Source organism: Mirounga angustirostris, unplaced genomic scaffold (genome assembly GCF_029215605.1).
Source record: "Mirounga angustirostris isolate CCGP_5_RB_7025 unplaced genomic scaffold, mMirAng1.0.hap1 SCAF_14, whole genome shotgun sequence".
Classification (NCBI taxonomy): Eukaryota; Metazoa; Chordata; class Mammalia; order Carnivora; family Phocidae; genus Mirounga; species Mirounga angustirostris.
Window position 1 is genome coordinate 44,452,584 of NW_026991722.1, and position 134,531 is coordinate 44,587,114.

At 45.1% G+C, this 134,531-nt stretch overlaps 1 protein-coding gene across 3 annotated transcripts; it reads left to right on the forward strand.

The window, feature by feature from the left end:
* Window positions 1–14,446: 14,446 nt before the first annotated feature.
* KCTD1 (potassium channel tetramerization domain containing 1) lies at window positions 14,447–105,729 on the forward strand. 3 transcript variants are annotated; one of them, XM_045886889.3, is made up of 5 exons: window positions 14,447–15,313; window positions 61,021–61,199; window positions 84,597–84,741; window positions 101,388–101,693; window positions 105,426–105,729. In XM_045886889.3, the coding sequence occupies exons 2-5, from the start codon at window positions 61,036–61,038 to the stop codon at window positions 105,582–105,584; spliced, it is 774 nt and encodes a 257-aa protein (XP_045742845.1). In that variant the 5' UTR covers window positions 14,447–15,313; window positions 61,021–61,035; the 3' UTR covers window positions 105,585–105,729. The 3 variants fall into 3 exon arrangements, with proteins under 3 accessions (XP_045742845.1, XP_045742844.2, XP_054366311.2); XM_045886888.3 differs by lacking the exon at window positions 14,447–15,313 and adding an exon at window positions 15,330–17,458; XM_054510336.2 differs by lacking the exons at window positions 14,447–15,313; window positions 101,388–101,693 and adding an exon at window positions 15,333–17,458.
* Window positions 105,730–134,531: the final 28,802 nt, after the last annotated feature.

Here is a 134,531-nt window from a genome sequence, read left to right on the forward strand (position 1 = left end):
AGTACCTAGCATGTGGGACAGCCTGAGTATAGCCTGACTGGCATTGTTGGACAACGGTTTTACCAATGTAAGTCTTTCCTCAACATTGTAGTCACGGGTCTTTGGTTGCCAAAAAGTTAAGCTCTTGCTACACAGGGATTGTCTGTCCTTACTCACTAGGCCCTGGTGACCCCATAACTTTGGCTTGCACTTGACTTTGGTTGGCCTTGGTGCCAAATCTACATGATCTTTTAGTTAATTCACTGCTGATATCTCATTAATTCTTTTCCTCTGACAATATATTACTCTTAATTATCTGGGAGTGTATAACTTTATGAGCGATGTGTCTCTCTGCCTAAAACTAAGTTCCAATCGGTGATTTCAGGTCTGAGCCAGGAGAAGGTTAAGATCAAGTTAGAGAAGGTATTTCATAACTAGAGGTGAGACGGGAATTATCTGTTCTTTGTGAATAATCTGTGCCCCTACTTCCCCCTCAACAATTAATGTAACAGTTTGGTTGTCATTGCCATGAGAATCAAGGCAAGGTGCCTCCCCCCTTCCCTGATTTGAGTCCCAAATGCCTTGCAAGAAAAATCTGACAGCCTGAATAGAAGAGTCTTGTCGGGGGCGGGAGAAAGGCGAGAGAGGTAGGAAGTGTTTCTTTTCCATGACATTTGAGCTGTGAGTTGTCAGGAAAGGAGAGATCTGAGTGGGTTTTTATCAGTTCCAGAGTGAAACTGTGCTCAAAGTGCTAAGCTTATTTCTCAGAGCCCCCTTGGGGTTCTACAACTTTTAGGTGGTAGCTAAGTGTAGTGAAGGAATACAGGATTTGGGGATCTAAGTACTGGGTTCAGTTCTTGACCCTGCATCTTAATACCCGGGTGAAATAATTTGGGAGCAAATTGTTGAAATGCTCGCCATCTCAATTTTCATATCTTTCAAGTGGGGAATAACCATAGCACTTATTTGCCATGAAGTTTAGATGAGATGATACAGACAAACGTGCTTTGTAAACTTTAACTCACCATCCAAAGGTCAAGCACATAGCATTAAAGATGCCTCAACTCAGTCCTTACTAAAATGCCTCTGGTGCAATGCAGATGCGATTAACAGGCTAATTGCCTTTTTAAAATGTTAAATAGTAAATCCTCTCCCTTCCCCCAACCCAAACCAAATTTTTTATGTGAAAAGGAAAAATGGGGGGGGGGAGAGAAGGAGAAGAAGGAGGACAAACATTTTATTTTCCCAAAGAAGATACATTTGGAATGCAACTTTAGGTTTTTCAACAGTACCAACATGAAGGTCAGTTTAGCACAAGAAGGTATCAGGGCTGTGTGCTGAGTTTCCAGGGTTCCACTTACATTATAATCTATAGAGTTCAGTCTCCAAGTGTACCAGTGGCAGCAAATTAGTTACAAATTAACAGGCAGCAAACAGTGTTGGCCTTGATTAAGCTCTCAATGGATCATGCTAATTACTCTATTTTATTTTTACTTCTATTATTCTATGGTGTAACGGTTTTAGATGCAATGATTATATAAATGACTGCCTTTACACCTTCCCTACCTCCTTGTTTTTGTTTCACATTGAAGAAAAGGAATCATTAAAAATGCATGAGCTGGTCCATTTATGTTTAACTCCACTCACTCATTCCCCCTTGATAATTCCACTTACATTACTTTTGCTGTATTTGGGGTTTCATTTAACATGACCTTATGGAATCTGTTAATCATGTCTTATTTTAAATAGAGAGGAAACAGGGAATGAATTTTCAAGCGGCCAGAGAAGAAAATAATCTAAAAAGTCCTAACTTAAAATCTTACAGATGTTTAAGAAAGTAAGGCTTTGATTATCTTGACTTTGATTTCATAAACAATATTTTTCTGAAAATAAATCATTTTCATTGTTGGTTTGCTTCTGATGGGATCACATTCAGAGACAACTGCTTTTTTGACATGGACTGGAGGAATTCTTCAATCTTCAAAGTGTGTATTCCATTCCAGTTTGCTACGGTGGGTGTTCTAAAGGCAGAAGTACTGGACCGTGTGTCTAGAACAACTGCAGTTCCCTCTCATTCCCACAGCAGCCCTAAGATGGGCCTTCCTTTGGACCTGTAACACTTACTCTACTCTCGAGAAAGCACGTTGGGGTTGCAAATAAATTCCAGGATGGTTTTCATATAATTTGTATGCAAATAATTTTCCAATACCCACATCTTAGAATTAGTAGTAACACATTTCTTGAAACACTGACAAATGCCTGGAGATTTCTTATCCTAACATAGAGATGGAGCAGAAACCATCCAATGCCCGGTCCTGGGAGATGTACCAAAAGATAGAGACATCGATGTTGTGTGGATATATCCTCTTAAAAAGTTTTTTTTTTTTTTTTTTAATAAAAAAAAACTAGTATCAGAAGAAGCCTGATGAGTATTTGAACTCCCCTGGGAGAGAGAGGGATGCAGGGGACCCTCAGAGTCCTTTCCCTTCTTCCCTAGCTCCCAGAGAGCTTTCTGCAGCAGGGAGGGAAGCCTTTCCCTTGTTCTCTTGTCTCAGGAAGCAGCCTTTTGTGGCACCAGCCTCGAAGCTGAGGCCCGAACCAGCCCGAGGAACATAGGGGCAGAGATTCCTGGGTGGAAAGAAACAGATGGCGTCGTCACTACCCCTCCCTCTCTCCCCTTCAAGATCGGGCCTCCGAAACAGAGCTTGGGGATTATTGTCTAAGCTCCTCCAAGCCACCAGGGGAAATGCCAGTTGTGTGGGCTGTGACTTTGGGATGAGACCACAGAGCCTGCAAAGTCAAGCTGAACCGTCAAGTGCCAGCCCCGTGAACTCAGCACACAGGCTGCTCCAGCAGAATGTTCACGCAGACGGTCCCTGAACAGGCTCGCTCCCCAAACTGCAAATTCCGACTTCCCAAACAGATTCATCAAGTTGGAGATCTCTATATATACCCACCCTCACCCTCCGTAGGCAGCAGCAATTTCAGAGCTGTCTTCTCGGTGAATTGGTAACCAGCTCAGAGCCTGGCAGCGCACCCCGCGGGGAGTGGCAAGCTTTTGTTGGTTTGTTGTAGGAGAGCCCGAAGGAGCTCGGCGGAACTGGTCCGATGCGTCTGCAGCGCAGGTGTGGACCTGGTCGGGTAAGAAGTGCAGCCAGGGAAAACACAGGGCAGGAGCCTGGGCAGACTCGGCTGTGCTTCTGGAATCCGGCTTCCTGCTGCCCTGCTCAGGCCACAGATACACTGGTCGGATCCTGGGACAGACCACGAAGCCTGGAAAATTGGATTCTCAAGAAGAATGGTTAAAATTGCCAAAAGGCTGCGTTGACTTTATGGAAGAAGAAACAGTGCTTAATTATAGCTATTTGATCACATGTCAAAATGGCAAGCCTTTCGGTTCAATTCAGTGCAACCAATGGTTGTTGGCCCCTGCTATGCGCTTGGGTTTGTGTTAGGCATGGGGTAGGGGATGAAGGAACGACTGACTATATTCCATAGGCTTCAGACTCTACTAAGCTAAAAAGCTACCTTCAATAAGAAATTTAAAGAATACCTATGAAAGAAACATTTTTCCTAAATAAAACTTAAGATATTATAAATTCAGAGAGAAAATTATTCAGTAAGAAAATACTCTTTGAATGGCAGATTCCCACAATAACAACAAAAACAGTGATGATATGTATACTTACTGCAGATTTATTTTTGCCTTTCATCTAATGATTTCAAAGAGTTTAGCAACCACTGCTGAGTTAATGCTTAGTACTAAACCTGACTCTTCCATCTCCTTTTGGGGGAAAAAAAAAATTGGCACTAACACTTCAACATCCCACAGAGAAGAAGTTCTGGAAACAAAGTATGCTCACCCCCACAGAAGCATCAAGAAGCAAATTAGAGACAGTTTAATTTATTCAAAAAAGTGAGTTGGGACTCACAAGAATCGAACCGATGCCCGCAAAATAAAAGTCCCCGAATAAAGAAATGCTCGTTTATTTCTTGTAGGTGGGCAGGACAAACTCTCAAATGCACCTTCGGGTATTCTTGTTGGGTTTTCTCTCTCAGAGACCTAAAGTGCAGAGTACATTCTGGGAAGGCTCGCTGCATTTTCAAAGAGAGAATGGCTTCCTTCCATTTGAAAAACAGAAAGGAAGATAAAGATTTCATATCTACCACATCATATATAAAGACAACCTGATTCAAATGATGATCTCCAAGCCCTTTGATGTGTCCCTTAAGAGCCATATTCAAATGAAGGGAAAGGTTATGAATGAAAGAATTCAATTGTTTGCAAAAATAAAGTGAGGCTCTGCCAAAGATGGAGATGATCTGGAACAGACCTGATCCCTAATTACACAGAAATCTGATACTTAATACTCTTACCTGGCCGTCTTCATCTTCAAAGGACCTTACCGATATTAATGAATTCTTCACCTCCTTTCCTCTCATTGACTCCCAGAATAGCTACTCTTTATTTTTTTTTAAGAATTTTTATTTATTTATTTGACAGAAAGAGAGATAGAGAGCACAAGCAGGGGGAGTGGCAGGCAGAGGGAGAGGGAGAAGCAGGCCCCCCACTGAGTAAGGAGCCAGATGAGGGGCTAGATCCCAGGACACTGGGATCATGACCTGAGCCGAAGGCAGTCAGTTGCTTAACCAACTGAACCACCCAGGCGCCCTGAGTAGCTACTCCCTAAAGAAAAGTTGGCCTGACTTTTTTGAAGACTTGACTCTCATTATTATATCATTCTAGGATACAGCCTTTGAATGTTTTGTGATGTTTCCTCTGGCTTGTTTTGAACAGATACAACCCTGCAAAACTGTTCTTTAGGAACATATGTACACATACGGGTACATCAGAGCCTCTCAGTGGAGATATTACTATAATAAAAGAATAAAGAAGTATTAGCATAGAACAAAGAGCAGGGATGGCTTCATGAAAGCCTCTAAGACACATGAGCTGGGTCCTACCAGATAAGCAGGAATGTGTAAAGTGCACAAGAGGGAAAAGCATCTGAGGCAGAGGGGAGCTGCATAGACAAAGGCCCGGGGCATGAATGGTCACTGATGGTCCAGACATAAGGCACAGTGCAGTGAGCTGGAGCCCAGGCTGGGGGTACAGGTCAAGTTCATCGGAATGAGGCTGGAAAAGTGGTTGGCTCATGGTTGCACAGCTAGAAAGTGTCACAACCATGATTTAAAGCAGGTTGCCTGGCTCTGAGCCCATGGTCAGTCTCATATACCACCACTGCCCCTCCTTATACAAAGAATAGATGGATATAAGGAACTTGCTGACAAATGGATGATACAGGCAAGTAAATTTGCAGTTGTAACACACGCAACAAACATCTCTGCTGAGTACCTTCCATGTGCCAGTAAGTACACTGGGCAAAGTGAATACAAATAATAAAATAATAATAATAATAATAATAATAATAATAATAATAATAATAATCTCCTGTCTTTTCATGAAGCCCACGGAGTCTGGTTAAGGAGATACCAGCAATTATAGTACATGCAACTGCGAAAACAGGGCTCTGCCCAGAATGGCAGGAAGCATAGGGAAGACTGGCCAGAGACAGTTCTAGAAGGTGCCTCAGAGGACTTGAGTGGAGACCGAAAGGCTCACAATCCAGTGGTGGGTGTGATCCATATTGCACGGGATCATGATTACTGCTAGCATTTACTAAGCACTTACAGTGTGCCAGGCACTGTTCTAAACTTTTACCCTATATTAACTCATTTAATCCTCACAGCAGCCCCCCCCCCCATGCTGTCAACAAAGACACAAGCATAAGAGGTGAAGAATTTTGCCTAAAATTACACAATACAGAAGTGGCAGAACCAGAATCTGAATCCAAGTTTCCTGGCACCAGAGCCCAAGCACTTAACCACTATGATATACTCTCTCTTTATAGAGAAAGAGATCCGTGAGTCTGCTGAAGACGGGGAAGGCTTCCAAACAGAGGTAACCTGTGGAATCATTCCAAAAAGTTCTCTGGGAGTTCAACCATTAAGTAAGGGGATGAAGAGAATGTCAGGCCGAGGGTGTATGAGCCAAGGTATGCAGGATGAGAGACAAGCGTTTTTAAGGAAGAGCAATTACTTTTGTTAGCTAGATGGTAAGGTGGGTGTTGGGGGATGGTGGGCGCCACTAAACGAGTTGGCAGGGAGCACGTTTTAGTCTGTGTTTGTTGGTTTCCAAGAAAGAGGAGCCTACACAAAATAGGCCAAGTTAAAGTATCTGAAGGCATCCCGTGGGCATCCAAGGACAAGAAACTAATCACAACCAGGACACCTGTGGAGGCTGTCCCCTCGTCCATGGGTGGCCCTCCTCAGCCTCGGCTTCTCCTCTGTTCCCTGAGTCACAGAACAGCGGAGGTGACCTGGATTAGGGTAATGCCACTGGCACTAGAAAGCACGAGCCTAATGGGACAGATGTGACCTGAACCTGAGGGAACAGTCACGGTGACTCCTGGGCTCCTAGGTTGAGTGCACTACAGAGACGGAAAATAAGGGAGGAGGAGCAGGTTTGGAGGGAATTATGGACTGAATTGTGTGCCCCCAAAATTCATATGTTGAAGCCCTAACTCCCATATGTTGAAGCTGGGGACTTTAAGGAGGTAATCAGTTAAATGAGCTCAAAAGGGTGGGGTCCTAATCCAATAGGACTGGTGTCCTCATGAGAAGAGAGAGAGATACCAGAGATCTGTATCTGTCTCTCTCCACACATGCACAGAGAAGAAGCCATGTGAGGACACAGAGAAAAGGCAGCTCTCCACAAGCCAGGAAGAGAGGTCTCACCAAAACCCTGACAGCACCATGGTCTTGGACGTCCAGCTCCCAGAACTGTGAGAAAACACATTTCTGTTGTTTAATCCACCCAGTTTGTGGTATTTTGTTACAGCAGCCCAAGATAACTACTACAGGGGGAAAGATAATTAATCCACATTTGGATGAAGACAATAGATGGATTTAAAGGAATCGTGAGGGGCACCTGGGTCACTCAGTCAGTTAAGCGTCCAACATCCAACTCTTGATCTCAGCTCAGGTCTTCATCTCAGGGTCATGAGTTCAAGCCCAGCGTTGGACTCCACACTGGGCCTGGAGCCTATTTAAAAATAAGTAAGTAAGTAAATAAATAAATAAATAAAGCAAATCGTGAGAATTGGTAGGGTTTTGTGCTTTAGGAGAAACGGAGGGTGAGAGAGAGCATGACAGAGGAGGAAGGAGAAGGGATGTTGTCCAAGTTTTAATCTTAGATAGAGGGTGAATTGTGGTGACTTTCACAAAGTCTGAGATTTGGGAGTTGCACCCAGGCTGAGAGTGAAGGCACAGTTAGGATTTCCTGGTTCTAAGCAAGGGGTATTAAGTGTTAGGGATAGAGGGGGACTATAATGGAAGTGGAACCTCACTGAAAACCAAGGTCAGGATTCTAGGAGGGCCAAACTGGAAGATGAGTCTGGATAGGGCGAGGCAGCCTTCTGGCCCCCACCCCCAGGGCTCTCAGCAGGAACAAGCCCCGGAGAAGGACTGGGCCAACTCAATGGCTCTGCTGCCCTTTCTTCTCACTCTTGTCATAATTCCTAGAAAGAGAGGCTGTTTGGCCCAAGAGTTGCAATCCAGGCTTCTAGTTAGCCTAGGGATTGGTTGTCCAAGGACCTATCCTTGATCCAATCAGTCAGGGCTGGGTCGTCATATGATGGAATATTTGGCTTGGCAAACCTGTCCCTTTGTCAGTGGCGTGAACAAGGCAGCATCCCTTACAAAGGTCTGGGCTGTGCAAGGCAGTGTAATCAAAACATCTAGAATGGAGGGTGAGGGTGGTAGGAAGATCATTGTGGTTTTAGGCTTGCTAGGCACATTTGTAAAATGTGCACATACGATTTTAGTTCCATTTTTTCAACAAATGAACTCATACTTTACATTTTTTTTGCCAAAAATCTACTGATTACAGTATTTTGAATGACGTCTTACTTTAACAGTAAACCAATGATACTGAATTCATGGAAATATACTTGAGTGGAAATAGTGTTTTTCTTCTGGGCACTGGAAATAGAACTGAAGGGCTGGGTCTGGTGGATTGTTAAGAAACTGTAGGTGCTCCAGAGTGACCCTCACTAGCTATGTGATGTTAGGTGAGTTATTTAAGTCCTCTGGGTATCTACTCATCTGGAAAATAGGAACAATTTTCACACATATTCATGAGAACAACTCGAGAGTACTAACACAAAAAACCAGACCCACAGCAAGCGTTTGCCAAATGCTAAGAAACAAATATGGCGCATATATATTTTTCCAGAGTTCTGTACTTTCTGAATCTTCTCCAACAAGACTTACTGCTTTTATAATCTGAAAAGAATGATAGACCAAGGCTTTGCCTTTTTTTTTTTTTTTAAGAGAGGTGAGCCATAAAGAGAGAAAAGACAGTAAAACAGATGCAATCATGGATTGAGGAGTCTGCTTGCATTTGGAATAATGACAACATGTGGCTGTTGGGGTATCCTAATCAAAGTACAGACTGTAGGAAGAGTAAACATGAAGAATTATGAGCTCTATACTGGTATTAACCATGCCCTGGCTCTGCAAACTTAGATCCCAAAATAGAGCGGTCACAAGGTTAGCTGCTTTCCCACCCCTCTCCAAGGCTGTTCTCTTCCATCAGGTGCAAAGCCTGGATCTCCAGCATCAAATTAAAGAAATAGAACAAACCCTCCCCATCCCAGGGCCTCTTTAAATATTCAGATAAACCCATGTGCCCCTATCACTTAAATTAAGCTTTTCTAAGAAAAAGTAAGTCAATTAGTTCAAAATGTGGGTTAGTGCTTCTGGGTATTTAAAAGGGGATTTTTTTTTTTTTCTTTTTTAGTTCATTTAGAAACATAGCCACAGGGCAGGTATATACCCACTCCTCCGCACATCCTGTGAATTGCCACGATATATCTAGATACTAATTTCTGATATCTAGAGCTTCAAATCCAGTCCTTAAACTTTCTCAAAGTTGTGGAGATATTGAAATGTGAGCTTTAGATTTTATTTTGCTTTGCCCTTTTATTTTATATCCTTTACCTTCACCGTCATTATCCATATTCATCCAAGGGTGCTTGACATTGTTATAGAACATTGAGAAGACACGATTTTACCGTAATTGAACTTTTTCCTTCCTTCATTCAACAAATAATTACTCTGTAAACTTTATAAACAAAAGTAGTCTCTAAGATATTATTAAATGTTGTTCTAGGGCAAACTTTGCGACGGGTACTGCAAAACTCATTTGTCCAAGAGGTCTAGATGCAATAAGCCAAACTTTACCAAACTACAAAGAAAATTAGGTATTTCGGAAGAAGGTAATTTCCAGAAGCAATTTCTGGGTCATAGAACATGAACATTTTTATGGCTTTTGAGAAATTGCCTAATTGCTTTCTTCAAAGGCCAGCTTACTTGATATTGACAATTTAAAAATATGAGAATAACATTTTCATACCACCATTTCAGTATAAAGTGGGTTTTTAGAATTTTGTTGTTTGTTTTGCTTTGGGTTTACTGAATAGGTTACTTTTTTGAATGGTAGCAAGTAGTTTCAGGAATATTTTATGTTCCAAGACAACTATAAATAGTTCCTCCATTATTTAATACATAATGTATTTGTGACACGATAGTAACACATATCTTTACTTCTTTTTCCACCTTAATTAGTATTGCAATGGCACAGAAATGCATTTTATTAATAAGAGGACTAACATCCACTTCAATCCCACATATCCTTTAAAGAGATGTGACTAGAATAGAAAGAAACAAATACCATTGATTTTATGTTTAACTTTGACAGTCTTTACATTTGAGTTTTTTATTAACCAAGTGGTTTCATTGTCAGCTTATTATTATAACAAAGAGCACACATTTAAGCTCTACAAAAAATATAGTTTACTTATGGAAAACCACATTCCCGCATACATTGCTTGTTTTAAAAACAGTCCAGGACCGGTAGGTGATTATTAGGTAGATCAAGAATTAGAGTTACCAGGTGGCAATTAGAAACTAAAAATTCTACTCCTGTCAATCACTCTGTTAGGTTCACTCTGACCTGTTTTTTGACAAAGCACCAAAGATAAAAATAGGTAGTCCCTTCCTTGTCCCCAGGAGATTTATGCAAAATAGCCTAGGATTTCAATAGAAAACACCCCATTCTAGTCTGGTTGGGTTTGTGGGCATTCCTTTGGCCTCTAACATTCTTGACTGTCAATTCTAAGACACAGATGGGTCCCTACTTCTAATAGCCCAGGAAAATAGTACTAGTGTTCTAGGTACCAAGTGACAAAGATGACAGTTTCCTAGGGCATCTCTGCTCTGCTCGTAATCCAAGCTTAGGACTCAGCTTAGTACTATGTTGACTTTGCAAAATTTGATTCCCAAATCAATGACCCATAGAAGTATTTTAATGGTAGGTAATTGCTCCCCTAAAGACTTTGTTTTCTTTCTTTGGTTCCCAGAAAGCTGTATGTGGTCAAGCGGCTAAGGTGTGGGCTATGAAGCCAAACTTCCCTGCCTTACCAAGGTCTGGGAGACCATAGGCCAGTGGCTTAATCTTTGTGAAACCTTCTGGCCTTGCTTTTCTTTTTTGTAATCAAGCCTGGAAAATAGAGCCTTAATAAATAAAGAGCTAACAGTTGAATGTTTACTAATGTTCCAGACACTGTATTAGTGCTTTACTCATATTACCTCATTTAATTCTTGAAATAGTCCTATGAGGTAGGGGCTATTAACTGTCACGCAGATAATAAAATAATGAGAGAACCAACACATTAAAAAAAGGCAACTAGATGGGACACCTGGCTGGCACAGTGGGTAGAGGACGTGACTCTTGGTCTCGGGTTGTAAGTCAGCCCCACGTTACATATAGAGATTACTTCAACAGATGAGATCTTAAAAAATAATTAAAAAATTAAAAAGGCAATGGGTAAGACCAAACTAGGATTCAAACCCATGCAGTCCTGTTTCAAAGATGAAGTTTTAACCAATCTGCTACACATCCTTTTGTTGACGTTAGCTCTCTCCCCACACACAAATATTTGTGTGTTTACTGAGTGTCTATTATGTGCCAACCAGTCTGCTAAAATATGCTAAGGAATTGTGTTGAAAATGAACCGGAGATGCAATAATAAATAAGACATAGGTTCTATTCTTCTGGAGTTATTTTTCTTTGCTTCCACTTTATAGAGTTAGAGTACATGGGTTCTGTTTTTCATCTGAGTTCAAAACGTATTACTCAAGATGACCTTCAAGTGAATTCAACAGAATTTGACAGTGAAACTTTGAAACAAAGATATCAGAATAGCTTCAAATTTGAAATACGATTTAACCTCCATTGTACTTTATGAATCTTTTAGTAATCAAATCAAGAAAGCATGACTTGAATGTGATGAACCAAATGCTTTTTCTGGTCTCTGCCCCCAAGAGCCCACAAAATTTCTTGAATTTATCAATTTAAATCCTCCCCAAACCACCTCTTTTAATACACTGATACGTCCATTCCTCCGTCCCTCAATCTACTTCTGCCATAACTTCCTAGAGTATGTTCTACCAGCGAGGAAATTATGGTAGGGAAATAGTAAACCAAAGCAGTCTTTACATTTATTTTAAGTTGCAAACAATAATGTTGCCTTGCAGTTGCTTTTTGTCCTGATTTTTTAATGTAGAGATTCAGATCCATGGCATTTTAAGATTTTTTACCAAGAAGTTTCTTGCTAAATATAGATCTAACTACACACAGATCTGTTCATTCATTCATTTAATGTAAATGACTGGAGTGCTCACCATGACCCAGGCTCCAACTTAAACTACAAAGGTATATTGGTGTAGCAGAGAAAATAGGCAGATAGAAAGCAACTACACCAATGATCTAACAGATGATGCTCAGTAGATTGGAAGCAAAGAGGAAGAAGAGCTGAATGCATATGTGTCTATATGGTATAACCTCTCATAACGTGTGAACATGGAATGGGAGTAGATGAGTTATAAAATGAAGGGGAAACATCTGGAGTTTTTCCTTCCAAAATAACCATGTCACTACTTTCAGGTAGTCTAAGAAATGGAGCAGCACAAATATATCGATGATACTTTTTAATGATTGTGAAAGAGCTAAAAAATGTGGAGCATCTTATTGAAGATACAAACATCTCAGCACAGTTTTTATAGTAATGAGTTGTGACAGTGAAATAATTGTAATAAGTGTTTCATACAGGATTGGAATCAGTTTATGTGAAGAAGCTATGCATTCTGCACAAGAAATAAAGGAATCATCCTTACAAAGGAGCCATCAGTTTTAAGTGGTGGGGGAGTTCAGTGGATTTTATGATAAGGCAGAGTCAAAGTGGATGAATCCCACTTTATCAGTTGGGCTGATAGTAGACAACCACTACTGTTTCCTTACCAAAATAAGAAGAAGAAAGCCTTTTTGATGCTCTCAATTTGGTAGTGAGTGTGTGGTACCACAAGATGCTTTTAAGGAATCATTTACTAAACCTGGAATTGAACTCCTTTATGAACTCAACTGTAATTTTGTGTCACCGGGTTTTAAAAATTAAGCAACTTCTTTATTTATTTATCTTTGATGGTGGCGGGAAGGGTTTTTCTGGGTGTCCTTCCTGATAGATACTGTAGTTTCTAACCTGAAGAGGTCTTTTCCAATATTTGATGAAGAATCATTAATGGGCAAAGAATTTTGGTAGCTGTTCAGGAGCTGGTGCCACGAAGCAGATTCATAGTTGCCAGAGAATCAGGCCAAGGCATACTTTCCAAGGTGCGTTCTTCCTATCTAATGTCTGCCAGGGTCCTGCCTATTGTTTGCAAACCGTCCAGGCAGCATCTGAAGCTGTTGTTTGGCTACATCCGTTAGAAACTTATTTGCACTCGGGGTTTTTTGGTTCTGCTATTGCCCATCACCCCCCTCTCCCCTTTGGTTTTTGCCGGTAGAGACCTGCCCTGGGGGGAATTTTGTCCTGGGAGCACAAAACTATTTTCTTTTCTGGAAATAAGTTGACGTCAACTGGGAGCTGTTTTTGGTCGCTTTGTTTCCCGGAGCGTCCAACCCAGCACACCGCCTCCGGCAAATTGCAAGCAATTCAAAGCAGCTCGCCCAGCCGGGAGGGGAGCTGGGGGAGGGGGCGGGGAGGGGGGCTCGCCTGCATAAGTGGGGAGACCTGGGGCGTCGCTCCGCTCCGGGGCTGGAGAGTGGGCGGGTATCCCCAGGCCGCTCCGGGAGCGCAACCCCTCGGTGCACTGCGCTGGCCGTGAGGGCCGCCGGAGAGCAGCCCCTGGTAGGTAACTTGCTGGGCGCCCACCTGAGTGTTCAACACTGATGCAATTCCCTTCCCGAGTGTTCGGGCGCCCGGAAAACCTGGGAGCATCCCGGGACAAAGGGCCAGCCCTCCGGAAGTAGCCTTGTGCGACTGGTGTGTGCGCGGGTTTGCGTGTGCAACTAACTTAGTTGCCTATTGCCCTGAGCTCCGGGAAACAAACAAACGCCTTCCTACATATTTTCGGGGACACAGTGTATTTCGGACAAAGCGGGCAGCACCTCGGGGATGTTTCCGGAGGGATGCAACCACCGAATTCCTCACCTCCCCGAAGGGTTCTCTGCTGACAGCAGGGCGGATGAGAGCGTGTGTCGTCTGTGTGTGTGTGTGTGTGTGTGTGCCCGAGGAACGGGAGGGGGCCCGGGAGGCACCGACTTGCTCCAACTTGTTCACACCTGGCGCAATTTCCCCAACGCTCTGCCGGGTCCAGGGCCGCGGAAACACGCGTAGGGCGAGCACTGATGGCTGAAGACACCGTCAACTCCCAATTAGACGCCCACACGACCCAGAACCCTAGTTTACCCCCCTCTTACATTTTATGACGGATGGGTTTCTATTGATGCGTAAAGTTATAAACTGCCCTGAAAGCAAGACGGGGGATCCGGGAAGGGGGCGGGGGCACGGACAACTGACCACACTTACACAGCTGAAGTGCCTAGTATTAGGACTCGGGGGCAAATCCGAGGACGCCCCGGAGGAGCTGGCGAGGCTGTTTCCTTGCAGGGTCAGCACGCCCTGGGGGTCGGGCTGCTGGGACTTGGCTCCGTTGGTTCCCCAGCCCCTGGGATTCGGAGCCGACGGGAGCGCTAGGGGACACTCGGGCTGCCCGAGGAGGAGAAGACTGGGATGCAGTGGGAGCTCCGGAGGTGGCCGGGGCTGTGCCGCCAAAGAAAACAGCCGAGGTCTCGGGCGGCTCTGGGGCCGCTGCCCCTGGGTCGGGAGAGCGCGGGAGGCGGCGACGCGAGGACGCGCCCAGACTCTGGGCGCGTCGGGGGCGGGCGTTCGGCTGGAAGTGGGACAGTGTCTCCTATGGGAAAGCGGGACCCGGCGAGCTCTTTGGCCGCCTTTCCAGTTTCGGAGGTATCCGCCCCCGTGCGCCGGAGGCAGCGCAGCCCCGAGGGCGAAAGAATGGCGGTTGGCAAACTTGGAACGAGCGCGCGCCCGGGATCCGAATTGCCGGAATTGTGGCGGTGGCGGGGGCGGCCGAGCCCCAAGTTCACTTTTTCCGCCCGCCCGCCGACGGGCCTTAGGGACGGGCATTGCTCTAGCTCCAACCAGGTGGAGCGCCTCGCCAGAGGGAGTTATGTCAGGGTGCTCCGAGGCAGGGAGGGCGGCGGCCAGCGCCGGTGTGGAGGGGGTCCCTGGGGTCCCCAGCACCTCTCCCGGTGTCTCCCCTCCCCCCCGCCCCTCCCGTCTTTCTTTCTTGCTCCTTCCCCAGGCTGGCGGGACCGGCGCGGACTTGCCCTAGACCTACGGGGAGCGCCCCAGGTCTTTAATGACAGCTTAAAAGAGGCTGTTGGAAAAGTCGAAAGGGATGAGGCTGACGTGGGGCGTGTTTCGCTCCTTTGCAAGAGTCGGAAAGGGAGCTGGGAGCCGTGCGGCTGGCCCCAGGCCCCCGCGCCTCGCCGCCAGCAAGTAGGTGGGGGAGCCGCCGCCGCCAGCCCCATCCCGCTCCCAAGCCTCGCCCGCTGCGCCCTGGCCGCGGGCGCAGAGAGGGTGCGGGGCCTCGCCGTGCCTCCTCCACCCTGCTCATTAACCTGCCTGCTCCGCTCCGCTTCGGGCGGCGCCAGACACGGGCTTCTCCGAGCAGCACCCGCGGCCCGCCCGGCACTGCCGCCTCCCCGAACCCCCGGCTCTGGGGGGCAATGAGGGGGCGGTGGAAGGGGCACCGCTCCTCCGGCATTACTTAGAGAAGCGAGACCGCCCCGCCCTCCCGCCGGCCCTCCCTCTCTCCCGCCCGGGCCCGCGCGCCACTCCGCCAGAGGGTAAGTTGGGAGTGTTTCACCCCCACCGACAGCTTTCCCTCCCCTTTCTCCCCCCCCCTTTCAAAGTTTTCTTAGGACTGGGGAGAGGGGTTGGGGAGGAAGAGGGTCCAGCCAGTCCCAGTCCTTACCCTCTCCCTGTCTAACTTACCCCCGCCTCCCTTCCCCTCCATCCCCTGCGCGCCGCTGCCCCTCCGGAGCCGCGCTCCGAACTGACAATTGGAGCGCGGCTCCTTTAAGAGCCCGGCTTTGCCTCCCGGTAGCTGAAGGTCATTAAACACAAAAGCTCTCAGCGCTGCGGTCCAATATAGCGCATGCGCCCTGCCCGAGGACTGGCAGAGAGACGGCAATATGGCGAGAATGCCTGGCAGCGGGGACTGTAACACCAGCGCGGGCGGCAGCGCCAGCGCCGCCGCCGCCGCCGCCGAGAACAATGGGGAGCGGGGCGAGGGCGAGCGCTGTGCGGGGGGCCGCGGCCGCCGCCACGGCCGCCCGCACTACTGCAGCGCGGGCGAGGAGGAGGAGGAAGAGGAGGAGGACGACGAGATCCAGGAGGTGCAGATAACGGGGGACGAGGAGGAGGAGGACGGAGGTGGGGGCCTGGAGGAGGACGAGGAGGAGGAAGAGATGGGGCTGGACTGGGATGAGCCCCTGGAGCCCGAGGACTCGGCCGGGGAGGAGCTGGAACCCGAGCCGGTCCATATGATCAATATGGACCAGAGCGCCGCGCTGGAGCCCGAGGCGCCGCCGCGATTGCTGGCGCCCCGGGCCCGCGGCGGGCCGCCCGGGGACAGCGCCGAGCTGGACCCCGACGTGCTGCAGCGCCCCGAGCGGGCCCGGCTGAGCGAGAACACCCGGCTGGCCACCCGCTACGCCGTGCGCATCTTCCGGGAGTACCTGAGCGAGAAGGCGCAGAGCCCGGACTTCGAGACCATGGACAAGGGGGCGCTGTGCCGCGTGCTGCGCTCTTTCTACGCGGAGGCCCGCTCCAAGAGCGGCCAGCTCTACAGCAAGTCGTCGCTCATCAGCATCCGCAGCTCCCTCAACCGCTACCTCAACGAGCCCCCGTACTGCCGCACGCTCGACCTCACCAAGGACCCCGAGCTGCGCAGCGCCAACCTGACACTGGCCGCGGTCATCCGCAAGCTCGAGGAGCAGGGCGCCGGGCCCGTGGTGCAGAAGCAAGCCATCACGCGTGCCGACCTGCGCAAGCTCTACACCTCCAGCGTCTTCAGCACCAACACGCCCTTCGGGCTGCTCAACAAGGTCTGGTTCGAGACGTGCATGTACTTCTGCACGCGCGGCCGCGAGAACCAGCGCGAGCTGGAGGAGGACTCCTTTGGGCTGGCTATGGACGAGGACGGCCGCAAGTTCGTCTACTTTAAGTCCCTCGGGCCCTACCACAAGTCGCGCTCGTCGTCGTGGAGCAAGAAGCGTGCCGAGAGCAGCGACGAGGAGAACTTGCCCCGCATGTACGAGACGGGCACCGAGTTCTGCCCCTACGCCAGCTTCGTGAAGTACCTGTCGAAGCGCAACCCTCTCTGCAAGGCGTTCTTCCAGCGGCCCCGGGACCACTGCAGCGAGGGCGATGTGACCTGGTACGAGAACAAAGCCATTGGCAAGAACTTGCTGGGCACCAGGATGCAGATGCTCTCGAAGGCGGCCAAGCTCTCCAAGACCTACACCAACCACTGCATCGGCGCCGTCTCCATCGCCACGCTCAACAGCATCGCGGGCATCGGCACCAAACTGGGCTCGCCCGCCCCGCAGGGCTGCTACTCGGAGGCTCTGAACGGGGCTGCTCGCCACCACTCCCACCATCCCCCCACCCATCCCTCCCACCACCACCGCCCCCAGCCGCCCTCGCTGGGGAACACCTATATCCTCCCCAAAGACAGCCAGGTCGGGCCCGACGTGAAATCCGAGGCTGCGCCCAAGCGCGCTCTGTACGAGTCCGTGTTCGGGTCGGGGGATATCTGCGGCCCCTCTTCCCCCAAAAGACTTTGTATCCGCCCCTCGGAGCCTGTGGATGCGGTGGTGGTGGTTTCCGTGAAACACGACCCCCTGCCTCTTCTTCCAGAAGCCAATGGGCACAGAAGCACCAATTCTCCCACAGTAGTTTCACCTGCCATTGTTTCCCCCACCCAGGTAACCAAACCAAACTCTATGCATGAAATGTTTCTGGTACCGTTTCGGGACTAACTCGTGCTAATGCAGGTCTGGGGTGGGGGCGGGGAGGAGTTTTAAAAAGTGCTAAGTAGACTGAACCAGATTGGATCTCGGCCTTAGAAGCCTAACTCTTGGTGCTTTTCAGGAAAGTTTACATCTCACCTTAAAAGATGGGAGAAGGCATGCTCCCTAAATCCGTGCTGCGCAGTAAGGTTAAAACTTCAAAGTTCGCAGAACAAAAGGTCCGTAGGAGGTAGCCCGGCTCTCCATTGAATGCATGACTTTTCTAAGGCAGGGTGCCAGAATACCGTGCATATAAAGGAAGCAGTTACTTAAAATATATTTGAATAAAGTAACTATTAAAATGCTCTCTTGCATATTCGCCATAACTTAGGAAGATTAAAAAAAAAAATGATTCTATACTAAAAAAGAAAACATGCCAAGCCCACTTCCTGTATGTGGGTGGGGAGTGGAGAGATTGGCAGTCCAGTGCCAGTTTATGCTGTAACAGGTAGCTGGACATAAAGTGATGTTTGGGGTGTAGTTTCCATAAACTGAAGTCACTTGTTAATAGATGGAAAGGGGTATCCGCACTACCAGCCAGGCTCTGTGCCCTGTGGTGCCCAGCACAGTGGGAACCAAACCTTGCTGCCTTTCCCTAGCCCCATGGGGCTCACCATCTAGGGGGCAGATAAGACTTGAGAATATAGATATTTCATTAAGACCAAACAGCACAGTAGTGTGGGAAGCGCACCCACAGTTAAGAGTTGTAAATGTAGCCCAGAAGCTGAGCCACCTTGGGCAAATCAGTTCACCTCTCTGGGCTTCAGCGTCCTCATCAAGGATTAGGGAACTGTTTTAATACTAAAATGATTTAGTTCTAAGCAGTACCAAATTTTAGGTTGAGAGGGAGGGCTTCCCCGGATGCTTCTCGTCTTATTATTTAGAGGAATATATTCATATTATTTAAAATTGTGTTCATCTTTTGGAGACTCTTCTCTAAAGGAGCCAGAAACCAGAAGGTCTTTGGGGACTGTGCTCTGTTCTGCAGGCAGGCGTAGCCACTGGAGGTTTTACAGCTTTGACCTCCCTGCCATCAAGCAGAAGTAGGAATTTCGACTGTTAAGTCTGGAGGTGGTAGTGCAGGCCCTTCGAGGAACAGATGTCAGGTACCTCTGTGCTTTTTCCAAAGTGGAAATTCCAGTTCTAGACAAACTGACCCTTTCAAAGGTTTACCAGCTAATCAGCAAGCCTCAAGGCCAGCAGAGAAAGGGGCTGTGAATGGTAGTATAAACACCAAAGTTCTCTAAAATACACAAGACCTGCAGGCTATGTGTTTTTCTCTCCTTCCAGTGTGCGTGGTACATTTCCGACAGATCAGGGGGTGGTTTTATGGAGTTGTGAGGGCCGAGAGGAGAATTCTTCTTTGGAGAATTGGGGTTTGCTTTTTCTCTGAAAGCAAAAATAAATGTTCGCGTTCTTCTAATCAAGTAAGACCCTTGAAACATCCTGGTGTAGAGTAGCACCTGATTAAGAGTTAAACGCTGGAGAAAGTTTATTAAAGTCTAGATCTGCATAGAATAATAATGAAACAGTTTGTCTACTGGCATCTGGCTGCTGGTTTCTTGACATCAGTGTCCGTAGAATCATGACTCAAGGTTTCACAAAAGATGGACGAGGGAGTTGCTGAGTGGGTTTTGTTTTGGTCTAAGGAATGCAGTTGCCCTGTCACAGTCTTGTTTCCACTGAGGGAGATAAATCAGTTCTCTAAATCTGACTACTGATTCTTTTCTTTTTCTGAGTTATAGTCAGATAAATATAGATTAAAGTTACATACAGATTTGAGTGTCCATATGTTGGCTAGATCGTTATTATGCAAACATTTTTGCGTAAGTTCCTTGTAGTTAAAACACTACAAAAAGTTGTTCTTTTTGCACATATTTAAGTCAGCCTTTCATTTATGTGAAAGTAAGTTTTTTTAATCAGCATTAAGAAGTTTTAAGGAAACTCTTTAGTAACTCCTACAGAGCTCGCTGCGCATTCTAAGAATGAAACGAATGTTTAGTTTATGTAGAAAGCTGATACTAAACTTTTTCCTCTTGTATTTATTAAAATCACTGTACCATTTGAGGTCCAGGGCATTTCCTGGGGATTGTTGACTGGCTGGGGTTACTGGCCCAAGGCACTGCTTCAGGAGCTCAACTCCTCTTGCCGGTCATTAATCTTCAGGAAATGCTGTGTGTACCTGGAGCTTCAGTCATTATTACTTAATTATAAACATGGGCTGTCTAACCTTAATATCGGCTAGGCTCATCAAGTGGCAGTGCACGGAATTCCGCTGTTGACCATATTATTCTAGGCTTCTTGGTAACACTCACACCCTGATGCTCTGATCTCTTCTAACATTGCAGGTTTCTAAAAAAAAATGAAGAGCCTATTACTCTAATTTTTACTTTTTGAGAGTGTTATTAAGGGTGTCATTTGTGGGACTGGTTGAAAAATGAATGCATTCAAGGATTAACGATTATGGAATTTGTGATTTTGACTCACGTGAAGTTCCTGGCTTTTGTTGATTTTGGGGGGGGTGGGGAGGAGTTATGGTGATGGTTGCTTTAAGAAGTTCACTAATTCTCTGGAATGGCAGTTAAAAGCAAAGGGCAATTCTTGTCTCCCCTCCTCCTGCATAGCTGTTGTGACCTAAGATGATCCAGTTACTGGTGCAGCTTCCTAGCAATCTTGGAGGTGACATGGTACATTTAAAAAGGTTTAGCACAGCCCATCCTACAATTTCAGAGCTGTTCTCCTTGCATGAAAATACAGCATTTTTCCTGCCTCAGAGAACAATACTTCAGCTTCGATATCCATCTACAGAGATTTCTAACTTTAGTCTTTATCATCTACACAAAAAGAATATAAGAGTTTAGATTCTCTAAATATCATAGCTTTGTCGCTAGAGCTTTTATAAACCGTGCCTTTCTCCAGCACCGAACAAAAATGGGAAAATCAGCTCCCTGAAATAGACTTAGACACATTCGTAAGCTTGTGCCAAAGGTGTCTTCAGTTGTTCTTATTTGACTTCAACCCAGGTTATTTCCGGGAATACTTCTAAGGAATTCTGCAGGTAGGAAATAAGCAGTGGGGAGATTCTGGAGTTGGTGGAGCCCATCGTCCTTGTCTGTTTCTTTGGCTTCGCTAGGGGCCAGAGTCCGGCCTTACGGTTTCCCAGCTGAAAACTGGAGCAGCCTCTCTGTGGGCCACACGCAGTCGTCAGTGACCTTGCCTTTGAGAAGTCAGATGTTGATAGCCCTGGGAAAACAGTCTTCATTCAGGTGCTTAGTGTGGGAAGGGAGAAGCAATATTTAATCTGTCTGCTTAATAGAAACAAACAAACATGCATTTCATGTATTACTGAAATAATCGCCAAAGTCTTGTTTTTAACTTGGGAGGGCTGCTCTTTCGTACCGAGGGAATCAAACTTCTGCAAACATGAAGGGTGTAGTGGGTTTAACAGCCAAAGCAATTGTAACAAGACTTTCTTGTAATGGTTATCTGGAGCTATTAGGATTAGCTGCCTTGTTTAAAACAGGCATTTTCCTGATCTTTAATGTTAGTTTATGGCTACCTTCCCTTTTTTGCTACAGGAATATTTGCTCTCCCATTCAGAATGGTGGAGAAACTAAATGTCAGTAACATAACTATGTAACTTTTTTCATTCATGCAGGAAACAGTTATTGAGCATCTACTGTTGTGGCTTTTGTACCAGGAATCTTTATAAATTAATCCATTTTTCACTTGGCAAGTAGTTGCATTGGCAGGATTTTGGCCTCATTAACTATTAAAACCAGATCAAAATAAAGTTAAAAGGTGAAACACGTAATGTGTTGCCGCAGTCATTTTGGGAAAGAAATGTGTGTTTTTAGCTCTTACATACTATTACTGCAGTCATGATATACCCTTCGTGTATGCCGGCCCGCCATTAAACCCGACCCAGGAAACGGGAAGAAGTATTTGCTGCCAAATGAGAAAGCGGCTCACGTTCATTTAAAACTTAAATCTTTGTGTCACCCTGATTTTAAAATCTGGCTCCCCCAAATAGATGTTACCTAAAAGGCTCTCCTCTTGTCACTACATGTGAGAGCCCCTTCTGCAGGTAGGACTGCTCCTTGCACGTGGAACTGCTGAAGCGGGTTCTGCCTTGGCCTAGGCCAGTCAAAACCCCACTTCAGTTACTTAACAAAAAGTTCAGTTTCAAGTTAACCTTTTGGTGTCCGAGCTGCCATTTGAAAAGCAAAATTGATGTAGGAGTTGCGGTGCGGTTGCCCATGTTGAAAATCTTGGGAACAAACATACAAGGTGGGTCTGTCATTTGCTAGAGCTTTATTTCTAGGACCTGTGTTTACTTCTCTTGATTGAGCCTTCACCGCATCATACCAGTTAGTCAGGATGCCTTTTTAAAGACTTCTCTGGACAATTTAGAAAGAGGAGAAGGGAGGGGAAATTAGTTGGTCCAAAAAGGGCTATCGATTGACCTTGATGAACCAAAATGAAAGAAAAACGTAGCTTTCACATTTGAAACTTTGCATGGGCAGACTTTTTCATTGAACACTAGTGGTGTTGTAAAGACACTGAATTCAGGTCAACCATTGTTGATCCAGCCTCTGTCTACCTGCGAAGTGCTGTCTAAAGGCGCACGATTTGGCCCTTGCCCTCAGTCCTCAGTGGGGGTTTGTAGAGGATGGGCAAGTTCGTGCGCTTCAAGCTGGAGGAATTGTCTGCTTGATACTCGCCACAACACAGTGGAAACAGATGAACTTTTAAAGTTTTAGGTTCTGTAAGATTTTAGGCCCTTTGGGTTTTCAGATTTGTAAAAGTTTCCCCTTGCTATTCTTCGAGAGAGAGGATGGGCTCTGAATGGTGTCAGGTCTTTTATAACAGGGATTGAGCTTCTAGATAGTCTAGAAATAAATGAGTGTTTAAGCCGGTTGAGATACCTCACCATAGCAAGGACTGTATTTTCTAATGCCCATGGCTTTAAACTACAGTATATCCTCTCTACCACAGGAGACCAAACCTAATTAGACGTTTTAGGTTTTCAGGATTTCTCCCCGTTCTTCTGTTCAACTTTCTTTACAGTCAGACTTCCTTTCAGCTTATACTTTAACAACCTGACAGAGCCTGTTCTTTCTCCCTAAAAAAGATACATTTATATATGACTGCCAACTTTTATTAGTCACTTTTTAAAAATTCATATCTTATCCTAAACTTGGTCCATGTGCGGGATTTTTTAAAAACAACAAAGCAGACAATCTCTTATATAGGACTGTAAACAGTCCAGAGCGTCTGAACTTCGATCAGAGGTTTTGTCCCAGCACTTTGCTCTGAGACTGCTTTAGGAACCCCAGTGGGAACTTCCTTCTGGAAACCCACCGCATTCTGAGATCTGTGATTCCTGTTGAGTGACTGCGATCAGTTGAGCCCCTGTTGGTTCTCCAGGCAGTGAGTTTGGTTGTGTTTAATATGCGGGGTGCAGGGAAGTCATAAAGCGAGTCCATGTATATAACCCTGGAAAACTTGGGGCAACCTTGAAGGGAGAGGATTGGGAGCCTGCCAGAGCAGCTCAGGTATTCCCACATCACCAGGCTATTCTGTGCCTCTGGCCCCTCCACCCCAGCACCCCTCCCCTCCCAGGTAGGCATTTGAAAATCACCTTTATCATGCAGACCTTTCCTGGGAGGATCTAGCCTCATTTACACCTTGAACAACTGCTTTCCCCTGATCACCTGGCAGTGAACCCTGGAAGATGGGCGTTTCGATCCTGTCTGGGAGGAAGGAGGTAAAAATGTGCTACCCGAAAGGGTTGACAGATTTAAGAGAGCATTAGGTTGGGGGCTTCTAGGAAAAAAGGAGAGGAATTCAGAAAGGAATGCTGAAGGATGGCAGAGATAAATGGCGCTTCCTTTGTGAGTAATGTGGTCACCAAATTAGAATGTCAGGACTCGTTTGGAAGCTTTTAATCATCATTTTCTAGTTTTACTCCATGTCTCCGGTGCAGGTTAACCCAGTTCGGTCAGGTGTCTCACCAGTCAGTCCCTACCCTTCCTCTCAACCCAAGAAAAAGGGAACTGTTATTTATAGCACCTGTCCCATGCAGATGCTTTTCACCACATGCCAGGGACCAAGCTAGTTGAGACACTATATATGTACATATGTATTTATTTGGTGTTGGTAACTTCTCCACCTTCCCCCATTTAGACAGCATGGTCATGGATAGTACATTCATACAGATAGAGATGCACACACGTGTATATCACCTTGGTACATGAGAAAATCTTCCATCTTGTTATTGTGGTCTGAGAAGTGTTGAGGGCAAGTTTCTTGAGCTTGTGGATTAGTTATGAGACCTGAACTTGCTATGTTTTTTTGCCAGGTAGTGTGAAGGAGTATAACTTAAAATTAGAGCTGTTTCAGCATTCCCAGCTTCCTAGCTGTTCTAGGTGAGCCATTGGACCGGGTCCAGGCAGAAGTGAACGAGGGGCGTTCTCTGGCCACAGAGTTCTCATCCTAATGGGCTGCAGTCTGCGGAGACAAACGAGACTCCCTCCTTGCAGAGTTTTTATGTCAGCTGTCACAACCTCTGACTGGTTCTGTTGTTATGAAGTGGAGTGTAATCATTAATAATGACCAAGACATACCAGGGTTTTGTTTAGTTTTGTTTACCGTGGCCTGCCGACCGGCAACCTCTGCATCACTTGGGAACTTGTCAGAAATGCAGGCTCTCTCCACACCATGCCCCGAGTCAGCTCCTGCATTTTCACATGATTCCCAGGCAATTGATGTGTGCAGACCATCTTGATGAGCGTGGATCCGTGTGGTCTCTCCTTTAGTCCTCATCCAGCCCCTCAAGGAGTGGGGGTTATCATTTCCGTTTTACAAAGGAGACTAAGGTTTAACTAACCTTGACTAACTTGCTTAAGATCTAATAACTGATCAGAAAACTATGCCTGGATTTCGGATCGAGGCCTGTTTGATTCCAGAGTGTCTCCTTTTAAATCCATAGTCTGTTGATTCCAAAATTCTTACCAACCGTTCAAATAGAAAAATCCAATAAAGAGAAGGTGTTATAACACTGGATTCATATTATACCTGAGGTGCTTTCCTAGAGCAGCCTAAGAAGAGAGAACTTATTACCAACAAGCAAAAATAGGTACATAAATAAAATAGCAGAGAACACAGAAGAGTATTTGCAGTGAGTATGTGCTTCTGCGTTGCTGTGTGTGGTCCCCCAGTCCGCGGTGAATCTGGGGACTACGGCAACCTCTTGAGAGGCCCTGTCACGTAGCAGTTAAGAACAGATCTGCCACATCCAGACCCCCCTGGACCATGTCAGTTGGTTCAGTTTCGTCCTCGGTCAGTGGGGAAGGGAAAGTGGTCACACCCACCCAGGCAGAGTCACCCATGTGACGTCAATTACTATTTGAGAAGCGCTGAAAGCCTGAGCACTCTGGGAACATTTTCTATGCTTTCATTATCTTAGCACAGAATGTCTTAACATTTGAAAAACTGCTGGTCTTGGTGTTACAGTCCCAGTCTTGGTCTTGTTTTCTCTTGTAAATAGCTTGTCTGGGTGCTGTGTGGGGCCTCTGCTGTTTCCCCCAAAAGCCTTTGGGGCGCCTGGCTGTCTCAGTCCGAAGAGAGTGCGACTCTTGATCTTGGGGTCGTTGAGTTTGAGCCCCATGTGGGGTGTAGAGAGTACTTAAATAAATAAAACTTAAAAAGGGGAGGGCGCCTGGGTGGCTCAGTCAGTTAAGCAACTGCCTTCCGCTCAGGTCATGATCCCAGGGTCCTGGGATTGAGCCCCACATCGGGCTCCCTGCTTGGCAGGGGGCCTGCTTCTCCTCCTCCCTCTGCCGCTCCCACACTGCTCCTCTCTGTCAAATAAATAAATTAAATCTTAAAAAAAAAAAAAAAAAAAGCCCATCTCATCCCGGTGAAAGCCTGTTTTTCTCTCCTCTGCTTTTCCTTAAGCTTTGCATATGCTGTGGCCCCAGGCAGGATTGATATCTACACCTTGTAGGTTTATTCTGCAGACTGCTCCCCATTTCTCTTTCCAAAGCCTTGAAAATTTTCAAGTGCTAAAGGGGGTAGGGAGATTCCTTGATGGGCATAATCGATGCCCAGACTCTATCAGATTTGCAGAAGTTGGCTTAGAATGAGATCAACAGCTTTTTACAAGAGATGGAATTCTATTTGGAATGGTTTGGGATACCAGGAGTGATCCTAACTAACGCTGGAGTTGTGACATTAGGAAGGTCATTATAGTAGTAATGTAGTAGGGCCTGTATTTGGCTAGATCCTCTGTTACGGTATTTGCATTTCCTTAATGCATAATTGGACTATAGTTTTCTTTCTTTCTTCTTCTTCTTCTTTTTTTTTAAATTTATTTGAGACAGAGAGAATGAGAGACAGAGAGCATGAGAGGGAGGAGGGTCAGAGGGAGAAGCAGACTCCCTGCCGAGCAGGGAGCCTGATGCGGGACTCGATCCTGGGACTCCAGGATCATGACCTGAGCCGAAGGCAGTCGCTTAACCAACTGAGCCACCCAGGCGCCCCTGGACTATAGTTTTCTAAAACTCGACTTCTCTCTTGGAGATTATATAAGTCATTAGACATTCCACTTAAAGTTGAGGTATAATAATATATGTTTTGAACAGACTGCAGAATCAGGGTAATTGGTGGTGTTTTGATGCAGTATTGCTGACCAGTTAACGACCTCTTGTGATTTAAGTTTGACAAAGTGCTCTTATAAAGTAGAAATGATTGATAGGACGATGCAAGGATTCATCACCCCTAATTTAGTTTGCCCTTCAATTATTCACAGTATTCAGCCACCATGGTCCTTAAAGGGATAACTTTGTGGGCTTTTAGAATTGTATTAATTCTGTTAGTTAATAAATATAATTATATATCTATCAATTTTATTTAAGCTAGCTCATCTGGAATATTGGCTTCTGTTTTATGACATTCTTTCTGACAAAACTATATCTAAATAGATTTTAGATATTTTCTTCCATCGTGAACAAATATCTCATTGTTTTTTACTCCAGAAAAAAAAGACTTGCAGGATGTTTGTTTTTCATTGGATTGAGGTAGCAGTTTAAAATCACGTTGCTGTAGAAACACAGTTTCTTGTTATAAAAGTATAACAAGAATATTAGAAAACTGATTGAGGTAGCTTCCATTTTCTTTTCCTTACAACTCAGTGTTCATTCACATATTAGTTTTTTAATCATTAATGATAAGATATTCATAATGCTGGTGATTTTGCTGTTTTCTGGATCATTTTTATAAGAGGAAGGAGGAGTGATGAGGTTCTAGGTATGTTTCTCCAGTTGCTTTTTTTTTTTTTTTAACTTACAAAGAAGGTCATGGGGTCATAGATCCTATTCCTGCGTTTAACTACCATCTCAAGTGATAACGTTTTAGAACCACCTCTTGGGAGATGAGTGATGATCTAAGAAGAGAAAAGTCAAGATGAAGGAGAATCTATACAGAAAAACTCCTAAAATAGGATTTATTTGTAAAAAGCATTTATTGAGCACTTAACTGTGTAAAAGATGGGAATTTGGAGGTAAGGAATACCTTAGAAATAGTAAAGAGAAGACACTGGAGAAATCAGAATGGCAATACCTAGGTAAAGTCAAAAGAAGGACTAGTTGGGAGAGGAAGCAGAGGGTCTTACCTCATTTAATGACTATTCACAAGTAAACCTTGGAGAGTAAATGGTATGTATTACTGTCTAAGAAATGGGACTGAAGGTGGCCTAATGAAACTGAAAGACTTTAACATTGAAGTCTTAAAAGTGTATAAGCAGAATGTGAAAACTTGGAAAAAATAAAATCTTGTCTTGTCAAAATTTAAGCCTTTTCTTTGCTATCACATTGAGAACACAGCTATTTTCCATGTCCCAGCACAAAGCAAGGTGCCACATTTCACTACCTATCAGCCCCTCCAAATGTCACCCAGTTGTCAAACCATGTATTTTAAGTATTCGTGTAGTAACCCAAAGAAATTCAGAACTGATTCTCTGTCATGGTTTACATTTTAATTACCACTTTTGCAGTCACTAAAAGCCTGGCTCCTTTGGTGCATTATTTCCTTCACATCTTGGGACTGTGGGACCTTAGTTATACTCAGGTACTTGTGAATAGTGCTTTGCCAATTGCAAAGGGCTCTCTTGTGTATGACTTCATTGTAAGGAAGCCGGATAGGGCACTTTGTAGTGTTAGGTACTGCGTTAGATAGACGGGGACACAGATCAAGTCCTTGTCCTCACTGTCTCGTGGAGGAGGCAGACAAGGAACATGAAGAATAAATTCTCTCGTGGGATATGTCCTGTGATAGTCTCTACACACAAGCAAGCTGAAGAGTGGGGGAGGATAGGAACTGTCGTTATACCCATTCTATAGGTGAGAAAAACGGACCCTCAGAGAGGTTAGGCAGTTTCTCAAGTTCACCTCTTTGGGAGGAGCAAAGTTCAAGTTCAAGTTCCAGCCCCAGGTCCAGGGTTCTTGTACACTGGTACTTTTTCATCTATGATTTATAACTAAAGTTTAAAAAGCAGTGCAGTTACATAGCACTAAAGAAAAAAAAAGGACAGTGAACCACAAGTGTTCACATGGATGTATCTTTTATTATTTTTTAAACATTTTATTTATTTGAGCACGGGCGGGAGAGGGAGTTGCAGTAAGGGGGGAGGGGGGCTCAATCCCGGGATCATGACTGAACCCCAAAGGCAGATGCTTAACCCACTGAGCCACCCAGGTGCCCCTGGATGTGTCTTTTTAAACCTAAAAGGATCTTTGTGCTTTTGGAGTTGGAGGAAAATAAAAAAAGGGAACATTATGGATTAGGGTGAAATAGAATGGCCCAGTCTTCCAAATGTCAGCACACGGTCAAGACAACAGGGGCTGAAAGCTGTAGTTGGATTGATTTGGGGACCTTCCCGTGGAGCCCTTTGTGCAGTGAGGGCTGGCGGCTCCCCGTGGGGTCCAGCATGGGGGCAGGTCACGGGTCTCTGCCAGCCTCGGTGGTCGCGGCAGAGGTTGAAGACTTGCTCCCCCAGGCCTTCAGTCTTTCCCGCTTCACTTAGAGCACTTAATTAAAAGAAAAAGTGAGCCCCGTTCTGATGCAGAGTTATGACTAGTAAAAAGAGCCAATAAAAATGACTATAAAGTGCCTGACAAATAAAAACTGTTTAATAATACTAAGGCGCTTTATGGGGCAAGGGTTTACCTCTTGGCGCAGGATGACAGACCTTCCTGCAGAGGCTTTTCCCTCCCTGCTGCTCTTGGCAGGCGGTTCTTGCCCAGCCAAACCGGCCAGCGAGACAGACTCTGTCCGCCGGGGGTCAGCTGACTTCTTACTGCAAGGCGATCGTAGGGAAGCGACAGCCACTGACATGTGGCCCTTTTGTGGGTGACAACAGATAACAGAAGGGATAAAGGACACTTTGGTGACCCAGGAGCAAAAGGAAAAACAAGGAAGAGATGCAGGAAAAAAAGGGAAGGGGAGGTAAGTAGCTAAGTCACCTCCAGTCTTAGAGGAAGTTTGGGGCAAAACTAACACTCTCCATCAGTTCTAATTAGACCTACCAAAGGACAGACCAAGTCAGAGTTAGGAGAATCATTACCCTGAATGGCCTTGGGCAAGTTACTTAGTTTCTCATCTGTTAGAGAAGGATAACGGGACTACTGTTGTGAGTAGTAAAAGCCCAAAGTACGGGCTGAATAACAATAACTTTGTTAAAAATTAAGGTTTTTTTTTTAAGTAGGCTCCACGCCCAGCATGGAGCCCAACGTGGGGCTTAAACTCAACAACTCTAAGATCGAGACCTGAGCTCAGATCAAGAGCGGGACATTTAACAGAGCCACCCAGTACCCCAAGATTTTATTTAACTAATCTCCACACTCATTTTGGGGCTTGAACTTACAACCCCAAGATCAAGAGTCACCTGTTCTACCAACTGAGCCAGCCACCCGCCCCCTCAATACTGTCTTTTAAAGCTAAGACAGAAGATCCGAAAAAAAAAAAAAAAATCACAATATTTATAAACACAAGTGAAAGAATGTAAACATGCAAAAAAACAGTTGGAGAACCCATATCTATGCTAAGAATAAAATAAGATCATCAGAAGGCGCATGATAAAAGCTATAAAGTTCAGAGAGAGATGGATACTATATTCTAGGTATCCCTTTTTGAGCCTGTGTGTAATTCACTGAAATATAAAAATAAACTCTCAAGCTTTTATTCTCTCCTCATTTGTATCATGAAAAGGAAAATTTAAATATGCTTTATATAAAACATTTAAAGGATTAATTTTGGACTAACTTTTAAGAAGGTTTTAAACAGCAAAGTTGAAATGACTTATAAATATTGGCAATATAAGTCTTAAGTGCTCAATAAAAATTATCCATCTCCTTAAAAAAGACACCATTTGATTTTTCCTAATCATGAGCGTTGAATTTATAGAAACTGATCAGTTCTTATTTATAATTTTTATTAAACAGATACCAGCAAAGCATATTCTAAATTTGTTTGAATAAACAAGTGTCTTAATAGAATGTATAACTAGGATCTTTTAAACTTCTGTCATTAAAAAACTATATGTATGACCAGATGATAAATCGCAGCACTGTTTTGTTTGTTTGTTTTTTAAATAATTTAGAAAACATTCCCATGGCCACTTTAACCCGAAAAGATCTCATCCAGATGCAATAAAGACTATGAAACTTCCTGGCAATGTGTTACATAGTACAGTAGCACTCTTTGTGTTAAAGTGCTAATTTGAGAGAGATTAGGTCATTCTCTTTCTTTTCCTGCCTGACAAATAAAATACTTGCTTAGCTATCATAAATCATGAAATAATTCACATTTTACTCTTAATTTAGTTCATACCAACTTGGTTAGCAGTGAAGTCAGTAAACATTGTCTACATCATGAACTATGTATTAGATCATTAGTATTGCTCGGTGTTAGGGCTACACCTCTCCTTCCTGCAGAATTCATCCCTGTGGTCTATCGAATTGCTAACATACATGAATAACATGTTCCTGTAAACACTCAGTACATATCATTCCATCTAATCCCCATGACAGTCTTACAGTCTAGAGAGAGGAACAGCCTGCCCCAGGAAGGACAGGCAGTATGTGGCAAAATCAGGACTGGATTCCGGCTCTCTGCCTCATCCATTTATTCAGTGCATGTTTCTTGAGCACCTAGTATGTGCTAGTCAGTGACAGCCTAGTAAAGAGCAAGACAGAAGGTCTCATTTCTCATGGACTTGACATTCAAGTAGGAGTGACATTAAAACTAACGAAATGATCTTTAATAGCCTAAAGTGACTAGCTGGTTACTCCCTCCTGATATGCCCACCCCCCACACCCCCCACACCCCCGCCGTCTGCATCACTTGGGTCCCGCCCATACAGAAGCAGGCCACAGACACAGGCCACTTGCATGAACCTAATTGCAGGTGAGGCTCTGCATGAACCCAGGGCAGATGGAGCTGTGACTGGCTGCACCCAGTCTTCCAGATACAGATGCTCGCTGTTGGGTGAGCCACAGCAGACTTCAGGTTTCCCTAATAAGATAGCAGGGGAAGGACAGTAAACGATAGGGTGGTTCATTTCTTAAGAACTCAAGTGGATAACACCTCTGACCACCTCAATTTGTTAGGTAGGATGAGGAAATGGAGGCCCAGGGAGCTTGAGTAGCAGAATCTGGTCTAGAGTCAGGAACTAGTCCTGATTTATAGGTTCAGAATCTCTTTCTTGGTCGTCAAAGCCCCCCTCTCCTCACTTGCTAGCTTACGTGTAACCTTTACGATGTGATTGCTTCAGACTTGACTCAGTTAATACTTGTGCTGGGCACGGTTCTCCCCTGCCATCCAGTGCAGCATGAGCTGCTGAGGAACTGAGGTCTGTCTTCTCTGGGGTACACACTCCCCTGGACTGCCTCTCTGAATAGGTCGGTCGGAAATTCTGCTTTTCTCCCCATCCTGCAAAAGAAAGCAGCTAAGGTGTTACTGATAGAATCAAAAGAAAATATTAACACGGGCACTTGTTTGTGAAACCCTTAGTCCACATTTGTGATGCTAAGGAATCCCTGGATTAGCACCTGAGAATGAGCGATGAGCCGGTACAGTGGCTAGTTCATCTAAACTGGATCCTAACCTCACTGGCTGTTAATCAGCTAACTCACCTAAACCAATTTATGAGAAGCCCTTCTCAGTAAGACAACTATTACAGGAATACCTGGTCAGGTGACCTTTAGACTTCCTTCCCCTTAATCCCTTCCTATGATCCTATCCTGGCAAGAAGGTCTGCAAATCCAATTTTTACAAATGAAGTGTTTGTAAATTAGATCGCAGTTCTAATGCACTGAAGGAAATCTTGTTTTAGAGCCTTCACTGCTCCTCGATGTAAATTCCAATATCAGGTCGGTCTGTTTAACCACACCTTGGCATACTGATGGGGTCTGCTGCCATTTCTGTTTTTGGGATTTACGTGTTTTAAGGATGTGTGTGTGTATATATATATATATATGTATCTTTTTTACAGTATTCAGCCTGATGTGCTCTATAAAGTCATATATCTGACTTAATGTATATCAACCTGTGGTTGAAATTTTCTAATTGATTTAGGGTTGTTTTATTTCTGTTTGCCATATGCAGAATAGCCCTTCAAAAAATAACGGTTGAATATTTTTAAGAATGAAAGTTAATATTTTCATGATTTTTATTTGTTTTATTCTTTAAATAACATCCGTTCCTGGGACATTGCCTCTTTTGCTCGCTGCTTTATTCCCCGTGCCTGGTGGTTGGTGCATTTTGGGTGCTCAAAAATATTCATAGAGGGGCATCTGGGTGGCTCAGTCAGTTAAGTGTCTGCCTTCGGCTCAGGTCAGGATCCTAGGGTCCTGGGATCGAGCCCCGCATCGGGCTCCCTGCTCAGCGGGAAGCCTGCTTCTCCCTCTCCCACTCCCCCTACTTGTGTTCCCTCTCTCACTGTCTCTCTCTCTCTGACAAATAAATAAAATCTTAAAAAAAATATTCATAGAAATGAATAAAACTATGTTAACATTTTAAGGTTAATTGATAATCTTTGCCCTCTTAGCTTGAGCAGAAAGTATTTAAATATTTCACCTTCGGGGCACCTGGGTGGCTCAGTCGTTAAGCGTCTGCCTTCGGCTCAGGTCATGATCCCAGGGTCCTGGGATCGAGCCCGGCGTCAGGCTCCCTGTTCCGCGGGAAGCCTGCTTCTCCCTCTCCCACTCCCCCTGCTTGTGTCCCCTCTCTCGCTGTGTCTCTCTCTGTCAAATAAATAAATAAAATCTTTAAAAAAAAAAATTCACCTTCATTTGAAAAGATGAAAACTAATTCTTTAGCTCTGAAGGGTAGAAACAAAAAGTTCCTCCAGTCGCACATAAAAAAAACCACCACCTCACCTCTGCTTAAACATTTGTTGCACAGCGACTATGTGCCTCACACTGTGCTGCACTCTGAGCATCAGGTGGTTAAGACCGTGCCCCTGGAGATTAGGTCAAGTTCTGTTGCATATGTTCCAAATTTAATTTGCTCTCATCTGTTGATTTTACACTCTCAATTCTATATTGTGAGCAAATACTATCTCTTCTCTCTCTCTCTCTTTTTTTTAATTTGTCAGAGAAAGAGAGTGCAAGCAGGGGGAGCGCAGGCAGAGGGAGAAGTGGGCTCCTCACTGAGCAGGGAGCCCAGTGCGGGACTCGATCCCAAGACTCTGGGATCATGACCTGAGCCGAAGGCAGATGCTTAACCAACTGAGCCACCCAGGAGTCCCTCTTCTGTTGATTTCTTAGCACACCATGGGAATCACATACACCCAAATGAATCACCACCTGGTGATAACTGGTGGTGGGAGCAGTGCTGTCCTCACAGAAGTGTGGGTCTGGTTGGCTAGGTTGTGCACTCTGGGGACGAGGTGGGGACAGGACTAAGATGGACTTAGCTGAGGTCACCAGACCTGGCCTTTGGCTTCTTCCTCTGTGTTTTAGGTGGGGACCAGTGTTCACCTGTCTACCATAGGCCTACTCGGACGGTCTTTTCTTTCCTTTTTTCCTTTCCCCATCTCCCTCATTTCCCCTCTGTCTCTACCAGGCTCAACCTCCAACCCCATAACAGCTAAGAGAAACCCAAAGGCACACATTTGATGTCACAGAATCATGCAATCTATAGTATTTGCTCACAATATAGAATTGAGAGTGTAAAACTGAGAATTTCTCAGGGAACTCCAACTTTAGGGGGTCAGTGTTAGAGTTTGGGTTCAGGGAGAAGAGTTGCGTTCACTTTCGGTCTGTGTCTGTTTGGCTAGTTACCTTGGGTTTTGTGGTTATTTAGTCTCTTTTTCCTTTCCTAGTGTGAATTCTATTAATATTAAGACATGTCATACATATACTGTGTTAGGAAATATCAATGACTATTGTCACTAACCCTATTTTACTTTTATGAAATTTGCTCATGGACTCCAGATGCCTTTTTTGATTGTCCACAGCTACAGAAAATAAAATCAGTCCTCTCAAGGTTCTTTAGTGTCATTTGGGAATTTATGTCTGTTCTGGTTTTAGGCACAACCTCCTTGCGTTATGGTTTCTTTTAAAGAATGGTCTGAGAGGATCAAGTACAATTAAAAAAAGGATACAAACCCACCTGTTTTTCCTTTTTCTTAGTACTTTCTTTCCACTGCTCTGTTACTCTTGGTTCTTCTTTGGGCTTTACTCTTTGTTTTCACTTCAAGGGAAAGCACAGAGAACAGAGAAGGGAGGAAGGATTTTGATCTGAGAGACATGGTAGACGGAGGGATGTACATGTGCAAAGGCCTTGAGGCAGGAAAGAGCATGGACCATTCTAGAATATCCCAGGACTGAAAGGAAATCTGGGTTTTGAGCATAGAGAGTGATGGGGAGGTGGTGAGAGAGAAAGCTGAAGCATTCTCAGCAAGGACATGTCTAGGCCATGTTAAAGGTTTCAGACCTCATCCTATGGCCTGGCCAGGCAGTTATGGAAGGGTTTTAAGCAGAGGAGGACAGTGTCCCAACTTTTTTTTTAAAACAAGTTCTCTTCAATTAAGATGTGGACCATGGATTGCAAAGAAAGAGCAAGGGTGGACAGAGGTGATGGTACCTAAGAGCTGTAAGATGGTAGTACTGGGGGTGGGAAGAAGCAGTGGATGATTTTGTAACATCTGAGAGGTAGAATCCACAGGGCATGGAGACTGATCCTGGGCAAGGGTGGGGGGGGGAGTGAGGTGTGGGGGGGCACAAGGAGTTCAGGTAAAGGACAAGGCAAACAGGGGTGCTAGTTCTGCCTTGGAGATGTTGAATTTGAGAGGCTCTTGGGACAATCAAGTGGAAATGTTGGCTAAGTAGGTAGATCACAGGTCTGGCAAGTCTGGGCTGGAGGGTAAAACTTGGAAGTTCATCAGCTTATAGATGGTAATTAAAGCCCCTCGGGATGGATTATTTTGCTTAGAAAGAAATCCTAGTGAGGGCGCCTGGGTGGCTCAGATGGTTAAGCGTCTGCCTTCGGCTCAGGTCATGATCCCAGGGTCCTGGGATCGAGTCCCGCATCGGGCTCCCTGCTCCTTGGGAGCCTGCTTCTCCCTCTGCCTCTCTCTCTCTGTCTCTCATGAATAAATAAATAAAATCTTTAAAAAAAAAAAAAAAAGATTCTCTAAAAAAAAAAAAAAAAAAGAAATCCTAGTGAGAGAAGAAGGCCCCAAGACACTCAAATATTCCCAAGCAGAGCAGAGAAGGGGTTGCTGGCACGGAGCCACAAGGAACTTGTGGGGTAGGGTGTACCAGGAGCCAAGGGAGTGCTGGATTTTGTTAATGCAGCTGAGATTTCAAGTAAGATGGGACCTTGGAGTTTGTCTCTGGCTTGTCTATAGGGAGGCTGGTAGTGGTCTTTGCAGAGTGGTTTTGTAGGTGGTGAGCAGAAGACATGCTGGAGTGACCTAAGGGTGCGGTGAAAGGCCAAGAGAGGGAACCAGCCGCTTCTTCCAGGTTTGACTGCAGGAGAGGGAGAGAGCGTGAAGTTGGGGCTGGAGATGAGGGGGCCGATTTTGTATGTTTTTTTTTTTTTTTAAAGATTTTTTATTTATTTATTTGACAGAGAGAGACACAGCGAGAGAGGGAACACAAGCAGGGGGAGTGGGAGAGGGAGAAGCAGGCTTCCCACAGAGCAGGGAGCCCAATGCGGGGCTCGATCCCAGGACCCTGGGATCATGACCCGAGCCGAAGGCAGTCGCTTAACGACTGAGCCACCCAGGCGCCCCGATTTTGTATGTTTTTAAGATGGAAGAGACCCAAACATGTTTACATGTTGATGGGAAGGAGTCCATAGAGAGCAAGAGGGATGGCAGGGTGGCAGGATCCAGAGGATGGGTGGAGTGACTGGCTTTGGGTTGTTTTATTAATACTTTTATGTACTTTTCTAAAATCCCTGACTGATACAGGTTAGGTGCTGTAGCCTTACCTCCCTCCCACAGCACTCACTCAGAGCCCCCTCCTCTGCCAACCCCCTAGCATGCTCCGTGGGGAGGCTGAATTCCTGGTCAGTCTAGGGTTCCAGCTCCCCACTTAAAGGGCAGTCCTCAATCACCCAGGGTCCTTCCCATTTAGGAGGAGAACATGCACACCCTTTATCCTTTGTATTTGAATGTGGAGTAATTGACAAAGCAGAGGATGGAATAAAAGATAGAGTCCCACTATATTGAAAGAAAAGCTAGGTAAAGTAGCAACACTGTATGAAAATGTTTCTCAGACCAGGGAGACCACGTAGGAGTTGCATTCTGAACAGCCAGCTTGCTGGGTCTTGAGTTGCCTGGCATTCAGGTAGGCTCTGGTTTGCATCACTTTAACCCAATTGTAGGTATCCTGCAGGTAGGCAGAGAGAGACAATTTTTAGACTGCAGTGTGAGTGGGGCCTGAATAAAGTAGATGCTCAAAGAAAAGGGCTTCTATTTGCTGGCTTTTTCTGGGGGAAAAAATTAGTTATTTACTGCAAGTATAATTTTTTAAACTTATTTTTTTCTTAATAGCCTTTATTTTTTAGAGCAGTTTTTGCTTCCCAACCAAATTAAGCGAAAAATCCAGAAAGTGCCCATACACACCCCGTGCCCCACGTAGCGTAGCCTCCCCCACGGTCAACCTCCTATATCCCAGTGATACATTGTTACAATTGATGACCCCCACATTGATACCTCCTTAGCACCCAAACTCCCCTGTGTTACCTTTGTATTCGTTCTCGGTGCTGCCCATTCTGTGGGTTTTGACAAATGTACAAGGATGTGCACCCACCCTTGCAGTATCACACGGAGTAGTTTTCACTGCCCTAAAAATCCTGTGTGCTCCACCTGTTCATCTCTCCCTCCCCTCAATTTCTGTACTTGTTTGCTTGCAGTACTTTTCTTCCATGTAAACATACAAATTTGTTTTTCAAATTTCTCCTTTCTGAAGATCTTGATAGAACCCTAATCATAGCTTTGTTTTGGTTTGAGTGCTTGTACACAACAGAAAAATTCAGCCACTGACCTAGAATCATAACTTTAAAGCAATAAGGCATCTAATTCCAGCTTTTTTCTTCTAAGTATCCCCTCCCCACCCCAACCCACCCTCCCCACCCCCCCCATTTAAACTCTCTGTAGTTAACATTTCAACAGAAGCTTTTTTTTTTTTCTTTCCTTTGGGGGAGGGATGGAGGAGAAGTCAGACCCGCCCTTGACCCTTGCCTCCCAAATCCCTGCAGGGCAGTCAGCTGAGCTTGTGTTCTTTGTATTTGTATTTGGCCCCCTCCTGTGTGTTGCGGAGTAGATTTCTGTTCCTAAAGAGCCTAGAAGGGGAAGCTGTGGCTCTTAAAGGTACTAACAGCAGTGTTCTCAGCAGGGACTTGAAAAGAAAGACGGAGAAAGGTAGTTTGGGGATTAAGGGGTTAAATCATTAGCATTCTGGGCTCTACTCTTTACTCATTGCTACTTTATACAGAAAATATGTTGCTTTGAAGCCTAGGGAAACTGGCAATTGTAAATTCTGCTGTGTGAAAGTTGTTTGGAAAGATCCCTAAACTTGCCGGGTGGATTAGATTGAAAAAACCAGTTCCGTAAAGGGCTGCCTGCCGCATGGGCTTTACCCCTGCATAGTGTTGTTCTCCATTATTACCAAGCTTTTATCCAGTATCTCCCGCTTTCCAGTGTCCTTCTGGATGCCTCGGAGGAGACAGGAGTAAAGCAAGCATCCCATTTCGGACTTTACCATACACTGTTGGCCTGGTTTTTCTCATTTCACCAGCATTCATATTTACCTAGTATTTTTCTATTGACTGGTTTACACTCGTCCCAAGTGATAGTAGGCAACGAAATCACAGGTTTGATGTGCTAGCTAGATTTTCTAATACTTAGTAAAATACACTTCTGAGTATTTAGAAACAAGAAAGTAGTCATCCGGGTACCACCAGAAATAACCCTGCATCTCCACAGTGATACTGTCCCACTGTTTGGAACACCGATGTAGACCCCAGCCTCACAGAGCTAGAGGGACGCCCCGGATTTCCTGAAGCTCATGAATTGAGGTCCAGGGAGGTTTGTTGTGCATTCGAGACACCACCCCCTTCCTTCCTGGGTACCGGGAACCATGGAGGCCGAGTTGCCCCCTTGCTGGTCTCTTCTCAGGAGTTTGTGCATTCTCAGATTTTTTTTTTCCCCACCCAGGGGAAAATGCTGGTAAAGGCTGGTCTCCTGCCTGCAGGATTGTGTAAACTGAGGGCCGAGCCCTGGGGGTGGGGGCTTAGCGATATCTAAATAATTTGCATCTCTCTCCATTACCGGCCCCAGGTGCTGTGTCTGCCCTGGAAATTGCTGCTGTCTCCCAGATGGACCAGGGCCCAGCCCTTCTGGAATTGACGATCCAGGGAGAATGAATGAGGGGCAAAACTGGGAAAGAGTAACAGGAAATACTACATAGTAGTAAGTGTTTTACAGGAAATGGAAACATAGGGACATGGCAGGCGGTTTGGGAAAATGGGGCTGCGTATTAGATGTGGCATTCTGGAAAGAGGTCTCAGAGCCTGCCGGACACCCCCCCCCCCCCCCCGCCGCCCCGCCCCAGGCCCGAGGGAAGAGCAGTCCAGACAGAGGGACTAGCCCCGGCAAAATCTTCAGTTTAACTCAGGGCTGCAAAGAAGGGAGTGAGGCAGACCAGTTGGTTGGACCTCCCCGAGGGCAGTGGGGAATTAGGGCACTGGCTCACCCTGGGGAATCATATCCCAGAATTCAGCACCGGACACGAAGCCGATTGCAGAGCGAACCGGACTGAGGATGTCGTTTAGAGTTTGTCTGAGGCCTGAAGCAGGTTAAGGACATTTCACCAGGGAGACGGTGGTACTGGCAGGCCTGCCTCACCAGAGGGAGAGCTCACCGCACTTGGCTCAGTGGCCGCATGCCTAAGCGCCCAGGGCAGGTGGCTTCCCCTTAACCCCTTAGGCCTTCTGGGAAGTCCTTACTGCTAGAAAGAATTCCATTACCAGAAATAAGCCAAGATTTTTTTTTGAAGATTAATTTTATTTATTTACTTACTTACTTATTTATTTCAGAGGGCGCGCGAGAGAGCATGCACACGCACAGGGAGGAATAGGGGGAGAGGGTGGAGCAGACTCTACACTGAGTGTGAGCCCGTATGGGGCTGGATCTCACCACCCTGAGATCATGACCTGAGCTGAGATCAAGAGTCGGACGCTTAACCAACTGAGCCGCCCAGGCACCCCCAGAAATAAGCCACTATTTTAAAAGTTGTTATTTGGATAATTCTGCCCTTTACTGGACTCATCAAAAGAAGGCGCTGGAAACTGCTGGCTGGTATTGGCTGGGTTTTCTGGGAGAGAATTTAGGGAAATGAACCCTTGATATGTAGCATTCTTTCCAGAGGACCTTTTTGGGTACAGTTTGCCAGGCGGTGAGATCAAGACATTGCCTCAGAAGAGGAGTAGAAGTTGTGGTTCTAACAAATAACCCTGGAAGGGCATATGTGTTTTCTGCCTTTCGATTTTTTTCTAATTTTTCTTCTTTTTGAGAGAGAGAGAGAGAGAGAAAGAGAGCTCACACGCAGGAGCTGGGGGGAGGTGGGGAAGGAAGAGGGAGGAAGAGAATCCTAAGAAGCAGGTTCCACGCCCAGCTGGGAGCCCATTGCAGGGCTCAGTCCCGTGACCCTGAGATCATGACCTAAGCCAGAATCAAGAGTTGGACGCCCAACCGACTGAGCCACCCAGGGGCTCCAGATTTTTTCTAATTTAAAAATGTTTTATGATTTAACACGTACATGTTAAAAAAAATTGAATATACCATTAAAAGGGACCCTGCCTCTACTTCTGACTCCCAGTTCTTATCTTCCTCTCTAGAGATAACCACTGTTAAATTTTCTGATGAATTCCTATGGATTCAGACATTTAATATACATATTCAAATGTATTGCATGCATTCCATGTGAGTTTGGAAGGCAGAGTTTCCTTAAATGTTTGGATGTATGGTAGCTCCTCCGAGGTTTGGTAAGAATAGGACAACATAGAGAGAAGATGGAATATCCTGGGGCTATGGATCTCTGAGCATGAGTGAATTGGGGGGCTTGCAAAGAGTACGAATCATTGCTAAGGGAAAAAACAAAAATCATATGTACTATTAAATGGAGCTAATTCTGTCTGTAGAGAGAATGCTTTGGAAATAAAATGGGACCTTGACTATTCTCATTTTGTATACTCTAGGGGAATCTTCTGGAGTCTTTTCTTCTCTCACTGAAGCCTGAAAGTGATTGGGTTGCTTGTGAGTGCCTTCATCTTGGCATCCCTGATAGACAGATGAGGCCACAAGTGAGGGTCGTCATGTGTGGTCCTAGGAGCTGTCCCCAGTCAGCAGGCAGCGGTGCCCCTCCCCATCCCCCCCCCCCAGCTGCAAAACAAGGAGTTTGTGCAGGTGACGTCCAGCATCCTACTCTAGTTATTAAGAGTGAGCACCTCACCTCTGGGTAGGTTCCTGGGTGCTCCTCCTGAATGGTCAGGTGGCCCCAGGACATTTGCATTAGGAGCCCTAGGTCACAGCTGAGAAGCTCCTTAGTTAGCACCTCCCTACCCCACCCCAGAGCCACTCCTGAACCAAATCTTCAGGGTGTTCCTGAACTGCAGATTGCAGTCTGTTCTCTGCTTGAATCCACTGGTACTGGCTGGGTTTTCTGGTGAGTGTGTCCGGAACACAATGGGACCTGGGAGTGGTTCTGAATGGAGCCAGCCAGTCTAGGCTTCAGTGAGAGAAGAAAAGACTCCAAAAGATTCCCCTAGCGTATACAAAATGAGAATAGTCAAGGTCCCATTTTATTTCCAAAGCATTCTCTCTACGGACAGAATTAGCTCCATTTTATAGTACATATGATTTTTGTTTTTTCCCTTAGCAATGATTTGTACTCTTTGCAAGCCCCCAAATTCACCTAAACCTTAATCCTTGCAACACAAATTGCATTTTCCAATCTGCTGGAAGCTTTTCTTAAATAAGCAGAGAATGATCAACAGACTAAAGGAAGCTCCCCACCACTATTTTCCAAACTCAAAAACTGTGTTGAACAGTAAGATTTTTCACAAAACTTGCCTTAGGCTTATGATTTTTCTGATTTTAATGTCTTTTTTGTGGATAGTACCTAATTTAACCCTTGCAACAAACCTTTGAGAGAGTAAAACTTGGATTATTATCCATATTTTAGGATGAAACAGTTGAGTCTTGTAATAGGCAAATCCATGGCAGTTCAAACAGAAAGTAAGTCATTGTACATGATTGACTTGCCCCAAATAAGTGAGAGGACAAACACAAGTCCTGCAATAATAGGTGTATAAAAACATGGGGGTTGGGGCACCTGGGTGGCACAGTCAATCAAATGTCCAACTCGATTTCAGCTCGGGTCATGATCTCAGGGTTGTGAGGTCGAGCCCTGCTTCAGGCTCTGTGCTGGGTGTGGAGCCTGCTTAAGATTCTCTCCCCCTCCCCCTCTGCCCCTTCTCCCTCTTGAAAAATAAAAATAAATAAAAATAAAAACATTGGGGTGCTTGGGTGGCTCAGTCGGTTAAGCCTCTGCCTTTGGCTCAGGTCATGATCTCAGGGTCCTGGGATCAAGCCCCGTGTCGGGCTCCCTGCTGAGCAGGGAGTCTGCTTGAGTTTCTCTCACCCCTCTCTCTGCTCCTCCCCCCACCCCTGCCACGGGCTCTCTCTCTCTTTCTAAATAAATCTTAAAAAAAAAAGATACAGATTATTTCCATCATTTTAGAAAGCTTCCTCCTGTCCTTCCCACAATCACCACCCTCATCCTCAACTCTAGCCCATTGGCAGGTACTGGTCTGCTTCCTACCACTGTAGATTAGTTGTAATGTACCTTTGCTAGCATTTCATAGAAGTGAAATTAGGGGCGCCTGGATGGCTCAGTCGTTAAGTGTCTGCCTTCGGCTTGGGTCATGATCCCAGGGTCCTGGGATCGAGCCCCACATCGGGCTCCCTGCTCGGAGGGGAGCCTGCTTCTCCCTCTCCCTCTGTCTACCACTCTGCCTACTTGTGCTCTCTCTCTGTCAAATAAATAAATAAATATAAAATCTTTTTAAAAAAATGAAATTATATAGTAAATGTAGTCTTCTTTGCTGGCTTTTTTTGCTTGTGTTTGCTTTTAAAGTGAACCATTAATCCAAAGGAATCTAGTATAGAAGTTTTTAATATTATAAATCCAGCCCTTAAAATTCGGTAGCTAGATGGAGCACAATCATGTTAGATTTTTTTTTAAAAGAAAAAAACATGTATTTCCTTGCTAATATAATACCTATATTAGAGGAAGTTTTTTCATGTGGGTTTTTTTTTCTTTTTTTTTTTAAGTTGTTGATTACTGCTACCTGGAAAATGGGTTTAGTTGAGGGAAGGTGAACTTTTGCCAAGATTAGAGCTCCAGCATTGGAGTATGCCTGTAATGGTGTTTTTAGTGAAGTGTTGCAGGTCATTGTAAAGATTAAATGAGATAGTGCATTTCAAGAGTTGAATGTGATTGGGGTCCAGCACACCAGAAGGGCCCCCAAAATGTTACCTGTTATTAGTGGACTCAAAGGCTAGAACCCCTGGATGATAATCCAGGCCCAAGCTCATCACCCTTCAGGGTCCTGGATGGTCCACCCTCCTCTAGGGAGGAGTGGGCCTGGCCAAGGGAGGAGTGGGGCTGGCCCCTTCCTTTACCCCCTCCCCAGCACACTGCCACGAAAGTGCAAGCTTTCCTCTGAACAGAAAAAGGTCCCCCATGAACAAATGTGAGCACTCTTCCAAAGGAGTTCAGCCTCCTCATTTTAAGGCAGGAGAAGGTTTAGCAACTTGGGGCGCTGGCCTGTGCAGGAACACTCAAATCCAGCTCTCCATACTTCAGCCTTTGGGAAATTAAAACAAGGGAGACACTAGCCCGACACTGAGATGTTTTAATGCCAGTTCAAAGTGGGGACTGTTGTTATCCATCTCAATATTTAGGTCCAGCCAGGCTGGAGTAAATGTTGATCGGCATAAATGGAAAGTTAATCATCTTACAGTTTCTTGTTAGGGACATACTAAACATTTTAGAGCTAAAATAGGGAATTGGCTGACACCATGTTTCCAGCAGTTACTTTAATTTTTGGTGGTTTTGGTTCTCATTTGTCATTTTTTTCTCATCCCTTATCCTTCATATCACTTTTGAAATACGTGTGAATTAAGGTCAGTTAGCATCCACCCCAAACTCAATCTCCAAGTTATCTTCATATAAATCTTGAAGAGATAGTAATTTTATCCTAAGTGGCAATTAAAAAGCAAGAATTATATTTAATAACCTCCACGGGGGTACCTGAGGTCTTCTGTTTTGGAATCTTAACAAATGCTGTTTGTCATCAATAATTTAGGTGGGATATCATCTGACTTCCATTTAGTTTTACAAGGTGACACAGGACTCCAGGTGTCTCTCAGGAGATGGCAGGGAGAAAATAGCTGGGCACATACATGCACTGAAGCCATGCTTTCCAGACATTTCTCAGCTGTGGGCCCCCTCACCTTGAGCCTCAGTTTCCCCTTTGGGGGAAATAACCACAATCCTGTTCTTTTCTAGCCCTGAGTTCATTTGCTATTTGTTATCAAAATATTAATATGCAAATTCTGTTTTAGAGCTGCTAATTCAAATATGATCCTGTGTTATGGGATTAACAGTAATTTGGTTAAGTGTATTGTCAGATTTGACATGGAGGACATATGCCAATTAGAACAGATACAGTGAATAGGCTCCTGCTAGAGCTGTCTCATTACGACCGAACTGAATTGATTTTGATGCTTTCTTACAGATTTTTAAATTAAGAGGAATAAATGACAGCAGTTGGCTCCGAATATAGAGACTTTTACATAGAACCACTATAGTCCCTCTCCACAATTATTTTTTACACTTCAACTATGCTAATTTCTTGCCATCTCCTATCTCCTTCTTATTATCATCCAACTAAATTACATTACTGCAACCGAATATAGCTTAATATAACTTTGGAGAGAGAAATGGTAATCACTGCTTAATTTGTTTAACATTTTAATTTCCATATACCAACTGTATGAAACAGGATATCGAGTACATTATTAGCAGATAAGATAATTCCAGTGATGGGATTTATTTTGAGTCTTCGTGTATATCAGTGGCTGAATGAATATTCATACCCAAGTCATCTTCTCCAACTAGTAATAGTCAGGCCAGGAAGCTAAGTGCAGTTTTTGTTGACTTCAGTTGATTTACCTTTTGGTCTAGGGTTTCCGCTAGAAGGCCAGCACATTTTCAGATGTAAAGATTTAGAATTCTTTTTACTTGTTTCCGCAAAAACAAAAACAAAAACAAAAACACTTTTCCAAGTAATCCTGGACTGACCTAGAAACAAGGAGTTAATATGTTAACATCACTCACAGACCAGAGTCTCATCTGGCTTATCTGTCATACTTCAGAGCTAAGGAAAGGGGGCGTGTTCTTTGTATCCGAGGGCACTTCTACTCACATGGGGCATTCTTTACACGGTAGCTCTCCAAGGCCATTGTCAGAGTCAGGAGTTTCTGGAGATAGGGGAAAAGCAGTACTTGTGAGATTGGACATCATTGTAAGGCAAATTTTCATTCACCAAGTGTCTTCATCAAGATAGATGTACTTCAAGAGGTTTGAGAAGTAAAAGGAATGACTGCTTTTTCGTGGTGGTTAGTGATATCAGAAGCTCCTCGATATATTATGTGTATCAGATCACGTGTATTATCTTTGCTAAGTTTCTGATTCTGGGTATTTGTGCAGCACTGCATACTGTGATGTATGAAGTAAGCTGGGATTTCACAGCAAGTTCAGAACCAGTGGGAAATAGAGAACGAATAGAATGGTTAGATGAGCAGCTTATGTGTAGACCTGTATTTTGTAAGTATTCCTTAAAAATGATCAATTTAAAAAGAACAGTTGTCATTTGTGAAGTTTTTAAAACCATCATTAGAAATAATAGCTTACATATTGTTTTCGGTTATATTCCAGGAACTAGGTTAAGTGCTTTTCATTAACTTTCTACTTTTTATGTGAATTACGGATTTTTCACAATAATGATGAAAGGTGGAGAAACTGAGGCACAGAGGGCTGAATCACACAGCAGGCGAGTGGCATCTTGAGGACTGAAGCCCGGCCCTCTAGTCCCAGAGCTCACGACTCTGTTCTGCCTCCGTATCCCACTGTTAAAGTGTTAGTGATATTTTTCTACGTAGAATTTATAAGGAGTACCTGTCAGTTCTTAAGATTATACTATAAAATGGTTTACTTCACTTAAAAACGGTATTGCTTCTATTACAGAATAAATGTCCACCTACATTATGCTTAACGCCTCTGTAGTCTCGGGGTCTGAATGACGACGTGTGGCTCCGTTGCTGTGCTCTGTTAATTGAGGCGTTCTACCCGGTCCAATGCCAGGTTCATTTTCTGTTTCCCCTTCTGCTCCTATTTTCTCTTCGAAAGTGGTTTCCAACACTTGACACGCTTATTGGAGAGCAGAGAAAGAAGTCTGTGTGAAGGAAGGTGGAAGATGGGGGCGCTATGGTGTCCCCACCTTTTACATTCTCTTCTTGGAATTCAGTATTCCGCTCTTCAGCAGATGTTTATTTAGTGCCTACTGAGTGCCGTGCTCTGTGCTGAGACTCGCATAGAGTGAGCAGAAGCCGGTTCTCATCCCGAGAGCCTGCAGTCTGGTGGACTCCCAGGGGGGATTCCGAGCACATTTCATTTGCAGAAAGCGCTTCTCCCTGCATGGGACTTGCTGGCCTTTGACTGGCGCGTCCTGGTCTGCCCCACCCCACCTGCCACCTTTCCCAGTCTGTCCCCCCGGAGCTGATCCAGAGTCAGCCAGCCCCACAGAACTGGGCGGCCACCTTCTTGACATTTTGCGAACCTTGGCAAACACTGCCAACCCCTGAGTTTCCTCGGCAAGCCCGGAGCTGCCTCCGTTCCTCACGGCTGGGGCGGGCGGGCCGTGTGACAGCATCAGGCTTCTGTATTGAGAAGTCTCACGCATTTATTTTATTTCCACAAAAGCCCTATCACCTCATTAGTGCTTCATGTTGCCTTGATTAAAATTTGTGCCTACCAAAGCCATGAGATTGTGGGTTTTGTTTATTTTTTCTGTGAGGGATGGGAGGGGTAGGTAACAAATCAGGAAGTGTTTGAGGGCCGCTGCCCCAAAGGAGAAAATCACTGAGGTCATTAACTGGAAGATCAGAGCACTCAGTTACAGACTTGCTTTATCATCATTAGTACTGTTCATTCCTTTTCTACTGTGTGCAAATTTTTTTTAAAAAAAGTATTTCATTAAGTACTATGGGGAGTTGATAGGAAAAATAGTGCTTACCCCCAATTTCATTCTGATTATATCTGTAGGCTTTCAGTTGATGCCCATGATCCTCCACAGGATATATGGGTTAGAACCATTTATCCATGAGCCCATATGTCAGTGAACTTTCTCCCCAGGTGAACGATCAACATGGTTCTCTAAAAATTAGGCTCCAGCCCCACAGTCTTCACAAGGAAGCAATACATAGAGGGATGCTTCAGATGTGTTACAGAGAAGAGCATAGCAAACTGCAAGACCTGGCGAACCCTTTAAACTCTCTTCCCAAACCTCCCTCACAGCTGCCTACGTAGAGGGATCTAATATCTAGTAAGATCCTAGTTGGAATAAACGAGGATAAACAAGACGGGCAGGCATCAGAAACTGACCTCCTGAGTAGACAAGTAGACGTGTGGTTGGGAAATGAGGGAAAACCAGTCCCGTCCGGTCCAGTCCAATCCCTCCAGCACACAGGCTCTTCTTCTTGCTCCTTCTTCTTGTCTCTCCTGCACTTCTTTTCCATCACTTTCTTTCCCATCTCCCTCTCGCATCCCTGTCCCTTTCTCACTCGCTGCCCCCTTTTCTGTTCCTTTATATTCTCTTGTATCTCCTCGGCCTGTCTTCTGTCCCTGTCCTGCTTCTCTACCACTGACCGCTTTTCTTTCTAGACTGAACTGCATTTACCCACCTCACTCTGCCACCTCCGTGGTTGTCTGGGCATTCCATACTGTGTCTTGCGGTTAAATAAGCGTCTAATAAAATTAAGCTGGGTCTCTTAAGAATACCAAAGGCATTCTGCTGCATGGTTCCCTTCCCGCTGGTGGAAATGCTCAGTGCAGTGCCCATCTGCTGCCACAGGCAAAGGAAAGGCCTGTTTTCAGAGTCTGATCCAAGTCCTAGCGGGTCAGACACTACCAGATTGCCCCAGACGGAGACGGCACATTTGGGACGAGAGAATGCAGGCTTAGCTCCCAGAATATTTCGCTTCTAAATTTTAAATCAGCTACTTTTTTTTTTTTTAAACCTTGGGCAATTCATCTAAATATTCCTGCCTCAGTTTTCCTTCTTTGCAGAAGACAGTATTGGCCTTACCCTCCTCCCTCTCTGGACCTTTTGGAAGGCTGTGAGTTATGATTGTTCATAAGGCCTTTGGAGTTCTACCATCTAGTAGGTAACTGCTGCGTATATATATATAGGGCACTATGTAAATTTCAGGTATGATTTTTTTTTTTTCTTTTCTAATGCGTTTCCATTTTTGCATCAAACTTTTCTTGCCTGTCGGGTTGATATTTAAAAAGTTGGTTTGTTGTTTTGTTTTTTGTTTTTTGTTTTTTGTTTTTTTACTCTTGTTGGTATTTATTTTAAGATACTTCTCCAAGAACACAGATGTCTCCGTTACAGTGTGAAAATTGTAAAGAATAGCTCATTGCGGTAAAGTAGCGAGGAGGATGACTGTTTGGCGGCTGTCTTTGCTGCTCATTCGCCTTCTTGCTAATCTGTGTTTTCCAATGCTATCTTCTCTCCCATCTGCTCCTAAGCAGGAGGTTTCATCAGCCGACGTCCCCTCAAAAATACCCTGAGACGCGAGGGCGCTGTGCTCATGTCAGGCCTGGTGGTTTGGCTGTGGGCGCTGTCGGGCCTCTTGGACCCCCAGTTGGCTGCTGGCAGACCCAGCACCAGCCGCCTCCCGAGGAGCGGAGCCAGGGTGCCCCGCTGAGTCACCCCGGTTCCCACTAGCAGCTCAGACAGAATCATGAAACTCAGCACCCGGGTGACCCAGACATCCCCCAGAGAATCCGTGTACATCTTCTCAGGATAAAAATCCCACCCGGCACCAGATCTCACCCAGGAGAAGCATTTTCGGCAAACCGCTAGACCCCCGGCGTGCCTGTCAGCGCCGCAACCACCTGTTGGTTCGGGTGTGTCAACACCGAGGCTGCTTCCCTCCAGCGCCCCCATTTTTTTTTTTTTTAATGATCCAATGTCTTTTTGAAAAGTTGACACTGATACTTCCCATAAGAGTGTGACTTTATTAAAAAGCATCCATTTCATATGACTTAACACAATTTTTTTCTCTTCCGTTAAGGGGCTCTCAAGCTGCTTCCAGACAGCTCTCATATTTTAGAACAATGCAAGATATAAATAGATAAACAGTAATCTCATTAAATGGTGCCAAGTAAAGAATCTCTGAAGTAGGCATTCTGTTCATTAAGCACCCTATTATTGTACTGACTGTTTCCTCCTGTTGGTGAAGGCAAATAAAAAACTAATGATTAAAATGGAATCTTCCAGGGGCACCTGGGTGGCTCAGTCGAGTGTCTGGCTTCGGCTCAGGTCATGATCTCAGGGTCCTGGGATCGAGCCCCGTGATGGGCTCCCTGCTCAGTGGGGAGTCTGCTTCTCCTTCTACCCCTCCCTCCACCCCACCCCTGGTAGAGTTCTCGCTCGCTCTCTCAAATAAATAAATAAATAAAATCTTTAAAAAAAAATAAAATAATGAAATAAAATTTAATCTTCCTAGTCAGCTAGAGAAAATGCTGTGACTGTGAAGGAACGTCTCTGTGCTGGCTTCTTTCCTTTTTTCTTTTGCATTCATGCTTTTGGAATGCCTTTCATTTCACGGCCGGTTCTTGATTTCAAAAAAGATTGGGATTCCAATTCTGACCTCCTAAAATGCTAGTAGCTTCCTTAAGATATTTGAATCTCTGTGGCTGATATATTTTTTTAAATTACAGAATAGTAAAAACTCAGGACTGAAAAAAGCATTATAGACCATCTGGTCCAACGGCATATATTCTCAGTGGGAAGACTGAAGTGAAATGATGCGGCTTGCCAACGCCCCGGAACTCGGCAGTGACGGGCTCGGGCTGCAGCTTGAGCCGCTCCTTTGTCCCCTCCTCTGAAGAACACTGGGTTTAGAAACCGCAATCCGTGACAGTACTGTGAGACGTACTGCAGGAGTTCCCTCTTTTAAAAAATAATTGGGTCAGGGCACCTGGGTGGCTCAGATGGTTAAGCGTCTGCCTTCGGCTCAGGTCATGATCCCAGGGCCCTGGGATCGAGTCCCGCATCGGGCTCTCTGCTCCTTGGGAGCCTGCTTCTCGCTCTGCCTCTCTCTCTCTCCTTCTCTCATGAATAAATAAATAAAATCTTAAAAAAATTAAAAAATTAAAAAATAATAATTGGGTCAGAAGTTACTCTGATCCTTGTCATGTGGCACAGCTAAGCATAACGTATATGTTATTTAACAATAATGTCCTCTGGGTTTGAACAGCCAAGAGAAGTGCATGCCTTGCTGTCCCAAAGTATTGCTTGCCCTTAAAAGGATTTGCTTAAGACTGTCAATAAGTAGTTCTCAGAGCATTTGTTACTTTTATTATTTTTTAAAGATTTTATTTATTTATTTATTTGAAAGATAGAGCGAGGGACGCCTGGGTGGCTCAGTGGGTTAAGCATCTGCCTTCGGCTCAGGTCATGATCCCAGGGTCCTGGGATCGAGCCCCGCATCAGGCTCCCTGCTCGGCGGGAACCCTGCTTCGCCCTCTCCCTCTGTGCTTGCACACTCTCTTTCTCTCTCTCTCATATAAATAAATAAAATCTTTAAAAAAAATAAAATAAGTATTGAAAGATAGAGCAAGAGAGAGAAAGAGAGCGAGGGAGTACAAGCAGGGGGAGCGGCAGGGAGAGGGAGAAGCAGGGATCCTGATGCGGAGCTCCATCCCAGGACCCCAAGATCATGACCTGAGCAGAAGGCAGATGTTCAACTGACTGAGCCACCCAGGTGCCCCTATTTTTTAAAGATTTATCCATTTATTTGAGAGAGAGAGAGCAAATGAGGGGAGGGGCAAAGGGAGAGAATCTCAAGTAGACTCCCCACTGAGCACAGAGCCCTACGCCGGGCTCAGTCTCAAGACGCATGAGATCATGACCTGAGCCAAAACCCAGAGTTGGACGTTTAACTGACTGAGCCACCTAGGCGCCCTCCCCCACCCAGTTTTCAGAGCATTTAAAGCATGATTTGATTTAAAATCTTTTTATTCACATGCAGATCTCTTGTCTTCGGGAACTCCCTGTGCATATGGCTAATTCCCAAAGAAGAATGTCAATTCCCTGAACAATTCAATTCCACCTTGCCTAAGCCCTGCTCCAAATAGAATAGCCAGTCAACATTTTCTGTATGAATGAACAAATGAGCAAATGAACTTTTTGAAACATCTGTTATGTAAGTTATAGTAGGCTAGTATATTTTGAAAGCTGTGTGTTTTAATTTGTTTTTTCGTGCACAAAGGGTAAGCAAATAGCCATCTAAGAATCTTAAGAGGAGGTTCCCAGGGATGCAGTTAAGGTTCGAAGGAACACATTTAGCTTTTGACACCTACTAGACAAGGAATTTTTATGGCCACATCCAAGAAGTCAGTAAGTCAAGTTTATTGTCTATTTAGACACAGATGTGTCCTGTGGTTAAGATCTAGGACTAGCAGTTAGAAGAGTAAATAAAATGCCAGTTCTCTGTGGTGGGCAAATACAGTGTCAGGGGGGCTGGGGGGAGGAGTCCACATGTTGGGCCAGCTGGCTTCTGCCTTCTGCATGACCACTGACCATCCTCCTAACCCTCCAGCCAGTTGTGTTCATTTCAAAACAGACCAAGTGGAAGAACGTGGATGGCGCAAGGTAAATCTGTCCCTTCTCTTGTGAAAGCCAGACTATGGATAGCCTAGTAATGGAGAGTGGTAACCTTATCCTGGTACACGGTGGCTAGTGTGTAAAATATCGCTGTAAATTCATTACTAGATAATTATAGGCTAAGCCACTTGACCCCACAGTCAACTTCCTTCTTTGTGAAATGGTGATAATACTTAACATTGTGCAGACGTTTCTGATTTCAGACTAGAAGGCCTAATATGAGCATTAGATACAGTTTCATTGCCAACTGCTACTGATGTTTGCATTCTCCTTCCAAGAGAGCGCGTGCAGAACACCAACTTCTGGAAGCACGGGAGGTGTGCATGGACCACTTTTATCATCTTGCTTTTGCTGTGTTCTAGACCTGGGAATGGAGGGGACTGGGGGGAGGGTACAGATGACCAGATAGTTCCCAAGAGTGTGGAAACCATACGCTCCTGCCCCATTCTTTCAGGATCCAACTAAATAGACCTCTGTGTCAGCTAAATGTGAGCTTACCATGACCTGAGGCTCATTTAATTTTCTGTTCCGCACATTTCCTCCCCGGCAAGAAAATAAAGGGAAAGGAAGCATTATCCCAAACTTCAGTTCCATTTCTATTTTTCCTCATTCAGTCGTTTTTCAAAAATGTCAAAAAAAATAAGAATCCTGATTATGAAGGTAAAATATAGCAGCATGCCAAGAGTATGTACTAATTGATTTAATTGAATAATACATTTTTTCCTTTTTAAAAATAGCATCTTTTAAAATGTCAAGAGTAATAAATGTTTAACCTCGCAAAGCACAAGAGAATAAAAACAAAAACAAAATTTTCCCGTAACATCATCAGCCAGTCCTAACCCCTACTAATATTTTGATGTGTTTAATTCCGGGGTTTTTTATTGCATATACACATATCTTTGAAAAATAGCCTTTCCCTGTAGAACTGCTCCAGATCCTGCTTTTCACTTTAATGCCTTTTTTTTTTTTTAAGATTTTATTTATTTATTTGACAGAGAGAGACCCAGTGAGAGAGGGAACACAAGCAGGGGGAGTGGGAGAGGGAGAAGCAGGCTTCCCACAGAGCAGGGAGCCCGATCAGGGGTCCATGCCTGAGGACCCTGGGACCATGACTGAGCTGAAGGCAGACGCTTAACGACTGAGCCACCTAGGCGTCCCTTTAATGCCATATTTTAATTAAAAAAAAAAAAAATTAGTAACATCCATAGTTGAGCTGTAGTGTGTCTTTTAAAATATTCTGTTTTAAGTACATTTAAAAATATCTAAGAGATCTAATTTTAAAAGTAATCCAACTATTTTTGCACAGCAGAATTTTATCAAAATGGTCACTTTTTTCAAGTTCACTTTCCTTTGCGGGGAAAAGAAGGGGGGGACATTTTGGCAAGTAGTTGTTCTTTTCATGGCCCCAGTTCGGTAATCTAATAAGGGAGCTTTTCAGATACATATTTCATTTGAAAAAGAAAGAAACAAAAAGGCAGGTTGAGGGCATGCACTGTGTGTCTGGCAGAGATCATGCCTTGAAATAGATAAACATTAGTAGCCCCTCCTCTTGGCCCCAGCAAGGAGAGTAACATTTTGCTATTTCAGATTAGGAAGCAATTGCAGATTAATTTAACACAGTTGCTAGTCATTTTGAAACAACTTGGAAGCCTCCTATTTTTACTTTCTGGGTTTTTTTTTTTAATCTGTGAATTTTTTTTTTTAATCTGAAAAGGAAAATCCGTATAATTCAAGCACCATTTCATTTTATGAACATACTGTAATGATTTCATTCTCTACTTCCTTTCATACACCTGTCCAAAGCACATAACTAGCATCTTGTTGTGTTCTGTCCTGTTTTCCTTTTTACTTACCTGTACCCTACCAGGTAATCCTTCTATCAGTGCAAAATGCAGTCTTTTTCACCCACGGGTCTTACCTCCTCAACTCTTTTAAAGTTTTCTGTAGTTCTCAGTAGGTCCATAGACGTCTCCTCTATACATCTGGTTTACTGATCTTTAGGTTTCATTTTTCATGTGCCAAAGAAAATAAACTTCCTTCATCCTTCTCTATGCCAAAGCATGGTATTGTATGCCTTCACAAACATGTCTCACCCGCTGCAGGCTTTATCTCTCTGTAGGGTGGCAAGATTCAATCCTGTCTTAGAGATGAGGAAACTGGAGTCTGATAGATTTGGAAACTTCACAAAAAGGCTGAGCTCAAAGCAGGTCCAGATTCTCAAACCAGGGCTCTTTCTCCTGTACCTGTAGGGTGTCCTATGTAGGTAACTTTTCCAGCTATATAAAGTTTTGAAAGTTGTTTTACTTTAAGAACATGTTTTCCTTTACTAATTTTGGGCAGAAATCTATCTTCAGTATATTATATACTTTCCAGTCTAAGCTAGTCTGGCGTTTGATTTGGGGATGATGTAATTTTGGATGATTTTTATAAGTAGATGTTGTCCTATGGGCTAGAAAACCAGTGACCACACCTGTTTTTTGGGTTTTTTTTTAAAGATTTTATTTATTTATTCGATACAGAGAGACAGCAAGAGAGGGAACACAAGCAGGGGGAGTGGGAGAGGGAGAAGCAGGCTTCCCGCTGAGCAGGGAGCCCGATGCGGGGCTCGATCCCAGGACCCTGAGATCATGACCTGAGCCAAAGGCAGATGCTTAACTGACCGAGCCACCCAGGCGCCCCTTAACCCATGCATTTAAAACAGGCGTGGTCGGGCGCCTGGGTGGCTCGGTCGGTTAAGCATCTGCCTTTGGCTCAGGTCATGATCTCAGGGTCCTGGGATCGAGCCCCGCAATGGGCTCCCTGCTCAGCGGGGAGTCTGCTTCGCCCTCTCCCACTGCCTCTGCCCACGACTCATGCTCTCTCTCATGCTCTCTCTCTCTCTCAAATAAAATCTTTAAAAAACATTTTTTTTAAATGCATAGATTAAGAGTTAAGTGGGTTCTATGAGTTTGAAGGGGGCTCCTATAATAAAGTGAATGGAAGATTTGATGTCAAATTTGGATGCTCAGAAGGCTTTGGGGCCTAATTCTCAGGTGTCCTCAGAGACCGGCAGAAACTGTCCTCTAAATAAGCTATATATGCAATACTCATTGATTTTAAGGCACTGCTGGGGCTTTTTTATTTTATTTATTTATTTAAACTCATGTGAAACTGTAAGATTTTTTTCTCTCTCTCTCTTCAGGGTCATTCTGCTATTTAGTTCAAGTCAGTAGAGACCACAGAGCTTGACACATGGTAGGAGCCCCAATTAAGTATTACTTGAATGAATGAAGAAGCAATGAGATCTCTCGTAAAATACATTGACATTATGGTTGGGAGTCTTGTTATACAGTTAAGTAACTGTGGTCAGTAAAGTGATGTTTTTCTACAGGAACCGTTATTGTGAGTCCAATGGGAATGTGTCAGGTCTAAAATGACACTCCCAAGGCAACCACAGATTTCCATCCTAGCAACTAGCAGGGTCCATGCCTAAGATACTATGATCACAGCTCACATACCCTAAGTGGTTGGTTGGCTAACTATCAGAAAATAGAATTAATGGGAACACTGCAGTCTCTGGGAATTCCATATAGTATAGATGTTCCTTGAGTCTGCGTGTGTGTTATAAATACATATATTTTATTTTTATTTATTTATTTATTTATTTAAGATTTTATTTATTTGACAGAGAGACACAGCGAGAGAGGGAACACAAGCAGGGGGAGTGGGAGAGGGAGAAGCAGGCTTCCCACAGAGCAGGGAGCCAGATGCGGGGCTCAATCCCAGGAATCAGGACCTGAGCGGAAGGCAGACACTTAATGACTGAGCCACCCAGGCGTGCCTATAAATACATACATTTTAAACCGAGGTTGAAATTTGTGGAAAAGCTATGATTTGTATTAAATTGTTCTATTAAATGTTATGAATTACAATATCAAATAATATAGATAAGTATTTTACTATTGACATGCTTTTCTGGAAATATCCCCCAGAAACCTGTTTCTTTCCCCAGTGAAAGAGGTAATGTAGTCCAACTTGATAGTGAAACCTGACATAAGACAGGGGCATACCTTTTTAACAAATAAAGCCATTCAAACTTTCAGTTTAAACTTTAGCTCATTTGTTCTAGGCAGTGCCCCTGGGGCTCCTGTTTGAACAGCACTCAGCTAGGTTAGATTTAGAAGGCAAAATTTTCATTAGCTTCTTTTGAAAGATGCCTGAAGTCAAATCCCTTGAAGGACTCTCCTACGGAAAAATCATTGCTGCTCTGCTGGGTAGGTGAGGTGGATGATTAAGCTAAGGACTCCTCAGACTGAAAGCAGCCGAGAAATGGAAATTTTAAAGGTAAACTGATCAACAGGCCTGGAAAACCCATACAGGATAGAAATGGGGGAAAGAGGCATCTGAAATAACCTCTTTCATGTCAGAGTACTCTAGTCAGATTGATGCATCCTATGAGAGGAAATAATAAACATCTTTTTAGCTTTTAAAAAAGGCAGCATTTCACAGAAATTTAGATGAGTATTTGAATAGTAAGGTGTTTTGATGGAAGTTTTTTCCAGGATTATTTTTGGTTTATTTTCTTTCTGAGTAGAACTTAGAGTAAAGTGAATAAATCTTTTTTCTTTTCTTTTCTTTTTTTTTAAAGATATTATTTATTTATTTGAGAGAGAGAGAGAATGAGAGAGAAGGGGGGAGGGTCAGAGGGAGAAACAGACTCCCTGCCTAGCAGGGAGCCCGATGCGGGACTCGATCCAGGGACTCCAGGATCATGACCTGAGCTGAAGGCAGTCGCTCAACCAACTGAGCCACCCAGGTGCCCAAAGTGAATAAATCTTAAGTGTCCACATGTGTACAACTGTGGGACCACCCAGAGCAACATTTAGAACTTATCTAGCAGTCCAGAAGGCTCGTTCTTACTCCTGCCAGTCAGTATCCCCCCGCCCCCCAACAGGTGACCAGTGTCCTGAGCTCTCTCTTCCCAGATTTATTTTGTGGTCTGTATCTTCATGTGAGTGGAATCATACGGAACATGCTCTTGTGTCTGGTGCCTTTTCTCTGTGCTCTTTCTGTGAGGGCCATAAATGTTCCCTTTTCCTCACTGCATGGTATTAATTTCATTTATTTTCATAAAATCAGTCAAAAGGGAGAAATGGTGCTGTGAGGTCATAAGCTGTTTGTATTCACTTGTGAAGTAACTGTGCTTCTCCATTTAAATACGGCCAGGGGTGCCTCGTTGGCTCAGTCAGTAGGGGCATGTGACTGCATCTCGGGGTTGTAGGTTTGAGCCCCACGTTGGGTGTAGAGATTACTTAAAAATAAAATCTTTATTTTTTTAAAGATTTATTTATTTATTTGTTTGACAGAGGGAACACGAGCAGGGGGAGTGGGAGAGGGAGAAGCAGGCTTCCCGCAGAGCAGGGAGCTCGATGCGGGGCTCGATCCCAGGACCCCGGGATCATTAGCTGAGCCAAAGATAGCCGCTTAACAACTCAGCCACCCAGGTGCCCCGAAAAAAATAAAATCTTCAAAAAAATACTTTATAGAATAAGTAAATAAAATAAACATAGTTGATAAGTTCAAGCCTGTCATGATTTGGGCTTCCATATATTAGGAACACTTCAAGCGGGGTTTACCGTGCTGTCCGATGGGACAGCCACTAGCCACGCGTGGCTATGTACGTTACAATTTAAATTAATTAAATTTAAATTTAAATTTCTGTTCTTCAGTTCCACTAGCCACACCTCAAATGCTCTAATAGTCTCATGTTGCTAGTGTCCACCTTCCTGAAGGGAGCAGATCTCGAATGTTCCCATTGTTGTAGGAAGCCCTGTTCGGCAGCGCTGTTTAGAAAGGTGGCTGTCAGCCGTCTTCCTCTCCCCTTTCCCCCTCTGCAGACACAAGGATGTTGTGGTGAGTTTTATTTTTCCCACTTCAGTTAACAATTAATTCTGCGGTTCTCAGACCATCATCATCTTACAGGCTTCCTACATTGTCCCTCCAGACCGTGGGGGGAAAAAATAAGTTGGAGAATGCTCACAACATGCTGCACTTTTAATTTCTAGAAAGTACCATGTGCTCTCCAACTTTGGGGACTTGGCAGTATTGCTTGAAACCCTCCTTCCAGCATCCCACTGTGTGGTGATTTCTCATCTATCAGATCTCAGCTTAGACTGGCTCCAGGAGACCTTCCCCATCCGTCCTCCCAGCCCCCAAGCCTAGGGTACGTGTCCCCTCAATTAGCTTTCATAGTGACCTGCCCCACCCCCCCCACGCACCTGATAGCAGCTGCTTGTTTCTTGGTTTCCGTCTCCCACTGAACAATAAGCCCGGTAAGGGCAGGCACCGCCCTGTCACGTTCGCAGTTGGGTATCTGGTGCAGTGCCTGGCTCTTGGGAGAGGGTAGTGAATACTGTGGAAGGAGAGAGCAATGGGCTGCACAAGGAAGGGCCAGGAACCAAGTAGCTTCATGTCAGGGTTCCTGTCTCCCAGGTAGAGGGGTCTGTTCCACAGGGGAGTTTCTCAGAGACAGCTTTCAGCCTGGGCATCTTACAGAATACACATCGGTACCCTGAGCTGTTCCTTCAGGAGTGAGGAGGGCACAACCGAGACATTTGCACCCTTCCTGGTTCAAGGGTTTGGTTTGCCTTTCGTCGGCAGTCATACTAAAAAGCCAAACTGAGAGGATGCTGGGGGAGCCATCGAAGGGGAAAGGCCGATGGGGAAGTGGGGCTGCACATGGTCATAATACGGTAGAAAATTCTGCACTGTCAGCGGGCAGCTGTTCTTGGCATCACAGGCCACGTGTCAGCACGCCGGATGACCTCATGGGGAGGCAGCCGTGGTAAGAAAGGAAGTGTATCCTGTCAGGATAGGTACCAGAAACCCCAACTCAGACTAGCTTTAAAAATAAGGAACGTTGTTTTCCCGAGTAACAGGACATCTAGAGATGGGCTCGGAGTTGGTTGACTCGGTGTGTTGACAGTGTCACCGAGAACCTCGGTCCTTTCCAGCTCAGCTTGGCCACCCTGGGCACTGGCTTCCTCCTGAGGCTGGTAGGAAGATGGCTGCTGTGGTTACTGGCACCCCATCTGGAACCTCAGTGTCGAGAGAAAGAAGAGAAAGCCACTGTCGAGGAAGGGGGTTGCCAGAGTGTGTTATGATGGAGCATCTGGAGTAGACGCGGTGGATAACTGAGCATCCGTTATAAACACCAAGACCTCCCGGCCCCAAATATCCCCCCATCCCAGCCTCTGGTTCTTCAAAGTTCTTTCAGTCTGCCTTAGACTTCAAAGTGCCTTAGAAGTGATCTAACAAACAGGACACGCACAGCCCAGGGAAGGCTCCCAGAATGGAGAAAGAGAGCGAAGGGGAGGAAGTCCAGGCCGCTCACCGAAGACCAGTTCCTGTCCTTGACAGTCCTGCCAGAGTCTGGCCTGAGCCCACCCATCGGGGAAACTCCCTCCTGGCCCTTAAGGGTTAATTCCCCTCCCCCGCCACCCTGCTGCTGAAGAAACAGTGGCTTAATTTTAAAATTTAGCAATAGCCATTCATTCATGATTTACAATGTAAATGGTATATATTCTGGGAAATCTGGAATCCTTCAACTGATCAGTTATGCTTTAATTTTTTTCTCCTTCTATATAGACCTCACAGTATTGGGGCTGTGCTGAATGAGGTCACAGTCTAACTACAGTATTAACCCTGCAAGTCTGTTCATTTTCGCCTGAGCACCCTCAGGCGGGATCCAGAATGTGTCCAATTGAAAAACTATTACAGACCCTGCAGTGCTGTCATGGGATGAATTGTAACAGGGAGGGGGCCCGTAGTGTGTGTGGGGGGGTGTCTTTCACCAGGTAGGAAGTATCTCTTAAAAGTAGAGGCTATGGGATTGCATTTTTTAAGGGAAGAATGTTGTTCTTTGTCACTGGAATTTTAAAATGCTAACTTTTAATATTTTCATACCTTAACTGTTTTATATTTTCTACCAACCGTGTCTTTTTTAGTTTTCTTCCCCCATCCAATACCTCTTCAATATCGCTTCTCTGTGTGCTACAAACATCCGCTTATGTTTTTTTTAATACCCATTTTGCATTATTAAAAATACATAGGAACGTATAAAGAATAATACAGTAAACACCCATGAACCAACCACTCAATTTAAGAAGTAAAACATGAACTCTTTTCCTACGACTGTTTCTGGGCCCTGTTTAATTCAGCATGGAGCAAAGCACAACACAGATGGTCAGCGTTTTGTGTAAAGGCCCCATCCCACCCCATGAATGGTAGCTGCAGAGTTTCAGAAAGCATGTGCATTCACAGTCTTGCCTGGACATGTGGTTAATGCTAAGTAGTCTAACAGTTGTGCCCCAGGTAACTCCTAAAGCTGTTTCAGATCATAAAATCTCTGCTGTTTTGCAAATTTATATTTTATCGTGCTGGGTTTTATGCACAAAAACTAGATGACTTCCCCTTTATAATCTCCATCAAAGGCATTTTTCAAAATCCCTTTATTATGCCTTATCACTGGCTTTGCCACATATCTGCATGTTTGAAAACAATTTCTGGCTAAATGATAAATCTGCGAGTATGGTGGCGTTAGTCTTGCAGAACTCAGACATAAATGCTATTGTAGCTTATTCCTCAATTGCAGGCTCTAAATATTTGACCCCTTCATTGAGTGCCAGAGACCTGACTTGACTTGTCTATGGTTTGGGCTCTTATTTAGAAGCAATCGACCGTGTTTGGATAGTGTTTGAAATATTTATATTGTCTCCATGGGAAGGATGTCATATTTTATTTCCTCAAGAGTACACTTCCTTCAGCATGCTCTCGTGGCCACCCTGTGATGTCCTCCGTCTGCTCTTCTGCTCATACCTCTGCCCATAGGACTCTCCATCGGCACCTGCCCCATTGCTGCCCCAGGAGCTTGATCTCTGCGAGAAGTCTGGCGTAGACAAGAGCAGCTTGCTCGTGGCTTGCACAAACATACTTACCACTGAAGGGTACAGTCTTTCCAAAGTGTCCCCAGATCCAGAGAGGGAGAGAGAGGTGGAGAACAAATGGGTAGAGTGTGTGTGGATTTTTTTTTTAATCTCTTGACTGATGAACTAGCTGTGCCTATTTACAAGGTTGCTTTGAGAATGTGTGCTGATGGCCAAGCTAGTCCTACCCTCTTTTTCCTGATTTGAAAAATAGAAATCAAGGAAAACATTTTGCAGAACACAAGTGCTGAAAGGTCTGTATTTATCCCAACTGCCTAGCAATGAGTTTCCAAAGAGAAGGATAAAGCATCCGTATTTTATTTAGACGTGGGTTGTTTTCAAGCGTTGATTGTCTTTTTATTTGGAATGAGTGGTAGCTCTCCACGTGCCATTTACCAGTTGTTAAATGCGAGAATTCATTAGTGAAATAAGCAGTCATAGAGCTCAGGATGATTGGAAATGAACATTAGTTCGGCTCCTTGATTCCGAGCATGGGAAGTTTTCCTTTTCTTTGTTACAGATTTTGTTTTCTCAATATTCATTACAACGAGAGCGAGAGCCTGCTGATGTGGGGAGATTTTATTGCCGAATGGAATACCAACGCTAGTTGCTGGCTTATTCTTTTTTTTTTTTTTTTTAAAGATTTTATTTATTTATTTGAGACAGAGAATGAGAGACAGAGAGCACGAAAGGGAGGAGGGTCAGAGGAAGAAGCAGACTCCCCGCCGAGCAGGGAGCCTGATACGGGACTCGATCCAGGGACTCCAGGATCATGACCTGAGCCGAAGGCAGTCGCTTAACCAACTGAGCCACCCAGGCGCCCCTCGCTGGCTTATTCTTTATGATGCATGTGTTTTCTTTCTCTCCACTGAAAAAATGAAAACGTGTCTAAACTTGCTTATCTCTCTGTAGGACAGTCGACCCAATATGTCAAGACCTCTGATCACTAGATCTCCTGCATCTCCACTGAACAACCAAGGCATTCCTACTCCAGCACAGCTCACAAAATCCAACGCCCCCGTCCACATTGATGTGGGCGGCCACATGTACACCAGCAGCTTGGCCACCCTCACCAAATACCCCGAATCAAGGTAATCCGGAAAAAAAGGAAAAGTCACGCTCGGAAGTGCATGTGTTTGATGCCCTAACTGTTTTTCCTTTGACCAGCACACCAGCAGCGTGGGGCCGGGGTTAGAACATGAGCGCCCGCCTACCGAGGCTGCTCTGGGATGTGGCTGTCAATCTCGGCCCAGTCAGGGCCTGACCCACAGCTTAGTGGGGTATGCATAGACCTGTCACACGGGATCAGAGTTTTACCCTGCCAAGATCTTCGCGTTTCTCAACGTAGTACAAACAGAAGGATGATTTCTACCTACCGTGGACTTTTCTTCTGTCCTCTTCTTCTAAAACACACATTCTTATCAGTTCTTAGAATTTTCTAGGAAATCATTTGGCCCACCAACTTGTGAACTAGAGAAAAAAAAAAAGAGAGACTCTTATCAGTGAGTGGGGCAGTATATTTAGAACAGTATGCAAAAGTCCAGGAAGCCAAGATAGTCTTGCTTTAAAAAAAAAAAAAAAAAAGCGCAGCGGGATTTCTGAGCACCCAAGGCAGATAAGTAAATATAGAAAGTGTCTGAAGAGAGGAGAGTGGTTTACAAATAGGCATTACACACTTGATGCTTATGAGACACCCCCTCCCGTATGCCCTCCCACCCACTTCTAGAGGATTTGCTTTTTTATTGTTGCCGTGACACCCCTCCTGGCTTTGCTTGGATTTGGGGGCTATGCCCAGATCCTCTAAGGGATCTGATCTCCACCTGCTCTGCTGGTGGGTAGAGGAGGAGGCAGGAGCTCATGTGAGCTAAAGTCAGGAAAAAGGGAGTTTCTCTGCTTGGTTTTGCTCATCTGAAATGGCAACACACCATTTGGGCTTCGGGAAGGCACCAACTGCTTTGATAAGAGCTTCTGACGGAGTGACAGATAGCAGGTAGCTTTACAGCCTGAGCAGATAGCACTGACATAAAAGTCACCGGCATCTTGATAACTGCATGAAGACCCGTTTTTTTGGTTGTGTTTTTTTATTCTCGCTCTACTGCCTGAGATTTTATGAAGGAAGGGGAAGGTTGAGAAGAAGAAAGAGGAAATATTTTCTCGATTTTTCAGATTCAATTCCTGCAATCAAAGTGAAATAATTTTTTAAAACACAAATGACTATTAATTCAATTAGCAAAAAACCATGTCTTTTTAAATGAAATGATGCTATCAGTTATTCATTTTATTGAGTCCCTGCTTTCCCTGAGCGCATTGTAATAGGCACTCCAAAGTCATGCTACGTGATGGCTGTATTTCCCAAGAATATCATGATAAAGCAATGTTCCTTTAAAAAGATACTTACTTCCATTCCTTCTAAGCTAATACCAACATCAACAAAAGAAAATCGCTGTGCCGGGCGCCTGGGTGGCTCAGATGGTTAGGCGTCTGCCTTCGGCTCAGGTCATGATCTCAGGGTCCTGGGATCGAGTCCCGCATCGGGCTTCCTGCTCTGCGGGGAGCCTGCTTCTCCCTCTGCCTCTCTCTCTCTTTCTCTCTCTCTGTCTCTCATGAATAAATAAATAAAATTAAAAAAAAAAAAAAAGAAAATCGCTGTGCCTCTTCAGATGAGCACTGAATTCTAGGCGGCAAGCCACAAAACTTACAGGAGTCAAAAAGCAAATCCTTAGCTGTAGCAAAATTCACCGATCTGATGGCCTTTTGCTTCAGTCGGATTTTTAAACTCTGATCCAGGAGGGAAGTTAATAATTACCCCATGTGCATATGATGGAAGTAGTAGGTTTTCTTGGAGTGCTCATTGCAGCTGGGTGGGTCTTCTTACGGACTAAAGCCCCGTGGGGGTTTTGGCTTCTGGGAAGCTCCCCTGTCTCACTTAGGCTGTGCAATGGTAGGAGGTAGAAATTCGTTGGAGACTCTGTTTATTCAGTTCCTCTCTCAAATAGTTTGCCACTTTTAAAGACCTCGAACAGTATCTCGTTTGGAGAGTCTTCCTCTGGCCACCTGTGCGTGGGTATTTCTAAGAGTCTGCTTTGGGTTCCTCATTATCCACACCCTGAGGCATGCATCGCATTCCGTGATCTCAAGACTGGGGATATCAGCATTGTCTCATATGGCAGCCACTGGCCGCGTGCAACCATTGAGCACTTGAAATGTGGCTGGTCCAAATCAAAATGTCCTAGATTGTAAAGAATTATGACCCGCCCCCCCAAAAAGTAAAATATCTCCATAGTATTTTATTATTGATTTCATGTTGGAGTGAGAATATACTGACTTAAATAAAATGGGTCATGAAAATTAATTTTACCTGTTTCCTTTTACTCTTTTAATGTGGCTCCCAGAAAACCCCAAATTACATGCATCTTGCTTTTTATTTCTATTGGACTGTACTGAACTATACACAAGATTTTTTGAAAATCTCATCAAACCTACTTCTCCCCCAGCCTGATACTTCCATGCATCATAAGTTGAATTTCTCTTTCAACCAACCTGATTAACTATACACAAGATTTTTAAAAAATCTCATCAAACCTACTTCTCCCCCAACCTGATACTTCCGTGCATCATAAGTTGAATTTCTCTTTCAACCAACTTAATTAGGAAAGATGAAATTGCTCATCTTCCTTTCCCGATCTTTCCCTACACTTCCTTGTCACCATCATGGGAACAACATCAGAAATAATTTATGGTTCATTAGTCCCACGTTTGAATGCTGACTCTGCCATTTAGTAGTTGTTTGGCCAAGGACAGGTCCAATTTCTAAGCGCCTGTCTTCTCTCTTGTAAAATAGACATAGATATGTCTTCTTGCAAGGTTATTGAGAGGATTAAGTGTAATTACAAAAAGCACTCCATGGCCCTGTGCCCAACACATACTATTGCCTTTATGCTTAATCTTCTGCCAAACCCAGCAATTGTTTCTTTTCAGACTGCCTTCCAAATACCAGATATATCCCATTCCTTCATTTCCTAGACCATGGAAACAGGCTCACTTTTGGATTCTTGCCTGAATTACTGTAGGCTCCAGGGACTCCTAGCCGGCACCTTCTGGTTCTTGATCTTGATGCCCCTACCTGTCCCAGAGCTGCTGAGCTATTCCAAGATCATCTTTATTGTCAGGGAGATATTTTTAAGCCTGTGTTAGACTCTGAAACAAGCCTTACAAACTGACTTGACGACGGTGGTTTAGATGTTGAACTGACCACTCGGCTCCCTCTTGGATTGTGTGTGTGTGTGTGTGTGTGTGTGTTGTAATTCACCCGATGTTCATTTCAAGGCAACAATCAGTTTAATGGGACCCATATATAAATGTTCATAGTCACAGATACAGGGAAGACAGAGTTTCATGCTTTTCTTATACATGTCGGTTCCTCCTTCCAACTTCTGAGAAAATCTCTTTGGGGATAAATCCTAGGAGATTAGGTTGCCCCTGACCATGGAATAATAAATAGCTCCCACTCCAGTTCTCTAGTAATGGGTACTTGGAACCCTTCCCACCCTGTGGGACCATTCTCAGCACACACTGGTTCTTCTCTCACTTGCCTTTCCCTTGGTGTAGCCCAGAGGGGAGGAGGGCTTTTTCCTTGGTTTTGTTTTCTAGGATTTCAAGGGGAGACTTGTAGTGTAAGAGTCCTAATTTGTTTGTAGTAAGGGATCGTAAAAGAAGTCATGTCTTTCTACAATTTCAAAGGTCCTACAAAGAGCCTTTATTCCATTTTGAAATATTTTAGGTGACTTTTTATTCTGTCTCTGTTTATCACCTTCTTGGCTAAAGACTACCCTTAGAACCCCAGAAAGTGGTACAAGGGACCACACAGCTAAACATTAGAAGCACCTGGGAAGCATTAAAAAGCCATGCACAGTCCTGCCCCAGACCAATAAAGTAGGAATCTCTGCAGTTTGCCCAAGAGATCCTGATTTTCACCATCTGGTTTTGAATGACACCAAGATGTATGGTCCCTCCAAGTGAATATAGGCTTCTTCCTCAATGAATGTTTCATGCTATATCGTAATGGCCATCCCACCAAAAGAAAATACCTCTTGATCTTTATTTCTTTGATTACCAAGGTTACCTGGTCCCACTGTGTGTGGGTATCCCTTGTGCTTTCTTTGGGTGGGGGAAGCTTGTAAGCCCTGAGTAGGGATTCAAGAAGCAAGCTGACTTGTACATTTTAAACAAGGTTCATCACTCACATTGTTACTCACATCCATTGTCAGGTGGTTTCTAGCTGAAGGGACTGACGGTTTCAGATTAACTGCAGTAGTGCATACGTCAGTGATGTGCTCTGTCTTACTGATGTTTTGTGTAAGATGCAAAACAGCTCTTCGGAGATGGTTTATGAGACCGAGGCTGATCCACACCACCTCAGGGATCAAGGAGATAGATCCCTTGCAGAGGAGCTGACAAGTCCCCGATTCTGGTTGCTATTCTGAATTGTAATCACCCAGTTCAGATCTGTAATAACTTTACATCAAGTAAGTAAAACGAAACAAAACCAAAGTCAAAAAAAGTATATCACCATCATGAAAAGATTTTTAATGGATTTACAAAGAAGATAGAGCATATTTTACTTGATGGTTTGCTAGCTTGATTGATAAGTTGTAAGTCTCCAGACGTGGGAGGTGGGCCACATCTGTACTCGTGCCCCGGGCCCTGCACGTTTTAACGACAGACTTGATTATATCTGATTTAAAAATCTAAGGCACCCATTATTAACATCATTGATAACAACAAAATCTAGGTATCTAAGTCATTTGTCATTAAGTAATTAAGATTAGTACCAAATGACACGGCCTCTTTAAAATCTCCCGCTGTTGCCACTGAAGTATCTTTATAGCCACACATGCGTGTGTGATTTGAAAGCAATATTCTGTGCAGGATGTCTGGGAGGCTCAGTCGGTTAAGTGTCCAACTCGATTTCAGCTCAGGTTTTGATCTCAGTGTCATGAGTTCAAGCCCAAATTGGGCTCCATGCTGGGCGCAGAGCCTTCTTAAAACGAAACAGAACAAAACAAAAACATTCTGTGCTTTAAAAGAAGACGCGAGTCTGAGTCCAGGTTAGGTCCATTTCATCCTTTACTATCGCCTCGAACAAAACCAGTATTAATAGCGGCTATATTGATGGCTACTCCGATGTGGGCTTTTGAAAACCGGAAAGTGGGCTGTTACCACTAATGAGTGAAACCTCTGGGGTGGTAATAAGGCAGGGGTCTTAACTAAAAGAGCCGGGCAGCCGGCGACCTAGAGGTGAAAGACAGGATCTCGTGTTACAGTCCCCTGAGCCATCCGATCTGACGACTTGACGGAGCTTTTGTGTATTTTAAACCCGGTACAGAAGTTAACTCCCACATAAGTAGATTATGCTAAATTGGTCTCTCCTAAATAGCCGCGGAGTTACTAAGCACGCTGGCGTATGTAGGTAATTGCAAAACTCAAGAGACTGGGCTTTCCGCCTTGCAGTCAACACCCATGGCCACCCAAGGGGTGTGTGTATTTGGAGCTTTAGGACGGAGATGCCAAACGTGTGCCTTTGCCAGCAGAGAGCCGGCTCCTGGCGTGCTTCACTGCCGATGTGTGAGCCGGGAAGGCATGGTGCATGGGGAGCTGCCCTGGAAGGAAAGTTGGATGGGTGCACTCTTATGGGATTGGTGCACACACTCCCAGGACGACTGAATGCTCATGTTTGGAGTTCCGTGTAATTGTGCGAGGCCAGACTCGGAGGTGTTCTGGAATCCTGTGTTAGGGCTGGGGATTCTGTGCTGTGACTCTGTGACTTCACCATTCCAGTTTCCTAGGACAGGCCCTAGACACGGGTTCCGTCCTGGCATCGCGCAGGCCCGAATTTCAGGATCCCAACAGAAATGCCAAAAAAAATAAATGCATCCTTCTTGCCACACAGTTCACTAAGCTCTCCTGCAGAATTATGGCAGGACACTGAATAGGGGGCTTTTTATTATAACCTACTCTTTAGATCAGCATGATTTATAATGCAGCGTCTCCGGGGGTGCCTGGGTGGCGCCATCGGTTAAATGTCTGACTCTTGGTTTCAGCTAAGGTTGTGAGCTTGTGAGATGGAGCCTCTGTTAGGCTTCACGCTCCATGTGGAGTCTGCTTAGGACTGTCCCTCTCCCGCTGTCCCTTCCCGCTGTGCGCTCTCTCTCTCTCTCTCAAATAAATAAATCTTATAATGCAGTGTCTATCTCAAGTTAAAAAAAAAATCACAGAACAGATTATTGGGGAAGTAGAAGTCATCCTGAGATGCAAACTCTCAGCACAGATGGAAGGAAGGAGCATATCCCTGCTGCTTTGAAAACGCCCATGGAAATGCATAAAATGAGGACAGTCTAACCTAATGGTGAACAGTTTTGATTGCTAAGATGGGTTGATCTGTTAAAAAAGAAAATTAGTTTATTGGGGGGGGGTGGCGTTGAAAAGGAGGTAAAGCACCTGGCTAATGAGAAATGAAAGTTTCTCCAGGGTAATCGGGGCAATTTTCCTCTTCTCTGTCTCTTCTTGTCATCTTACAATATTGCTTTTCCAAAATTGCTCCTCAGTTATATAGGCAAAGAGCAAATGAAACCAGCTTCAAAAGACTTTTTTTTCCTAAATGATGAAACTGGATTTTCTCTTCCGTACTGAAAAGCCAGGAACTTACGCTACGCTACCGGTGGATTCAGGAAACTTCCCTTGGCACTTGGGAACAAAACAGACCTCGCTTTTATAGTAATCTAACTCATAAAGTTTTGTCTTAGAGCATACTTCGGAGAAAAATATAGCCGTGCTGTAGCCTGTCGTCTTCCCTGTGCTGTTCTTCCATCCACTGGGTGATTTCTTCTGTGCTCCCCAGGGGCCAGGGCGGATACTGGCCAGCAGAAGTCCTTGCTCCCCTGTGGTTTACATGGGGAAGCGGGGAGGGCAGACAATGAGTAAAGAGTCAGTAAATGGTATTTGAGTTAGGACCGAGTGAAGTAGTAAGAAGAATAACATACGGAATAAATACACCCACTTTGGGATATAGTTTGCCCCCTGTATTAAGCTGAAAGATCATTTTATTCCTACATATTTGCACATCTAAATTTTCAAGGCAAAATCTAGTGGACGTGTTAGTGCAGATTTAGAAGCAGACTTTTGTCACTTCGGTGTAACACATCACCCCGATCTTGGCTCAGTTGCCTCTTCTGTTCTGTTATGCATCTCCTGCTACCTGATGTGTGGCACGTGCGTATGTTCACCCCTCGGCTCGGTGGGAAGGAGATGCAGAGTGAAGTCCACTCTCTGGGCCACGGATGTGGAAGAGCTCAAGGCTACGTCAGCTCAGATCACCTTGCTGGGGTACTGACCCTACAACTGTTCCTGATACATTTTCTTTAATTTTGCACTCGGTCACAGAAGTGATCCTTGGTTTTGACCAAAATAGTTAAGGAAGAAAGAAAGAAACATGGGCAGAAGCCCCTTGGTGGCCAGTAATGAAGCTGGTTCATCCCCTTGCCCGCTCCTGGCTTAGGCCAGGAAGAAGGTGAAGGCCACCGTGCCGCCCCGTCCCTCTCGATGGCAGAGCCGTGAGGAGGGGAGGAGCACTGGGTATCCAGCGTGAAGCGGCTCAGGGCCGAACTGTGGGTCGTATTCTTGATATTTCTGAACTTCTCCCTTGCCAGGAACTCCATCTCATTTTCAATAGAAACGCCGTCCAGTCCCCGGAAACCTCTTTCTCACTCAATCTCCCATCGTGTATTCTTCATGCTATGCATTGTGCCTGCCACCGAGTGGACGTTCAAGAGCTGGCTGGATATATGAATGAGTTACCAGGTGAAACATTGTGCACAGAGGCCGGGTCCTCAAAACAGTGAAGGGCAAGTAACTGAGTAAAGGTGTTCAAAATAGTGAAGTTCCAAAGCCAGGCTGGGCTCATTATCTGTATTTCTCATCTAACGTGCACAGTGATCTTAGAGGCAGGGACTGTCATTTACCCCTGTGCACAGATAAAAACACTGCAACTCTGAGAGGTCAAGTGACTGAGCAGGAGTCCCACTCCCACTCCGCTACAGGCCATCTGTGGTTTCTTCTTCTATAGCTGCACTTTTCAACCCTGGGGGCAGGTGAGAATCTGCAGGAGCTCAAACAAGCCAACCAACGTGGCCCTCCCTGCAAAGATCCCGGTTTCATTGGTCTGGAGCAAGGCATGGGATATTCTCATGTTTCCCATGGCCAGCCACATAATCCTTCTGACCACCTTCCAGAACTATGTTCTAAAGGTGGTCGTGAGCCTAGAGGGCAGGTCATCCACAATAAGTTCAAGCCACTTGATTCTTAAGGTGGCCTTCACCCAGTTCTTTAGGTGCTAGGGTAACATGAGGACTTAATGGTAGGCCTCATCCCATCGGAGCGGCAAAGAAGTACCTGCTTTTTTCTTCAAGGCGGAGCCCAGAAAGGGATTTTCTAGTCTAGTTACCCGAAGGGAAAGAGTAAGAAGGGAATAAATCAACCCAGGCAACAACCCAGATACCAGTGAACCAGATGAACCAGATGAACGGAAGGGTGACACCTGTCTTCTGAATGTTTTCCTCCAACCGATACCTCCTCCCTAATCCCCGCACACCAGGGTCAAAAAATGCAGATTCCTGGGCCCTGCCCACCATTCGCGTGACCAGTAGTATGTCAGGATCTGAAGGGAGTCTGCAGTTTTCATCAGCATCAGGCGATGCACCCCAGCTCAGCGTTTGGGCACCAGGTGTGTAGAGGAGGGTGTGGAAGAGAAACGTGCCAGTGTCCCGGGCAGGGTGGGCATGGCAGTGGTGTGGCAGGAGATAGGTCGTTAAAGCGAGACTTTTCTTACTGATTCTGGCTTGATTTGGGACATTTGGGACAATAATACTGACGGTACTCCTTTTGCTATGTCATAAGGAATAGTGTCATTGAGCAATGCCAAGGTCATTTTTGCTCTGTTTTTCATTGTATTTTCATGTTTCCCCTCATGATACAAGAAAGTACTTTATAATAACAAAGTCTATGTTCTATTTACTTATTTGAAAAGTTAATTAGTAGGTAGTTCATAGAAGATTCTGGTAGTCTTTCACAAAGTTAATATGTGAAAATACACTTCACTTTACTGTGTCTTAAGGACAGTTTCATTATAAGGGCTTAGAATTGACAATGTTATTTCACACAACCCAGCTTGTGGATCTCATGTGACTTTGGCTCCTCAAACCATTTAGTTTCTTCAAGACAAAACAAAGCGTAGCTTCTGTCGGCCACATAACCGATTCTGGTGGAGTGCTTCCTTTGAGACCTACTTTATGGCAAACGAGGACCAACACTGAAACATTTTAGGTGAATTTCCAAAAGAGGAACTGCATTTTGGTCACTGGGGGGAGTTCTGTGGGCAGGAGTGTTACACCCCACAGTGTTACTCTTGTGTCTGCCATTTACTGGGTAGCCTCTTCCCAGGCTGCCATGATCCACTTCGTAGAGATGTGAAATCTCCTTCTATCAGAAAGGAAGACATGTGAAGTGTCTGTGCTGTGTGTCTTCGTGGCTGCAATAAAACAATGCAAGTTATTCCCAGGCTGGGGGAGTCTTCTGTCTGAAGCCAATGCAGAAAATAAGCTTTTCCCCCCTTAAATTCCAAACAGAAGCATTTATTATTTAAAACCCCAACACATGATATTGTAATTGGCATTTGAATGTTGGGAATTTAAAAAATAATAGTAAACCAAAATAATAATAATAATAATAGTAAACCTCAGAAAGTCACACTGAAGGATCCCTGATGGGTCCACCGAGCACAGAAATGCCCTCTGCTGAAAGCTGAGGTATGTTCATAGAAAAAGCGAGTCCACTACATCTGCCAGTTTGTTCTATTATCATTATAGAAGTAACCCATTAAAATGCCATTTCTTTTCAGTAAAATGCAGGATTTAAAGCTTCAACTAGATCTGTTATCCATGTTCTGCCTCTGAAAGAGGACTCTCAGGATTCCCTGAAGATAGAAAGTAGCAACAATTCGGGGCGCCTGGGTGGCTCAGTCAGCTAAGTGTCCGACTTCGGCTCAGGTCATGATCTCGGGGGTCCTGGGATCGAGCCCCATGTCGGGCTCCGTGCCCAGCACGGATCCTGCTTGTCTCTCTCCCTCTGCCCCTCCCCCAGCTCATGCTCGCTCACTCTCACTCTGTCTCTCTCAAATAAATAAAATCTTAAAAAAAAAAAAAAGCAACAATTGGTCCTTAACGCAGCAGGCTGAAGGGGGGCATAATGCCTTGCATGGCGGGCTTCTGAGTGTGCCCAGGGTGGCCCTGGAGAAAGAAGGAAGGAAGGGGGGGGGGGGGCGGGTATCGAGAAATCAGTTGTACTCTTACAACTGTATGCATGTCGTGTATTCATATTCCAAAGGCAAACACCCAGAAGCTCCAATCTGGCGGCGATCCCATTTGCAAAAAAAAATGTTAAAGAAAAAAAAAATCCGCGTCTGGGTCCCCCAACAATATCAGCTGTTGCTGGACCATCTGAATCTCATCAAGATACAGTGTCACTGGAAATGACGCTGTCACTGGGTAATGGCTTTCTGCTGCTACGTAAATGCCCTGTGTCAGTTGGCTTAGTAGTGACATTGCTGCTTATCTTTTTCGGTGGTAATGATTATTTTTACTTCTGTGCAGTTTTTCTTACTGTGTTGCCATATTCAGAAGATAAATTACAACTGTGCGTACTAGCTAACCACCGCTTTGAAACAGTGGTGAACCTTGCCAGGCCCAGGGCTTCGTCACTGGAAGGTGGAGCTGAGCACGCCCAAACTTGCTCTCGTGCTCTGAGCCCGATGTATTCCAGAACTCTGCCTGGCTTCAGTAGACTTGTCAAGGCCCCTGCCATCCCTCCAAAAATTGATTTTTTTTAAGAAACAGTTTAGGAGGCCCCGGGGGCTTGAGAGCTTACCTAAAAAAAGTGAAAACTCCGTTAGTCTCCAAGCAGTGCAAACAGTCAATAGTAAAGCAGAAAAGAAGGGTCTCTGAAGTGTATCCCACTGAGCCATAATCTGAGGGGCCCTAAGGAAGGTACTTCATCAACACATCACCATTTTGAGGACACATTGCGGAAGGAACAAGACACCACGAAGGGTGGGATTCAGAGAACATTGTCGCACACATTCAGACGCACTGGAGTAAAGGCGGTACCAACCAACGAACCTAGGGAACCGTGTTGAATATGGATGAAGCTCTGGTCTTCACCATGGCTGCATGTCTGGGCCGGTTACAGACACCAAACAGTGACAGGACAGTTTATATTTCCAAGTGCACATTCTGTGGGGCTCTTGAAGAACCCATTTGTAATCCTTTATGTAGATTTTAGAAGTTAGCACAAGTACTTCTTTGTCCAACGAGCCCTGGCTTCCATGCGCCTCTCCCGGAGGACTTTCAAATGGAGCGGCAGGGATGAGAAGCAGTGGCGTCCAGTGACGACTATAACTTGTCACCTTCTGTTTAATGATCATCTGAAAAGGAAGAGGAAAAAGAAGAAATTCTTGTTATCAGCCGGGACGTTCACTTCTTTAAAGTTTTGCAGGTTAGGGCTTGGTTCTGAGTTTTGTTGGAAGGGACAGGGAGGAATACAGATAGCTAACACCCACTGCTTAGCTGTCTAAGGACCGGCTTGGTGCCTCGGGGTAAATTCTTGAACTATGATAAACCCCAGCAGGGCGGAGATGGTTACACAAGACGCACACCTACAACAGCGCATTGTTGACCATGGTGTAGCCAAAGGCAGGATGCTGTCAGCTCCGAGTGCCTTGTTTCCCAACCACACACACCCGAGAATGTTGTCTTTGAATCATGAGGTGATAGAAACTTAGTGTTTTTCATATGTCACTTTGACTTGGTGATTATTTAAATACTCTTGTGACATAAATTCAAAATCTTAGTCTTCTCAGAATAAAAGGCCCACCAGGCATGTTGTCCATCATGATTTGAATAAGCAATTGGAATTTTTTAAAAAAATGGCAGTATGGACATTTTACATGTTCTTTTTTTTTTTTTTTCTTTTCATTTTACATGTTCTTTACAATGTTGATATACCTTTGAAGCTGAGTAGATGTGACTCTTGTCCAAATTGCAGCCTTCTTTCCTTCTATAGAGGTGTAACTCACAGTCCTGAGGCTAGATCTCCTCCCTTTGGCTTTGTCTCTGAAAGCCTCGTTTCAGAACGCGCTTTCAAGCTTCCTAGTCACTCTGAAGTGAGGCAGGGACGGAGGAATTCAGTCATTTTCATTCATCCAACCACCTCACCTTACTCTTGAGCAGTTGAACCATCCCTTGAATGGTGTCAGCCCTGGTGTGTGCGTGCGTGTGTGAGGAGCAGGGAAGGGGTACAAAGGAGTCAGGGTAGATTCACTTGCTTTCTTCCATACAGCTTCTGTTAGGTTTTGAAAAAGCGTTTACCTGATTTTTAGGTAAATTGTATTTTTCTCGTCCTTTCTCTTTTTATTAAGCACCATGTTAAGTCTCTGGTTTTTCACTTATGGGTACTCAGCAGAATATTGAAGCACTTCATTGTACACTGTTGCTTTGCTGGCCCCGTGACCAGCAGGCAAAAAAATTGTTAAATTGGAAATAGAAACAGCTAGCTTCACCATAGTCCTCGCCTAGTGGCATATAATGAATACAGTGCTTTTATTCGAAGTGACTACTATGACGTGTTGGGAGCCAGCTCCCATAGTCTGGAACAGTAAAACACCAGAGGAGATGGGGACAGGCTCCCTTCCACATGCTGTTGTCGCTGACAGTCTCAAAGAGAGAGTGGGGCCCCCAGGAGAGCACAATCCCAGGGCGCGGCGCTGAGTCCAGTCCGTTCGTTAGAAGCCTGATGCACAGATAGACAAATCAGGAACGTGTCCTCATGCAGGAGAGCGCTTGTTCAGTCGTGAGGTCTGCTGATATTTCAGAAGCCCAGGAATAAGCCCAGTCACTTAGAAAAACAGATTAAAATCAATGGAACACATAGGGAAGAGTTTGCATGTGTAACAAGGAACTAGAAACAAGAAAACCAAAGTGGCACTTGCAAGGTGCATGAAAGCTGGTGGGAGGGGCCAGAGCAGGAAGGGGAAGGGGGCAGAATGTTCTGGGACGGATAGCCCACTGAGGGTTGGGGACAGCACAGAGCAAATGGGCTGGCCCTCATTCTACAGGAAAAAGAGCCTGCAGAGCTCAGAGGCCCTCGGTGAGTTATCTGATGGCTCTGGCCTCCGTCTCTCCATCAGTAAAGTCAAAATATTACTTCATGGAGTTGTTGTGAGGTGTGAATCCGATAACCCATAAAGTTTTTAACATTGTGTCTAACCAACTCAAAAAATGTTGGCTACTACAACATTTTTTCAGAGCTATTACTCTGAAGAGTAATTATTACTGTAAAGTGGAAAACATATTCTAGAGTTTTAAATCAAGAGAAAAAAGGAGTGTCAAAAATCCCTCCCAATACAGAACAGACTGTTGGGAGGAGGACGGGGTGGGCGATGGGGGCAGGCTCATGCCTGTGCAAGCTTGTCTGCCCAAATACAAACGACAGAAAACCTAAACAGAAACTGCTTGAGCCGAAAACACCCAAGTGGGCTCCCAGGGAGGATATGATGATCTGATCCTGGACTGAGCTTAGAAAAATAGCTCTAGAAATCATTTTTAAGCAGGCATTTGCTCAAACCAGAGAACAGGACCAGGTGACTGTAAAGGTTTTCTTCCAGGATTTCATATACAGTCAGAATTCCGTTTTGGCATAGCCCACCATCGCCGAAGGACGAATATCTGTCAGCGTCTCCCGAGCCCGGGCCAGGCGGGCACAGTGGTCTGCCGAGGAGCGAGCACCAGGCAGTCAGGGAGCAGCTCCAAACTGCAGTCTGTGGTCCAGCTGCCTGAGTGTGAATTCTGGCCTCTGGGCTGAGAAGCTGGCCACGGCATCCCCGTAAAACGGGGCTGCTAGGATCCACCGAGTAGGCACTCTGTGAGCACTCAGTACTGTGTCCTGCACAGAGTGAATTCTCAGTAAATGTAGTTCTTTTCGGACATCCATTTATTCTCCTAAGAATTCTTCGGGCTAGGTATTATCCCATTTCTCAGCTGAAGACATCAAAACTCCATTGATTTGGTCTGAAAGATGGTAGAGTCAGGATTCAAACCCAGGTCTGTGAGTTTTAGGGCTGAATGTGCTGGGGGCTCCTAAAACACCCCAGAAAGCACTATGCCCAAGCTCTTGGGAATAACGGTGCCCTCACATGCTCCACTGGGCTCCACACTTTGAGAGAGATGCTCTTCACTTGCTCTGTTCCCACCATCATGTTCCTTCTTGCCTGAAATCCCTTTTCCAAGCCACTGTGCCTTTCTCCTTATACCTCATGATCCCTAGGACCCTGCACAGACATTGCCTCCTGCAGGAAGCCTTCCCTGCCTGCCCTCGGCTAGTGAGGTCCCCCTCTGTCCTTCCTTGACTCCCAGTGGGACTGCATCATCCTCATTTTGAAAGGCCTGGCAGAGCACCAGGAACATGGTAGGCACTCAATAAATGCAGAAATAAAAAGCCTACTTTCATAAATTCTGGTGGTTTAAAAAAAAATCATGTTAATTGTAATAATACATTTTTCATAGTTAACAGTCAATGTAACTCTCGGAATTAAAAAACAAAACAAAACAAAACTGTTCTAGTCAGAGTCCTGGGGGGCACTCATGAGATTCTTAGAGGATTAGCAGCCCCGAGTGGCCCCGAACTCCCCCTCCGCCAACAGTAGTCCGGCAGTGATCAGTTCTCCAAAATGCCAAGTTCCAGAGTTGTTTTGCTCTCCTAGTTTTTCTTATATTTTAAACTTGCCTTTCCTTTCTCCCCTGGTTTCTTCAGTTCTATGCATCATTTAAGAAAATGATGCTGCCTCAGGGAACTGTACTGGAAACATAACTTCCCCATAAGTAGATACAATTTGTTTTGTTTGTTCCTACCAAGAAGGTATTTTCTCCCTTCTCTGAAATTACTTCTGTCCATTTCTATAACAAGCTCTGAATTAATTTGTATCTGTGTTCATGAAACATAGAGGAAATTTCCCACGTGTGGGAACTATAAAGAACTCTTCCTAGAATTGTTCTAACAGTTATAACACTTGAAGCATATGAAACACTCTTTATGATAATTCAGGCTTCTCAAACAGTAAGTGGACTGGTGATTTCTTTCTTTTTAAACATTATAATCATACCAGGCACTCCCCACCTCTTTTTTTTTAAAGAAAAACTTTTTTTAATATGGACATTTAGAAATATATGCAAAGAGAGAGAGACTACAATATTGAACTCCCAAGGGTCTAAATTTCAGGTATCAATCTAGCACGTCTCTTCCCTTCCACCACTGTTTCCCTCCTTTCCCATCTGAGCAGAAAAGGGGAAGAGGCACCCCCTGGTTGCAAGACTGCCTCCTCTCTCCATGTCTGCTATCCCGAGTCTGGTTTCACCTGCAGTGACAGCTGTCCACACACCTCTCACACGTGGGCACACCCCTGCACACTCACGTTCGCGCGGGCACAAACATGCCCACCTTCACCCAGCTCTGTACCCCATATGCTTTCTTACTCAGGTTTCAAATATTAGGACAGAAACTCGGTTGGGAATGTAACTTGGAGCAGTAGACATCACTTCCTAACATAACAGACCAACTTGGAATAGTAGACCTAAAAAAGTATGAAGGTCCAAGTGCTTCTGAAAACAAAATTATGGGCGCCTGGGTGGCTCAGATGGTTAAGCGTCTGCCTTCGGCTCAGGTCATGATCCCGGGGTCCTGGGATCGAGTTCCACATCGGGCTCCCTGCTCCTTGGGAGCCTGCTTTTCTCTCTCTCTCTCTCTGTCTCTCTCTGTCTCTCATGAATAAATAAAATCTTTAAAAAAAAAAAAAGAAAAAATTATTCATAGAAAAATCCTCTTCAAATGGGATTTTTTAAAAAGTAATGTCCTAATTGGTGGGCTAATGGCAGATTGTTTTCTGTTCTGCTGCTTCTGTGTACTCTACACTTTTCCAATTTTCAACAATGAGTAGGTCTCGCTTTTATAATTTAAAAATAGCCCCTAGATGCTAAGAGGAGTAATTGGTCAGTTGCCTCTTATTCTCTTACGCAGCAAAATAAATATGGACCAGAAACTAAATGAGATCTTTTCCTTGTGTCCAAACCGTATTTTCCTTGGCTTGGAAGCCCAGGAGTAGAGAAAAAGGCCTTTCTTGGCAAAGGGAAGCTAAGTGGGTGACACAGCCCAGCCACCACTCTCCTGCCCTTTACCCCTTGGTCTGTCTTTGGCACTTTGTTCTCAGCCCTGGGCACGGTCTTCTCCACCCTTCCTGAGCCAGTGGATCCCGTGCCACTGCAGATGAACACTTCTCTTATTGCCTCTCTCACTGTATAATTACCATGTGCCTTCTGGCGCTGGAGAATAGAAAGGATTAACCCCGCTTGCCTCTGGAAAAGCGGGGCCCGGTATCATATTACACGCCATGGTGCTTGATGTGACATGGTATTCACCAGGTGGCAGGAGGAGGATGGGGTGTGTGGAGCCTTGGAAGTGTTGGAAATCTCTCCTTAGCTGTAAAGTGACCAATCCCACAGGGGTGTGTCAGAATTAAATGTAGGGTCACAGCACATAAGGGAACACAAGGGCTGCAAGGTAAATGGAGTTGGAACCTCATGTGTCATTCCTCTCCCCAGAAATTGTCATTGTCCTAAGAATGCTCACTTTCCCATCCCATTTTATGCCCCTTCACGTTGTACCAACAGTTTGGAAGTAACCTCTGAAGTCTTGGAGTGTTTTGATTGGATTCCATTGAGTTTAGGGTACCTACTCAGTGTGCCTACACCCAGCCCCTGAGCCTCAACTTTTTGTTTCATGGCTATTAAATAGTTTCTCTACAAAGTTGATAATCACCAAATTTTCTTGGGATAACATGCAACGTTAGCAAACTCCACTGAAATATAACAATTGTGCATTCCTCAAGGAAAGTTGTTGAGTTGTCATTTTCTTTGTTTGTTTGAAATTGCACATGAAAAGGCATTATAAATTACTGGTTAAGGACACAGGCTTTAGAATCAGACCCAGGTTGTAACTTAAGCCAAGTGACAACCATTCTGGGCTTCAGATTCCTCGTCTGTGAAATGAGAATAATATGGCCACCTCATAGGATCATTGTAAAACCAAATGAGATAAAGCCCATAAAACAGCCAGCTCACTCTTGGCACATAATACAATTCAATAAATAGTAACTAGCATTAAAGCAGTTGGCCTCCACGGGCTTGAATGTGACCTCTGCCCGTTACCCCAGGGACAGCGTGGTGCATTCAGAGCCAGCTCTGTGTCTAGCCAGCTGGGCATCCTTGAGCATTACGTATTTGGGACTCGTTTCTCCATTTGTAAAATGGGACGTTGATCTAGGTCATCCTGGAGATCTTCCCTTCCAAAAGGCTGGAAGTGGCTGGCTATTTAGGAAGAGGTGCTGTGACAGTTCGAAGGGACAGAATGATTAACTGAAAACCTCTCAAGTCCGTGATGTTGACTTGTTGTTCTTTAGTCTATGCTCATCCTCCTTCGCACTGGTTCTCAACTCAGCTGTTCATCAGACTAATTTGGAGAGATGCCTGGGCCCCACCCCTAAGCAGTAATTACATCATAATTATCTGGCACTATTTTTTAAAAGCCCCTCCAGTGATTCAGTGTGCCACCAGGGTTAAGGACCACTGCTGTATGCAAATAACACAGTCAAAAGCAAGGCAGAGGAGAGAGGATGTGGCTAAGCCCCAAACTGCATCTTTGAGGAGATGTGATTTCAGATTGGTGTTTCATTCAGTCTCACTTCTAAATTTGCTCTTTTCCTTAACATCATTGGAGAGCATAGCCTGACATCAGCCCCCATCGGCCTCGAAACTGAATCCAGACTCCTTGACCTGGCTTATACAGCTTTTCACGATCTGACTCTGCTGCTCCAGCCTCATTTTTCAGGCGGCCTGCCTCTGCCCCAGTAGGGAGTAATCACATGCCAGGTTTCTTCTAGCTTCAAGCCTTTCTATCTCTCCTACCCCTCTCCTTCCTTACCTGACCTTCCCTGCCGCCCTGGTACTTGGCCAATTTCTGTTCGTCCTTCAGGTCTCCACTGAACTTTCTCTTTCTTCCAGGCCTCCCCAGAGTTGAGTTAGGTGCACCTCCTGTGTACTCCCGTAACCCACTCTGCACACCCAGTGACACACTGCACTTGATCTGCATTCCCAACCCCACAGACTGTTAAATTCCACGAAAGCAAGGAATGTGTGGTTTACTTACCACAGCGTTCCCTGAAAATTTCACATGGTCAAGATCATTGAATATGGGTAAATAATTGAATGACTGCACAATAAAAGGAAATTCTTAAGGAACCGAGTCACAGTAAATTAAAGAAACCAGATCCTATGAATGAATGCACAAGAAAAAAATAAATTCTTAATGACGGAGTCACACTAAGCCAGGTATATCGGGCCCTATCCCTATCCCTATCCTCTCTTTCATTTAAGACCATTCTTTAACACCAGAGAGAGGAGGAGCCATAGTGGGGAACCAGACTTACTTTCCACAAGAAGGAGCTTAATTTCCTTGGAGACTTGATCCTGCATTATTTGTTCCATAAACAATAATCAACAGTGTTAATATTAAAAAGCAAGAGAAATATATTTCAGTATCTCTTAATGCATATTTTTAGTGAACCTTTATATTCGTACTAGTTAGTGAAATATTTACAGATAAAATGACAGGATGTTTAGGGTTTACTCTAAAAATTCCACTGGGGAGAGGGAGCAATAGAAGTATGGGTGAAACAAGCTTGGCCAAGGGTTGACAGCTTTTGAAGCTGGATGGACACATGGGGGTTCCTTATATGATTTTCCCTACTTTGGCATAAGTTTGAAATTGTCCAAAACAAAATGTTAAAAAATAAGTGTAAAAAAAAAATACAATCGTGGGAGGACTTTTTTCTCAGCATTGCTGTTTGGTTCAATGAGTGTCAAAAACAAAACAAAACAAACAAAACAAACACCAAAAACCAAGGCGGCCGGCCATACATTATCCGGAGCCAGCTTGGTCTTGGTCAGTTGGAAAACAGGAATGTTCTCCAAGGTTCGTAAACTGTAATCAGTTCCATGTAGTTTTCAGGCACCAGAGTTTACAAATCACTGCAGTTTGATTTGTAACTCCATTCATGTGTCCGCAAGAAATACAGCCCTTGCCGACGTTGCCCCCATTCGCTCAGCCAAACAATGCTTTTCCAGGGCACTTGCAAAACAGACCCCAGGACGCCATTTTACGGTCGCTGGCACCGCCCTGTCCTTCCGCATTGTTTTCACAGCTCAGAACGTGCTTCCTTTTAAAGTTAGAAAAGACCAGCAGCCTAACGGTGCCCTTTACTGCGCCTAACGTTTGGCGTCTCAGATCCGGGGCCGCCTCCTTGTCGAGAGGCCCTGCGCCCCGGACGGTCATGGCCGTGGCGAGGCCCGCGGGCCCGTCCCTCCCCGGCGCCCTCCCCGCTCAGCTGCCGCCCAGACCACACGGCCGGTGCCACCATCCTCGGGCCTGTCCCTTCGCTCCTCCTCGTCCTCCGGGCGGAGCGTCCCGGGGCGGCGCGCCCCGCGCTGGGTCCTGCGCCTCGCTGGGGCCCCTCAGCCGGGCGGCGGGCCCCGGGCCTCCCTCCTCGGCTCCCGCCCTCTGTCGGCCCGAGCGATTCCCACTGCAGACCCAGCTTCCCCGGTGCATCACGCGGCCGCCTCGCTGGCCTGCGCTGGGCCTCCTTTCACCGCGCCCCCCAGCTCGTCCCTTGCGCCTCCCATTTCGGCCTCGTGCCTTGCGCAGGTGCTTCTCGTTGCAACTAGGCCCCCTTCCCCGTATGTGCCAGAAGGGGGTGGGGGGTGGGGGGGATGGGTGTGTTTCCACCCTAAAAGCCTTTTTTTTTTTTTAAGATTTTATTTATTTGCGAGAGAGAATGAGAGACAGAGAGCATGAGAGGGGGGAGGGTCAGAGGGAGAAGCAGACCCCCTGCTGAGCAGGAAGCCCGATGTGGGACTCGATCCAGGGACTCCAGGATCATGACCTGAGCCGAAGGCAGTCGCTCAACCGACTGAGCCACCCAGGCGCCCTATTTATTCATTTATTTGAGAGAGTGAGAGAGAGAGAGAGCACATGAGAAGGGGGAGGGGCAGAGGGAGAGAGTCTCCCGCAGACTCTCCGCTGAGTGCGGAGGTTAACGCCTTGATCTCATAACCCATGGGATTATGACCTGAGCCGAAAACCAGGAGTTGGACGCTTTTTTTTTAGATTTTTTTTTTTTTTTATTTGAGAGAGAGAGAGAATGAGAGACAGAGAGCATGAGAGGGAGGAGGGTCAGAGGGAGAAGCAGACCCCCCGCCGAGCAGGGAGCCCGATGCGGGGCTCGATCCTGGGACTCCAGGATCATGACCTGAGCCGAAGGCAGTCGCTTAACCGACTGAGCCACCCAGGCGCCCCTGTGTTTTTCTTTTTTTAAAATTATTTATTTATTTATTTATTTAAAGATTTTATTTATTTATTTGAGAGAGAGAGAATGAGAGAGAGAGCACATGAGAGGGGGGAGGGTCGGAGGGAGAAGCAGACTCCCCGCCGAGCAGGGAGCCCGATGCGGGACTCGATCCCGGGACTCCAGGATCATGACCTGAGCCGAAGGCAGTCGCTCAACCAACTGAGCCACCCAGGCGCCCCCCTAAAAGCCTTTTAAATGGCGCATCTCTCCTAAGTCACTAAGGCCTCTAACAAACACTTCAACCCAGATTGTTCCTTTGGCCCCTACATCCTGTTCCTTAGAGGACCTGCTGTCTTCGGAGATGTGCTTTCATAGAAATCTTTGCTTGCTAGTTTGGGATACCTTCTCTTGCTGTGCTCTTTCTGAGCGTGCCATGATGGATTTTCTCATCAACCCAGAGAAAAGGGGCAATTTTATAAAAGAAAGAGACATTTTATTTTTTTTAAGATGTTATTTATTTGCGAGAGAGAGAGAGAGAGCAGGAGCAGGGGGAGGGGCAGAGGGAGAAGCAGGCTCCCCGCTGGGCAGGGAGCCGGATGGGGGACCCAGGACGAGGAAGGCAAGAGGCTTAGCTGACTGAGCCACCCAGGCGCCCAGAACCAGACATTTTATAAATGAAATGGAGATACAGAGAAGTCAATTCCCCCAGATTACAGCTAGGAAAGGGTCGAGCCAAGCTGCCCTCACCACTCAGTCACTCCTTTACTCGTTGACTCCATAGAGATTTACTAATCACTCATGCTGTGCCAGAGTACATCCAGGTCTAGATTTTGAAAATGAGCTTCCAAGAAAATAAGCATAGGATTTATTTAAGAATAAAATATTTGCTTTGCATCTCTTGACTAAAGTGACTTGCAGTCACTGATACTAATATATTACAGGCCACAAAAATAATTCATATACACGCTTGGATTTCATTGCAAAGCTCTTGCTAAACAAACAGAAGATAGAAAGTACAAACTCTAGACCAAAAGCTTTCCTTCGATAGTGGTAATTCTTTTCATTCCATTCGTTGTAGGGTGGCCCCTTTACGATCAAACAGACTGCACAAATCCCTCAATGCTACTTAACTAGTTGGGCAAGTTACTCATCATTTTGAGCCTATTTCTTCATCTTTAAAAGGAGGATAATGGATCCTTTACATCCATGAAGTGCTAAGGATCGTGCATGCTATCTGGACAGCACTTAATAAATAGAACTCCCTTTTCTTCCCCTGTCAACCGTAAATTTATCATGTTAACAATGAAGAGTAAAATGTCTTAGTAATAAGCACACAAGTCTCGTCCTTTCCCACCCGACACCAAACTGTCCTGGAAACACTATAAGTAAGTGACTAAGTGTGTTTTAGTTTCACTGCCTCTTTCTGTAGCCTGTTTGATTGATGTGTTAATGGGGAACGAATGACAAGGTTGCATGCAGTGAAGGAGTCCTAGGGTGGTTGGGAGCCACACCCTGGATAAAATTGTGGAAGGAAGGAATTGTGAATCACCCTCCATTCATGGAAAGTTGGACAAAAACATCAGCTGAGAAAAATATATTGAGTTTTAGAAATATGACCTGACTGTAATTAGTTGCTTTCATCTTTGCACTTACTACCTTCAGGTAGGATGTGAGTTTTCTAATTATCTTTAAAAGATTTTTATTGAAACAAATTCCCAAGCTTTTCTTTTGGGGGAAGGAGGGAAAGCGGCTTCTCTATTTGTCTGTTGTATTTTAGGAGGGGTGAAAGTATTGATTTACCATTACCTCTGTCACATTTCAACATATGATTTCAAAATTGACTTCAAAGCAATAAAATGATGTTCCAAATCAGAGATAGATGATATGAGTTTTTCCAAAAAAGCTTTTCATGAAAAAATAGAGCCATTTGCCTACCTACACTGTTAATGAAAAGTGCAATGCACCTCTTGGGTCAAGGAAGTGATTTCTAGTATGTAAATTCTATTTTCTGACATAGGATATTTGTCATTAGCCAGCTGTGTACTTGTTTATGGTACAGATGTGACCACTGTGTATTAACTGAATATATACTGAAGTATGTAGGTTCAGCCATCCTTAAAGGGATAAATGATAATGAATGGATGCAGAATGCTTTAACTGTACTACACTGCTCAAATGTTAACTCTATAATGGGAAAAACGGTATCGTGGATTCCTGTTTTTAAAAAATTACCTGTAGCCACTCGTATTCTAGTACTAGGTCATATTTTTGGCGTGGTCAAATATTTATTTTTTATAATGATGCCTGGCTGGGACAAATGATTTCTGCTGAGACCTAAGAAACTAGACTGTATATTGTTAATGGAAAACATATTCTCCTAGACTAGTGATATTTTCAATGATTCCTTTCTATAATTAAATGTAGATGTTAGCATATAGGCATTGCTTTATTTTTGGAAAGTTTGTGATTCATGGGTGGGGAGAGCTCAGAAAACAGATTTCTTAAAAACGAAATTGCTTTCTCCGTAGAATCTGTTTAAAAGACACTTTGGAGCAATAACATTTTTTTTTTTTTTTAAGTAGCAGAGAAGGTGGTTTTAAGTAACCCAGGGGAAAGACATGCTTTTCCATCACAGTGACAGCACTTAGCCGTAATCACCATGTCAGGGACATTTTCTTTACAGGTACCAGACAGTGAATAAAAGGATTTACTTGAGAAAGCCTGAGACTATTTTGATTTGTCTGGTCCTGAAATATTTATCAAGCTAGGACCAGTACTTCTCAGAGAAGCGTAACTATGGACCGGGTGATATATCCTGACTGCCATCTTTGAACCTGCTACCTTTGACAGTGACCCAAAGAGGTAGCTCTTAGTTTTAGCGGCCAAACAATCGATTCTAATTGTTTTCACTGTTCCCTCTTTTCTATCACAGAATCGGAAGACTTTTTGATGGTACAGAGCCCATTGTTTTGGACAGTCTCAAACAACATTATTTCATTGACAGAGATGGACAGATGTTCAGATATATCTTGAATTTTCTACGAACATCAAAACTCCTCATTCCTGATGATTTCAAGGTGAGGGATTCACGTTAAATTACCAATAGCATTAAATATGTGATTTGTTTTGATGTGCTCCCCAGAACATTTCAAGCTCTACATTTTTAACGTACACCAACTCTCTGGTCTCTGACATGGTTACACCGTCTTCATGAAATAGAGGATATGTCATTAAAGTTTTATGTGACTAAAAGCGGACTGATTTTGTTTAAAGACTGAATTATAATTTATTTTAACACATTGAAAATAAGTTGATTAAATTCAAAGCTTATTTCTGCTACATCTTAATAAGGTAGGAAATACAAGGAAACCTCCTTAGCTTAATACTTCTTCTCCCAGATACTTAAAGGAAGTATTATACTTAACAGTAAAATTTTAGATTGTTCCCCTTGAAGTTAGTAACAGGTGTTAGTCTCACATTGGGCTGGCAACTCTAGGCCATGGAATCAGACAAGAAGAACAAACAGAAAGTGTTACTATTGAAAGGAAATATACACAAATGTAATCTTTGCAGCTGTTAATATTTAAATAGATTCTAAAGAATCAACTCAGTGCTGTTAGAACTAACGAAGAACTCATTAAAATATCTATATTCAGGATCAATATATCACAATTGATAGCTTTCCTACAGAATAGCAAGAGTGAAGCATAAGATATAATGGAAGGGTATACCACTCACAGTAACAACCGAATTTATAAGACCTAGGAACAAACCTAACAAGAAGTGGGCAAAGTCTGATTAAGAAAACTGCAAATCTCTACATAAACTATAAAAGAAGAGTTGTATAAATGAAAGGAAATTCTGTGTTCCGGGATGGGAAGCCTCGATATCATTAAGATGTCACCTGTCCCCAGATGATAAATTCAGCACAAACCCATTTAAGTCACACGTTTTTTTAAAATGAAATTTGATCCATTTATAAAGTGTATGTAGAAGAAACGGAGCTTAAGAATAGCTAAACAAATTATTAGGGATGATAATGGTGGTGGTAATGGTGGGCTGTGGCGGATGCGTCCTACCAGACATCAGAACATACTAGAGAGCTAGAGTAATTAAAAAGTGTGATCCTGATTGGGCTGAAATTAACAAATAGATCAGTGTAGAAGAATAGGGTCCGGAGAAGATGTGTGTATAAAGGAATCTGATATATTATAAAGGTGGTAATTCAATCAGTGGCAAAACAAAGGAATAATCAGTAATTGGCACTGAGATAGTTGGCACAGAGACATTTGGGGAAAAAATGTAAAGCCAAAGCCCTATCTTATATCCTAAGTTCACAGATATTCCAGAAATGAACATAAAAATTAAAACTATAAAAAATATCAGAAAAAAAATCTAAAGGAATTTCTGAAAGCATAATTTTGAAGCAGAAAGGGCCTACTTAAGGAAGACTTAACACCCAGACGTAGCCTTTAAAAAAAAAAAAAGTTTAATTAAAGGCACCGCATACATATAAAAGACAAGTGTTAGACTACAGGAAATATTTGCAATAAAAGATTAATATCATTAATAAAAGAATTCCTAAAATCTATAAGAAACACACAAACAACCCAATGGAAAACGTTTTTAGACAGAAACAAAAATCTCCCAAAGAAAAAAACAGAAATTGCCAATAAGCATTTAAAAAAGATATTTAATCTCTGTAGAATCAAAGAAACAAAAATTGAGATACCCCTTTTTATCTATCAGATTGGCAAAAATGTAAAAAAATGGTAATATACAGTGTCGGGGATACACATCATGGTTGGGAATAAATATTTTTGGAGGGCAATTCAGCAGTTTGTAAATTTTCAATCACACATACTCTTTGATCTAGCAGTTTGGAGTCAATTTATTTTCTAGAAATAGTTGCATAAATATGCAAAGATATAGGTACATGGGATGTTTACTGTGGTCATATCATTTGTAATAGCAAAAACTTGACACAACTAAAAAAAAGTTCAGCAATGGCACATCCTTACCAATAGCTCTATGATCTGATGTGTGAGGGGAAAAATCACCAAGATTTTACCATTCAGTGAAAATGCATAGCCATATTCGTATTTATGTAAAAAATATGTGTGCGTAAATACATAGAAAGATCTAGAAGATTAGATCCCAAATTAGTAAGGACTCAGGGGGCCCCCGTCCATCCTCCCCGTCAGGATTTTGAGCGGTGGGGCACCTGCCAAGTCTACATTTGGTGAGGAAACGCAAGAGAAAGAGTCAGAACTGCAGCCAGTGTGGGCACTCCCAGCAGCCTTGAAATCAGCCTGAGGCAGTGCGTGACCCCGTGGCTCCCCGTGGCTCCCCGACCAGTGGCAGCACCCAGGGGCCTCCCAGAGGGCACCTCTTGACGGTGCTGAGTGTCATTCGGGCTTTAAAGACAGACGAAGTTGGTTTGTGCAACATGGCTCCTTACAGAAGTAAGCTACTTTATCCAGTGATGATCTCTTCCAATTCAGGAAGGAAAACATATTGGGAGTCTGTTTCTCAGATGGCACCTTCCTGGAGGGTTTTCAAGGGTAATTTTCAGTGTGTCGTGTTTTTTCTTTCTGTGCCAACTTTTGAACCTCTTTCCTGCCTTCCTCAGGCCACTTCACTCACTGGCAAGTATCTCATGCAGAGGCCCGAGGGAGGTCTCCCGCCTGCAGCCCTCGGCCTAAGCCTGGGGACACAGTTGCTCAGACAGAGAGCTGGTGCTTGTAGGCAGCAGCACTCACACCAGCTGCAGGCGGAGGAGAGCTAGGAAGACAGGACCGCTTCTAGAAAGCAGGCACTGGCCCCACGTGGAGACAGGCAGTGGGGCTGAGTTCTGCACTGGACACAGGGCGAGAGAGAAGGGAGGGGAGGAAGGGGGGGCCTGCTGTAGGTGGGCATGGACTTCAGCAGTGCCCCGCCCCCCCCCCCCCCCCAGTAATTAGACCTGGCACCTCGGATGTCAGGTGTTCACCAATCAGGTCTGGGCTTCCCGTGTGGGAGAGCAAGTAAGCGAGTGGAAAAGGAAGGGCTGAAAGTGTGATATGGCGACAGTGGGGGGCCAACGTTTTCCTAGAAGGAATGCAGTGGAACTGGGGAAAGGGGTGAAGGAAGGACATTTCACTTTTAGTTCTCTTTTAAGGTGATTGCATTTCCAAATGACCACTCAGAATCTCTACGTGGAGAGTTCATTGGCTCCTCAAGCTACCTGATCATAAGCTGGCCGTGCCCACCTCCCCAACCCCGCTACCACTGTGGAACCTGCCCCCTTGCTTTGTGTCCCATCTCTGTAAAAAATGTCAGAACCCATCTGCCTGCTCTAGGCAGGAGCCTGGAAGTCATTCTGCACTTTGTCCCCTTCTTCATCTCCCAGACACGATCCATCAGCAAGCCAGTCTGTAGTGCCTTCCGGATACTTCTCGAATCAATTCCTTCTTCTCATCCCACCTCCCTATCCAAGGCTCAGCTCTCTGGATGACTTGGACTAGCTTCCTAATTGATTTCCCTCTCCCACCTTTTCCCCCCTCTCATCTACTCTCCATGTTGAAACCGGGAGACACTTTCTCATTAGAGTTTTTATTTCGAAATCATTGTAGACTCTCATGTAGTTGTAAGAAATAATAGATCCTGGGCGCCTGGGTGGCTCAGTCGGTTGAGCGACTGCCTTCGGCTCAGGTCATGATCCCAGGGTCCTGGGATCGAGTCCCACATCGGGCTCCCTGCTCTGCGGGGAACCTGCTTCTCCCTCTCCCACTCCCCCTGCTTATGTTCCCTCTCTCGCTGTGTCTCTCTCTGTCAAATAAATAAATAAAATCTTAAAAAAACAAAAAGAAATAATAGATCCTATGTTACCCGATTCCCCCAGTAGTAACACCTTGCAAAATGATATTACAATAGCACAATCAGAATGTTGACCTTGAAATAGTCAAGGCACAGAACATTTCCATCATGGCAAGGATCCCTCCTGTTGCCCTTTTATAGCCATACCCTTCCTCTCCCCATCCTCTGCCATCTCCCACCCCATCCCTCACCAAGGGACACTTTCTGAAAAAAATAGTGTTACCATGACTTGCTCCTGCTTACAACTCTGCAGGGGCTTCCCATTCATTGTTTGTGGAGCAAAGCAGCATATCCTTGTGAGAACCCACAAGGCCCAGAATACTCCAACCCCTGCTCTCCACACCACCACCCCCGCCCCCGCAACTCTTACCTACACATATGTCCTACAGGACTTTCCTCAGTTCCACAAGCACACCGTGTTCTTGCCCCCTTCAAAGAGACCATTCTGTCTGCCTAACACTCTTTTCCTGGCCTTTATTTGTCATTAGGGCTCATTGTATTCATCACTAATGATGAATACAGTGTTTAGTCCAGCTTGGTTTGCCTATACCCTGCAATTCTCCCCGTGGTCACACACGTACATTTGTAATTATTTGTCTTCATTGTTTGGCACCATATACCCAACTATAAGTTATACATGCTTTTGGCTACAGGTGTTGGAATAGTCAATCAGCAATGCCTTAAACTAATGGAGATTTATTTTCTCACATAAGAAATCAGAGGTCCATGGTTACTGACAGTGATATCTGTTCAGTGATGTCATCAAGGACCAGGACGCTCTGTCTTTTTGTTTTGCCATCTTCAATGTTGATGTTTTGGCCTCACGCTTGTCACCTCAAGGTCGTAAGGTGGCTGCAGCAGCTCCAGGCATCACATCCTCATTCAAGGCAGGAGAATGGGACAAAAGCCTTTTTAACTCGCAAGATTTTGTCCTTGTCAGAAGATTCCCCAGTAGACTTTCCCTTTATCGGTCAGTGGCTTGAACTGAGCCTCCCTTACAGGCAAAGGAGGCTGAGAAAGGGGTGTTTTTCTTTTTTAGCCTCTATAGTGAGAGAAATGAGCAAGGGATAGGGGCTGGGAATAGTTGTTGGTGAAGCTGGTCACACTAGCTCAGCCCTGGCACATAGTAAGCATGTGGATATTTATGGCATGAGTGAATGAATGCATGGATGGATACATAAACGAATGAAGTGAGACCCACACTCAAACCAGATTCTGGTTCCTACCCCATACCTGGTCATGTACTTTCTTACATTCAAACTCTGGCAATCTTACGTATATAGCAGGACTCTCTTCTTTTTTTTTTTTAAGATTTTATTTATTTATTTGTCAGAGAGAGAGACAGAACACAAGCAGGGGGAGAGGCAGGCAGAGGGAGAAGCAGGCTCCCTGCTGAGCAAGGAGCCCAATGTGGGACTTGATCCCAGGACCCTGGGATCATGACCTGAGCCGAAGGCAGCCGCTTAACCAACTGAGCCACCCTGGCATCCCCAGGACTCTCTTCTTTGTAAGGATCTCACAGGCAGGGACATTTTTATGTTTTTCTAAAGGACATTGTGTGCGGGCACATAATAATTACTTAGCATTAATTAACTTAAATACAGCAGAAAAGGGTCAAAAGAGTTACAGGAGACGAGAAGCTAAATGTAAGCAGGCAATACACTAACTTACAGGACGAAAGGGCAGATATAAAACGTGTGTATAATACCATCCTCCTAAGCAACTTAGGAGGGTAAAATATTAATTTGTAATCCCATGATTCAAAAAGATGCAGACTCCAGGAAATACAAAGCAACTGATGGGGAATTACACTTAGAACATGACGACAGCCATTGGTTGTGAGTTGTAGTCTGTCCCAGGAATGGAGCTAGGAATTTGAACACATTCAAACGTGGCAGGTGTTACTTTGTTCTTCAAGAGCATTCAAGTTAGATGCAGAGACAGACTTCCTTAGGGGGAGTTAAGCTGTGGCCGATCCCTGAGGACAGCCCCTTGAGGGCTCACCCAGTGGGCTAGGATGGGGATGGCTACTTCTCTGCACCTTTCGAGCTCGCTGAGGATTCCAGAGCCCTGCTATTCATCAATTCTAAGTGCAAAACGTACCCATTAATTGCCCAAGGATTTAGCTGTAGCCCACACTTGGGGAAAAAGACAAAAAGCTTGTCAAATGAAACTCACGTCTCCAGGGCCCTGGAATGTTTCCCATGGAAACTCCGGGCGACAGGCTGTAAATTAGGGGGCGTTCTGGAACCTGGAGGAGCAGCAGGAGGAGAGCGGAAGCTGAGGTGACCATTCAGCTCCTGCGGCAGTTTGTGCCAGCTACAAATACAGACGCGCACACAGAGGAGCTCCCAGTCTGCCGTCCCCGAACAACACAATAGGTGCTTTCTTCCTTGTCCGAGTCCGTTTCCTGACCTGGGAGAAGGGACACCGCAGGAGGAGAGAATCTGTCTCAACTGGGTTTGGTAGGGAAAGCGTTCCTTGATTTCCGGCTTCCCTCTCCAGCTCTTTAATGCTGGCTTGAGCGAATGCATGCAACGTTGACGTCACGGCATCCTACCCCCCCCCCCCTTAAAATGCCATTCTGCAAATAATGCTGTATGAGCAAGGTCCCCTCTTAGCAATTTAGATCATTTCATATTTCAGAACACCATGAAGTGGCAGCTGCTTGTGCCCGGCTCCCACTGGAAGCCACTGGAATCTGTTCTCTAATAAGTGATTATAGAACTTCTCTGCGCTGTTTTATTATGGAGGTGACTGTCCTTCATTTCCCCTCCTCCCAGTGATACTGCCCAGTTCATCGTTGCTTTATTTTCTGCTTACTTACATGTGTTGTATAGGCAGACACACACACAGTTGTCATTCCTAGTACACCAGGAGTCCAGAACTTTGGCTCCCTTTTGATGGGGAAGCACAAAAAATTACCTCTTTCTAGCCTTGTATTCTGAGCATCTTTGGTAAATGTCCCCCACGTTGCTAGCGTCTTTTGTGGTCTCAGATGAATGTCCACCCATCCTAGATAAAGAAAACTTTGCTAATAGCGCAAAACTTACCTATCCCTGGCTTAAGTTTAAAAATGTATGAGTTAGGGTGCCTGGGTGGCTCAGTCGTTAAGCGTCTGCCTTCAGCTCAGGTCATGATCCCAGGGTCCTGGGATCGAGCCCCGCATCGGGCTCCCTGCTCCGCGGGAAGCCTGCTTCTCCTCCCACTCCCCCTGCTTATGTTCCCTCTCTTGCTGTCTCTCTCTGTCAAATAAATAAATAAAATCTTTAAAAAAATGTATTAGTTATTTCTAATAATCTGTTAATATTATAGAAAAGGATATGCACATTGTAGAAAATTTGAAAAATGTTTAGGCCCCATATTCCCACCCCTCAGAGATTGCCAGTATTAAAACCTTAGTGCATGCATGGCCTTCTGGATCTTTTTCTACCCTTATTTCGGATAATAATCTCTATCTTCCTATTTCAATAAAATCAGATTTTCTCTAATACTGAAACCATATTCAAATTTCCCAGCTTGACCCCAAAATATCCTTTGCAGGGGGTTTTTCCGAGACGGTATCTGATGTGAGACCACATATTGAATCCAGTTATGTTCCTTCCTTTTATTACCATCATATAAAAAGTCCGTCACTTTTTATATGATGCCGCTCTGAAGAGACCGGGCCAGGTGCCCCACAGAATGCCCCCCTTCTGGATTTGTCTGGCTGCCTTGTCATAGGTAGTTTAGTTCATTACTCTAGCCTCTGATGTCCTGTAAACTGCAAGCTATATCTGAAGGCCCGATGGGTTTAGGTTAAACATTTTGGTGAGAATACACCTCTGGTGATACTGTGCACTTCATATTACATCACATTAGTAACCATATGTGTTTGAATGCTAGCGCGTTCGTTAACGATGCTCGGACTGACCATCGATCAGGGTGACTTCTGTGTTCCTTAGATTGCAACGGAAATGATCTCGGTCAAGCTCAGAGTTTCTCATCTTGCTCTGTCAGCGTTTTGAGCCGAATCGTTCTCTGTGGCGGGGCTGCCCTGTGCGCTGTAGGATGTTGAGCAGGACCCCTGGCGTCCACACACCACATACCAGCAGCACCCACCCCCTCTCCCAGGGAGGACAACCCAGAAGTCTCCAGACTTCGCTAAATGTCCTTCGGGTCAAAATCAGCCCCAGTTGAGAGCCAGGAAGAAAGCGAGGAAGGAACGTTTTAGGGACGGATCCTAGCTTATCTCATAGAATTAGCGGGAGCATTCGCTCAGAGGGGGAAATACCAGGGCACCTCTGAGGACCTCAGACGTGGGAGGCCACAAACCCCTTCTCGAGTGATGCCCCTGGCTCCGCCCCAGCAATGCCCGGGGTTTCCTTCCCCTTCCTGGGTTCTACAGAGACCATCTGATTGGCTCAAGCGGCTGCAGCGCTCATGCTTTAGCCAATCCGCTGTGGCATGCAGATGTGGCTTGTGGGCGCTCGCTCCGGAGGTCAGACTTCTTGGAGAAGGCAGAGCGGTGAGCTGGGTGGACCCCCAGGAAGTCTCCTCTTCCCCAGTACCTAAGGGAGTGCCCATTTAGGACGGCTACCCCAGCCCGTCGTCTCAGCTGCTGCCCCCTCGTATTTGCGTGGCTGGTGCAGACGAGGACTCCTAGTACCCCTGCCCGGGGCCCCTTCTCTCCCTCTCCCGAGGACGCTCCCTCAGAGGCAAGGCCAGCTGCAGCACCCAAAGAGGAGGACTGGGAGGCAGGCAGAGCAGCCAGCCAGCGGCCCCGCCACCGTCTCAGAGCGTGTCTAGCCCCTGCCCTCGCCCCGCCCTACACACCCCGCCTCACCCCTGCGGTTAGTATCCCGGGGACTTGCCAAGCCAGGATGTGGCTTGAGAATGCAGATCGATCTGCGTTCAGCTGGGCCACAAACACCGCGTCGTTATCACCTGCGTCTACCTTACTTTCTCTAGGAGATTGAGCGGTGCTGGGGGAGGGAGACCGTGGTCAGGTAGAGGGGGGCACCTTGCCGCCGCTGCTTTTTCCTTCACTAGGCGGCAGGCTAAATGTCAGGCTGGATATGCTACCCCCCGGAGACACAGGAGTAATCAGGAGAAGCTGCAAGTTGATGCTGCTGGGTGGGAAGGAGGCGGCCTCCTGGCCAGAAGTCTCATATGGTAGCAGGGGGAAAAGGAGCAGGTGGGCCAGTCTTTCTGGGCTTTGAAGAAAGGAAAGGGGCTTGGGGGGTGGGAGGGATGAACAGGCAGAGCCCAGAGGAGGGTCGGGCAGCTCCTCTGGTACCAGAATGGTGGGGACATGTCATCATACGTTTGTCCAAACCCGTAGGACGTACAATGGCAAAAGTGAATCCTAGTATATATAACCTGTGGACTTTGGGTGATCGTGTAGGTTCATCAGTTGTAACAAATGCACCACTCTGGTGGGAGATGTTGAGAATGGGGAGGCTGTGCATGTGTGGGGACTGGGGTGTATGGGAAATCTCTGTACTTTCCCCTCAATTTTTATTTATTTATTTATTTATTTATTTATTTATTTATTTATTTATAGATTTTACTTTATTTTAGAGAGAGAGCGTGCTGTGGGAGGGGCAGAGGGACAAGGAGAGGAAAAGCCAACTCCCCGCTGAGCATGGAACCCCAAGCAGGGCTCTATCGCCAACCTGAGATCAGGACGTGAGTGGAAACCAAGAGTCAGACGCTTAACTGACTGAGCTACCCAGGCACCCCTTTCCCCTCAATTTTAACTGTGAACCTAAAACGGCTATAAAAATATTAAGTCCTTTTAAAGAAAAGGAAAAAAAAGTATTGCAGAGCCAGGGAAATTAAGAATTTTAGACACCCCAAACCTGAAATACTAGAAAATCAATGATGGCCCACCTCCCACCAAAAAAACAAAACAAAACAAACAAAAACCCCAAAATTTTAAAACTAAAGGAAGTCCTGCAGAGATTTTTTTTTCTTATGACTACTACCTCGATTCTATTTTTGAAATGTAAAATATAAAATCCTTCATTTCCCTCGTTTTCTTGGTGCCCCTGCTTTGCGGGCCCCCTGATATATACATCCCCTGCCCTCTGGGGAGCCAGGCACTGCCTGGGGGCCCTGGAGCTGTGCGGAGGAGGTCCCGGAGCTCCCAGGACGAACTGGACACGTTCCCCAGAGAAAAACCCTCTTTGTACCCACAGCGTCTAGCACGGCGTCTGGCACATGAACACATTTTAAAATGAACAAGTGGCTGAGTTGCTTTTGAATGGAAGGATGTGCCAACTACTGTGTAAAACTTCAAGGCCATTAGGAGTTAAATAAACCTCTGAACTGTTTGGTGGAACCAGTAAATATGTGTGGCGAGCTGAATAATGACCCCCAAGGGGGTCCACATCCTAATTCCCAGAATAGATGACCTTACGTTGCCAAAGGGACTTTGCAGATGTGATTAAGAGTCTTGAAATGGGGAGATTATCCTGGATAATCCAGGTGGGCCCCGTGGAATCGCAAAGGTCCTTGTAAGTGAAAGAGGGAGGGAGGAGGGTCAGAGTCGGAGAAGAGGTGATGAAGGAAGTAATGTGATTGTTGGCCACGAGCCAAGGAATGAAGGCAGCCCCCCCGGGATGCTGGAAAGGGCCAGGAAAGCCTTTGTCCCCTAGAGTCTTCTTCTTCTTCTTTTTTTTTAAGATTTTATTTATTTATTTGACAGAGAGAGACAGAGTGAGAGAGGGAACACAAGCAGGGGGAGTGGGAGAGGGAGAAGCAGGCTTCCCACGGAGCAGGGAGCCCGATGATGCAGGGCTCCATCCCAGGACCCTGGGATCATGACCTGAGCTGAAGGCAGAAGCTTAACCACTGAGCCAGGCGCACCCTCCCCCCTACCCCCCGCCCACCCTGAGCCTTCTGAAGGAAGGCAGCTCAACTAGCTAGCCCTAAGCCCCATCTCAGACTTCGGACCGCCAGGACCGTACAAGAGTGAGTCTGTGTTGTTTTAAGCCACCAAATGTGTGGTCATTTCTTACAGCAGCAATTGGAAACTAATGAATAGTGTACATCCCTTTCCTCCCTTTAGGGAGAATGTTTTCTGAATTCCAAATATTTAATCAAGAAATAAGCTTTCAAAACATGGTCTGTTTGCAGGCGCCTGGGTGGCTCAGTTGGTTAAGCGACTGCCTTCGGCTCAGGTCATGATCCTGGAGTCCCGGGATCGAGTCCTGCATCGGGCTCCTTGCTCAGCGAGGAGTCTGCTTCTCCCTCTGACCCTCCCCCTCCCCATGCTCTCTCTCTCTCTCTCTCTCATTCTCTCTCTCTCAAATAAATAAAATCTTTTAAAAAAAAATAAAAACAAAAAAAAAAAACATGGTCTGTTTGCATTTTGGGGTCCACCCGTATTTACCTTTTTGTTCCATGTACCGATCTCCAGGGTCTTAGCAAAGCTCAATTTATTCGTCTGTAAAATGGGATCTTGATCTTTCTATGCCTCAAAAAACCACTGTAAATCTCAAAAAAAGAAATTATTTTAAAAATACGTATTCTAGGATTTTAAAATCATTTAAACATGATAATAGGTCTGAATAATCTCTTTTCCTTTATCTGGATATGAGATTAAGCAAAAAATATGAATGATGCTTTCTAGATGAGAGAAGATAAAATTGGCACGGAAGCAGGGCAGAGGAATGATGGCATCTAGTACATTCTGGAGTTGCTTTGCTGAAAGCATATGTAGATGCTTTGGGTTCATTTCCCTCAAAAGAAAATCTGGGGCCAGGGGCGCCTGGGTAGCTCTGTTGGTTGTCCGACTCTTGGTCTTGGCCCAGGTCGTGATGAGATGGAGCCCCCCATGGGGCTCTGCACTCAGCTCAGAGTCTGCTTGAGATTCTCTCTCCCTCTCCACCCCCCTGCCCTCCTCCCCCTGCTCGTGCTTTCTCTCTCTCTCTCTAAAATAAATAAAATCTGGAAGGAAGGAAGGAAGGAAGGAAGGAGGGAGGGAGGGAGGGAGGGAGGGAGGGAGGGAGGGAAGAAGGAAGGAAGGTAGATAGGAAGGTCTGGGGCCAAACGTGCTGCTGCTGTCTAAGGTCCTGCTCATTTCCACTTCATACCTTGGGGATAAGAGACTGCGTTGTCTACAGGTTGTAAAAGCCAAAGAAAGGAATGGTGGGTGTTGCCAGATAGGAACCAAGGTGTAAGGAAAGAAGATTTCAAAAGATTCAGAGAGCAGAAGAAAATGAGCACAAGGTCAGAGAGTCTAAAGGGAAACTTGATAAAACTCTAAAATATATGGGATTTAGACAATAAAATTAAATGATCCTGATTGAGGAAGGAGAGGAGGACGAGGTTCCTAAGCAAAGCAGCTGTGGGCAGTGAGCCTGCTCTGCAGGGCGTTCTCCGATGAGCTGAGACTGGAAGCGTGTGTTAGGAAGTAGAGAAGAACGAATATAAAGGAGCCTGCCAAGAAAACGAATGGCCAGTGTGAGCTTAACCGTGCAGAAAATGGTAACAACAACAAAAGGGCCTTTTTAGTTCTGGAGCTGGCAGACGCTTGAAGGCAAGTGAGCACTGGGGGGCTGATGGCCAAGTGGAGCCCAGCATCCACTGGCCCAGCGCAGATGGCCCTCTGCCCCGGAGACCAGAAGGAACGGCACGGTAAAGGGAGAGATGGAGCCAGATGGTCGAGTAGAGATGGTCAAGAACACCTGGTGGCCTGAGGTAGTTCAAGGCCAGGCCCATGAGATACATCCCAGGGTACAGGATGACCTTCAGGGAACCTCTTTACACTTTAAAAACCACTGGCAGAATCCTCGAGAAGTCACTGAGCAGGGCCAGAAATCTAATCAGGGCCAATGTTTCCCTAATTTTCCAGGAGCAGAGAACGCTAAACATGAGCAGCATTGTATAGGGAGGCACTCTGTCAGTCCGTGGCTAGACCTCAGAGTGGATTACCCATGTGGCTTGTGAAATCAGAGGGAAAAAGAAAGTGGTGAGGATTCAGAGTCACCATAGGGGATTTGCCACCCCAACTCCTGCCAGTCTTATAACCTTCAGGTTACGGTAGACAAACCGGTGGATCAGGACATTGTCATGGATATAGACTCAGAATATCAGGCCTGGTAGTAACTTTACTGTGATTTATTCCTCTCATTTTATAGATAAGGAGAATCTCTGGGCAGTATGGAGACTGGGGCCCCTCCCACATGTCCAGCCTTCCCCTTGGAGGCCCACCCAAACACACGGTATTTCAACCAGACATCCAGCAAATGCCACAATTGAGGGCTGGCTGATCTCAGAATTAGAGGTTTTATAACTCTTCAAATAGCCAGAATCCAGAGTTTTAGTTTATTACTTGAGCATCAACCTGAACCAAGGCCTACAAGTAGCCCTGTCCTGTCATTACTTTTAAAAAATGATTCACATACAGAAACAGAAAACACCCTGTTCAAAATGACAAAAAAACGAGAGAGGGAGCAGAACATTGGACGAAAGAATTCACATTTTCGCAGTATGTTGGAGCAAATTCAGAACCTACAGTAGGTAATCTGAAGAGGGATAACTAATGGAGGATTTAAAATTTTTCACAAATGCCGTAAGAGGAGGACCTCATTCAATAGTAGCTCTTGCGAAAAGGTCTGGAGACTCCACTGTAGGCAAAACATAAACTGATAGGGTAAAAAGACAACCAAGAAGGTTAATACAGCCTTATGCTGTGCGGTATGCAGAATAATGGCCCCAAAAAACGTCTGCGTTGGCGCCTGGGTGGCTCAGTTGGTTAAGTGACTGCCTTTGGCTCAGGTCATGATCCCGGAGTCCCTGGATCGAGTCCCACATCGGGCTCCCTGCTCAGCAGGGAGTATGCTTCTCCCTCTGACCCTCCCCCCTCTCATGTGCTCTCTCTGTCTCATTCTCTCTCTCTCAAATAAATAAATAAAATCTTTAAAAAAAAAAAAAAGTCTGCGTCGTAATTCCTGGAAGCCAGGAGTATGGCACTTTACATGGCAGAAGGGACTGTGCAGGTGTGATTAAGTGAAGGGTCTTGAGATGGGGAGGTTATCGTGGATCATCCAGGTGGGTCCAGTATGCTCACAAGGGTCCTTCCAAGTGAAAGGGGGAAGCAGGAGGGTCAGAGTCAGAGAAGATATGACAATAGTAGAAGCGGGAGGTATGCAGGACCCCAGGCGAGGAATATGGACTGCCTGTGCAAGCTGGAAAAGGCAAGGATATGGATTCTCCTCTAGAGTTTCCAGAAGAAACGCCACCTTAATGACCAGCTTCCAGAACTGTAAGAGAATAAATTTGTGTGGTTTTAAGCCGCTCAGTGTGTTGTAATTGTTGCAGCAGCCATAGGAGAAGAATGTAGGCTGCTTTAAGAGTGATTCGAATGTCCAGCCAAACGAAGGTTCTACAATGCACTCATATCACATCTGGAATGTTACGTTCAGTTCCAGTTTGGGTTTTCAGAACTATGTTGACGAAGTCAAGCACGTACCAGATGTTGAAGGACCTCTAAGTCATAACAAATAAGAAAGAGCTGAAAAGATTGGGTATTTTCAGCCTGAATGATATAAAGACATAACCGTTGTCTTCAAATGTGTGAAGGGTTCACATGTCAAAGAAAGTTTAGGATCACCAGATGGCAGAATTTGAATAAGTTGGAACTACAGGGAAATTCAGGTCATTCTAACCAAGAAGTTTCCAGAAGTTTAATCAGAGCGGCCAACAAAGTAAATGCTGTTCCCTGTTCGATAGTAAGCTTCCCGTCACTGGAAGGAAGCATTGAATCAGAGGCTAATGGTCATTATTCAGCAGTGTTGGAAAGGATTCCTCCATAAGGTCAAGGTTGGTCAGTAAGACTGCTCTAGCATTCTCAGATTTGAAGACTTGATGACATATTTTCACTGGAGTCCAGATCCTTCCTTGTGCTACAATTTCTAATTCTCAAAGGAAAATAAAAAGCAGTAGCAGAAAGTCTCACTTCTGTTGCTTGTGTAACTGTCAGGGCTGTTTTTCAATCTCCTTGCGAGCTGTCATCTTGATAGGTAAGTAAAGGATTGAGGAGGTCACTATCTCACAGTTGAGGTACTAAGGAGATGGCAAGGCCCCCACACGGGGTCCCAGGAACCGGGGAGAACCCGGCAGTCTCCCCACTCCTGCCCTCCAGCCGGCGGATGGACCTCCGTTCTGTCCTGTCTGAAAAGTGGCCACACCTCAGCTTGGTGCTCACCTCCTCAAACAAACAGTACCTCCTGTGCGTCGGGAGGCAAAGCAGGTGCCAGTATGTGAGAGGAAGATCATCTCCAGCGGGGAACCAAGGCTCCTGCAGGAATGGGGTCGCCAGGACAGGGCAGAACACAGAAGCGGGCCACGCTGCAGAGGAGTGCCTGGGACAGCATCTTCCCCTGGCCCAAATGTCTCGACACAGAAAGTGGAAGAGCCAGCTGCAGGCCCACTGGCACTTTCTCACCTCTCCACGTTTTTCTCTGGAAGCCCCAGACGCTGCTGCTGCTGCTTAATTTGCAACAAGAAGAGCCAGGTGCCACATAAAACCCGATCTCGGGTGGTCCTCACCTCCGCGCTCGGTCCCATGCGGAGGCGGAGCTCTGGCAGCGCCGGGCTCTCGGTGTCGGCTCTGCTGCAGGCACCGGCCCGCGGCTCGCTCCCACCAGGGAAGGACCTCAGACACGCCGGTGTGAGCTCATTAAAACGTCCTCAGTCGGGGCGCCTGGGTGGCTCAGATGGTTAAGCGTCTGCCTTCGGCTCGGGTCACGATCCCGGGGTCCTGGGATCGAGCCCCGCGTTGGGCTCCCTGCTCGTTGGGGAGCCTGCTTCTCCCTCTCCCTCTGCTGTTCCCCCTGCTTGTGCTCTCTCTCTGTGTCAAAAATAAAATCTTTAAAGAAACAAAAATGTCCTCAGTCAACATGCCTGGACAGGTGTCCACTTGCCTCCCACCCCGAGATGACTGTGGTCATAGCTACGTGTAGACCTAATATTGCCCCGCGTGATAACATCATTCCTACGGCGCTGCCTCCCCCGCAGCCTCCTTTGTCCTCCCATCCAGTGACACGTGTGTGTGTGTTTTAATACCCGCTTGCCGGATTTCTGCTCTAATTCAGTAGATTTGTTTTTAAGGCAAGAGAAGAAGCAGCATGCTCAAAGAAGGGTGGCTGTGCTTTCAGAAAGGGACGGGTTTCCTTCCTGGCACCTCTGTCCTGCGGGGATCGTGGGCTCACTTGAGGGTGGCAGCGCCGATAGCCGGCCCAGGGCGGTGCGTCAGCCTCCCCCAGCCCGTCAGAGATCGGCACCCACGCTCAGGTAGAAGCAGCGTGCACGCCCTGCAGATGCCCACCCGCCACCCTGTGCAGCCCACCCCCCACCCCCCGGCGCGCCCCCTGCCTCCCAGCAGGCGGTCCGAGCTGCGGTGAACGGGACAGGGGACGTAAGCTCCCCGTGGATAGTGCGCGTGGGACCCCCTCACCGCAACCTATGCGTGGCTCCCTCGCGAGGACGTGAAGTGGGTTCTCACCGCCACCAATTTTGAATGCCCGGAGGCTTCTGCTGAAAGAGAGAAGTCGTGGGTTCAGCCTTTCTCATCTCCATTTTCTCGCCTGCCCAAGGGGAATACTAATGGTTCCAGAGTCCCGGGGCGGTTGTGGGGGTTATAGGACTTCATTCATGGGGAGCCTTTAGAAGAGGGCCTGCCTGGCCCTTAGTACCCTTACGCTCCATTTATCATCGCTGAATGAATGCATGCACAAATGTGTGGTGAGTGACAAACTTACACGCAGATTTGATTATTGAAATAACAGGTGGAAGAAAATCACCTCTCATCTGTGGACATTTTCAGTGCTTCATGTTTGTATTTTGCACTGTGAAATACCTTTTTCTTTTCCAGGACTATACTTTGTTATATGAAGAGGCAAAATATTTTCAGCTTCAGCCCATGTTGTTGGAGATGGAAAGATGGAAGCAGGACAGAGAAACTGGTCGCTTTTCAAGGCCTTGTGAGTGCCTAGTGGTGCGAGTCGCCCCAGACCTCGGAGAAAGGATCACACTCAGCGGTGACAAATCCTTGATAGAAGAAGTGTTTCCAGAGATCGGCGACGTGATGTGTAACTCTGTCAACGCAGGCTGGAATCACGACTCAACGCATGTCATTAGGTTTCCACTGAACGGCTACTGTCACCTCAACTCGGTCCAGGTATAGCCTTGTCACACACTGTGTGGCATCCAATGTCGCTCTTAATGCTGTTACTTAACCTTGCCTTCACACAGCGCCTTCCCTCCAGGGAGCTGGGAGACTCACGTGGCATCACTTCTGTTGGGTAGGCAAGCAAGCACGTGCACCCTCTACGCACTCATTCAATCGTTCCCCGGGTGTTTGTTGAACATCTACTATGTGCCCGGTGCTGGCATGAGCACTGGAGATCCAGAAGTCGAAGAAAGAGACAATAGCTCTATTGTCCCAGAATTTACGTTCTGAGAAGGATAGGGGGATGGTGGGGGGGTGGCAAACAGTAACCAGCAGACCCATTAAAACAAAAGTTTAATGAGGAAAAAAAAAAAAGAAATGTTGGTCAGATGGTGAGAAGAGGACAGCTGGGATGGAATATCCCAGGCAGAGGGACCAGTAAGTTGCGACGACCCCGAGGTAGGAGTCTGCTTGGAATGTTGAGGAGTATCCGGAGAGCCCATGGGGCTTGAAGATCAAGTGTCAGGGATAGGGAGCGCCGAGACACGAGGCCAGCAGGTGGCCAGGGACAGATCATGGATTGCCTCTTGGGCTCTGGGATTTTTTTTGTTTTGGTTTATTTTGGTTTGGGATCATTTGCTTGTGTGAGTAAAATGGAAAGCCATTTGAAAAATTTGAGCAAAAGTGTGGCATGATGTAACTCAGATTTGATAATGAATACTCCAGCAGCAGATGGAGAATGGTGGAAGCAAGGGGACCAGTTAGCAACATTTGAGAAGTGTCCGGTTCTGAATATTTCGAGTGTCATAGAGCTAACAAGGTTCTCTGACAATGGCTGTGGGTTCTAAGAAACCAAGGACGACTACGATTTTTGACAGGGCAACTAGATGAATGGAATTGCCATTTTCTGAGACAGAGAAATCTATGGGAGAAGGAGACTTAGGGGTGGAATTCAGAAGTTTGGTTCACATGTGAGATGCCATGTCCCTTAACACGTTGGTGGGTGTGTTCATCATCTTAACTAATGTGTGGCGGCTCTGGGCCAAGGGTGGTACGTGCCTTGTCTTCTTAGAACCCTAACAGGTGAGCACTGTGAATCCCCCGTCTTGCTGAGGAGAAAGTGGAGACATACCTATGTCTTGGCTCCAGGTCTATAAGACTCAAAACGATTTCAAGTCAATGGAGTAAGGGCTTGGGGTCCCCCCCCCCAGCTCTTTTTAATTCGAGTGGGCCCATGACTTTGTTCAGGATTGACCCAACAAAACCTCTCCCACAGCTCAAAGACTAGAAGCACCCACTCTACCATTCCTCTTGGAGATTGTTCCACAACTATTTATAATGTTTCAAATTTATGAACAGATGTCTGAGGACAGAAGAGCAGGGGAAACTGGCGGGAGCAGCGTCCCAGGAGCGCTGGCGAGACACTCAAGAGCATGGCAGCCGCTGGGTTGGATGGGGCCAGAGGTGCACCCACACCACCCTGTGTTCCCGAGCGGGGCCTCTGCTACTTACTTATCATCACAGCCTCTAAAGCTCTGAAAGCCTTTCGCCTCCCACACACCCAGCCTGTCCCAGCTTCCCTCCAGATGGAGGCGGGGGCAGCGCCCGTCAGATGACAGACAGCACTGCTTCCCTAGGGCTCCATCTCTCACACAAAAGCCATGGAATAAATTCATATGCCTGACAAGTTACCCAGTTATTCAGGTCTGATCAGATGAGGACGTTTTAATCTGGATTAACATCGTCGGTGACACAGCCATGACGTGACCATGACACGGTCGATGACTCTAGCTTCCTGTTCCACCGACCAAGAAAATAGGCACTGTGCTCTAGGCATCCAGAAATTTTGGGCTAAGATGCACAAGACCTGATACTCCAACCCACCCCTGGAGTGATTTTAATATTCTCACGTGATCACTAACGTTAAGGAATTTTGCTATTCACAAATTGATGTTTAAAAAGAACTGGCCAGGGAGCGTAGCAGTTTACATGGTATTGAAATAAGCTTTGATCACATCCAGGGTAACATTGGGTCATATGGAATGATGATCATATTATTTGGGGAGGAAGCTTCGGGATTTCCATATTCAACAATTTAGCAACCTAACAACACTGCAAGACCGACCATACCAGCATTGGGTGCTTCATTGTTCACAGCTTTTTCTACCTTTGTAATTCCTCTCCCAATCAAGGCAGAGAATCCTTCCTAGTGCAGTGGTTTGGCCGAGCAAACTGGGATTTTTCTTGCTGACGGGCTATGTTCCTGCCTCTGCTGGGGAAATCTTAAAGTGGGCTCTCAGGTCTTCACCTTTCTATTACTGACTTGCCACCAAAGCACTTCTTGATTTTGAACTTAGGGATTATTTTCTTCATCCTGTCCCTTTGCTGACTGGTGTGTGTATGCATGTGAATATAGCTACAGAACTAGAGCACTGCAGGATAGAATGTTTATTTTGTTCTCATAAGGACTTTTTTTTTTTAATTTGCCAGCATTTGAAGTTTGAGTTTTTAGAAAGCATACTGTATTGTTTTCCAATCTCTAGTTAGCCATTTTGCAAACTAGCAAATTACATTCCACATAGAAGGTGACCAAAAAATAATAAAGAGAAACAGAGAAACACCTTACATTGAGTAAATTTTGAAAGTTATTTAATAACATTTCACTTCATTCCCCCTTAAAAATTTTTGAGCCAAGCTTTTTTTTTTTAAGCTATGATTGAGTTGTTATCCCTTTAGAGTGGTGGAGAAGCAATTTAATTCTACCCAGAAGCCCAGGGAACATTTGCAAGTCCAGTGTCTGTTGGATTTCTAGGGAAACGATGCTCTAGATCAATTTTCTGTATTTTTGCCTATCTAAGAGTGTAGGAGTTGTTTCCTGCATTTAAGGCTGTCAGACCCAGGGATCTTTCTGGCATTACGTATTTGATTTCAAAATTGAAGAGATTATGAGAAGTGATTATTACATGAGAAGTTTAGAATATCTTTATTTTGGGTGTGTTTTCCAACATTTAACCGTTGCATTTATGCTTGCCTCCCTGAATGCACACAGGGCAATAAATCTATTTCGGACGCCGTAAACTTGAAAACCTGTAGATAAACCTCGACTGTCTTCAGCAGTCCATTTGTTCTGCTATTGAAATGATATCGGTCTTCCAAACTGAAATATATTAAGTTCGTACTGGCAGCCTTCAACAGGGGCAGAGCTGAGGGTGAATGAGTTGAGAATGAATCACTGGCTGAGTAAATTCAGATAAAATCAGCGTGTGGCCATATCATTTATCATCTCCTGGACGATATTTTAGTGATGAGATTTGAAATGTGAACCCTCTCTTTTTGCAGAGAAGGTAGCATTGCACGTTGCAAGAAATGTGGCATCTGAGGCCAGACAGACCTGAGTTGGAAACCCAATCCCATCACTGATGTGCTGGGAGCCTCAGTTTCCCCATGTATGAAATGGGCTGTCCACCCATACTGCCAGGTGGTTGTAACCATTAAATGAGCTGGCCCGTGTGTGGCAGGCATGGAAAGGCGCATCTGACGTCTTAGAAACGATGCTCCCTCCCTCCTGCCCTTCCATCCAGGGTCTTCCACCGGAAGCAGCAACTCAAGAGACTTGGGGGACGGGTAAGAGTGACCCGGGCTGCACAAGATCTCAAACTTCAGGACACTTCTTTGGGCTGTGTGTGTGGCCAGAGGACCCATCTCCCCGCTAACCAGGATGCTTGTCTTGGCCCCGTGCAGGTCCTCGAGAGGTTGCAGCAGAGGGGATTTGAAATCGTGGGCTCCTGTGGAGGAGGAGTAGACTCGTCTCAGTTCAGTGAGTACGTCCTGCGGCGGGAGCTGAGGCGGACGCCCCGTGTGCCCTCCGTTATCCGGATAAAGCAGGAGCCTCTGGACTAAATGGACAGATTTCTTATGCAAAAAGGAAAAAAGAAAACCGTACACAACAAATAACGCAAACAAAAAAAGGGACATTTATGTGCAGTTGGGACAGCAAACCAAGTCCTGGACCTAAAATTGAATAAAAAGACACATTTATATCCAATAGAGACCACACCTGTATTCATATGGGAACAATTGGAATAGTGATATCCTCAAGGTGTAAAAAATATATATAAATATATATATATGTCAAAAGGTAGGAAATGCAAAAAAAGGAAAAAAAAAAGTTTTAAAAAGGTGGTAGCTACAGTTGGTGCTGTGATGGCCGTGAGGTGTCCCGGGCCTCCCGAGGCCCCCGACCAATATACAAGCCATGAGCAGTGAGGACGCATCTTCTTACGGTTTCCATTGCCAACAGCCATCCATTGTTTCCTTTTCCTTTGTCCTTCTTTTTCCTTTTTTTTTTTTTTTTAACACAAAACACCTTGAATGGAGTTTATTTGCATACGGAGGCTTCATGTCCTCTCTTTTAAGCGGGACCTGGCAGGACTTCAGAAAAACCCTCATGAGCACACTGCATTCAAAAGACATTAGACATTTTAAATGTAGTTTGTACAGAAGTCACACTTTTTTGTCCGCCTTCACAGATGTGAACATTACTTTGTTTTTAAACTGATCAGTTTTGCAAAGGGGCCAGAATTATTACTTGTTAGAGTTGCTCCAGTTTGAGTCTGCTGCTTTCCTACAATTTTTCAAATTTTATAATGTATTAAATACAATAAACTCTGTTTAAAAAATAAGGTCTGTGTGAAACACAAGTGTGGGGATGAGGCTGTATTAAAATGAGATTTTTTTTTTCTTTTTCTGAGTTTTCTGTGTTGAACATCAGAAAGAGGCCCTCAAAGCTGACGCCAGTTTTGAGGTCAAACCCGCTAAAGGACAAGGATGTGATCACGTGTTCTAAACGGTTCCGTTCCCACTCAGCACGTGTCCTGACCTGTGCTTCGCTACTCTTCGCTGGTTAGCAAGATGATCTTCCTTCTCAGGAACTTTTCTTTTATAAATTTTAGTTATCTCTCGCTGCAGGGCAAACCACGCCAGAACTTAGCAGCTTAAGACAACATTTTATTCTCTCTCATGATTCTGTGCTTCTCCTGAGTGGCCTGGCCTTTGCTGGCCTGCTTCTGTGGCAAGGTGGGGCTGTGATGTCCTACAATGCTTTCCCATGGGCTGCCAATCCATACTGGCTTAGGGCCTCTCTGTGTGGCTTGGCCCCGTCCCAGCTCGGGAGCCGGGTTCTAAGGGGGGTGGCCCCAGCACAAGCGTTCCAAGAGGAAGGAAGCAGAAGCCGCCATGCTCTGAGAGGCCAGGCCGGAAATTGCTCAGTGCACTTCTGGGGCAGTCTGTTGGTTCAGGAGATACAGAGCCAGCCCAGATTCAAAGGGAGGGGAAATAAAATCTACCTCCTGCTGGGGAGAGTGACAAAGAACTTGTAGCCAACTTGAATCTACCATAACACCTGTCCAAAAAAATCCCCAAAGTACGGCATTGTGGCTTTGGAAGAAGGGGGGAAAATCTAAGAGCCAGAATGGTTGCTTTCTTATTAGCCCCAGAGGTTAAGAAACCTGAAGTCTCAGTACCACTTTGGAATTAAGCCTCCAGCTTTTCTGAGGTATTAGTGATTCCAGGGGCTCCTCCGTGAACCCCACCATCACCTCCCTTCCCTACTCCCTCTCTTTCGTTCCAGACACAGTAAACCTGGCATGATGGTAAGATTGACAGGTAAACTATAATGTGTTTCTGCTGCAGAGACGTTCCTGTAGTGACAGGTGATTTCCATCCTGAACTTTCTTTTTTTAAATTAAAAGGCCTGTGCCTGAGGACACTAGTAATGAAAGTATCTCTGGCTTCTAAAACTAAAAGTAAGCTGTTAATGGCTCCTCTCACCCCCTGAAACACAGAGGCCCAAACACTGAATGACTCTAATGACTGCCAGCCAGTCCTCCCCATGGTTGTTTGATTTCCCCGTAGTTGGGTCTAATACATCACAGTCTCAGACAAGACAGCCAGATCTGCTCCCACCAGCTGCCTGCTCATCCCTGCTGGACCGGGAAGACAATGAAATGGCGCTCCGATTTTCCTAGTAATCCATTCTCATTAGGCAAAAGTTCCTAAAATCTTGAAATAAAGCAAGCACCCTGGCAGTCACATTTGCCCAGCACTCTCTGGGCAGTTAGCATTGTCCCCCCCCCCCCCCCCCCACACACACAGCACAGACTGACATGCATTATCAGCAACCACTGTCTTCTAAGTTTTTATGCCCATTTATACAACTACAGCCCAGTTGCCCATTCTTCGTACAAAACCTCTAATCCAATCCAATGCAGCAAACATAGCACATGTAATTTTCACACTGTGAGGCCTAGATTCCCAGAATCGCCAGGAAAGAGATGGTCATTCAAAATATAACAGTCACAATTGCATTTTGCCCTATTTTTATTACCCAATATGCAGTGCACATTCAAACTTCACTCGTCAGCCCAATAAGGATCTTTATGGCTGTGCTTATTTTCCGGAAAGAGGATCTGATCAAGCAAGGCCTATGTGCTATGTTTATTAATGTCTCTGAATTTGTCTGGTTAGTCTCTCACTGGTAGAATCAGGTTAATTTTTGTTTTTTTCTTTGCAAGAATACTGTATAGGTGATGTTAGGTCCTTATTAGATCACTTCACAAGGATCCATTTGGCCCATAATGATGACAGTAATTTTTTTTTTTAATTTCTATTTCTTGTTTTTGTCTTTTTTATTTCTGGCTTTTATAAATCTTGATGCATGTGGGTTATGGTTTTTCTTTTGTGATGATAATTTTGACCACTTAGTTGAAGTGACATCCACCAAATTTCTCCAATGTAAAAGTAGCTTTTTCCCTTTGGGATTAATAAGTAATCGATGGGATGAAATTGTGGGACTGTAAATATGCTGTTCAACACACTTTGCCCACCAGTTTGAACATTCATTGGTAATCTTTTCCTGAATCAATCAGTACCTTGCTGGTTATAAAAGTGTATTAAAAAAAAAAAAAGCTACTATTTCCTGATCCACTGGCATTTTAAATAATGTTTTAATTTTTTGAGCAAAATATATTTTAGTCTAAGGCACACAAACTATATTCTTTGACCTGCTCTTTTCTAAGAAGTATCTTAGAAAAATAGAATGAAGTGAGCCACTTCTAAACTGGCTCCTAAATATTAGGTGAGTTTCTACACAGTAATAATATCCATGCCCTTAATGTTCCCTCGATGCCAGGCACTGTACTAAGCACTTTTTCTGCATTTAGCTCATTGAATCCTTATGACCACACTGGAGGTTGTATAATCCCTATTTCTCATTAAAGAAATTAATATTTTCAGACATCAGGTAAATGATATGATAAAGGTTAATGTTCAGTTAAGCTTTGTAAGGAGGGCCAAAACAAACTAGTTGAGAAAAGTTTTTATGTTGTAGTAGGATGAGGAAGAAAGTAGATTATTACTTAGCAAGCAGCATTTTCTCCTTAAGATGGAAATGTGTTCCTGTATTTAGATATTGTGAGCATCCCTTCCAACATGCTGGGGACGTGTTGGAAGGGATGCTGGTGATAGTAGGATGACTGTGACGTGGTTTCTGCCATGGGGTGCTGGGGGGTGGCAGATGCTTGCACATCAAGCGGCAGAATTAGGGCATATACTTAGCTCACTACGAGGCACTATATATTGGGTATGTGTCACTTCATATTTATAAACCAATGACTACCAATGTGGCATTGGAAGATGGGGAGGCTTTCGCCAGAAAGGGGTATAGAGGAGGGCAGAGGCTCTGAGCTGCAGAAGCATAAGGCAGGTTCAGAGAATGGTGTGGGATGCAGCTGGGTTAGTTGGGGAAGAAACATGGCTGGAAAAGGAAGGTGGAATCGGACGGGAGTAGAGGTTGATCTCAGGTGCCAGGCTGGGGATGGACTGTGTTCAGGAGCTTTTGGGGAATCGTGGAAACTGGGCTCTGTGGATATTCAGCTGGGGGTCTGCAGGCTGGACAGGCTGAAACAGTCCGTTGGTGTGAGGGGCAGTTAAGTTGCTGTTTCTCCCATTCATCGATTCATGACCTACTAACCAGGCTAAGAACTGACAATCCACAGATAACTGAGAAATAAGACATCATCCTGGGTGTAGAGGTAAAAACTCAGCTGCCTACAAGGGCCAGCTGAGTCACACAAATTAGGAGAACAAGGGTCCTGTATACTGAAACATCTCATTTTTCCCTGGAAATCTAGATTTTTGGGTCATCTCTAGATGTGTGAATGTTAGAATTAATTCATTTTTTTCAAGTGCACAGATCAGACAAGACATCTGCAGCGTTTTTAGCTCTGAGAATTATGAAATAATAAAACAGATTTAGACATTCTAGAAAAGTTCCATTTGGGTAAAACCACACGTGATGGCACCAGAACTCAGTTGTTTGAGGACATAACTTATTAAAAAAATAGGAAACTTTAAGGCAAACTTGTAGTCAGAATACCCTTTGATCATCAAGATCGAAATCCTAGCGTGTAACTGACGGTAGCAATAGTAAGCTTTCATTAAATGCTCACTCTGTGCGAGGGCTTTATGGATGCTCTTCCCTTCAGTCCTCATAGAAACCCTACGAAGTTGGCATTATTATCCCAGTTTTGCAGATGAGAACATTGGTATGTCAAAAGATTTTGCCAAAGTCCACTAGAAACTTGGAACCGTGTGTACACACACACCCATGTTTGATTAATGCCTTGGACTCAACTCTTTCTGGTTTTCTAATTCATGCAAAAAAATATTTTGCTCTGCCCTCGGCAAGTTCAGTGTGCTTCATTATAAAGCCACTAGACAAAAATGTCACTGCAGTGATTTACTGGTTATGGATTCGGAATGACTAAACCCTAGATAAACCCTATAGGTAAGGAATTACTGAACAGAAGACACAGCGTCTCTGGATTTGTAACCGCCAAGCAGCTCTTCTTGGTAAAAGTTTACATTGGTTTTAGATCAGATCCCCAAACTTGCCCGTTCTTTTTTTTTTTTTAAGATTTTATTTATTCGAGACAGAGAAAGAGAGAGCACGAGCAGGGGGGAGGGGCAGAGGGAGAGAGAGAAGCAGACTCCCCGTGGAGCAGGGACCCTGGGATCATGACCTGAGCTTAACCGACTGAGCCACCCAGGCGCCCCCAAACTTGCCCATTCTTAAGACACAGAAAAGGCACTTGTTAAAGTTACAGGTTCCAGTCTACTCCCACCCCCTTCACCCCATGTCCCCACAGATACCTGAATCTCAATCTCTAAGAGCCTGGGAGTCTGTAGTTAACAGTGCCCACTACAGGGGATGCCTGGATCAGGCAAGTTTGGAAAATACTCGGTAATATCACTCGCTGTGCTCCGTCTATCCAGGCTAAGAATAGTAGATGAAAATCCTCCAGGGGTGCTTTTGTGGTGTGCCTTTTTATTACTTCATTGATGTTTATTAAACAATAGTTGGCTCCTATTCTTTTGAAACCAGACTGAGTACTTCAAATGGAGGTAGAGGGGGCGGGGAAATACCTAACTGAAATTTAACCTGAGGGCTCTCATCCTTTCCTAACTAGTTAGAGAACTGCCTGATCCTGTGGAAATAGTCCACAAGCTCCAGAATTCTTCCACCTCCTCTGAAAAAGCTATCAGAGGCTTGAATGAACAGAAAAGTTACAATACAGGAAATCATAAGAGTAGCATCTACCACCTGCACAGTAGCTTCCTACAGGTGTGCAGGAATCTACTTTTTCCCCTAAATTTTAATTAGTGTGAGTTCCTTCGAAATTGAAATGATGATCTTAGACCTTAATTTGAAAAGTACATAAATCTACAACCCTAACCATTTACTACAAAACTCCTTTGCACATGCTTTGACCTATGTTAGATTCAGAGAGCTCAATCCCACTGTAGTTCCCATGACTCCAAGTTCATCCTCTCTCTCTCTCTCCCTCTCCCTCCCCACTCCCGGTTTCTCTTTCTCCTTCACTCTGAGTATGAAACCCAGTATTTCATCTATCAGATTGTGCTTGTCAGAATAAGGAACAGACAGTACAGGTATTAAATTATCCTGTTGAGTAACAGGACTGAAAAAAGCCAGAGAAACACTTGCTGTGCATTCCATTCAAACTCTGGAACTTGACTCAAAAAGACTGTTCTGGAAGTTAAAGACCAAATCCTTGTCAAAGACGCATCGCATTAGTTGGAAAAGAAGAAAGACCAGTAGGGACAGTTGATTAAATCCAGCCTGCGGAGGCTTTAAAGGATCATTTAAAGGGCTGCAACTTGAGGTGATCTATTTCATGCAGCTGGTTTGTGTCATTAATAGTAATGGGCAACAAGAGGAAGTGGTGGGTTGCTGGTGGCCCTAAAATTTAAATATTTCATCCATTATTGCTCTTTATTTGATATGATATTGTATTATTTAAAATATTGTTGTCCTAAAGTTATTCTCAAATATGTGGTCTCTTAATACATATGAATACCAGAAAATTTGGACTTCTGTTAGGTAGATTGCATATTCATGAAAATAATTCAGTTATAGCTCTTACTTTAAGCAGAGTAGATGTATTTCTACAATAGAACATTGACCTATATAATCTTTTCCCTACAGTCATTATAATTTCAAAATCTGACTTAGTTCCCATTGCCCCAGAAGGTAGAAATACATCCACACCCCAAACCCTTCTAATAGCTTTCTGCCTCTGTGTTAACCATGCTCCACCCCCTACCCACACCCACACCCACACCCACCTCTTAGAACTTTTCTTCTAAGCAAAGTTAGTTGAGTGATGTATCAAAATGATTTCTGTATAATCACTGAGAGCCTTTGTGTTAATATGAAAAATACACAAAGGCAATGACTTACCAAAAACCCAAACCACTGACAGAATAGCAGGACGGCATCTAGATGGTATTTCACAGGGCCGGTGGACGAGCCACATGACCACGTGAGGCCACCAGATCACTCACTTCTCAAATTCTCACCCCAAGGCGTGAACATCTTTTTCCTGTGTGTCACTGCTCTTCTTGGTCTCTGCTGTGTGATCTCATCCATTGATGGCTTTCCCGCCACGTCTGCTTCAGGGCCAGCCTCTCCCAGCGCCCCGGGCAGGGTAGCCAGCTCTGAGGACACAGGAACAAATAAGACATGGTCCTGCCATCTGACTTTGACTTAAGCAAGTGAGTAAGATGTAATCTTAAGTAATCTTACTTACTGAAATGATTTATTTCAGCATATTCTGTCATAAGCAAGGACAGATGCAGAGTCTGCAAAATATTTCCATTGCACCATCCAGAACTGAACTTATTTTTTGGCCCCTAGCCCTATCCTTTCTCTTTTTAAATTTCCTATCTCAGTTCAGGATGCTACCTCCTGTCCAAACCAGGAATCCACTCCCCACCCCCACCCCCCACTTTGGTTGGTTACCAAATTCGATATAAAGTATCTCCTAAATGTTTCTCAACCCAGTCTCTTCCTCCCCATCCCTATTACCACTTCTCAGTGTCATATTAGCAACTCTTCCAATGTGGACTCTTGCCATAAGATCTTAGTTTTTCTGCTGGGAGTTGGAAGTGTCGTTCCTGCAATGCACCCCCCACAGTGCAGCCTGCTCACTCACCTGTTAAAAGCCTCACCGTGATTTCTCGTTGCTTCCAGAATCATCTCACCTCCTTAGTGTGGCATCCAAGGCCCTCCCTGATCTAACTCTGCCTACCTCTCAACCTCATTGGTGGCCATCCCTGGCCTCCTGGATAATGCTTTCAACTCCCCTATGTGTCATATTGTTTTAAGTCTCCCTGCTTTGGAATATGTTTATCCTCTTATTTTCTTAATGACCTGCCACTCATCCTTAAGATACCCCTTATCTATCACCACTTTCCCATATGCCCCTCAGCTGGGTGACCCTTCTCTGAGGTCCCAAAGCACCCTATTTGTACTTTTATCATTGCACTTACCATATGATATTGAAAAAATCTATTTACAGGGCACCTGGATGACTCAGTCAGTTAAGTGGCCAACTCTGGATTTCAGCTCAGGACATGATCTCGGGGTCCTGCAGTTGAGCCCCAGATTGGGCTCCATGCTCAGCAGGGATTCTGCTGAGGATTCTCTCTCTCCCTCTGTCTCTCCCCCTGCTCTCTCTCTCTCTTGCTTGCTCGCTCGCTTGCTCTAAAATAAATAAATCTGAAGAAAAACAAAAATCTATTTACATGTCTAATCTAATGGCCAAACTTAAGATCTTCAATGGGGAACTCTGACTTATTTATATTTATGTCACATCTAGTAGCTGCTAAAGAAATGCTTACTGATGACAGATAAATAAATGAAGTCTATTATTCCTAGAACAAGGCAGAGTATGCGTTTCATGTTACTAACTCCATCAGTTGGAGAGCTTGTTAATACTCATAAACACTAGATTAAATGAAAATATATGTAAAGTAACTGGCATACAATAGGGAATTGATTATTAGTAATATTAAATCCCTCAAGCACTATGGGTTATTAAATGTTTATTTGCCCAATTAAAAGTCATGGTGGACTTCCACATTTGGCCAATATGGAATGACAGACTTACTTTCCCACCTGAAACAACTGAAAAACTAGACAAAATATATGAAACAATGGCTTTCAAGAGATTGGATATCAGGCAAGAGAGGACAGTGATCCCTAGGTTGCCTTGGCTAACTACCTGGAGGAAGTTTCCAGACATGGTGCAGGGAAGGGTAATCCAGGTAGAAGGCAGCGGCTTCCCTTAGTTTGACAGACAGAGCCGGCAGTCTATGGAAGCAAAGGCAGCGAAGGGAAGGTAATGGGGAGGAGAGAGCTCCGTATGCAAGGAGAAGAGCAGTGAATTGAGGAGGGCCTTCCTAGAGTCTTCTGACTACTGATCAGTGCATGTGTCCAAGGAAATTACCCAAGGCTAGGCAAAGAACTATGGAGAAAGACAGAAAAATTATTGCTCAGACAGAGCCAGTAACAGTTCCTATTCGCATCAGCCAGAGTGGAAAACTTTATAATTAAGGGAGCATTGGCTAGAATACTGAGAATGCCTCAGTGGTAGGGAAATATTAACCCTAGACTAAACATAGCCCTGATCTCACCTAACAAAGCTTAAAAGCAAATCCCAAAGGGATCAAACTATTTCCGAGTAACTCAACCTCATGCTAAAACAAAGTTTAAGAATATTTATAGAAATACAAATAGAACCAGCACCCAACAAGGTAAAATCCACCGTATCTGGCATCTAATATAAAATTACCAGGCATGCAAAAAAGGCAGGAAAATACAACCCATAGTAAGAAGAAAAATAATCTAAACCAATTTAGAAATTACAGAGGTAACAGAATTAGTTGACAAAGACATGAAAACAGTAATCTTTTTTAAAAAAAGTTATTAATCTATGTCCCATCTGTTCAAGGAGCTAAAGACTGAACATATTATGTTGCAACATGGAAAATATGAGAAAGAACAACATAAAATTTCTGGAAATGAAAATTACAATGTCTGAAAAATATTCCTAACAGGATTGACAGCAGATTACACATTAGAGAAGAAAAAATTAGTGAACTTGAAGATATAGCAACAGAAACTATCTAAAATGAAACACTGATTTTTTGTAAAAGGCTGAAACAAAGTGAACAGAGCATCACTGAGCTGGGGGACGACTGCATGTAATTGAAGTCTCTCTCAAGGAGTGTGTGTGTGTGTGTGTTGTGGGGGGGAGACAGCAAAATATTTGAATAAATAATAGTTGAATATTTTCCAAACTTGAAGATAACTATCAACCCACAGATCCAAGGAGCTCAATGAACTCTGAACAAAAGAAACTTGAAGAAAAACAAACTAAGGCACATCATAATTAAAGTGCTTAAAAACAGTGATAAAAAAAATGTCAAAAGCAGCCATGGGAGGAGAGGGAAGATATGAACAGAGGAAGAAAGATAAAGATGCTAGAAAATTTCTTGTCAGAAACAATATAAGCCAGAAGACATTGAAGCAACAGCATTAAAGTACTGAGAGACAAAAACTCAACTTATATTTCTATACCCAGTAAAAATATCTTTCAAAAGCAATGGCAAAACAAAGACTTTTCCAGACATAAAAGATTTCATCACCCGCAGATCCCTCTGAAAATGTTGAAGGAAGTCCTTCAGGTAGAAGGAAAATGATACCAGAGGGAAACCTGGGTCTATACACAGAATGAAGAGCCCTAGAAATGATAACTACACCAGTAAACATAAAAGACTTTATTCCTTATTCCTTAAATATTTTTAAAGGATAATTAACTGTTTAAAGCAAACAATAACACTACATTGTGGACTTATAGCATATGTAGAGGTAAAATGTATGACAACAATAGCAGAAGGAAGCGAGACCGAAGCATAGCGTTCTCCTACTATACGTCAGGTGATACGGTATCCCGTGAAGGCAGACTGTGATATCTTAAAATGACACTATATCCACTAAAGCAGCCACTAAAATAATGCAATGGAGTCACAGCTGATAAGCCAGCAGGGATAAAATGAAATCATAAAAAAACCTCATTTTATCCAAATGAAGGCAGAAAAAGAAGAAAAGTAAAAAAGTAGGTGAAATAAGTAAAAAATAGTACTCAGCTAGAAGTAAACCAAGCCATATCAATAATCACATTAAATGTAAATGGCCTAGGGGCACCTGGTGGCTCAGATGGTTAAGCGTCTGCCTTCGGCCCAGGTCATGATCCCAGGGTCCTGGTATCGAGTCCCGCATCGGGCTCCCTGCTCCGAGGGAAGCCTGCTTCTCCCTCTGCTGGCTGCTCCCCCTGCTTGTGCTCTCTCTCGGTCAAATAAATAAATAAAATCTTTTTTAAAAATGTAAATGGACTAAAACCTCAATTAAGAGACAAATGTTGTCAGATCAGATAAAAATGTAACACTTTGTAACATTTGCTGCCTACAAAAAACCCACTTTCAGAATGCCTGGGTGGCTCAGGTCATGATCCCAGAGTCTTGGGATCAAGTCCTGCATTGGGCTCCTTGCTCAGCAGGGAGCCTGCTTCTCCCTCTATTTGTGCTCTCTCTCTTTCTGACAAATACAATTAAAAAAAAATTTTTTTTAAACCCACTTTCAATTAAAAAATAGGTTAAAAGTAAAAGAATAGAAAAAGATACACTATACTAATACCAATCCCGCTAATACACAGATAGCTAGAGTTGCTATATTAATATTGGACAAAGTAGATTTCAGGGCAAAGAAAACTACCCGTGATAAAAAGTTCATTTCATAATTATAAAGGGGTTAAGAAGACATACTCCTAGGCATTTTTTTTTGTACATAGTAACAGAGCATTAGAATAGAATAGAATAGAATAGAATAGAATAGAATAGAATAGAATAGAATAGAATAGAGGAACTAAGAACTGATAGAATTGCAAGGAGATAGAGGCAAGTGGCAATTATTGTCAGAAATTTCAACACAGCTCTCTCAAGAATTGATAGAGAAAGTAGACAGAAAATCAGTAAAGATGTAGATCACTTGCACAACCTTAACAACATGAAACAGAAATGAGTTAGGTCACACAAAGGATGTTGTCTCATCATAATGGAATTAAATCAGAAATCAATAATAGAAAGATCTCTAGAAAATCCCCAAATTTTTGAAAACTAAACATACATATCTAAATAACACAAGAACCTAAGAAGAAATCAAAAGGGCAATTAGAAAGTATTTTGAACTGAATTAATATGAAAATACAACATATCAAAATGTATGGGATTCTGCTAAAACTCAGGGGTTAATCATAACACTAACCATCCACATGAGAAAAGAAGGAAGGCTTCCAATTAATTACCCCAACTTCCACCTTAAGAAACTAGAAAAAAGAAGAGCAAATGAAATCCAAAGGAAGCAGCAAAACAAAAATAATAAAGATCAGGATGGAAATCAATAAAACAGAAACAGGAAACACAATAGAGAAAAACAAATCAAAACTGGTTCTTTGAGACAATCAATAACACTGATGAAGCTAGCCAGACTGATCAGGGGAAAAAAGCAAGAAAACAAATAGTTAATATTAGGGATGAGCCAAAGAGTAAATCAATGAAGGAGCCCAGATTCTAAGATCTGGTCAACTATTGTGCCCATGCCCCATGGACTCCTTGGGGTTCCAGGAGGCACACCAGATTGACAAACAGGTTGGGCCTGCCTTGTGTAAAATTTTCCTGGGTCCATAAAAGCGTCTCTAACAAGTTTAATAAATTTCCAAATGACACATTTGCAACCCAAACACTTCCCAGCAACACTTTTATGTAAAAAATATACTTTGTTAACTGCCTAGATGAATTTGTAATGAATTATTTGTAACATCACTTCTTTTCTTTGGCAAATTATCTGATTTTCAATGTTAAATTAATTTTAAAAATAGATTCTTAAATCCTGCACTTCCTTCAAACTACGCGTATCTGCCAGAAAAGCAAAAGTAATTATGGCTTATATGTCAGAGATGCTTTATGCGTGGCAACATGCTAGGATCCTGGCCATATTTGAGTTTTAGGTGGGGCTGCCCCCCTTCTTATAAACATCAGGAAGTAACTATAGGGTTAACCGGAGCCATGGAACAGGGGTGGAGAAAAGAAACTTAAACAGCCAGATCTTTCCCTCTGCCTCTCCAGCCTGAATGTGGCTGATAAATGAGTTCATCTACCACACAAAACAGCCTTTGTTTTATTCTGTAGCTTACTGGCTTTACACTGCTAAGAAAAGACAAGAGGTAACGTGGTTTGCCTCAACTTGCCTACTTTACCACCCACTGGAACTTTTCATTTTTAGGCTCACAGGACAGTAGAAACATTCCTTGAAATTTGCCTTTATTTCACCTGCCTGCAAATTCAGACTTTTGCCCCAAATTTCATTTGAAAATATTCAAACCTTCGGAAAAGTTGCAACAATAGTATGAATACCACCAGAGGCCCTTCATGGAGATTCATCAGTTGTTAACATTTTTGCCACATTTGCTCCCCCACTTCTCTCTGTGTTGTTTTTGCTGAGGCATCTGAAAGTAAAGTTTGACTGTCAGGACAGTTCACCCCTAAGTACTTCAGCATGAAATCTCCTAAGAAAAGGAACGCACTCCTACATGACTCAAGAAATTTAACACTGATTCAATAACCTCCCTCCTTTTCCCTCCCTCTCCCTCCCTCTGCCTCCCTCTCTCTCTTTCTCTCTCTCTCACACACACACAGTCAATATTCAAATTTGCCCAACTGTCCCAATAACTTTTTTAGAACTGTTTTGTTTTGTTGGCTGATTCTGGTATGAGTCAAGAATCATACGTTGCGTTGAGTTGTCATATTGCCCAGTGCTTTTTAACCCACACTAAATGTGTCTGACTGATTGCCACTCCCACCAACTAGTCAGTCTCAGATAAATAAAAAGCTTGATTTTTTGCAATTAATTCAGAAGCCTTAACATTTGAAGTAAAGCCTTGAGTACTAGACACCTGGTTCCAAAAGGCAGAAGCAGCTATTTCCTCAAATCACCCTTTTGAATAGATGACATCACTCATTTTTAAATGGTGGAGGGCACACAAGTCAGGCAAAGCACTGTCGTAGCCCTCACGCTGAACACTCCCCTCACAAGCCATGCTGGTGTTTGCCAGGCGGCTGAAGGGGGGACGTAAGAATGTTGATCACTTGCAACCTCTCGTCTGCACAGTGACAAACGTAGTCAGTATGCAGCAAAGTCCGATCCTTCGCGGGGCATCGTCACGGTCACACTCAGAGCTGGGGGTCTTAAATTCAGCCCTTCTCCCGCCTGTGGAAGAGCCCACCTCCACAGCATCCCTGCCATGGTCTTCTGGCTTCTCTTTCAACACCTTGACCACGGGAAGCTTGAAGAGTCCATCACACTGAAAGCCAGAACATCAGGGGTCCAGCCTTAGCTTTGGCACTTGGGAACCTTGGGCAGGTCACTTAAACATTCTTTCTGTAGCCATACAGTTTCTCTAGCTATAATGAGAACATGTCATCACCTGCCTGAAGTCTGTGTGGGGAATAAGAAAGAGAATGGGGAACGGCAAAGCCGTGCACAAATGTAGACCATTACTACCATTATGGGGAGCTCACTGCCTTCAGAGGCGATAGGCCTTTGTTACCCTTTGTCTTCCCCTCGGTCCACTGGCCTCCACTGTTGGAAGAAAGACATTGTATCAGCCCTTAAAACTTTCCTCACCAGATTAAGCAGCCCCATTTTCTTCAACCAAAATGCCCTTGATCTTGGTATTATACCCATAATGCAGCCCAAGAAGCAGACACCACCCTGAGTTTGACCTTGATCAAAGCCAGGTATCCCGTATCCCTTGAGTAACTGATCGTTTTTAAAAACATGAAGAACTCGCGGGCGCCTGGGTGGCTCAGTTGGTTAAGCGACTGCCTCCGGCTCAGGTCATGATCCTGGAGTCCCTGGATCGAGTCCCGCATCGGGCTTCCTGCTCGGCAGGGAGCCTGCTTCTCCCTCTGACCCTTCCCCCTCTCACGTGCTCTCTCTCTCTCTCATTCTGTCTCAAATAAATAAATAAAATCTTAAAAAAAACCAAACAAACCATGAAGAACTTGCTATTAGTCCTGGTGAAATTCCAGAGAATTGGTTTTTCCTTCATTCCTGCATCTTGGGTGCTTTGGGACTCTTGCATCTGCCCTCAGGCGACTATTTCACTCTCCTAGCTTCAAGTCATCTGAGAGTTCTGTGAGCATGGCCTGTCCGTCTTCCCCCAAATCACTGATATAATTGTCCCACCGAAGCTCAACTTCAAAGTTCCCTCTCTCCGGGATGACCCTGGTCCATTGGTCAGTGTTCTGTGGCTACAGGTGTTCCCAACAGCCATGACCTCATAGGACTGTGCTGTCATGCAACAGCATTCATTCACTTATTCATTCATTTTTCCGTTACTGGGCACCTACTGTTTACCAGCACTGCTCTAGGCACCAGACTCTCAAAGCCGAAGAAGATGAAGGTGGTGCCCTTACAGCTTTTCACAAGATCATCGTGATTATGTCTATGCCATTCTCTGTATCTACCCATTCGGTAAGTCTGTCAAAAAGAAAATGAAGTCTTTTAAGGGGTTCAGAGGAGTCTGCTTCCTTGGAAAACTATTTGGGGTATCAGCTTAGACACCCCCCATCTAAATACAGTTCCCTGCCCCCCTTGCCCAATTCCCTGTGAACTGGCCACTATATACAACCCCTCCCCGGCCACTGCAGCTAAAGCAGCTCTATTTACCCAGGCCCCTCCCCACCACTGATTAGTCCAGAATCCTTACCTGGGAATATATCACTGGGTCCCAGAGACTCTGGTTTCAGGCTCCTGGCTCTTCAAAAGAGGAACCATCCACCTGGACTCCGTGAACCACTAAGTTCACAGCCACGAGAAAATTCAGAGGCAAATGTACAGTGGACGCATCTGATTCTATTCTGGTTCACCTGAGGCCTGGCAGATCCCTGTCCTGGCTTCGGTAACACAGCTCTGTGTCCTTACGATACGCTCTATTTTATTTAAGCTGCTTACATTGGCTTATGTTATTTGCAATTTTATCTTCTTTTTAATTTTTTTAAAATTTTATTTTTAAGTAATCTGTACACCCAATGCGGAGCTCGAACTCACAACCCCAAGATCAAGAGTTGCATGCTCTACCTACTGAGCCAGCCAGGCGCCCTGTTGTTTGCAATTTTAAAATCACAATACAGAATACAGAAAAGATGCCCTTAATAGTCCGGGTTTGGATCCTTTTTGGTAGGTGGGAACACGTACTGACTTTCAGTTTTTACCGGCTCCGCACTCTCTATAGGAAATCTCCAAGTCCTTTCCTTATCTGGGATTGCAGTTCATCAAGGGGGCTTCAGTTCCTGTCAGCCCACACTCTGCACCCATCTTGAAGTCTAGTTCCTTCCTTATGGGTTTGTTTTCCTCCTTACAATTTAAAGTCCATTCTCGGACATCAGAAAGGCAGTAGATCTGCCTTCTCCTGGCCACAGTCAGCACCAGCGTCTCTCTCCTTTCTGCCTTGAGCAGCACTGGGGCACGATGGGTATATGTGGCTTCAGATCCTGCGCACGGGGTGTGTGACCTTGGAAAAATTAGGCAACCTCTCTGTCTCAGAGTCCTCATCTACGAACTAGGGGTAATGGCAGTGGTTTATGTATAGGACTTTTGTGAGAATGTGAAAAAATTAATTAACAGAAGACAATAACAGGGCTCAATACATATTCACTATTCTTTTTTCTCTTCTTATTGGGACTAAAGTTAAAAAAGCCTTCTTCTGTGTGTACGAAGTCCCTATATATAAGCTACACTTTTACTCCTGCCGTTTTTCATGTATCTTATTTTTCCTTAGGATTTTGTTTTCTTGTGAACGAGAAAATAAAACCAAGGCTGACTACTAACTGAAGGGGCCTAGCCTACCAATAGGAAAAATTCACTCCTGGAACGTCCCAGTGCACCCTCCAAAGGAGTGCTTGGCTCTACATTTGTCTCCGCAGGGGGCTCTTCTTTGCCAGATGTCACCTTCGCAGGCCTCAGACCCAGCCACTGCCCCTTCCCTGATCTGCAAGGCTTCCCTGTGCTGCAAAAATCAGGCAAGAAGGCAGTGCCCCAGGGGCGCCTGGGGGGGCTCAGTCGGTTAAGCATCTGCCTTCCGCTCAGGTCATGATCTCAGGGTCCTGGGATGGAGCCCACGTTGTCGTTGGGCTCTCTGCTCGGCAGGGAGTCGGCTTCTCCCTCTCCCTCTGCCCCTCCCCCCCTGCTTGTGTTCTCTCTCTCTCAAATAAATAAATAAAATCTTAAAAAAAAAAAAAAAGTAACAGAAGGCAGTACCCTGCTGCTTGAAGAAATGCGTGTTACCTCCCAGGAAGCAGGAAACCCACCCCAGTGGGGCTCTACAGCTTGGAAGTTCTTTACAATGAAATAGGGGAGCCTCTCATTATACCCAAATCAATCAGACATCAGAGTTGAGAAGGCTCAGGTGGGAGGCTCGGAGTTCTCTTCCTGTCTCTGTAATTCTCCTCTTCTAATATAAAAGGAATCAGTGAAATAAAATGTATCCAGACTGACTCGGAGTCCTAACTGAGGCAACATCTACAAAACCACACTCAATTTTTGTCAGTGATTAGCTCTGCCAATGGCACCATCTGACCAGCAGCACTTGAATTAAGAAAAGGAAGGAAGAAGGGAGGCCCAAGCATTTACTCATGGGCCAAGCACTGGGCAGACTGGCGTGCCAGGCAGGGGCTAGCCACCCAGGATGCGGGCAGGAGGAGCTGGTGTCTTGCCTTTGAGGGAGCTCCCAGCAAGGGAAGGCAGGTCCCCTTGTAATAGGGGAGCGGAGTCAAGCTATGCCCTGATGGGTCTGTGCAGACAGCCCTGGGAACATGGAGGAAGAAACAAGCAATTCATCTCATCCTAGGGAAGCCAGAGAAGGCCTCACAGGGCTGGGGGCAGGAGGAGAGTCTGGGAGGATGGCTCCACCAGGAAGACAAAGGAAGGGAATGAGAAGCAGGAGTGTTCCATGTAGAGACAACAGCCCAGGCAAAGCCGGATGCTGCAAAGCACAGAGGCTCCAACGAGCATGATGCCAGGATGCTGAGAATAGCGAGTTCCGTGGGGAGCAGGAAGAGGGGCAGCGAAGGGAACTCTTTTATTGCAGAAATCTAGGCCCCCAAACTCATTCAGAAGCCCTAAGGTGGGGCCCCAGGAATCTACCTCCGAGTTGAGCCCGAGGTGAGGTAGGCCCAGTGTGGGAACCAGCCACAGCCAACAAGGCATCGTTATATTTTTAAGCAGAAGGGTGATCTAACTAGATTTGTTTTTACGAATTTTTGTGGCAGGATGGAGAAGGAAGCAGAGCAGACAGAGACTGAAGCGATAAATCAGGAGATTTTTCCAGCTGTCTCAGAGAGCTATTATGATAAATGAAAGCCACTGGGAGGTAGAAGAAGGGGTGAATTCATGAGATATTTCCAAGGTAGAAACAACAGAACTTGATGAGCCGTTGGATGTGGGTGGCGAAGGAGAGAAAAGAATCAAGAATGATTCTAAACTTTCTACCTCAAGCTTCCAGATGGTTGGGGAGCCCTTAAGAGAAAGAGGGAATGGAGGCCAGGAAGGAGCTTGCATCCGCAGGGCATGAAAAGAGGACTCTCACCAGAGTTTGGTTTTGAGCGGGTGGTAGGGGAGGCAGCTGTAGGCAATCAGATGTCCAGAGACGGGGTGGGGAGGGGGAGGCAGGCAGAGTGGACAGTGGCAGGGGGGCTGAGCTTATACATGTGGCTTTGGAGTGATGACTGACAAGAAATTGCCCTGAAGCCCAGGGAGTGTATGGGGGTGGGCGCTGCGCACCTGGAAAGGCCACCAACTCTCAGGTGTTGAACAGCCCAGGGGGCAAAGTAAAATGGGTTGGGAAACTGGGGTGGAGGGAGTGTTTCAAAGAGAGAATGAAAGTGTCCAATACCTGAGAGAGGTCAAACAGGGACAGGACCGAAACCCGTTTATCAGGTATGGCAATTACAAGGCCATCACTGACCGAGAGGAAGCCACTGTGAAGAGCTCGGATCCAGAGCCAGGCCACAGCCGACTGAGAAGGGGATCAGAGACGAGGAAGGAAAGACAGTGATTGTAGACGGTCCTTTTAAATACTTGTTTACCCAAATCGGTAAAGAGAGCCAGCCAGTAGCTAGAAAGAAATGGCAGAGGGAAATACATAATTCCTTTTCAAAAAAACTTTTTACTTTATCAAAATGTCATGCCTTAACGTGAATTATTAGATAGAGTTATTGTTTTCTATATCCTATCCTATCCTAATTATTAGATAGAGTTATTGTTTTCTATATCCTATCAACCAAGAATTATGTGAAATATTTTCTACTCCAGCAATTCCTAATGATGTATTTGTCAGGGGTACAGGCTCAGCAAGTTAGGGTGATAGTATTTTTTCAGTTTGAATATTTGAGAACCATATCTATGTCATGTCATCTAATATTCTTGCAGTTAAAAAAAAAATTTATATCAGGGTTACAAGTGAGCTTACACGATGTTTGTAAGAATGGATGTAAGTGACAAAAATGGGGTTCAAAATCCATACTCCTCACATAATGCTTGCATCACAGATGTGTTGCCAAGAGTGGGGGGGACCTATTTATCCTCACAACAGCTCAATAATAATACAAATAATAGTGAACATTTATATAGTGTTTACCATATTCCAGGCGATATCCAAAGAACCTAACCGTTATAATTTGGCTATCTATTTATATGAATATATAAAATATATTTTTATCTGGTTTTTTACTGTTTTGGTAATAGAAATTGAAAGAAGAAATATTAATACCACATGCAGAGAACCCCAACCAGAGAAATCTGAAATATGTACTAAATGCTTTTTTTCTTCCCTTTTTGTTCATTTTGGATGCTAGTGCTAAACTTCCAAGTACTGTGATTAAAAAAAAAAATTGCTATGCTCTTCTTTATTTCTAGGACAAGGGAAGGATACATTTTTGCTTTCTTACATGACTGTCTTTGAAAATGTGCAGTATGAAGTTCAAATATAAAATTTTTACCCTTGAAAGGAAAAAAAACACCCAAAATAATCTTATGAGAAAGATGCTGTTATTATTCCATTTTACAGATAAGGGAACTAGCACAGAGCAGCTAAGTAACCCACTCCAGGTCACATAGCTAGTAAGCGGGGAGGTGAATTTTTTTTAATGATTTTATCATATCTAGAAATTAAAGGGAAATGGTCAAATATAAAAGAAGTTAAAAACACAAAAAGACCAAAACCAGAAATGATCCAAATATCCTCCAACAAGAGAGAATCGGTAAACAAACTGTGGTTTATTCAAACAACAAAATACCACTCAGTGATTAAAAAGAAAGAATAGCGGGTGCTTGGGTGGCTCAGTCGTTGAGCGTCTGCCTTCGGCTCAGGTCGTGATCCCAGGGTCCTGGGATCAAGCCCCGCATCGGGCTCCCTGCTCCGCGGGAAGCCTGCTTCTCCCTCTCCCACTCCCCCTGCATGTGTTCCTGCTCTCTCTCTCTCTCTCTGTCTAATAAGTAAATAACATCTTTAAAAGATAAAAAGAATGAACTGCGGACACCTGCAAGAACACGAATGAAGCTCAAGAAAGTTACGTGGAATGAAGTATCAAGCCACCAAAGGAATACTTACTATATAGTTCCATTTATACGATATTCCAGAGCTAGTGGGATTAGAGCAGTGGCAGTCTTTAGGGTAGAGGTGAGGGAGTGGGGGCCAGTGGCCGGAAAGGGGCTCGAGGGAATTTGGGGGGGGTATGACAATGTTTTCTATGAGGTATGATTGTCCCAAGTGTAGTCATATCTAAATACATTTTAGAAAACAGTAAAGGGTCCAGAGATAATTGATGCAGCGAGGCTGAGGAGCAGGCTGAGCTCCAGACAAGCCTCTGAGGTGTGAGAAGGAGGGCGAGTCAGCCTGGTGGCCTGGATTGCGGGGGGGGGGGGGGGGGGGGGGGGGGGGGCGGCGCCGAGGGAGTTAGCACCAGAAAGCTCGTGTGTCATTCAGACGAGAGAGCGCAGGGGAGGATTCTCTTCCAAGGGCGGAGGTTCTTGGGGTTGAGGACAGGAGGGCTGGAAGAGAAGCCCCCCATAGATGAGGACTCCGTGTTGGTGACTTATCTGTGGTGACACAGCTGATTAGCCGCAGGGCTGGGCTGAGCTCTTAGTGCTTTGACATCAATAGGGTAAGTCGATGGGGGTTGTGTCAGGCCTGCTTCACCTCCCAGGGCTAATGAGGGCTCTTGCCCTTGCTTACACACAGTGAGGAACAACTTCCAGCCGGCTTTTGGGTTTTGTTTTGTTTTTGTTTTTTAATGACCTTCATTAATCACCTACCATTGGCCAGGTGCTGTTAGGTGCTGAACATTCAAAAGTAAAAAGCCACTGCCCCTGTTCTCAGACAACTAAAGGTGGGTGAGGAGAGACTCACGTGAATAGACAACACACGTGTGTGAAGAGCATCGCAGGACGGGGGAGATAAGGTTTACGGGGCAAGCAATTCTGCTCTGATGGGGAGTTGAGAAGGCTTCCTAGAGAGGCCGGGTTAAAGTTAGGGACCTGAAGTTAGGGAACTGAGGAACCGAGTCTGAGGCTAAAATAACTGCTTTACAAGCACAGAGATGCACATGACAAGACACAACAAGCCGCCGTCCCTCAGGCAGAGACCCAAGGTCCTCGAGGCAGAAAGCCGGCCCCCTCAGGCCAAGTGCACCAGCCAGATGGATCCATCCTATCAATCAACACCAGGTATCCGTGAGGAGATGACTCATATACAGTCCTGCAAAGAAATGCAATGAAGCTCAACATGTGCTCATGCTACACATGGAATTTCCACAATAGAGTTAGGACTGAGTTTCGGCAAGAGGAAGCAAGATGGCTTTAAGCACATTTTAAGCAACAGGATGGTCAAAAAAACAGTGCCCTAAACTGGTTGCACAGGCAGGAGTCCTGGGTAGCTCCTGAATCCAAGCCCCTGAATCCACGAACTGTGCACATCGCTGATGCAGGCTACAGCCCCGCCAGTGATGAATAGCAGAACGAAGGCAGCACTAATGAAAAATTAATGGCAATGGTTACTTCCGTAAGAAAAATGATCTGTTCTCTCCCACCTTTGTATTGATTTTTGACCAGCCCTGTAATTGGAAATGTATAATTTTATCCGAAGGCAAAGACAGGCAGAGGGGCAGAGCGTGGCACCCAGTCAGATGTGGGCAGCTTTACCCTGGGAGCTGGAGCCCCTACCCTGCTCACTTCTCTCCACACCCGAAACCTGTTCCTCCCGAGCTCCGAAGCCTGGGTCACATGCGGCTTACTGCTATTTCCTGTCCACCAGGCTTTTGGGGTGACTCTTCCTTAGAGCATTCAGTTAAAATAAATACAGCTTCAACCTACATGATGCAGGAAGTCTCACCTCTCGTCCAGTTCTTTAGGAATTCCGAGGGAAGGCATTTTCTCTTTTATCCAGTAGCAGTCATCTGTCATCACACGTCACTCAACTCCAGCCTCACCTCCCCGATCCCCCTGCTCATCTCACCTACCTGGTTTCCCACACCTGGCCACCGGCTTGGACATAGCCCACCTCCTGGGCTCTCCAAAGACGCTAACCTAAGTGGGGCTAGCTCAGGTTAGTTGAGTTAACGAAAGCAGACTTTCCTGGAGGTTGGAGGGTGGGAACTTCATTTGCCTTGCTCACCACTGAACCCCACGTGCCAAACCACCACCTGAGTCAGCATAGGAGCTTAAAAATAATTACTGACTTCGAGTAGTCAAATTCATAAAGGCAGAACGGAGAATGGCGATTCCCAGGGCCTGGGGAATGGGAGTTATTGTTTAATGGGGACAGAGTTTCAGTGCGGGGAGACAGAAAAGTTCTAGAGATGAATGCTGGTAATGGTCATATAAGGTGAGTGTTCTTAATACCACCGAACTGTGCACTTCAAGACGGTTAAGATGGTAGGTTTTGTGTTAGATATATTTTACCACAATTAAAAAAAAATTGAATTAAGTATTGGTATTATAAGGAGGGGGGGCTGCAGTTTAGAATTAAAAATCACCTAAAACTGAACATCTGACCTTGGGGTTCCTAAATTTTCCAGCTCATAGGGTGGCTGGTCCAGAGTTCTCCAAAGTAAGTGCTCTAAATCTATTCCTAACACAAACCAGTTGGGGAGGGGAAAAATATTAGAATTTCTCTGTATATATTTTATTTCATTCTTTAGTTTTTTTAAAAATTTGGGGATAGATTTAAATATACATAATATAGAATAGTACTGAAAGGTTTCCCTTCATGTCTCACTGACCCAGATTGGGTGATATGCTCATTCCTTTTTTTTTTTTTTAAGATTTTATTTATTTGAGAGAGAGAAAGTGAGTGAGAGAGAGCATGAGCAGGGAGAGGGGCAGAGGGAGAAGCAGACTCCCTACTGAGCAGGGAGCCCATCGTGGAGCTCAGTGCTGGGACTCCAGGATCATGACCTGAGCTGAAGGCAGATGCTTAACTGACTGAGCCACCCAGGCCGCCCCTGGACTGTTCATTTCGTAACTTCTGACATTCAAGGAAAGGAGGAGGGGAGAGAGAGTTAGTTATTAGGAAATACTTCTGATGGGGCGCCTGGGTAGCTCAGTCAGTTAAGCATCTGCCTTCGGCTCCGGTCATGATCTTGAGGTCCTGGGATCGAGCCCCGCATCAGGCTCCCTGCTCAGCAGAGAGCCTGCTTCTCCCTCTCCCTCTGTCCTTCCCCGCCCTCTGCTCATGCTCCCTCTCTGTCTCTCAAATAAATATATAAAATCTTTTTTTTTTTTTTAAAGGAAATACTTCTGAGTACACATAGACTGCTGTCTCTCACAGCTTTTCGATCCCATTTCAGCTGTGGGCATGGATTTAAAACACAGCTATCCTGGAGGTGGTCTTCAAGTGCAACAGATGACGATGGGTGCTCACACTGTCCTTGGAGACCATGGGCAACCTTTGCACTGTCCTCCATGACTGCTGCTAATCTGAGCTCGGAACCTGGTGGAAATAGTCCTGGTCTGGAATTGTAGAGCAGACTCCCAACTCCTTTATTTGTTGGCTTAAAAACCTTGGGCGAGAAACTTGCATTCTCAAGCCTTGATTTCCACATCTGCAGAATGAAGGTAACTAATGTTCTTCTTGCCCACCTCACAGGACTTTGTCAAAATCTCAGGAAAGAATGGAGGCAAGAACCATATAGAACCAGACAGAAGGGAGGGCCCGAGGTTACCAGAGATCATCTAAGCCTGCCCCTGGCTGCAAAGGTCCAGCTTGGCAGGGAGGGGCCTTGTTTGCTCAAGGATTTCCCGGGCATGAGGTCATCTGGAGAAAGCGAGGCCGCGGGGTCTGCAGGTTACTACATGATCTGTCCTCACATCTGAGCCTAGCAGTTCACTTTCACGGCTTGCCCAATGCCGGGCAGGGTAGGATGAAAGTGTCCTGGCTGAGATTCCATCCAGATACCACTGGTTCTTCCCTGATTAAACAGATAGTGGCTCTTATTCCCACAGCCTCTTGAAGGCAGAGCTGGCCTTTAGCTCAGTGGGGCTCAAGGCAAGAATGGGTGGAGCCCCTCCTCCTCCTGCCACTCCCACCCCGCCCCTGCGGAAAGTGGGGATGAGGTATCCGTGGACTTAGCCCCCTTGTTTTGGAGACATCTAGGGTGGGGAAAACCAGAGAGAGCCAAGAGAAGAGGTACAATGATGTGGACCAGGGAACATGTGTGGCTAAGCCAACATGATAAGTAATGATTTAGGACAAGGCAAATGCAAGTTCAGTGCAAAGCACATTTGGAGGCTGACCCTGTTGTCCTGAACTGGGCCACAGGAAATCTGGCTCTGCTGCTGACTCTGGGTGGCCTTGGGCAGATCACATCTTATCTCAGGTTTCTATATGCCTGATCTATGAATGGGGTTGGAATAGAGTCTCCCTTCTCAGATGGGTGCACCCCCGTTTACTCAAGGGTGAAAAGCTACACGTCTCTCATCTTCCCAGGATACCAGTTTTACTTGAAGACTGGGAGGGACACTTTTTTTTCTTTTTAACAGCTTCATAAGATAAAAGTCACATTCCATACAATCCACCCATTGAAAGCATACAATTCAATGGTTTTTAGCATATTTACAGGTTGTACAACAGTCGCACAAGCAATCTGAGATCTTCCCATCACCCCCAAAACAAGCCCTGTATACTGGAACCATCAGTCTCCCGGCCCCCAGCCCTCCCAGCCCTGGGGAACTGCTAATCCACTGGATTTGCCTATTCTGGGCATTTCATATAAATGGGATCATACAGTGTGTGGTCTTAGGAGGATAATTTTTATATTAAAACAAACAGCGGGACGCCTGGGTGGCTCAGTCGGTTAAGCACCTGCCTTGGGCTCAGGTCATGATCCCGGGGTCCTGGGATCGAGCCCCGCATCGGGCTCCCTGCTCCGCGGGAGGCCTGCTTCTCCCTCTGCCTCTGTCTCTCTCTCTCTCTGTCTCTCATGAATAAATAAATAAAATCTTAAAAAAACAAACAGCTATGTTATGAAAAGCATGCAAGAAATACATTAATTTTTAAATCACAAAAGATATTTCAAAGAAATATCCCATGTGTCTGGTGGCTCCACGCTAAGTCCAAGTCTCTTTCAGGGACAGTATTCATGCTGCTCTGCCCGTACGGCCACTTGGTGACAATTCTGGGGGGCCCTGCACCCCCCATTGCAGCTCCAACCTTTAGAAGATGCCAAGGCTCAACGTGATAAACCTACAGAGAGACTTTCCGGGAGGAACTGTCAGTGACCTTCTGTGACCATTTTTTCCTTCATCTCCACCACAGGTTTACATTTAGAATAACTGAAAAAAATCACAAGATTACACCAATATTTCAGCTTCCGCTTTTTTTAAAAAAAAGATTTATTTATTTATTTGAGAAAGAGAGAGAGTGTGTGTGTGTGTGTGCTCCTGTGCGTGCACACAGGGGTGAGGAGCAGAGGGAGAGGGAGAGAGAAATCTTAAGCAGACTCCATGCTGAGCGTGGAGCCCACGCGGGGCTTCATCTCACAACCCTGAGATTCTGACCTGAGCCGAAATCAAGAATCGGACGCTTAATCAACTGTGCCACCCAGGTGCCCTAGTATTTCAACTTTCTCTATAAAAGAATAATAGGTTGGGAGGTTCACCCTACCCATTCAGACCATTCCCCTAGCTTTTGGGAGGAGCTTCTTTTTTTTTTTTTTTTTTAAAGATTTTATTTATTTATTTGACAGAGAGAGACAGCGAGAGAGGGAACACAAGCAGGGGGAGTGGAGGAGGGAGAAGCAGGCTTCCCGTTGAGCAGGGAGCCCGATGTGGGGCTCGATCCCAGGACCCCAGGATCATGACCTGAGCCGAAGGCAGACGCTTAACGACTGAGCCACCCAAGTACCCGAGGGAGGAGCTTCTTGATCCGTTTTATTCCTTAAAGCCTCTCCAGTGCAAGTGCAGCGACATGGAGTATCATAGGTGTTCAATAAATATTTGCTGGAAGAAAGAAACTAAAGAAAGGCTTAAGGAAAAAAAGAAGGGATGGACAGAGAGAAGGAAGAAGGGAGGGAAGGAAGCAAGGAGAGAGGCAGGGTGGGCCTTGGTTAGTATAATTATACGGTTAGTAAAATCATATGTGGAAGTTAGGTCGTAAGAAGCATTCACTGTTAGCGTGAAGAAGGTTTGTTTGTCTTCTAGATTTGGTACTGGGAAGGAACTGACTCTGCCCCTTCAGTTTCATCAAGTAGGAGGAGAAAAAGTAACCATGAGTAAAGAAAAGAAATAGGAAGATGAGACAGAAGGGACTCAGGGGTGTCCTGCAGAGAAGGACTCTGCAAGTCACTCTGGAGGGAAAAGTCGACAAGCAGAAGCCTCTGCTGCACCCAGTTCAGGATTGGATAATAGAAAAAATTTCTTTCCAATGTAAAGTGTTCACCCAACCTGAGTGATAAACATCCCTAGGATCCTACCTTACAAATGTGGGCAGGAAAGCAGTTCAGGGCAATTTCAACACAAAGAACCAATCCCTTGCCAGAAACAATGGCAAAGAAACATTCAAGCCTGGGACCCAAGGGCCACCAAGGCCAGAGCCAAGGGGGCAGCAAACTTGTTCTGTGGATTTGGCCCTATCCTGGTTCCCTAGACCCAAAGCCCCTGAAGACAAGAAATGAATAAAATAAGTTTTTAAGCCATCTGGAGACAGTGAGCTAGAAAGACCATGCACAGCCTCTCCCACCAGTGCCAGAGACCGTGTTGCCAGGCAACTGGAGGGTTATCCATTGAACCGCTCATCTTGTGTCTCTGTATCCTCTCTCCATCTCAGTTTCCTCATCTGTAAAATGGGTGCAGTAACTCCTCCCTGAGAGGATTGTGGTCTTTTGCCCAGAGCCTGGCATACTGTCAGTGCACGGAGAGGGCACTGCCCTGCCTAAGCAAGGAGGACTGGAGCTGGTACCTGGGCTAGACTGCCTATGTGCTCAGCCCGGGCCCCTGCGGTGCCACAAGCCTGACCCCCTAAGCCCACTGACCCGTCAGCTCTGTTCACTTGACCTTCGGGGAGCTCCCTGACTTACCCTGTGAGCACGTGTCCCCAAGGCTCCTACTACCCTAGGACAACGGAGGTGATGGAGAGCCTTTACTGTTCCTCACACGCTTCCCACTCCACAGACCCAGGAGTTACAAGGAATGTTCCTAAAATAATAAATGTACAAACGAGGCTTTCATAACAGGCATCCACCCCAGCGAAGATTCCTCCTGGGGGCTGCCTAGGTCCCCAGGAGAGCAGAGGGCATTCGGCCACAGACGGAGAGCTAGCAGTGTGTGCCCTGTCCCACAGCTCACCGGGGCGGGGTGGGGGGGTTACCCAGAGGAATCGGGGCCCAGCCATGGCCTCGGTGCTGAGTCAGCTCGCTGCGCTTGACAGGAAAGACAGGCCTCGCAGCCTGTCCTCCCAAAAGCCGTGATCGCACGCTGTGTTCTCTTAGGGCTGCACTGGGCACATGGGGGACTGCAGGGCGCTTGTCCCAGCTACTCTTACCAACCTTTCAGAATGGTCTGGCTCACCTTTTTGCTGCTCATAGAGCCCGAGGGCAGAAGTCGTGACACAGGGAATGCCACACGTGTGGGGCTGCATTGTGCCTTTGGGAGGGGGGCGGGGGCAAAGCACTTTTTGCTCTGTGGGCCCCTTCGTCGTAAAAAAATTTAAAAATTAAAATTTATGACTGTACGGGCATGAAGACAAATGTAATCCAGACTGGATTTGTAGGTTACACATTATACATTTATTATTATTATTTCTTCTGATTTTAAAAGACATGACCCATTTTTGTGGGTCCCAGTCTCCCTGTGTGCTATACTTGGTGGAGTTGACCCTGAAACGGGACAATTGAAGAGTCCGGGAGGCCTGCAGCCCGATGCCCGTCCTCCTTAGACGGAGCCAACCACCCCTCAGCACCCCAGGGGTTAAGTTAGTTGAATAAAAGAACCCTCCATGTAAAAGGATGTGCTAAAATAAGAAACTAGAGACAGACTCCTTTTAACAAAAACAGAAACTGTACGGTATGAATAATACCCAAAGAAATGAAAGAAGGTAGGTTTAAACAAAGTGTTTTAAATCTATTGGTAGCTTTATTACACCCCCCCCACACACACACACCCCTCATGGGTGAGCCCCCAGTGTTTGACATTGGTTTTTAGCTAGGAAATGAGTTTGTTTTGAAACAAGGATATTTGGGGAGGATAGAAAGAGCTTGCGTCTTGTCTGGAGAACTAGCCCCTCTGTGGTGTCTCCTAAGAGTGCTCCCCACAGAACGGAGCGTCTTTAGTCAGTCCTGTCCATGCTGCGTACCAGGCCCTGTGCCTGACCCTGGCGTGGGGATGGCCTGGCTGGCTGGCGCTAGCACTTGCCTGGAAGGGCTTCCCAAGTGCTGGGGGACAGCCATGGAGAATGTTGGTGCAGCACCGTGTCTGTGAGGTTGCACAAGGACATGAGTGCTGAAGCATGGCCAGCCCTTGGGAGGGGAGGCTGCAGGAGGGAGGAGGAGGAGAGCGCCTCCCAGGCCAGGGGCAAGAACCAGAGAAGGGAGGGCTGAGGAGCTGCGCAGGGGAGGAGAGTCCCCGAGAGCCCCGCTGCATCAGAGACCCGGGAGGAGAGGTGGGAGGGGGTGCCGGGGCCGGGCCCAGAGAGCTCTAACAGGCCCCGACTTCATTCTGCAGGGATGGGGAACCAGTGAGGCAGGACTGGCTGCATAGTTCACGGGGCCCAGTGCAAAACGAAAACGCGGGGCCCCCTGCTCAGAGAGGGTTCAGAA

Excerpts from the sequence above, each read along its gene's own strand:
- KCTD1 (XM_045886888.3), top strand. The coding sequence starts at position 15,662 with ATGGCGAGAATGCCTGGCAGCGGGGACTGTAACACCAGCGCGGGCGGC. Across the intron at positions 17,459-61,020 it reads CCATTGTTTCCCCCACCCAG|GACAGTCGACCCAATATGTC; the intron begins GTAACCAAACCA and ends ATCTCTCTGTAG. Across the intron at positions 61,200-84,596 it reads ACCAAATACCCCGAATCAAG|AATCGGAAGACTTTTTGATG; the intron begins GTAATCCGGAAA and ends TTTCTATCACAG.